Source organism: Equus asinus, chromosome 7 (assembly GCF_041296235.1).
Source record: "Equus asinus isolate D_3611 breed Donkey chromosome 7, EquAss-T2T_v2, whole genome shotgun sequence".
Taxonomy (NCBI): domain Eukaryota; kingdom Metazoa; phylum Chordata; class Mammalia; order Perissodactyla; family Equidae; genus Equus; species Equus asinus.
In genome coordinates this window covers 28,787,283-28,931,461 of record NC_091796.1, presented here as the reverse complement: position 1 = coordinate 28,931,461, position 144,179 = coordinate 28,787,283, and the positions used below count along the sequence as shown (strand labels likewise).

Below are 144,179 nucleotides of genomic sequence, written 5' to 3'. Positions count from 1 at the left end.
AGATCATTGCTAGAAATGAGGAATAATTGTAATTATTGTCCTTAATGTCCATTTATGTGACCAGGTTCTTTTTTTAGTTTTATCCCTGCAGTGAATGATTTGACTTCTGATCTTTTTCGTACCAAATCCAAAAATGAAGAAATCAAGCTCGAATTGGCAAAACTTGAAAAAAATCTGACTGCAACTTTAGTGTTAGAAAAATGTCTACGAGAGTAAGTAATTGAGTTGGAAGTGGTGACAATTTTTATTATAAAGGCAGTAATGGGACACTGTTGGATTTCGTTCTGGCAATAGATGTGATTTATAACAACACATTAGGAGATGGGGTCCATAAAGTATTTTTTTAAGTTGAAAATGACTTGGGTAGAGGTAGGGGGTGGTTGGGTATAGACTTTCACCTTTTACTTCATACAATTTCTTACCTTTTTCTCTTTTTTACAAATAATTTTGGTTTTATAGTTATCAAAATGTATGTGAATTTTTTTTTTACTTTAAAGCTATGATGCAACTTAAAGTCACATTATATTTTGTTTCCCTTTCTTACTGGAGTCCCAGTATCTCCCTTGAGGCTCTGGACCTTCCTTAGATCTCTGTTGCCCCAGAGATTAGATGCTGTGGGTCAGCAGTATGTATATGCACGAGTAATTTGGTGGTGTGTAAATTTATTCAACAAATATTGAATATGTATATGCAAGACACTGTGTCATTCACATTTAGGATAGAAGCTTTTGAGACTTCCATAATTCAGATTGGCTGTAGGATATGTTAAATCACTTTTTTGAGCAGCAGATTTACTTTCTCCAAGAATAATTGGCATAGATTAATTTTAAAATTATTTATTATTCTTTGAGAAAAATCTCAGATGGCAGCATGGAGGGGAAGATGACCTGGAAGAACGCATGGTAGCTAATCTGGGATATAAAATTGATGGTAGGAAATCCAGCAAGTGTGTTACTCTTGGCTACTTCAGTGTTGAATCCAAAAAGCAATAGAGTTTCTTTTTTATAATAATTTTACTGAGGAGAATAAAATGTTTTCAACTTTACTTTTTAAAGGGATCTCAAGAAAGCAGAGTTGCATCTGTCTACGGAAAGGGCCAAAGTTGACAATCGTCTTCAGAACATGAACTTCCTAAAAGTGAAGTCAGAGGAATTCAGATGTGGAATCAGAGCTGCCGAGGTTTGTGTGAAGGACTGAATGTATTTAGCTCTCTTCAGACTCCTTTTAGACCTTGATCCTCACAACTAGGCAGTATTGTTATTCCCTTTTTACAGGCAAGGGAACTACAGAGAAGACAGCTAACTTGCCCCAGGGTACATAGCTGCTTAGCGGAGGATCCAGATTCAAATGCAGGCAGCCAGGCCCCAAAGCTCAGGCTCTTCAGCGCTGCACCCATCCTGTCACAAATCTGTGACTGTTAGAAATGATTCACATGCACCAGTGAAGTGCTTAGATGCATGTATAGTTTTTCATTAAGATTTGTATCCTCTCTTTACTGTGTATTATGTTGAAAATATTTCATGATGCTTTCAAAATAATTTTTTTAGCTGAACTCCCTTTTTTGTAATTGTAGGAGCAACTTTCAGCCAGAGGCTTGGATGCCTCTCTGTCTCATCAGTCACTAGTAGCCCTTTCAGAGGTGAGCTTATTTTAACCCAGTTTAACTTTCTTAGTGCGATGCTTTTTCACTTGATTCTTTTTTTAGAGCTTCATTCACTATTAACCTGATTTCTTTTCCTTTACGTCTGTACTTTGTGTTCACCAATATTTATTTCCTGATTACCTGTTTAGCTAGATATATCCTCACATTCGTTTGGTTTCCTTTATTACTCTATGCTAGAAACTCTTTGCTGGAGTCAGTTATGTATTATTGATTTATTTATTAAACAGTTATTGAAGGACTATGTGTTAACCACGTGGGTCCTCCTCTTTCTTCTCTTTCAGAGTAGAGTAGAAATGCAGGCCCCAAAACTCCTGTAGAATGCAATTCTGGGTTTTTAGGTTATATAGGGTTTTATCTATTTTGGTGGGGAGAGGGAGAAATAGGGGGTTTTGTTCTGTTTTAATATTCTTAAGATCTTTTTGTATGTTGATTTTTGGAATCTGAAGTTGACAGTTCATAAATACGTATTTGAGACTCTCTTCCTTTACATTCTGATTCCTCTTCATCACATTATTCTATATTCCTAGAAAGCATACTTAAATCCTATTCTTAGTAAATGGGAGTATAACTTTTCCATTTTAAGCATCTTACAAGAATTATTTCCACTGGAAATGAGTTTGTTATCCGTTTGTCTTTGAAGCTCTTTGATACATTATTTAAAATATTCTAATATTAGTGCTTTATTTTTTTTTATTTCAGAAATGGGCAATGTTTAGTTGCGTTGTGAATATAGCTAATACTCTGTGATTCTGTTTTTTTCATTCCCAGAAATTGGCAGAACTAAAACAACAGACTATACCTTTGAAGAAAAAATTGGAGTCCTATTTAGATTTAATGCCGGTAATTATTTTTGTGAATTAAAAAAAAGTCATCTCCAACTTTCCCCAAGAGTACTAAATGACCGTGAAAATACCAGGTCCATGTTTAAGGACTTAAAGTCTGTGCTGAATTTCAGTATTATATGTACATTGGATATACTTTATGTAAGGTTTTTTGCCTTTTGAAAACAGTTGTTGTGTTTTTTCCCCCTTGAGTCCTTGTTGAGACAATATAACCTTTCTTTTTTAATTTTTCTTTAAAAGAATCCATCTCTTGCTCAGGTGAAAATTGAAGAAGCAAAGCGAGAATTAGTAAGTAGTTCCATTTTTTTCCTTCAAATTTTTTTAAAAGAAATAAAATAGGGGCCAGCCCGGTGGTGCAGCAATTAAGTTCACACATTCCACTTCAGTGGCCCAGGGTTCGTCGGTTTGGATCCCAACCGCGGACATGGCATTGCTTGGCAAGCCGTGCTGTGGTAGGCGTCCCACATATAAAGTGGAGGAAGATGGGCACGGATGTTAGCTCAGGGCCAGGCTTCCTCAGCAAAAAAAAAAGAGGAAGATTGGCAGCAGATGTTAGCTCAGGGCTAATCTTCCTAAAAAATAAAAAAAATTTAAAAAAAATAAAATAAATGCTGATATAGCTAAAGCTCCCTTCATCCTTCTTCTTTCCTTCCTCAGAGGTAAATCATAGTCCCAAAGTTGCTGTGTATCCTTCCTGTGCATCTTTTAATACTTTTTTGGCATATGTGTATATTTTTTCCCCATAAAAAGTACATAGTAGTCTTTTAAAATTTTGCATAGATTTTCCTGGGTGGAAAAGAGGGGTTGAGAGACAGGATGTTCTAGGCAAAAGGAATTAACAAAGGCATAAGAGCTGAAAAAACATGGAGGACTTTTCCAAGCTTTGGCAAGTGATACAGTCCAGCTGCTTAGGAGTAACAGTGGAAGATGGGGCCGAAGAAGGTCAATTGGTTTATGATAGTTGAACTTGGAGGCTGTAGGGGATGACTGAAAGTTGCTGTGTGTTTCCTTGTTTTTTAAACTAAAGGGAAATGTGATCAAAGGTATGCTTTTTAATCAGGCCAGTTCTTTAGGAAGATTATTCTGGAATCAGTGTATAGAGTAGATTGGAGGAGGGAGAAAGAAAGTTGCAGAGACCAACTGGCCTATTTAGGCCAGGTGCAAAGTATTGAGAACAGTGGCAATGAGAAAGGAAAAGAGCTGATGTGAGAGACATTGCAAAAGGAGAAGAGGTCAGAAAAAATCTGTTTATGTGTCATTACACTGATTCATCTCTCTAAAGGGTTTTCTTACTCCTTTAGTTGTTTATTAGAATCAGGAGTCTGAAAACTTTTAGGGTGTGGGAAGTAGGGGGGAGATGTGAAAGCAAGGGGATGTCTAAAAGCATGTTTAGTATTCATTCATAATGGTATTTTTAAAGATTTCTGATTGAATGTTTTTCTTTTTTGGTTCCCTTATTTTTTTTTTTTAAAGATTTTATTTTTTCCTTTTTCTCCCCAAAGCCCCCCGGTACATAGTTGTGTATTCTTCGTTGTGGGTTCTTTTAGTTGTGGCATGTGGGATGCTGCCTCAGCGTGGTCTGATGAGCAGTGCCATGTCCGCGCCCAGGATTCGAACTAACGAAACACTGGGCCGCCTGCAGCGGAGCGCGCGAACTTAACTACTCGGCCACGGGGCCAGCCCCTTTGGTTCCCTTATTTTAAATAACATTAGAAGTTAGAACATCTGTTTTCTGTCCTTATTTAAAGTATTTATGGTGTTTCTTTTTTCCTTTAGGATATCATTGAAGCTGAACTTACAAAGAAAGTAGACATGATGGAACTCTGACCAGAGACAAATAAACTTCGTCTTCCCTAACGAAGTAAATCGCATAGGACTTTAAAGAATTGTTTCCTGTTGGCATTCCTTAATAACTTAATTTTTGTGTTCTTAGATGAGTTAATTTCGTTATTGATAGAATAGTGGTTCCTGTGTATTGCATTTTTGTGTCCTGATCGTTTTCATATTAAAAAATGTTGTTGGTTTTCCATGTTGCTGGCAGTTAAGTGTCCTTCAGTAGTTCTCTTAGGTGGACATAGTGACAGTTGTCATGCAGTTGCTTAGGTCAGCTGAGTGACCTGCATCTCCAGTTACGTTTCTCCCACCCTTCCCTCTCCAGCGGTTTGCTGTCGTTCTTTCTGATCAGCTCACCTGCCTACCTCCAAATGTTAATATATGCAGGAATTTAGTTTATGAAAAAGATGACCTTTTAGATCAATAGTAGGGAGATGGCTAATTCAACACATGGTGCTAGATCCATACTTCACAGCTTATGTCAAGATAATTCCAAAAGATCAAAGATTTAAATATTAAAAAAAAGATAGTAAAAGAAGTCTTGGAGGAGTTTTAATGTTTGGATTTTTACATAATGTTAGAGTCGGAAACATATAGCTAAAATCCAGGAGCCATAAATTAAATGATTAAAATATTTGAAAATTTTAAAATACTAAAAATTCCTGCATGGCAAAATCTTTCATAAGTCAAATCAAAGGACATGACAAACGTGCTGTAGGGAAGAAGAAAGAGAGATTTTTCACTTTGCACCTTTCTGTACTTTTAAAAATTCTGTAGCATATGTTTAAGAAAGCAATCAGGTTTTTTAAAAGTTATTTTGTTGAGGTCACGTTGGTTTATAACGTTGTGTAAATTTCAGGTGTACATTGTTATATTCCAGCTTCTGTACAGACTGTATCATATTCATCACCAAAAGTCTAGTTTCCATTCGTCACCATACATATGTACCCCTCTACCCTTTTTGCCCTCCCCCACCTCCTTCCCCTCTGGTAACCACCAGTCTGTTCTCTCTATCTGTGCATTTGTTTGTTTGTTTATCTTCCACATATGAGTGAAATCATATGGTGTTTGTCTTTCTCTGTCTGACTTATTTCACTTAGCATAATACCCGCAAGGTCCATCCCTGTTGTTGCAAATGGGACAATTTTGTCTTTTTTTATGACTGAGTCATACTGCTTTGTATATATATACCATATCTTCTTTATCCATTCATCTGTTGATGGGCACTTAGATTGAAGAAGCAACCAGGTTTTTATAAGATTATCTAAAAGACCTTAGAAATGTCCCTCCTCTCCTTTCCCATAAATATAATACAAAATACAGAAGACACTCGTATTTCCTTTTTTGGAAGCTGTCTATCTCCTTTAGCCATATAGGTATTGTGGTTTGGTCTTTTTCTTAATAATTTATAGGAGCTCCTTATGTATTAGCTAAGTTAATCTTTTGTGATTTGAGTTGTAACTATTTCTCCAAGTTTGTCATTTGTCTTTTGATTTAATTGCAGCACTTTTGGTAAGGCAGCTTGGTAGATGGATTGTGGAAATGACCACAATAATTTCTCCCATCCCTGTGTGCTTACCCTTTGTATTGTGACTTTACCACTTCTCTCATCAAGAGGCAGAGTCGGTATCTCCACCTCTGGTATCTGGCTTGGCCCTGTGATTTGTTTTGACCATTGAGACAACAGCAAATGTCAGAAAAGCAAAGGATTAAAAACTGCTTGTGCTTTGGCACTTGCCCTCTTACTGCTCTGGAATTCTAAGACCACCATGTAAATAAAACCAGACTACTGGAGGGTAAAAAACTACATGGAGCCGAGATAAGTAATTCCAGCTGAGTTCTGCCCCCATGCCAAGATCATACAGGCTGCAAACTGTCAGATAGGTGAACAAGGCCCTCTTGGACTGTCCAGCCCCAATCGAACCACCAGCAGACCACAGAGATCAACCAAGCTGGCTCAGGCCAGAAGCCCACAGAGTCAACCCATAGAATCATGAGAAATGATAAATGATTGTTGTTTGAAGCTTATTTTAAGCTTTGGGCCGTTTGTTAGCTGTAGTAGCTAACTGATAAAAGTAGTTTTGGGGGCCAGCGTGTGGCACAGCAGTTAAGTTTGCACTTTCTGGGTCAGCAGCCCGGGGTTTGCTGGTTCAGATCCTGGGTGTGGACATGGCACCACTTGTCAAGCCATGCTGTGACAGGCATCCCACATATAAAGTAGAGGAAGATGGGCATGGATGTTAGCTCAGGGCCAGTCTTCCTCAGTAAAAAGAGGAGAATTGGTGGCAGCTGTTAGCTCAGGGCTAATCTTCCTCAAAAAAAAAAGTAGCTTTTGAAATTAATGTTCAAAGGAAAAGGAGAGCAAAAAATGTACAATATAAGAATCAGAAGAGAAACTTGGGACCAGCATAATTTTATAAAACAATAATTATATTAAATGTGAGTGAGAAAATGTTTTAGTTAAAAAACAAAGATTGAAAGAATAGGTTTTTTTAAAAACCTCTGAGTATATACTGTACATGAGAGAAATATCTTAAAAATAAGGATAAATGGATCCACAATCATGGTAGGTAGATTACATACTTCTCTCAGTAATTGATAGGCAGAAAAAAAATCAGCAAGGTTACGGAATATTTAAACAACAGAATTAACAAACTTGATCTAATGGACATATAAAGAATTCTATACCAAACTGCCACAGATACACGTTCTTTGCAAGTGCATCCAGAACATTTACAAAAATTGTCCACATAGTGGGCAGTAAAAGAAATCTCAACTACTACAAAAAGACTGAAATCATACACAGCGTGTTCTCTCACCACAGTGCAATTCGATAAAACTAAATAATTGAAAAATGGTATGTTTAGAATTTAAGAAATGCATTCTAAATAATTTGTGAGTCAAAGAAATTATAAATTAGAAAATATTTAGAGCTGAACGGTAGTGAAAATTCGATATATCAAAACTTGTGGATTTCTACTTTGGGGCATGATGGAGTAAGAATGATCCATTTGACTCTCTTGCTTTAAATAGCTAGAAAAACAAACAAAAAAATAGGAAACTACAGTCTTCAGATATTGAAAACAAAGAAGCAGAGGACATTAATCCATGCAAGAAGAGAAAGAAACAAGGTGAGCCCTATGATTGTCCCAGCTTACTGCCTGGAGAGAGTTTCTAGTCTGTAGCTCAGGGAGAGAGAAGTCCAACAGCCTGAAGGTCTTGCCTTGTTGAGGAGAGAGAGATGAGAATTTGAGGAATCCAAAGTAAAATTTGAGAGACAAAATAATAGAGAGCCCTGGAGATCTGCAGAGGTATTTCCTCAAGTCTTTGGCTGAACTACTGATTTTCATATACAGATGAGGAGACCACCTGAAGCCAGTGAAAGAACCACTGGAAAGGAGCAGACTGAAAAAACTGGAACACGCAAAAGGCTGGAAATAGTTCATGTTCCTATGAGCCAGAGTGGAACCACTTCCTACTACATAGAATGTTGAGGAGCATCTTCAGAAGAGTGTTTGTCTTAGTAGGGATGCCAGCTTAGCTCTAAAGTCATGCTAACATGAAGGCAACCATGGACTATACATAACAAATGAGTGTGGCTGCGTTGTAATAAAACTTTACTTACGAAAACAGCGAGCCAGATTTGGCCCACCAGCAGTAGTAGTTTGCTAACTCCTGCCCTACAATAGCTACAAAACTACAACAGAGGTGTAGCTAATAAGCCAATGGTGGAGATAAAATGGAATCATAAAAAATGCTCAGTCCAAAAGAAAGCAGGAAAAAAGAACCAAGGAGATCAGACAAATAGAAAACAAATAAGATGGTAGAATTAAACACAAGCATATCAGTCACATTAAATGCAAATAGTTTAAACATTCAAATTAAAAGGCAGAGACTCAGTTTGAATAAGAAAATCAAAACTCAGTTAAATGCTGTCTACAAGCAACCCACTTTAAAGATACAGACAGGTTAAAAGTAAAATCATGGGAAAAGTATACAATGTAAACTAAGCAAAATTTTGCAGTAATATCAAAATAGATGTCAGAACAGGATTACCAGCATAAAGATGGACATTTCTTATTTTTTTCTTCTTCTTCTCACCAAACCCCCCCCCCCCCGCCCCGTCCCGTACATAGTTGTATGTTCTAGTTGTGAGTAAGATGGACATTTCTTAATGATAAGATTTCCAAGACCATACAATGGAGAAAGAATAGTCTTTAACAAATGTTGCAGGGACAGCCGGATAGCCACGTGCAAAAGAGTAAAGTTGGACCCTTACCTCGCACTATATATAGAAGTTCAGTCAAAATGAATCAAAGCCCTCAATATAAGAACAAAAGTTAGAAAACTCTTAGAAAAAAAGAGAGACAAATCTTTATGAACTTGGACTTGGCAAAGAATTCTTAGATCTGATGCCAAAAGCATAAGCAACAAAAGGAAAAATAGGTAAATTGGACTTCATGAAAATTAAAAACTTTTGTGTTTCAAAGGACAACATTAAGAGAGTAAATAGACAATTCACAGGATGGGGGAAAGTATTTGCAAATCATGTATCTGAAAAGGGACTTGCATCCAGAATCTATAAAAATTCTTAGAACTCAATCAATCATAAAAGGCAAACAATCCAATTGAAAATATAGATAAGGGATTTGAATAGACATTTCTCCAATGAAGATATACAAATGCCCAATAAGCACATGAAAAGATAGTTGACATCATTAGTTATCAGGGAAATGAAAATCAAAACCACCATGAGATACTACATCCAACCCACTAAAATGGCTAGAATAAAAGAGATATTAACAAGTGTTGGTGAGGATATGGACAAATCAGAACCCTCACACACTAATGGCAGAAATGTGAAATAGTGCGGTTGCTTTGGAAAACAGTTTGGCAGAATCTCATATAGTTAAACATAAAGGTAATGTAATGTATGACCTAGCAATTCAACTCCAAGCTATATACTCCAGAGAAATGAAAACAGATATCCACACAAAAACTTGCACATTTGCAGCATCATTATTCATAATGCAAATGTCCATCAGCTGATGAATGGATAAACAAAATAGTATATGCATACAAGAGAATATTATTCAGCCACAAAAAGGAATAAAGTACTGATACATGCTCCAACATGGGTGAACCTTGAAGTCATTATGCTAAGTGGAAGAAGCCAGTGACAAAAGAGCACATATTATAGGATTTAATCATTCATATGAAATGTCCAGAAACATATATTGATAGAAAACAAATTGCTGCTTGCTTAAGGCTGCGGGGATGATAGCAAAAGGGTACAGAGTTCCTTATGAGGTAATGGTTGCACATGCATGTGAATCTATTGAAAACCATTGAATTATACACTTTAAATGGGTGAATTGTATGGTATGTGAATTATATTTCAATAAAGCTGTTGAAGAAAAGGTGTGGAGATTAACAAGGAAGAAGTAGAACTGTGTTTATTCTCACATGAAGTTAGTGAAGAGAACATCCATCCCAGGAAGTTAGGAAAAGAAGAACAAAATAACCCAAAGAAACTAGCAGGAAGAAATAATAAAAATAAGAGCAAAAGTTGATGAAACAGAAAACAAATACAATGGAGAGGATCAACAAAGTCAAAAGTTGGTTCTTTGAAAAAAACTGGGAAACTTGCCATATCATCTAAAATTTTAAATGTATGGATATAGCATTGTTCATAATATTCTCATGTCTCCAGAATCTAAAGTGAATCTCCTTTGCGTATTTGTTCCAACAAAATTTGGGGTTAAAAAAAGGAGATGGTCAAGCCAGCCCTGATGGCCTAGCACTTATAGTTTGGCATGCTCCGCTTCGGCGGCCTGGGTTCAGTTGCATGGAACCATAGCACTTGTCTGTCAGTAGCCATGCTGTGGCAGTCGCTCACATAGAACTAGAAGGACTTACAACTAGAATATACAGCTATGTACTGGGGCTTTGGGGAGGGAAAAAAGAGGAAGATTAACAACAGGTGTTAGCTCAGGGCAAATCTTTCCCAGCAAAACAAATGAAGGACATAGTCTAGGAAAGCAGGAAACCTGGGTCCAGAGAGGAAAGAGAAGAAGTAGAACAATCATGGGGAGTCAGGGGCAGTGGCTCAGGCAGACCTTCTTTCTCTTTGCCTTGACGTGCCAGGAAGAGTGTGGGGTGTGGGCAAGCAAACATCCAAAGCAGCCAGAATTAAGCTTTTTCGCTATAATTCCATTTCGAGGTCTCTAATCTGCATATTTCCTGGAAGCATCGGACATACCCACATGTATGAGGGTGTGTGTGACAGGGAACCTGTTTTTCTTGTCTCTACTTCTGACCCCCGGACTGCATGCCTCTGTAGAGAAACGCTGCTTGACCCCTAAATGCTTCTGCGTTTATAACCTAAAACAGAGACATTCTTAGATAATCACAGTGAGATGATTAAATTCACAAAATTTAACAGTGATAAAATATTATCTAATATATAGTCCATACTCAGATTTCTCCAATTGTCTCAATGATGTGCTTTATAACAACTGTCTTTCCAATCCGGGATAATACACTGTGTGTGGTTGTGTCTGTCTTAAGCCAGCTTTTGATACCTAGTTTTGACCATTTTGCTTTTACTGCTTCATTAGAACCCCATTTCTAGGTATATGAAACTTTTTTTCCCCTTAAATTCAGCTATCGAAGCTAGTCCAGCTAGGGGGGGGACTACTGGGGACCATTGCATATTGAGATCCAAGCCCTGAAGTGTTCCTATCCTCTGCCCAGCATTCTGCCGTGTGGGAGGGGCATTACTGTCAACGGATTTGCCTTTGTCTATACTAAAATAAGAACTCATGACTTAGGCAGGGGCTCGACTTACCAGCAGAATGGAGTTAGCCAGTACAGCTTCTGCTCCTTGGGAAGCATGTGAAGGTGAATATTGGGTAAGAAGTGCAGAATGAGGGCCAGCCCTGGTGGCCTAGTGGTTAAGTTCAGCGTGTTCCACTTCAGTGGCCCAGGTTCAATTCCTGGGTGTGAACCTACACCACTCTGTTGGTGGCCATGCTGTGCTGGCAGCCCACATACTAAAAAATAGAGGAAGATTGCCGTAGATGTTAGCTCAGGGTGAATCTTCCTCAGCAAAAAAAATTTAAATAAATAAAAGGCAGAATGAATGAAAAGATGTTCCTCATCAGAATGTGTCTGAAGCTATTTTAAGAGTAGACAGAGGATTGTGTGTGGATGTCCTTGGGGCCTGTTCGGTTGCCAGGGGAATTTTTTCTTGTGGGTTATCACAGGAGCACGTGACAGATAGCTGACCCTAGTCTGGCTATGAGCTGGTGCCTGGACTGCTGATGTGCTGGCTTTGATGAGATTCAACCTAAAGAGACCACTCTGCCAGCTTTATTTAGTATCTTCACGCACGGATGTCCTTCTGGTCTTAGCACAACTTCCTCTCATTGCGCAGGTCTATATTTTTAGGCTTATTTTTCAGTGCCCATCTCTCACATTTACAGTTCCCTTAAAGTCTTCAGCAGCCGTTGTGGGCTGACAGCCCGCCTCCTCTGCTTTCGAAGAGAGAATTGCTCCCTCTGCCTCTTCGGGATCCAGATTTTCCACAGCATGTTCAGATGCTGAGCGCGACACCTAGCTCTTATGCTTCCTAGCAATGTGACCTTAGAGACATGGTGTCAGCTCTCAGGTGTTGAATGGATATAATAGTTGCCCTACCTGCCTTATCCCATTCATTCATTCACTTATTTATTAACAAGTTTTATTAAGTACTATGTGTCAGGTAGTGGGGCCACAAAGATAGATAAGAATATTCCCTCGTTCTCAGAGAGGCAGTTTATAAATTCAGAGAGTATCAGACTGGAAGGACTATCCAGTCCACATTTTAGTCTCACAGACAAGGAAACTGAAGCCCAAAGAAGTAAACTGGCTGTCCAGATGTCACTCAGCCACTAACCAAGTCAAGATTGGAACCCAGCTTGCTTATTTCCCAACCCAAAGATCTTTCCTCTGCATCGCCTGCTTTTGGCTAAACTGTAATAAGCGTCAATCTCCCTATTCAGCTTTTAACTTCTTTAGAAATCTAGACTGAGGTTGCCCAAGCTCCTCAAAGTAAAAAAAAAAAAACTTCTTTCAGAAAATGACAAAAGACTCCAAACTACTTTGAACCACAAAAGTAACACCTGTTTATTGTAAATAATTCCAATTCAAAAGTATATAAAATTAAAAACTCTAAGATCTTTCTTACTTGTATCCCCAATTCTACTTCCCAAGAGTAGCTAACTACTAACCGCTATCATTAGAGTGAATCCTTCTAGATTTTTATCTATGCAAATCCAACATGTACACATATTTTTATATTCTTTTTTTTTTAAGATTTTATTTTTTCCTTTTTCTCCCCAAAGCCCCCCAGTACACAGCTGTTTATTCTTAGTTGTGAGTCCTTCTAGGTGTGGCATGTGGGATGCCGCCTCAGCATGGCTTGATGAGCCATGCCATGTCCACGCCCAGGATCTGAACCGGTGAAACCCTGGGCCACTGAAGCGGAGCATGCGAACTTAACCACTTGGCCACAGGGCGGGCTCCTATATTCTTTTTGATACTGTGTAGTATTTCAACATACAGATATATTATACTTTATGACTTTTAGATGGTCTCCAATCCAAAAATTTTCTTTTCTTTCTTTTTTTGAGGGAGATTAACCCTGAGCTAACATCTGCTGCCAATCCTCCTCTTTTGCTGAGGAAGATTGGCCCTAAGCTAACAATCCATGCCCATCTTCCTCTACTTTATATGTGGGACGCCTGCCTTAGCATGCTTGCTAACTGGTGCCATGTCCACACCCGGGATCTGAACCTGCGAACCCCAGGCCACCAAAGGAGAATGTGCAAACTTAACCACTGAGCCACTGGGCCAGACCCCAAAATACTTTTTAAACATCAAAAATTATCAGATACTCCCCCCACCCCATTAAGGCTGCAAAATTAATATCTAATGATTGAGAAAATATACAGTAACAGAAAGCTAATATGAATTCAGAAGTTAATACCGTTTTTATATCAATTTGAATTTATTCATCAAAACAGCATCTAGAGACATTTAAAAAATAGTTTTCATATATGTATGAGACATGGTATATATTCAGCTGATGGGTTTTCCTGTGTGCATAGATAGATTCTGGATCCTTCCTGATAAGTCTGTTATCTGTCCCATCCTGTTTCTTTGTTGGGGACCACTGCTGTAGTGCTGCCAAGGATCATTAGCACAAGTATATAATAGCAATGCTCTCTATTGGCCAACAGGTCCCTCTGAGTCATTGTATCAGTTTTGAATTGCATTTTGCTGCATATAACAGAAAACACAAAAACATGGCTTAAACAAAAGAGAGATTTATCTTTCTTTCATGTAAAATGCCAGAAGCAGGCAGTTCAGGATGGAGATGGGGACCTCTCTGTTCATTAGGGACTCCAGTTTCTTCTTTGTGGTCCACTATGTTTTAGCACTAGTTTCCAACCTCAAGGTCACCTCATAGTCATATGATGGCTGCTGTAGCACCAACTTTCATATCCACATCACTTTGGGTGACTCTAGCTGCAAGGGGGACTGAAAAATATATTTGCATAGACACCTTGTTGCACAGAATAAATTTGAGGTTCTGTTAGTTAAGCAAGCATGAGAAGGAGGATTGTCCCTATCACAGTAGAAATCCTTTTACCTTCCAGTCTTGCGTTGAATTTAGCTCCCATTCTGTTCTTCATAGAAAAAAGATTTCCGGGGCCAGCCCCATGGGCCGAGTGGTTAAGTTCGTGGGCTCCGCTTCAGCAGCCCAGGGTTTCGCTGGTTCGGATCCTGGGCGTGGACATGGCACCGCTCATTAGGCCATGCTGAGGCAGCATCCCACATGCCACATCTAGGAGAAGCCACAGCTAAAATATGCAACTATGTACTGGGGGGATATGGGGAGAAAAAGCAGAAGAAAAAAAAATATTGGCAACAGTTAGCTCAGGTGCCAATCTTTAAAAAAAAAAAGAAGAAGAAAGAAGATTTCCTTTCTTTCTTTTTATTTGGCTTTGCCACTTCTCTTTCTGCCACTTTTTGTTCTAACAAAGCTTAGCTTTTCTTTCTCTTCCAATTTGAGATGTCGGACTCCCTTCTGTTCGTATTTTTAAAGTAACTCTTTAACATTGCTTTATATTTTAGAGTTGTATCTCTCTTCATCTCTAGGTTTACAAATATATATTCTTAAGTAACTTTTTTTTAAAAGCAGAGAATGTATAGCAAAATCAGAAGGGTATAACTTGATTACTTTTCAAAGTGAACACACCCATGTGAACATCACCCAGATTAGGCTATATGTATACAAACTTACCAGGAGACCACCTTCCATAGGCCCCCTCCCAGTCATTACTCTCCCAAAAGTAACGAAAATCGCAGCTTCTATCACATAGATTAATTTACCCTGTTTTAGAACTTTATTTAAATGAAATCATGCAACATGTACTCTTCTGTGTCTGGATGCTCTCACACAACATTATGTAACTGAGATTTGTCTATAATGTTGCATGTAGCAGAAGTTTGTTCTGATTGCTTTAGAGCAGTGATTCTCAACAGGAAAGGGGATAATTTAATCCCCCCAGGGCACACTTGGCAATGTCGTCTGGGGCTTGACTAGAGGATCTGCTTCCGTGTTCATTCAGTTTGTTGGCTGAATTCAATTCCTGGAGGTTGTAGGACTAAGAGCTTCAGTTTCTTGCTATCAGCTGAGGCTGCCCTCAGCTCCTGGTAGCCGTCTGAAGTCCTTTGCCAAGTGAGATTCTCCAACACAGCCACTTATTTCTCAAAGCCAGCAAGGAAGGGTGAGACTCCAGTAAGATGGGCACCATGATCTTACCTAACATGGTCATATAATCATGTACATCTCGTCACCTTTGCCTTACTCTATTGATTAGAAGCAAGCCACAGGCCCTGCCCATCTCAGGAGTGGATTGCACAAAGGGCGTGAACACCAACAGGCAAGGATCGGGGGACCACCCTAAGAGTCTGTCCATACATCACTTCTGCTGAGAAGTCACCCGTCCATCTTAACACTGTTCTTTTGAAAGTAATGTGTGTTTTTTCTGTGGCTACTCTTAACATTTTCTCTTTATCTTTGGTTTTCAGCAATCCTGTGATGTTCTAGGTGTGCTTTTCTTTAAACTTCTCTTAATTAAGGATCATAGAACTTGTATTAGCGGCTGGACATTTTTCATCTATTTGGGAAAGTTCAGCCATTATGTCTTCAATTATTGCTTCTGCTGCATTCTCTCTTCCCTTTCTGGTACTCCCAATTAGCTAGATGTTAGACTTTCTTACCGTATCTCATATATATCTTGCACTCTTTTCTGTGTTTTCCATCCTTTTTCTTTTTCAAAGTTTTTCCATCTTTTTTCTCTCTTTCAGTCTGGATATTTTTACTAACCTATCTTCCAGATCACTAATCTTATTCTCGTTTATTTGCTGTTAGAGACATCTATTGCATTATTAAGTTGTTGTATTTTTCAGTGTATAATTTCCATTTTGTTTGTTTGTTTGTTTTGAGGAAGATTAACCCTGAGCTAAAAACATCTGCCACCAATCCTCCTCTTTTTTGCTGAGGAAGACTGGCCCTAAGCTGACATCCGTGCCCATCTTCCTCTACTTTATATGTGGGACGCCTGCCACAGTATGGCTTGCCAAGTGGTGCGTAGGTCAGCACCAGGAGCCAAATGGGGGATCCCCAGGCTGCCAAAGCGGAAGATGCGAACTTAACCACTGTGCCACTGGGCAGCCCCCATTTTTTTTTTTTTAAATATATAACTTCCAGGTCTCTGGTGAGGTTCTCCATTTTATCTTTTCTTTTCTTGAACACATTAATCGTTATTTATTTTAAAGCCCATATTTGACAACTCCAGTATCTTAATTTCCCTGGGTCTGCTGTATTTTCCTTGGTCCTGTCACTTGGCATGGTCATTTCTTGGTAATTTTTGACTAGGTGCCAGACACTGAGAATGAAAAACTAGAGAGCTTTTAGATCGGTGGCTCTGAAAATGTGTCATCAGTGTCTCCTGGGAACCTGTTAAAAATGAAAATTCTGGGGCTGGCTCTGTGGCCGGGTGGTTAAGTTCGCGAGCTCCGCTGTGGCAGCCCAGGGTTCCGCTCCCGGGCGCCGACATGGCACCGCTCCTCAGGCCATGTTGAGGCGGCGTCCCACATCCCACAACTAGAAGGACCTGCAACTAAGATATACAACTATGTACCCAGGGGGTTTGGGAAATAAAGCAGGAAAAAAACAAAAGGGAAGCTTGGCAACAGTTGTTAGCCCAGGTGCCAATCTTTAAAAAAAAAAAAGAAAATTCTTGGTCCTACCCCAGACCAGCTGAATCAGAAACTCTGGGACACATCCCAGCGATCTGTGCTTTAGCAAGAGCTCCAGGTGATTCCGATGCACGCTCAACTTTGAAGAGCACTGTACTCTATGATATCATCTTCCTCCACGTGGGATAATTCTTTCACTTCTGGCAGTTTTAATAGGAGCAGAGATTGAGCTGAATCCAGGATGGGTTTCAGTGGCTGTGAGCCCTGTTTTCTTGCCCATTCACGCTTACTTCTAGAGTCTAGCCCTTCAAGGGTTCCTCCACACAACCACTCCGCTGCGGCAGCCCCTGAACTCCCAGGGTTATCTCCCCAGCACTATGAGACTGCTGATTCCTCTGCTCAGCCCTCTACCTCTTGACTTGTGCTGCTTACAAATGGAAGAACGCCTTAAGGAGAAAAAAAAAACCGATTCAGACTGTTGACTTCGCTTCTCTGAGCTTCCTTTCTTTCTGGGATCTTGACATCTCAAGTTCTGACTGCTTCGGTTGTCCAAAACTCCAGATTTTTTCTTCCCAGCCCATTGAGACCACCAAAAACTGTGCTCACACTCCCACCTCTTGGCCATCAATTTCTGCTCAGCTTTTCAGCATGTATATCCCACACCATCTATGACTCAGCACATTCCTCAAAGAGTAAAGATACTCAGCTCCTAGAGTTTCTCTTCTCTCTGGAATCTTGGCTCTTTGAGTCCTGGCTGCCTGGACAGCTCTCTGATGCCTTCAAACAGGATTTTCTGTTTTCATTTTTCTAGCCTTTCTACTTGTTCTCAGCAAAAGGATTAATCCACCCACATAGATCTGCATTTATACTGTAACATAGATTTTTCTATACCACCCCACCTGGTCTGAAGTTTACCACTTCAATTCACATCCTTTTATAGGAAGCAAAAAATCATCTCACAACCCTGATATCAATCAGACGTATATTTATAACTGACTTCCAGACCTCAGCAACACTGTGGACATATGAAGTGCAAACACTGTAATTCATCTTTCATCTCCCCTTTTATTATTCACAGGGGATGCAAGTAACAACACATCATCAGTTCAGCACTGTGCAGATGAAAATCTAGTGGGAAAACCTCTAAGCCCTTGGTTCATCTAATAAAATCATTGCCCAAGGAAGAAATTCTGGAGGAGAGGTATCCAGGCTTGCTCTCTGAGTGACAGTTTCTATTTGGAATAAAATGGATTTCTTGGGAAAATTTATGAAGGGGGTTATGGCCAGGGCAACTCTAAGATGGTCCCCAATGACCCCGGCCTTCTGGTGTCCTTTTCTTTGTCTACACCCCTCACCTTGAGTGTAGGCTGAGCTTATTGACTTCCTTCTAACAAATAGAATTCATGGAACATAGTTATACTAAACCTTTCTTTGTTTTTTCTCTGAAATTCAAATTTAACTGGGTGTCTTCTATTTTTTTTTTTTTTCTAAACTGGCAACCAGTGTGTATTCTCCACTGGTGGTGTCTCTAAATTAGAATTCCCATTGTGAGTGGCCAATGTTATAGTACTCTTGACAATGGGAGTCATAACTTTGATTGGTCATTGATGCAAGTAAAAGATGGAAAGAAATTAGGTTTTGAACTCAGCTCCTTATTGAAATCTCTTATTATTCTAATACTTTTCAGTTGATTCTCTTGGCTTTTCCAGATATGTAATTATTTCATACATGCAAATAATGATAAATTTATTTCCTCTTTATCAATTTTTTGTTCTTATAATTTTTTTCTCAGGAGCTGCTGTCATGTTATGGTAATACCAATGTGGTAATGGTGGTAAATGTTTTCGTCATTATTGCTATGTGACAAACTACCCCCAAACTGGCACAAAACAATCACAGTTTCTGTCGATGAGGAATCTGGACAGGGCACAGTGGGCATGGCTTATATTTGCTCCTTTCTGGTGCCTCAAGTTGGGAAGATTTAAAGGCTGGAGATGATTCAATAGCGAGGGGTAGAATCATCAGAGATGTCTTCACTCTCATGTCGGGCAGCTTTTGCTGGCCGTTGGCTGGGGGTCTCAGTTAGGCTGCCAGCCTCTGGCTAAAACCCTTGCACATGGCCTCTCTGAGTGGTCGCTCCATGATGACTGGTTTGGGCTTCTTCCCAACTTGGTAGCCGGCTTTTAAGAGTGAACATCTCAACAGAGCAAGGCAGAAGTATATAGCATTTTTTATGATCTAACCTTGAAAGCCACAAAGCATCACTTCCACCATACTATATCAATCAAGGCAGACACAAAAGTCCACCCACAGAGTCAAGAGAAAGGGGGACATAGATTCCACTCCCAGTGGGTGGATTGTTAGGATTACATTCTAAGAACATGTGAGATGGAAGATATTGTTGTGGCCACTTTTGGAAAATACAGTCTGTCAAAAGGAACAGCCTTGTGTTCCTGAGTTGAGTGGAAATTCTTCCAATAAAGGGCCTTTACCTTTAAGCCTGGGTTCAGATTTATTTATTTATCATGTCAAGGAAGTCCCTCTATTCCAATTTTATTGAGTTTTCTAAAAATAAACAATAGATGGTAAATTTTTTCAAATGCCTTTTCAGCATCTATGAAGAGTCAGTAAAATAAGGTAAAATGAATGAGGTTGTGGTTGCTCCCTTCGAGGTGTACCTGCAGTTCTAAACGTAAATACTTCTGAGCACTTATTATGTGCCAGACACCATGCTGGGCACTGGGTGCCCACTCTTCCACTCTCTCACCCCTAACCCCAAACAAACGCAGTAACCTAATCCTGCAACTCTCTCATTCCTGTGACACCCATCACCTGTTTGGATCATGTTTGGATGACCTTGAGCATTTACACATACAATTTTAGCCACCAGAGGGCAGTCATATTTTAAAAATACTTTCAAAGGGGACAAAAAAGGACAAACCCATTCCTTGAAAGGCTATCCCTGGGGTCCTAAGGCCAGAGTCAAATCACATGAAGGGATTCACTCCAACGAGGACACAAGCCCAGGACCCAAACCACTCTCGTATTTCAGGCCTGGGGATTGCACCAGTTTATCACGAGGCTCTGGTCCCTTGAGCGGAGGATGATGTAACAAAACCTGACGGCCACAATGAAATAGATCAGAGGGCCTCCCTAACCAACACTTCAGAGGAAGTTAACTGCACAGGAGCCCCTAGAGGTGGGGCCTAGGACACCTCCTTTCAAGACCTCCAGTCGATGAGCATTTATGGAGTGCTACCTACTCTATTCAACAACCAGCTCTGTATTGGTCAGAAGAAACACAGACTTGCTCTGGCTACAAAGAGAGACCTCGCTTGCACAACATTATGGGAAAGCTGTGAGGGCAGGCCCAAGCCAGTGTCCCGTCAGGATACCCTTTTCCTCCATTTCAAGGCAAGCACACAGAGAGGCCACCCAAGACTCCAGCTTCTCTAGACGCAACATGCAGCCCTGACCCTTGGGGTCCCGCCAGGGTAGGGATGCTTCCAGGAACCCCCAGCCCTTCTCTCTCCTCTCCCTAGCCTAGCATAAGGGATCTACTTCCAGTGTCTTGTTTTGTTTGTTTTGTTTTTGCTTGTCCAAAGTGTTTTATCCACGCCCCACACCCTCACCAATCTGAGGCTTGAGCAGCTTTGGGAACAAAAGCGAGAGAAAGGTTCTTTCACTACCCAGCCTCCCCCAACCCCCACATCAGTGAAGGCAGAGCCTGCTTGAATAGGAAGAAGGAAAGGGGAGGAAAATAGTTAGTATTTCAAAAACATTCTCCTTCCACAGGGTTGCGAAATGCACAAGACTTAGCCCAAGTCTGGCGTAGGGGAAGAACTCAATGAGTGTCAGTTATTCTGTCTCCACAGTTCCTTACTGGAATTCCCAAAGTCGCAAAGTTGTAAAAACCCAAAGGTCTTTCATAATTCATTTGGCAAAACCTAATCGGACCTGAATTGATTTGGTGGCAAAATTTCGCCTGAACCACCACGTGGCTAATTTTGCTCTACACACACTACTTGGTGTGAGGACTCATATACTTCACCGCAGAAATCTAAAGTGTTTGATTTCAAGGTGCTGTCTCAAGACTCCACTGTGGATGTTGTGAGTCTATGGTGTAAACACCTGATTGTCTTTCTAAAATCTGGAACATTCTGAATTCTGAAACATACCTCGCCCCTGGGACCTGTTTGTACAGGAAATCTAGGTTCCATAGCTTTTCTCAGCTATTATCCAGCTGTGTGACACGAGATGTGGTGATCAGACCCTAAAGTGGCCCTAAGATTCATGTCGCCTGCACTATTCGTGCCCCTTATGATCCTCTCGCTTTGAGTGTGGGCGGGACCTGTGACTTGCTTCTAATTTAGAAGAGTATGGCAAAGGTGAAGAGATTTTAAAGATGTAATTAAGATCTCAAATCAGTTGATTTTTATTTTTTCAAAGGGGAGATTATCCCGAGTCGGCCTGACTTGATCGGGTAATGGCCTTTAAAAGCGGAACTGGGCCCTCCCTCAGGTGGAAGACTCTCAGTTGTTGCTTTGAAGAAACCGCCATGCTGTGAGGGGGCCTATGGAGAGGGCCATTTGGCAAGGAACCATAGGCAGCCTTTAGTCTCCGAGAGCATCTGGCTGACCACCAGCAAGAAAAAGGGGACCTCAGTCCTGCAACTGCAAGAAGATGAATTCTGCCAACAGCCTGAGGGAGCTTGAAAGCAGATCTTTCCCTACTTGGGACTCTGATGAGATGGCAGCCCCAGCTAAAACCTTGATTTCAGCCTGGAGAAACCCTGCAGCAGGGGACCCAGCTGAGCCAAGCTCAGACTCCACTAGATTGTGGTCATTGGTTATGCAGCATAAAGAACTGGCACATTAGAGACATCCCTTAGCCTCCCTGGGCTCCAGTTGCTCATCTGCAAATTGGGGAAATGGTTGGACTAGGTTGCACCTAGGAGTCTTTCCAGCTCCAGCTGTTGGAGTCTCTATGTATGAGGCAGATGCTGGGTGCTTTGCTGTTGGCAGAAGATAGAATTGTCCCCTTGTGGGTGAGGAGATGCGGAGCTGGGGGCTGTGGGTACAAAGGAGGTGTGCCGTTGAGGCAGCTGGTGCACAGGCAGAGAAAAATGCAGACAGCTGAGGACTCGCCCCATGTCCCTGATGACCCATCTGCCAGGCTGGACACTGACCACAGCTGGCACCGCTCCTGGCTGCAGAGGTGATCATCTTTCAAAAGCAAGAAAAACAAGCATTCTTTTTTCCCTGCTCTGTAAGAGAAGCTCCGCCATGCTGGGCACCTGTCCAGTTTAAGAGGGGGCACAAAGCCTATTCTCAGCAATCTTCATCTGGAGACAGCTAAAGCTCTCAGGCTGGTGACCTCGGGAGCTGACCTGAGGAACTCGTGGGAAGCTGAGTCAGGGAGGGCGTCGGGTTTCCTGTGAGCTCTTGGCAAACCTCTGAAGTGGGAGAGGTTGTGCTTCTGCGTTCGCCCACCAGACTGATCTGCCACGTTTCCCTGCTTTCCGTAATTCTGCCTCCTGTATGGGGGTCTCAGACCACCGACACGCCCTAGAGGTGGAGCATCAACTCACTGCCTTGCCTCCCCAAATACTCCCTCAGACACAGCTCACACTTTCATTTGACTGGCTGAAGCGATTGTCCCTTATTAAATTCCCTGGGGGATGATCTCATTAAGGCTTGTTATGGGTCACTTCTATTTCAGGGAGAATAAATTTGCTGGAATCTTTCTATGGGCAGCTAGTTAATTGAAACCTGAGGTAGAGGCTGGGGGGAGGAGTAGGCATGGGTGAGGTGGTAGAGAAAGCCCCAAAGGGTGGGTGTGTAACTGACTGAGTGAGGAGCTGGGAGCTGGTTGGCAGGAGGAGGCAGGGGGTACATGTGAGGGGAGCTGATAAGGAAGAAAGCACAGGCCATAGAGGGGGAAGGAAGACAAAACAAGTGTCCACTGCAGCCTGATCTGCTGAGATAGCCTCCTAGCTGCCTCCCAGGCCTCTGTGCTCGACCCTGCCCTGACACATGAGTCCAGACCAGCATGAAGTGATAAGAGCCTAGGCCAGGATGTGGCAACAGAGATGGAAAAGAAGAAGATAAAAGAGAACTTGGAAACAAATTCGATATAGGGATGAAGGAGAGGAAAGAGCCCAAGATGACCTTGAAAGATCCCTGGAGAATGGAGAGGTGCCAGAATATAAGCCCAGCAAAGGACTCAGATCAATGCCAAGTTCGTGGCGCTATTGTTTGAAGAATCCCTCTTTACCCACTTCTAAAAGAAATGACATTTTCTGTCTTCTGGCTCTTCAACCATTCATTTGCTCATGCATGCATGCATGCAGCTAACACGAACCGAGTACCTACTGTAGATCAGACCCCGTGCTGAACACTGGGTAATGCAATATAGTCATGCGTTGCTTAATGACAGGGATACGTCTGTGAAATGCATCATTAGACAATTTCCTCATCGTGCGAACATAAGGGTGCGCTTACACGAACCTAGATGGTATAGCCTCGTATACACCTAGGCTCTATGGTACTAATCTTATGGGACCACCGTCATATACGGGGTCCATCCTTGACCAAAATGTCATTATGCGGCACATGACTATATAAACAAATACACATCTTAGGCCAAGTGACTTGAGTCCATTCAGAGCTGTTAGCCGTTCTCAGAATCTCTTCTACTTCAATTCCCTTTTCAAACAGTTGTGCCAATCTTCAGCATAAGTGCAACAGAGAAGAGGATATGAAGATGGAAGAAAGTTTTGTGTTGGGGACCTTAACATCAAATGAACTTGTGAATGTGGTAGTGCTGGAAGACAAGTGACCACTAATTCATTGTGTGGTCTTGGCTGGTCTCTTGAACTTCTACGCCTGGATTCCTTCACCTATAAAAGGAGGCAGTAGGATTAGGTGAGTCCCCAAAACTCTCCTACCATTCTTTCTATGCTTTGTTTTATGGATGTGAAAATGCTATGAAAAGTTTGATTTCTACATAAATGTGAGGTAGTCCTTTATTTCAGAAAACAGTAATAATGTGAGTACCCACAGAGTAGCTGTGGGGTGTGACATGGAACTCCATGCTTTACTCCTGTGTTTGCAGGGGCGGGTGCTCCATTTGAGCCACAATCCTGGAGTCTCTCTCTCTGGAAGAAAGACATCTGATTGGCAAGGTTGAGGGAATGAACTGCGCATGCTCCACTAAGACCCGCTAGATACTTGTTACGGACTGAATTGTGTTCTCCTCTAATTCCTATGTTGAAGGCCTAACCCCTAGTACCTCCAAATGTGACTGTATTTGGAGAAAGGCCTTTAAAGAGGTGATTAAGGTAAAATGGGGTTGTTAGGATGGGTCCTAATCCACCATGACCAGTATCCTTATAAAAAGAGATTAGGACACAGAAAACACAGGCTGAGGGGCAACCAGGTAAACGCACAGCGAGAGATGACTGTCTGCAAGCCAAGGAGAGAGGCCTCAGAAGAAACCAAACCTGCTGACACCTTGATCTTGGACTTCCAGTCCCCAGAGCTTGAGGAAATAAATTTCTGTTGTTTAAGTCACTCAGTCTGTGGTACTTTATTATGGCAGCCCTAGCGAAGTAATACAACACTCTCTTTAGGACTTGAGAACTAGTATCATACTTTCTTTAGGACTTGCCTGCCTACAGAGGGGCTATGTTCTGGGCTGCTCGTCATGCAGCAAATCTGCCACCTGGGGGAAGAGCTGAGGTCTTCCAGGCCTGTCTGCGGCTGGGTGAATGTCCATCTACAGTGGCCATGACATATTAGGAGGTCCATGGGGACTGCACATTCTCATCATGTCCTCCAGTCTAACTTTTATCTACCATAAAACTGACATTTCAATTTCACCTGTTTCCTGTGTGTTATTTGTCAATTGGTTCTGAACTTGAGGAGAAAAAGACAGTGGATGGTTTATTGTACCTCCACTGCCACCCCAGCAAGAAAAAAAGATCACAACCCATGTTACAAAATAAGTCTTCCTTGGAGATTTTATTCCTTTTTCCTAAACTCCTCTCTCACTGTTGCCCTTACCACTCCCAGATGAGCACTCTACCTCCAGGCCCACTCACTCCCAGAATGGCCTGGCTCTTTGATTCCATTTTGACATCTGCCTAGAACGCCTTTCCTTTTCTTCTCTTTGTTGCAAAATTCTCTCCATTCTCAGAGTCTTGCTCAGAGGTCTCCTCCTAGCTGAGTCCTCCCTGGGGCCCAGGCCGAGTTTGCAGCCTCCTCCTCTCAGCTCCTATGACTCTGGGTGCATATTTCTATTATGTTGTCATATAGTCCCAAAGTTAGGTGACCTCATGTCTGTCTTCCCCACTAGGATAGACTAGGTTGAATGCTGCATCCAGAAAGACTTCCTTTGGTCACATCTGGGTCCCCAGATGTGCATGGTACTTGGCTCCAATGTGGGTGTCCATAAAGTGCTGGGAAATGAATGAATGACAGAATGACATTTTGGCAAATTCATTTGTGTGTTTCTGTTAGTATTCTGCCAACCCCTTCCATTTCAAGTAGACTGCCAGGTTGGTACTTCCTTGCCTCAGGGATTTTGGCTTGGTGCAAAGCAGAAGGAGCCTGAGGTCAGTGCCTTTCCTGTCCTTTGAAAACAATCTAAACTCACTGAGTTTCATGTGTGTCATGGGGGAAGAGAAGGGGAAAGGAGGGGAGATGACCTTTGAGAGAGAAGAAATCATGAGGGCCCAGAAGGGGAGAGAGGTGTGGGTACCCTCACCCCTGCACAGCCATCCATGATGGAGGTGGTCAGTCCACCTTCACGGGGTGGAAGCCGTTTGGGGATCCCAGCCTTGGCAAAGATTTCTGCTCCCCATACATGAGACGAAAACAGAGCCCAGCTATCACCTACCACTGGGTTTTGGCAAATGATGTATCTGCATGGATGAAAGACTAGACCCCAGCCTATTTTCTGAGGCTCCTGGGTGGGGAGGGGAAATGAGGCTTAAGCAATGACTGACATGGACTTCCCTGCCAGATTTGGGCTTAGAGTATATATTAAATCAATTTATAGGACATAAAGAAAGCGATGTTTCTTGTGTACTTGAGTTGGAGGACTAGATTATCGTGCACTAGAAATGAATTCTGAATCCTTTGTTTAGGTCCTGAAATGTTGCCCCTAACCCAGCCCAATTCTACCCCAGAAATTTTGCCAAGGCCTGAGCTGGCTCAGAATTTACTCCATCTTCCTCTCACCTGCTTCCTGGAATGTGGCAGTTTGGGGAGTGTCTTATCATTCTCAGACTGTAGGGTGACATGTCCTCACGGCAGCTCCACAAGGGAAATCCTTCAGCTGATGGGTGTTTCCTGCCAAAGACTGAAGGTCCCAGTAAGGAAAGTTCTACTGTTCCCTCAATGAAGATGGAGAGTGGAGGGGCTGCTTAAGGTCACACCACACCCTGGGAGAGTGAGGCACCCTGGGGAGGCTGGAGAAGAAGATCCACGAGGAAGGGGCCCTGGTGGGGTTGGGGTGGGAATGAGGCTATGATGGACAGGAAGGATCCCTCCAGCCAGCAGGAGGCCTGCCTCCAGGGAACAGGTGCCCGGGAAGAACACGACATCAATAGATCTCTCTCTCAGGCCTGATTAGTCACCTCTACCCGAGTTAAGACATCTTGGAAACCCAAGCATCTCTCTCTCTCTCTCTTCTATTTAGCACCCCCTCTTGTCCTTGCTGCCCTCCTCTTTCTTTTTTTTTAAAGATATTATTTTTTCCTTTTTCTCCCCAAAGCCCCCCAGTACATAGTTGTATATTCTTCGTTGTGGGTCCTTCTAGTTGTGGCATGTGGGACACCGCCTCAGCGTGGTCTGATGAGCAGTGCCATGTCTGTGCCCAGGATTCGAACCAACGAAACACTGGGCCGCCTGCAGCGGAGCGCACGAACTTCACCACTTGGCCACGGGGCCAGCCCTGCCCTCCTCTTTCTTGATGTGTAAATCAAAGCTCCTCAGGGCCAGTGTGGTGACGGAAGAGAGGACATGCCATCCGTCTCCCAGGTAGACTGGGGAGGGAATATGCATTGAGAGAAGAACAGAGCAGCAAAGAGAAGAGGGGAAGCCCAGTGGGGACTTCGGGGAACAGGAGAGAGGGAGGGGCGCTGTGGATTTGGATCTCTGAAAGCAGAGTCAGAGACAAGAGCAGGCTTGCAGGTAGACGATTTTGGGAAGTTCTCCAGGAATAGGAGAGAGGGACCAGGAAGAGCAGCTTGAGGAAGGAGAGAGAGCCATTTCCAGGGTGTGCTACCAAGTTGGCCTCTGTGGAGACCAACTGGGGCCTGGCCCTGCTGTTTGCCTCTGGGGAACCCAGGCTGCAGAAATGTTCACATGAGGAAAAGAAGATGGGACATTGATCCACCAGCTCCAGCCTCTGTTGGCCAAGGGTCACCCCTGGGATATTAATTCCTTCTCTCATCCAGGATCGTTCATGGCCTCTGAGTGTTCTAGGAGGAAGCCCTAAGGCAGGTGACGTTGGCACACAGCTGGAGTGAAAATGTGGGCCAAGAAGACATGAGCCAGGGCACCATGCAAGACAGAAGGGTGAAGAAGAAGATGTAGCCAAAGAATGGAGGGAGGAAGGGAAAGACGGGGTGGTGATGGGGAGGGGAGGACAAGACAAACAGGAACAATCCCTGTTTCGGGAAGAGATGCAAGCAGGGCAGAGGCAGCCCTTTTGCAGCTGGGGATCCTCTGCAGAGCTCCTGGAACTGGCTGGGGTGAGTCCTCAGTGTAACAGTCTTTTCTGCCTTAGACTGTGGCAGGCCCGCTGGCAAGGACAGGGTAACCTTGGCAGTGACTGTACATCCCCACCCCCTTGTAGCCAGGGGCAATCTCTTTTGGGCGTCCTAGGAAGATAAGCTTTCTTTTTGATGGTCCTAGCTCTTCCAGTTCAATATCGTCAACTTAGGGTTCCCGACTGAGAACACACCTCACCCAACGGGCAGGTTGAAGGCACATGATTTTACAGAATGATCATGTCTGCCAGAATGGAAGCAAGCTTCCTGCAGTCCTCGTGGCAATGGGAAATCCCAGACTGGGTTGTGGTTGCCACTCCCTCTCCAAGCCCTTAGTCTTGAGTAGACTTGAGGAGATAGGCTCTTGAAGCTTCCGAGGTTTAACAAATCCTGGAACCTTCCATATTTGTATTCTATCTACACTTTAGACTCAGTCTCATCCCACCATAGGGTGGGGCTCTTCCCACACAACACTGATCTCCTTCTCTGAATTATTATAGCACAATCAACAGCACAGCCTTAACACTCAACTGTCTTCTTATTGTTTTTTCCCTTTGAGTTATTCTCATCTTCTTGGGCTGTAAATTCTAGAGCTTCTTGGTATTTCCCAGGTTCATGGTAGACTAGGACTGCAAAACAGTTGGGGTTGGTGCTCGACAAGAATGCCCAGATAAATGTGTGTTAGACTGGCCCTCCCAGGCTGTCAGAATGTTGTGATTTGAGAATCCTGAAAAACCTGGCTAACCAAAAATATTTGCCTCTCCCTAGCTGACCGGACTTGCTGTCTGAAATTCCTACCTTGTATGTCACTCCTTGATGGCTTCTAACGAGTGTTTATTTCAGTTGGACAAAGTATTCTGTCACCTGGGAGGGGAAATATATTAGTCAGCTATCACTCTAGTAAGAATTAGATTCCTTAATTAAATGTTGTTAAAATATGGAGACTAGAAACCTTAGAGATTGAGTCTGAGGCCAGGAAGTTTCAGTTGTCAGAAGAACAGGGAGAGAGGGAAACAGAGCTAAAGTCCTGGTGCCCTGAATGGTGAAAGGTGAAGGCAGTGACTGGGTCAAGGAGTGTCCTGGATATAGTGAGAAAAGACACACTAAAGACAAACTTCGATTTTACTATTTTGCCTTAGGTAAGGCCATGCCTATAGTGGAGTAACTCATTCAGGAGACAGTGTTCTGTATATTCCATTAACAAGGTCTTAGTTCTCTGAGGGCAAGAACTGGCTGGTATACAGGTGGCTCTCTGTATCTGGGGGTTCCGCATCCAAAGATCCAACTCACCCGGGATGGAAAGGCCTAGGTGGTTGTATCTGTAGTGAACAAGAACAGACTTTTTTTCTTCTTATTATTCCCTAAACAATACAGTATAACAACTATTTACACAGCATTTACATTGTATTAGGTATTACGAGTAATCTAGAGATTAAAGTATACAGGAAGATGTGCTAGATTATATGCAAATTTATTGCTAGTCCCATTGAGTCTATTCCAACTTCTAGTGACCCTGTGTGCAGTACAGCAAAACCCTGCTGGGTCTTTTTGCCCCTCCCTCTTACGTTCCAGCGCTATGTCAGAGGATGCTCCACTGCTATTCACAAGGTTTTCATGGCCAGTTTTTCTGGAAGCGGGTGACCAGGTCCTTCTTCCTAGTGTGCCTTAGTCTGGAAGCTCTGTGAAACCTGTCTACCATGGGGGACCCTACCAGTATTTGAAATACCGGTGGCTTAGCTTTCAGCATCACAGCAAGACGAAGCAGCCACAGTTATGATGACCAACAGATGGATGCGGTGGGTCCCTGAGCAGCCACAGTGGTGACAGCACCAAATCTAAACCAATAGATCACCAGTATATGCAAATGATATGCCATTTTATTTTACTTTTATTTCTTTATTTTTATTCCCCTCCCCTCCACTATGCCATTTTGAATAAGGGACTTGAGCATCCATGGATTTGGGTACCTGCGAAGGAGGCAGGATCCTGGAACCCATACCCTGTGGCTACGGAGGGATGATTGTACGTCTCTTTCAGTCTGACCCACAGTGCATGGGTATGTGTTCTCTCGGGCGACAAGAATGGAGCCAGCTTTCCACTCACCCTCCAGCTTCTCAGGCTTCCTGGACTTATGGTAGGCCTGGCTACACTCATGAGGCCTCCCCATCACCCCAGGGAGGGATCTTGAGATGCATCCCTGCAGAGCTGGGCTTTTGCCCTTCTGGGGATTGCAAGGACTCAGGGCAGAAACCACAAGCAGAATTAAGAAGCCAGAACAGCTTTACTAACTGCTTTAAGGGCCACATTTCCCCCAAAAGGAAAATTATCATTTTTATCAAAAGTAAAAAAAACATCATTTTTCTGCAAAGTAAGAGGATAATCTCTGTGGTCCCCTTCTCAGGCTGGTGGTTACCAGTAAATGACAGTTACTCAAGAGGAGGGGAGGCCTTTGGAAGCCGGCTGGTGTCCTGTGGTCCTGGGGACTTGCCCCCTGTGATGATGGGAGCCCTCCCAGCCTGCTGGCCCCACACAGGTTCTGTAAACCTCTGCTTGGTCTTTCTCCTAGGGGGCCCCATCCTGTTTCCCCACAGCCTGGTGCTTTTGCACTGACTCCTCAAGAGAGGAGTCACATGAGATACTCTGCTTCATTTAATTTTAGGTTATTGTTGCTGCTGTCAGTCTATTGAAGTACTTTAATGAATGCTTGTATTGTTTTCACGCTCAGAGCCTTTTTCAAATGATCAGCACATTATAAAACACAATAATGAGTCTAATTCCCCGCCCCCAATACACCCCCCCCCACACAATGGCATTGCTAAGTCCCCCAGATATGCACCGGAGTGAAAAGAGTCTGGGATTTGGAGGCACAGAGCAAGGTTTGGTCCTGACTCTTCTATTTAGCGCTGGTGACCTTGGGAAAGTCACGAATTCATTCTTTCAATAAGCACTTATTCAGAATCTCCTTGTTGTCAGTCATATCATCTCTGCAATATGGCAACAATTCCCGCCCTCACTACTTTTCAGGACTCTTTAGAGGAGCTAATGAAATCAAACTTATGAAGCGTTCAAGGGGCGCACTATGCAAGTGTACAGTGTTGGTATTAATCTGCGAAAAGATAAAAAACACACTTGGAAGGGTGGGGGGAGAGGGCCCAAACCACAGCTCTTGGAAGGTCGCTTGTAGGAGACACACTCCTCTTCTGGGCTGTCCCGCCGTGCCCCGCACTGTCCTGAGCCCAGTCTTTCCTCAAGCCCGACTTTGCTGGGGATTCCCTTCTCTTCGTCCCTGGAGAAAAGCCCTGCTCTTTCTCCAAGGCTCTTGTCAAAAGCTTCCGCTTCCACGAAGTCCTTCTTGCTCTTGGGAATTAATTTCTCCCTCCCACGGGCTCCTCCTCTGCTTCAGTGATGGCCGTGTTCCACTTGTGAACTACTGCAATTTGTTGCTAGATCAAGGCCTGTTACCAGACAGACAGTAGTGTTCTCGAGGGAGGCGGCCACGCTCTCTTCCAGGAATCCTGGCTCTGCCCCTTTAGTTCATATGACCTTGGTCAGGGGCACTGTCATCTCTGAACCTCGGTTTCCTCCTCTGTAAAACCTACCTACCCTTGTTGACTATTGTGAAGTTAATGAAATGCCACATGTCAATGGCCTAACAAAGCGCAGCTTGTATTAGGGGACAGGCATCCTATGATGTCTTTTGAATAAAACTGAACGGCACGCATACTTTGTTGAGCTCCTAATAGACACAGAGAGGAGGTGGCCACTTAATATGTGCAAATGAGGAATGCTGGGGCCATCCCCACCCAGTAATATTTTCCCCACCCAGGATTTGATACCTGAAGTCTCACCAGGAAATATTAATTCCTCCTCAGAGGCACTCCTTTATGTTTCAATACCATGGGGAGAGGTGAAGCATTCAACCGTTCCACCTTCGGGATTCCTGGGTGATGGTGCGCAGGGTCACAGGGGAGGGAAGTGGGGAGTCTGAAGAGTCTTGGCAGGACTGGTCTTGCTTAATGCCACATGTTTATTTTAAACCAAATGTAACATATTTATTTAAAGTCGAAGTTTTAGGATCTTGTCTCCTCTTTTTCCGACACCCATCCTCCAACAACTGGGTGCCCAACAATTCAGTTCAATTCTGACACTAACTACCCAGTTAGCACAGACCCCACAGGGTTAGGGCTCAGTCCCACAAGTCTGTCGACTTCAGATGCCAGCCACAAGTGGCGTCCCCAGTTTACCCACACTTATGTTCTGGGGGTTCCCCTGACTCCCCCTTAAGTTCAATAATGTGCTAGAATGACTCACAGAACTCAGGAAAGCACTTTACTCAGTATTGCTGGCTTATTATAAAGGATACAACTTGGTAACAGCCACATGGAAGAGAAACACGGTTGGGGGGAGCACAGAGCCTCCACGCCCTCTCCAAGCATGCTACCCTCCCAGCATCTCAATGAGTTCACTAACCTGGAAGCTCTCTAAACCCTAACATTTAGGGGTTTTCACTGAGATTTTATTATGTAGGCATGATTAATGAAATCATTGGCCAACAGTGATAGAACTCAAGCTCCAGCCCATCTCCCCATCCTGGAGTCGGGGGTGGGGCTGAAAGTTCCAACCCTCTCACCGTGAGGCTGTTTCCTCTGCCAAACCGGCCCCTATCCGGAAGCCACCTAGGGGCCCACCACGAGCCATCTCATTAGCATATACTCAAGTGTGGCTGAAAGGGGTCTTTATGAATAACAAAAGACACTCCTATCTCTGGGGAAATTCCAAGAGTTTTGCGTGCTCTGTGCCAGGGACTGATGACAAAGACTAAATGTGTATTATTAATTATACCACAGACCCCCTGATGTTCTTACTTAAATACTGTCATTTTCAGAGCTGTAGAGGCAAAGGTGGGGGACTGGAGACATTCTTCCTAAAGCTAGTGTTTCAGTTGCTCTGAAGTCCTTTCTTCCAAATCAGTGCGTCTTTGGGACGTGTCCCATCCACCACCCACAAGGAAGGTCCTTCTTTCCTAATGCCTTCCTTTCTTTCTTCTCTTTCAGCAGTCCTCAGTTTTAGCCTCCCCCCTCCACAATCCTCCCCCAAACTCCACCTGCCCCTTGGCATGGTCAGCTCGGGGTCACACACTCTCCTTCCTCTCCAAGATGTCAGTGGGCCAGGGAGGATTTGCTTTCTGCTGGTCTTGACCATAACACTCAGTAGAAGTCCTGGTGAGGACGTCATACCCTGCTTCCCCCTTAGTGTTTAAAACATGAAGCCCAGACTCCTTACACTCACATTCAGCCCACAACCTCCCTCCCGCCTTTCTCTCTCCTCACTTCTCTGCTGTCCAGCCACAGGCAGCCTGGCCCTTGAGTTTTCATCCTTCAAACATCCCCGGGCTTTTCCATGTCTCGCCCCTTTCTCCCCAAAGGTCAGCTTCTCTGCACACTTGCTCCTTTGCTCACAAACATTTATTGAATGTGTCCTATCTGCCAGGCCCTGTGCTGGACATCAAGGGGGCTATAAGGAAGGATGGCGTGGGCGCTGCCCTCAAGGAGCTGACTCTCTTTCTCCTTTCTAACAGCTGTCAGGCAGGCTCCAGGTCCTCCCTGAGGTGTTCCCCGATTACCCTCAACTGCACGTCTCCTGCCCTCCTCCTAGCCTCTCATCCACTTGGCATCTGGCACCACTTCCTTGTTTGGACATCCTTTCAGGTTTCTCTGTCTCCCCAGCTAGATGCTGAGAAGGACTTCCTCCATGCACACCGTGTACTCAGACTGTCTGCCACCAAGCAGGACAACGCACTCTGGCCCCTGCTCTACTCTCTGGAGTGTCAGATGGATGAGAAAGAAGAATATGTACAAGTACTCAGGAGGGCAAATGTTATGAAGGGAGCAAACAGGTGCTGAGATGGGCAGTGGGGTGCTGGTTTAGTTGTGTCAGAGGAGTCCCCACCTCTCCCACCCCGGAGGTCCCACAAGGCCTGGCACTGTGCCACACGGAGCTGCTCTTTTCATCAAAAAAGAGACCAATACATACTGTTGAAAAATTTAAAGCTGTCCTTTGCATTTATTTCCACTTTTTACTAGAAGTTACAGACTTTCCATATAGAAGGGGTGTCAGAGGAATCACCTGATTGCAAAGAGGCACTGGGAGCCCAAGACAGAGGAGCCCCAGTCATTCACCCACAGGGGCAAATGGCAGCAGTAACACTGTATGATTCAGCAGTAACACTGCAGATCGCCCTAGGCGTGGACATGTTTGTAGGACAGCGTGACCAAAGGAGTCTTGGCAGACATTTCGGTAGAGGCAACGGGATGGAGGGGTGGTAGGGGTGGTGGTGATGTAGGTGGTGTCTGGGCTGGTTTTATGGAGATGGGATTTCAGGAACTTGGAGAGCTGAGTTTGTGATGCACAGGAGATTCTAGGAGAAAATTTCAGGGCAGAAGCGGGATCAACGGCCCGGCCCTTCATGCTCCTCCAGAAAGGGAACAAAGCAATTGCTCTACGTAGCAATCTGACTATGGTGGTAACAGGGATATTAGTAATTAGGATATCAAACGCCCCAGCCTCCAAAAATATGCACAGTCCATTCACTGTAGGGAACTGACTTGTTGGTATCAAACAGGAAAAGGAGCCCAAAGGGTACCTCAGTAGTCAGGGTCCTCCTCCAGGATCTCTACAGCATTGATGAGATAAGACTGTCAAGGAGTTGTTTTAAAACGGAATGTATTAGTCCACATTCATTCATTCCAAGACTGACAGCTGTGATGTTAGTAGCTGCTTATTTTTTTTCCTCTTTTTCTCCTGAATGAGCCTGGGTTCTTGTGACGCCCCACAATCTCTCAAATTCCTTGACGACTAAGGTAGCAGAGAAATAAATGAATAAATTAAAGAATGAACAGGCAAAATAACATACATAGATGAAACGGTTATCTGGCACACCACGATCTCAGGGAATCTTGAGGAGGTGGTTGGTGGTAGCGGTTGGTGAAGGCAGGCTCTGTCTGTGCTGGAGTCCAGTCCTGCCACTTACTGGTGTGTTACCATGGGCATGTCACTTTACCATTCTGTGCCTCAGTTTCCACCTTTGTCACCTGGGGCTAGTGATACTACCAAACTCATAGGTTTGTTCTAAGGATTAAATGAATGAACCCATTTAAATGCATAGTACAGTGCCTGGCACATTGTAGGCATTAAAATAACAGCTAGCTATTATTATAAAATTATTTTACCAATTTACTCATTTAGTCAGGGATGGAAAACTCCCAGGCCTGTAGGGAGTCAGCATAAATGAGCAAACTGGAGGAGCTGAAGGGCCTGACCTAAAGGAGACACCGACATTAAGGGAAGTGTGGGGCCAGCCCTGTGATTTTCAGAATGTCCTCTTGAGGAGCATCACTCCAGGTCCCAACATGGCTTGAAAAGGTAAAGGCCTTTTATATTTTCTCCTCAAGCCCTTATTTATTCATTTATTTCTCCAGGTCCTACTTTTAGGGAGCGCAGGCCTTTGGCTAGATATTGAGTTGGCAAGTTTGTTCTCAGCACCTCTTCTTTCTCAGCCCTGCACCCGCCAGGTGGCCTGCGCCCACCTCACCTTTCTTTGGGTCCCACATCCAGCAAGTTTCTCCCGATCCCAGACCTCAAGGAAGGGCCTCGAAAATTCATAGAGTGCGCCGGTGCGTCACCCTTCCCAGGGTGAACCGAAAGTCAGAGGAGTGACTCTGCAGAGGTGGAATTTGGGGCGTCTGCAACGCGCGCAGGGTCGGAGCGGGGTCTCCCTGGAGGCCCCTGTCTCACCAGCAGGTGGCGGTCTATCTGCGAGGCCTGCAAGATTCCCGTCCAGAAACTTGAGCGGGATGGTGATGCCACCGCAGGAGAAGAGCACAGTCGAGTCTCCCAGAGCCGAGCTGTCGGCGTCCGTGAAAAAGTGGAGAGAGAAGCGAGCGGACAAGCTGCTGGAGTGACTCAAGGATTCAGACACCACGAGCTTCATTTGGAAAGGCTTCAGGAGGGGTGAGTAGTGAGCAGCGCACGGCGAAGGGAGCGCTGTCCTTTTCTTAGGGCATTGCCCTTGGCTTGCATTGACTGCCTTTCCGAGCCGCTGGGAAAGACATTTCTGGAAGGGAGCTGCGTGATCAGATGGAGGGAGCGCGAGAAAGAAGCCGCGAAGCCGGTGCCCGCGCGCCAGGCGCTCTGCAGCGGGAGGAGCGCGTGTTCCCTCCCGCCAGATGGCGCTGTCTGGCTTCCCTCGGCTTCCCGCTCCAGTCCCTGGAGGCCCTCGCCGCAGCGGCCGCTCTAGCCGACGGACACGGGCTCTGTGGTTCCGGGCGGAAGTGAGGCGCCGAGCGGAACGGCCTCTGGTGACATTTTCTCCGGGCGGCGCGGACGAGTGAAGGCACTTGGTGGTGGAGGCTGCGGAGGCGGCGCGATTAGCTTTTGCCCCGGCGGGGCTCTGACCGCGACCCTCTGCTCGCCGCCGGGGCTTGTGCTGAGGAGGAGAAGGCGGTGGTGGCCGTCGCGTCCCGAGTCACCGAGGCCGGGAGAGTCCCGGCCGGGAGGTCGGTGCGTGCCCCGACGGGGCGTGCGGAGCGGGCGAGGAGGCGCGGAGCCGCCGCGGAGCGCAGGTGAGGCGGGAAGGGGCGCAGGGCCCCGGCCCGGCTGCCGGTCGAACCGTGGGACCGGGCGGCGTCCGGGGGAGGGGTCGCAGTGAGTCGGAGCGGTGCGGGCCGCGGGGAGGGCTCTGCGGCGTCCGGGCGCGGGGGTCGTGACGGGCGGGGCTGCCGGGCGCCGGGCGTTCGCGCCCGGACGTGGCGGGACGCTCAGCCCCGGTGGGGCTAACGAGGGGGGCGGACAGCCCTGACCCCTTGCTGCCCGCCCGCTGCTGACCCTCGCGTCCTCCCGGCCGAGTTGGCGGGCCGAGCACCCCCTTCCCTGGGCCGTTGGGGCCCGGGCAGGCGGGTCCCTTTTCCCGGGGGCCGAGAAGAGGCTGGAGGGGCCGCGCGGGGCAGCGGCTTTGCGGCCCTGGAGTTGTCTTCACGCAACTTTGCGGCGCCCGGGGCCGCCGGGGAAGTGGTGGTGGCAGTTCTGCCAACTCCGCCAGCCCCGCGAGCCGGGGTCTGACGCCGACACCTGCCCCTACTCCTGGGAGCCCGGGCGGCCGCCGGGGCCTAGGAGGAGGGAAGAGAGGCTTTCTCAGCTTGGCGCCGCCTGCCTCTCGGCGCTTCCACTGCCTTCGGTCGGCAGACGCCTCTAGTCAACGGGAGGGATGTGTCAGTCGCCAAAATTGACCTCTTCTAGCGAGTTTGTCAACTTTATTTGGAAAACCAGGGAGGATGTAAACTGACGAGCCCCAAGTTAAAGATCATCGTCTTCTCTGACTCTTCCCAGAGAGAAGTCTCTTCTCTTCCCCAGTAGCACTTCGTGCTCTGTACTTTATTTCTTGTAGCGCCCATCTCAGCAGTCCCCCCAACAGCCCCGCCCGTCATACATTCTCCCTTTTAAATCGTCCTCTCCGCTGTCACAGGATAGATGCTCACAGGTTAAAGGAATGAACGTCTGTACTCGTTCTCCCAGATTGAAGCGCTGGAGCACTTGATGCTTGGATGAGCTTCTGCTTTCTGAATCCTTCCGCCCATTAGGATGAAAAATCCCACTGATGATGCTTGGTCAAGGTTGGGCCTCTAAATTACAAATACATCTGGCAGTTTTGCTTAGGCTGTTATTGTGTAGTGTCGTTGGGCCCTTGCTAACAGTTAGAATCACTCCCTTTCTTCTAGGATATTTTAAGGATGGAGTCTATTAACTTACTAATGTTTTGCTGATCCTGGCAATCTGGATTCCTCCAGTAAGAGCATTGCCTTTTGGTTTAACAAGCATTTTTAGAGGCCTGCAATTGATAGTTATTACGTGATGTCCTGAGGAGTCACAGTGTTAAGTAGGAAGTGTAATGTTTTGGTTGAGTAATCTGGCTGATACGATGCCTAGTTGAGTGCTTTATGCACCGTAGGTGCTCAGTAAATATAAAATAATGGATTAAATTTGAATTCAGGAAACTAAGATGGAATTTACTGCCTTGACCTGTGCTACTTTAAAAAGAACCTTAGTGAAGTTTCACGCGGTTCTATTAAATGCGAAATATATTTTTAGACATTTCTAAATCAGATTCAGAGTGCTTCTCAGTACCACTGTAATCTTAAAACTTCAAACCATGTCTTTTTCGTAATGTTAACATAGATGTAAACTTCAAAATAGGTGTATAAAACGTGAAAGGGAAAAACTTCAAGGGTGGTTATACTTAGTGCATCAGCTAAATATGATTCCTTAGTGGAAAATTTTTTCTTCTGACATCTTTTTGTGAAAAATGGCATGGACTGGATTTTGGAGCTGGAAACTTGCCCTATTGTTAGCTTCATAAATGTAGTTGTTATATTACTAGTTCAAGTTTATATTACTTTTAAATGCGTTTATGAAAGAGTGTCATAATAATACTCTATTTTATAGTCTTCATGATTAATCCACGACTTGTATGTTAAAGGTAAATTGAGCTTTAATTTAATGCAGTTCTGTTAGAACTGAGTCTTCAGTGTATGTCCTTCAAAGGTTTCTGTTTCATAAGTGACATTGGTACCTTAAGTCTGTTTTATTACATGACTAGTAACTTCTGGGAGCTTGTGTTGTCACTTATTATTCCAGGGGTTGTTTTGCTGGGATCTTCAGTCTTACGGTTTTATTCTGATGTATGCATGAATAGACTTGACTGATGGGCGGTTAGAATGTTTTTGTTTTTTGTTTTTAAAATTTGGAACTGGTATATACTAGAGACTCAAACCCTACATTTATAACTTTGATAAATCATCTTAGACGTTCCTAATTTTCCTGCACTTAACTAGAGATATGAATACAATGTATATTTATGTTTACTAAATTGACAGTACTTGAAAAAACCTGTAAAAGGTGAAAAATAATTGTACTGTTAATGTGTATTGTTTTGAACCATAATGATTTCAGCATTCTCTGTTATTTTAGTAAAGCGTTTGGGCTCAAATAAAGTTCCTTGTGTAGCTGTAATTATGTAGTAAAAATGAAACAAACGTATTAATAACTAAATAAAAAGTTATGAGACTATAGAAAGGGAGACAAGCTATTGAGAAAACACAGAGGACAAAACATTTGGGTGGAACCTTTTTATTCTCATAACATGAATTTGTTGATTGCTTACTGTGCATAATAGTGCTCTGCTTGCTAGTGCTATAGTGGTGAGAAAGACTGACAAGGTCCAGATGGTAAAGGACTTAAACACATTTAAACCTGAGGTGTCAGATGGATTTCCAGGTGGGCATTCCAGGCTAGGGAACAGCCTAAGTGAAGTCATGAGTATCACTGAGCTTAAATGGTTAAGTGTGACCAGTGCCGTGAATTTCCAGAGGGACACGTAGGGTAGATGAAGGGAGGGCCAGGTTGTGAAGGTACCTTAGTCTGCTGATGAGTTACTCATTTTCCTCTTTTAGGGGAAAAAACTCAGGTGGAATGTGAAGGACAAGATAGGCATTCCTTTTGAAAGATTTTTCTTTATCCTTCAGTGAGTAGAAATTTTCTTGGTTTTATTTCTTTATTTTGGGTTGATTATTGATCATCAGACTAAAGTAGTTATTTTTCTTGAGTTGTCAAATTCCAGTCTTAAATTTAGGTTTGACTCTTGTCATGAAACTTTTCTGAATCCTTTTAGCCTTTATCTTTAGTTGTACCTACTTTCCTTACTCTTTCAGGAGTCATGATTGAACTTAAGGGAAATAAACAGTGTTTTCTGCTTCTTTCTGGGCAGCTTCTCAGCAGAAGTGGGATTGATGGTCAGTCAGTTCTCACACTCTGCCTACAGGTCCTTGTGGTAAAAGGAGGGAGCAGGGTGAAACTAGAAGTGTCTTACTTGTTTTATTCTCTTCTGTGTTCCTGAACTAGCTTAGGAGAGGAAATGTGTGTTGTATATATTACACATATTTATTATAACATATTAGTAGCAGCTGATAATAGTAAACGTGATTTTAAAAAACTGTAAAATGACCAGTATGACTCAGATTTCATGATTTCCTTATTTAGGGTTTGTGGCTTTAATTTACACTGTTTAAATTTTGTTTCTATTCTCTTTCATGTGTTTATTCAAAATAGGGACCCCATTCCTCTTTGCTCAGATTGTGACACTTAATAGCCAACTGATAGAGGGTATAAATCCTGAGTATTAATTTGACTTTATTTAATTTTAAAACTACTCGGATGAGTTTTTCAAGTTAAAGGAAGATTAACCAGAAGTAGAAAGTTATCCACAGAACTTATTTATTTGTATATGGGAGTATTTATACCTGGTTAAATTAAAAATCCGTTTATTGAGCACTTAGGTGCCAGATGGGGATGGGTACAAAGATCAAAGAAACCATTTCTGCCCAAGGAACTCAAATCTAGTGAACCAGATGATTTCTAAGTTTCTTTCCTGCTCTGAAATGTGGAGAGGAAAAGTAGGCTGTAGGAGAAAAAAGTATTGTCAAACAAAACAACTATAGTATGGAGTTAGTCTTTTTCTTTGTAAAATCCTTTAAAATAAGGTCATGGAGGGGGCTCGCCCGGTGTCCTAGTGGTTAAGTTCGCGTGCTTGGCTTCAGTGGCCCAGGGTTTCACCAGTTCGAATCCTGGGCACGGACATGGCACCACTCATCAGGACATGCTGAGGTGGCATCCCACGTACCACAACTAGAAGGACCCACAACTAGAATATATACAACTATGTACTGGGGGGCTTTGGGGAGAAAAAGGAAAAATAAAATCTTTAAAAAAATAAGGTCATGGAAAATAGCATTTTTCTTTTCTTTTCCTTTTTTTTTTTTTTAAGATTTTTTGTTTTTATTTTTTTATTTTTCCTTCTTCTCCCCAAAGCCCCCCAGGGCATAGTTGCATATTTTAGTTGTGGGTCCTTCTAGTTGTGGCATGTGGGATGCTGCCTCAGCATGGCCTGGTGAGTGGTGCCATGTCTGCGCCCAGGATCAGAACTGGTGAAACCCAGGGCCACCGAAGCCAAGTGCGTGAACTTAACCACTCGGCCATGGGGCTGGCCCCAGCATTTTTCTTAAGTAGGTCTCTAATTTTAAAAGAAAATGATCAGAGACATGAATGTTCCTTTTTTGTACTGCCAGTTCATTTACAAGATATTTTTTTCTTTGTGTAGAATTCAAGTCCATATATTAGTAAATTAGTTCTGATTGAGCAACAAAATTAAATCTGCTAAAACTTATTTATAGCCAGAGGCTGGCCCTGTGCTGTAGTGGTTAAATTCGGCATGCTCTGCTTTGGCAGCTGGGCTTCGCAGATTTGGATCCTGGGTGCAGACCTACACCACTCTTCAAGCAATGCTGTGGCAGCAACTCACATACAAAATGGAGGAAGATTGGCACAGATGTTAGCTCAGGGCTAATCTTCTTCAAAAAAAGAGAGGAAGATTGGCAACAGATGTTAGCTCAGAGAGAATCTTCCTCACCAAAAAAAGAAACTTATAACCGCCATTCCCAAGAATGTGGATAAACTAGGATTGTACCTAGGTAACCTAGAAATTTAAGTTTTCATTAGTGTAGTTGACATTAGGGAAACAAGATACTGACCAAAGGGATCAGTAGAAGTTATTTTTCACTGACTTGTTTGTTTAAAAAAATAGCTTTTATGATGTCCAGAGTCAGCGTTTTGTCAGGTGCCTTGTAATTAGAGAAAGGTATTGTTGACGATAGGGATGTTGGGTGTGGACTAAAACTCTAGGAAAACAGGACTGTTTTCATTTCTGTATTAAGAACAAAAACCTCATGTGGTTAAGATTTTAAGCAGTATCCTGTCTGCCTTAGTTTTAACTTAGTGTAGAAGCATAGTTTATTCTTAAATCAACGTTTTTTCATCAAGGATTTCCCGTTATTTTTCTCCACCACAATCGCTTAAACAATTTGCTATGAGCCCGAGGGCATGTATAGAGAATAGGTTTTTGGCAACATTTATCTTGGGGACCTTAGGTCCCAGCACTTGGCGACCCATCTTTATGTGTACTGTCTTCTGAGGGAGATAGAAAATGGCCAGAGCAGAAAACTTGGAGGAAATCTAGAGCCTTTGTTTTCAGTTATTCTTGATTACACTCATGGTCCGTTTGAGTACTTAGAGGGTCTCTCATTAGCCACGGTCCATTCTTTGCGTTTGGTAACTTCCTTGGCTTCTTACTTGATGCTGGTTTATTCACAGCCCTGGTGCTGGGCCAGATAGATGTCAGTAGTGGTAGTATCTGCATCACGAAGTGATTTGAGCAGGCATTATCACTCTTGGTCTATTTATAGAGCTTATATCACTGGCGAGAAGGTTGGCTGGCAAGCAGGCAAAGCTGCTCTCTTCCCATGTTGCAGTCTCACAATTTATATTTCAGTTCAGGGTAGGCCAAATCCATTCAGCTGCATTAATTTTTAGTGTTCCCTTTCTGTGTCTCCAACCTTTTAGCCCTCCAGTTTCTTGGTTAACTTCACTCTTGAAGAAAAAAAACCCAATTAACTATTATCACACTGAAAAATAATTAGTAGTAATTCCTTAATATCATATGATATTCAGATTTTCCCATTATCTCATAAATGTGTTTTTAAAGTTATTCAGATCGAGTCAAATAAGGTCTGTGCATTGTTTTGTAATCTATGGTTCCCCCCCTTTCTTTTTCCTGGCAAATTGTTTGTTGAAGCCACAGGAGTTTTCCCACAGTTTGGATTTGCCAGTTACATTCCTGTGGTGGTGTTAAACATGTTCCTCTGTCCCCTGGGTTTCTTGTTAATTTGTATTAGGCTTAGAAGTTTGTTCAGATTCAGTTTCTGTAAAGTATATTCTCTCTCATTTTTCTTCCTTTAAGGGGGGGCAAAAATAATTAATTACTCATAAGTCTTCACTCTTAATGCCTTTCATCATTCCCATTCTCAATCTTTTATACTTTGTCTTGTTTTTGGCCTCTTCAGCCTCTTCCTTTTGAGAGCTAAGTGAAGGGAAGGGATGAGTTGCTGTGGAGAAAAGCAACTATTTCTACTATATTGTAATTCTGTTGGTGTTTTTATTTCAGTCCTCATCTTTGGTCCTGCCCTGTCCACATTATCCATGCTGCAACTTTTCAGTGGAAAAAGTAACCCCAAATCCTGACAAATAATTGAAAGAAGTCCTTTGAAAGCAAAATTTGTTTTGAGATATTGGTGCTTATTTAAGATAAGAGAACTGTTGTCATTAAAGTAAGTTACTGTTTACTTACAAAAATTGGAAAAGTGGTTAGTTTTTCTATTTCAAAAGACTTGGGGGGCTGACCCAGTGGTGCAGCGGTTAAGTGTGCACGTTCTGCTTCTCAGCAGCCCGGGGTTCGCTGGTTCGGATCCCGGGTGCGGACATGGCACTGTGTGGCAAGCCATGCTGTGGTAGGCATCCAACATATAAAGTAGAGGAAGATGGGCATGGATGTTAGCTCAGGGCCAGTCTTCCTCAGCAGAAAGAGGAGGATTGGCAGATGTTAGCTCAGGGCTAATCTTCCTGCGGGGGGGGAAGAGGGGGAAAGATGGGAATATCACTGTTGTATGAATCTTCTCCTAGAACTGAATGTCTGGGGAGAGGGGACTTCATTTTGATTTTTAGTGAGAAACGGCTCTTTATATCATATTTGTGTTGATGCGGCTTAAGATATTTTGTTTTGTAGTGTCTAATTTTTGCATCTTTATGCATAAATACACAATCACTTTATATACAGTATTCTAAATATAAGGAAACAGCTTCACTAAGCTATTAACAGTTGTGTCAGTTTTTGTCTTATGTTTTTATGTGGAAAGATAAAAGGAGAGTTACTCTATCAGAAATCATATTGATTCTCTGTAATGGAATATATGTGTGTGTGTGTATATATATATTTTAAAGATTTTATTTCTCCTTTTTCTCCCCAAAGTCCCCTGGTACATAGTTGTATATTTTTAGTTGTGGGTCCTTCTAGTTGTGGCATGTGGGACGCCACCTCAGCATGGCCTGATGATCGGTGCCATGTCCACGCCCAGGATCCGAACCGGTGAAACCCTGGGCCATTGAAGCAAAGCGCACGAACTTAACCACTCAGCCACAGGGCTGGCCCCTGGAATATATTTTTATATACAAGTCAGTAGTACTATTAAGCAAACAAAGATTTCATTTGTGGTCTTGGTGAACTTTAAAAATGATTTAATTCATCAATTCAACAAGTATTAATTGTTACTTGTTAGGAACTATAACTGAAGTGAAGATAATTAACTTAATCCCTATTTTCAAAGGAGATTGTAATATAATGGGGCTGAGGAGCGAGAGTAAAAACATTTGTACAAATAACTTGTTTTTAATTGCTTTCCTCATAATGTGCTATTTTCCTCCTCCCCCATGTAAACTCTTAATTTCTTGGGCTTAAATTTTGTCAGTCATTGCTATATGTGTGTGTGTGTTTGCTTTAAAAACCACCTTCTTACAGCAGTATATTTGTGTACCACAGTCAGAAAAATAAGGTAACAATTGTTAGGTGCTATTTTTTTTTGCATGATTGCTATTATTGTGATTCTCCCCTACCATTAAATTGTCACAATAGCTATTCTGATATCCAGCTTCTCTAACACTTTATGATCTGTGACAGTTGCACACACCAGTAGGAAGTAGGCACACAATATTGTTTGAAAGCCCTGCTTCATTCTAGTTTTATCTTCATGGGTTGTGATTTATCTCTTGGTCCCTGTCTCCTGTTCTGGTTTATTTAAAAAGCAAAACCAGGCAAAACTTCAAAACACCTGAATTTTGGCCTTTTTTTCTTTCTTTTTTTTTTTTTTAAAGTTTCTAGGTGTAGAGTAGGCAGAGTTTGACAAAGAGCTAAGAGATTGGTTTCAGAGACCCACAACTGATTGTGAGGATTTTGTTTTTTTAACCTTGGTCCCAATTATTAGGGAAGTCACTTACTACTACTTTAAAAAGATGAGTTAGCAGTGGATGCAAGCTATAATCTGTTTTATGTCATAACTGTCTTGGAGGCAGAAACTTCTGTTATCTTAGAGTTAGCTACATTGTTGGTGGTGGTCCCATGACTTTGGTTTTTTTTTAAGTCCCATCCATTTAAGAAGTAAGTATTTTTTACAAAGTATAGAAGCAGGCCAAATACTTTGATTTTTAGTGCTAGGAGAGTGCATCATTTTTGAATGAATCATAAATTCAGTAAGAGACATGTATAGTTGAATATTGTTAGCTAGCTAACAATTTGTGGATTTTGAAGCTAAGCCTATTAAAAAAATAGCTTTAAAAAATTTGTTTAGACTAGACTGCTGTGAGGCTATTTAGACTGCAACTCCCTTGCTTAATAACTCTTTCTTCCCTCCTTATGTGGCATAGTTTTTCTTTTATTGATTAACCATTTGGTTGCCTTTGGCATAATTTTAAGTGCAGTATGGAAAACTATACAGTTTTCTTCAAATATAAATATACCAAAGAAGTGGTGGTTGTGTGGTTTCTATAAAATGAATCAAAGCAATTGTTGTTTTGTTTTTAGGGAAAATTATCAAAGGAGCAGTCTTGTCTTCTTAAGTGTAAAATGAAGATATGCCTTGATTTACACAAAAGCTGTGTTCTTGTATATTTGTGGGCAAAACCAAATTATGAAATGACTTAGTATTTGTTATTTAAACATTAATAGCTTGTACTAATTGAGCCATAGATCTAAGCAAGAATATGGCATACCATTTGCATATCCTGTGGCTGCTGTTTTGAAAAAATAATTCATTTTTAAACCCTTTATCAATATTATGCATATCTGAATGGCACGTGTTATGCTAATGATACATTTGTAGATTAAATCAGAGCTGAAATAAATGTTAACTGCTCTCATAGCAGAGCTTGTCCTTAAAAATTTTAAATGGTTTGGAAATTGTTAACAAATGTATGGGATTTTAAAATGTCAATTTTGTAAAAATCAAAGCATTCTTAAGATTTTATTTTAATAAAACATTTTATTTTTAAATGGTATGGGACTTGTTAACCACAGGGCCTAGTGAAATGTCTTTTTGCTTGATAAATACTAAGCATAAGTATTTGTTGTTCAACAAATATTGTGTCTGCTGTGTGTTGGGTTTTTTCTAGGTGCTGTGGGTATAGTATTCAACGAGACAAAGTCCCTGCCGTCTTCTATCTTATATTCTATGAAGCAGGCAGTAAATGAAACACATAAATAAGCAAGGTAATTTTAGACACTTTAAAAAAAAAGAGAGGGGGCTGGCCCGGTGGCCAAGTGGTTAAGTTTGCGTGCTCTGCTACAGCGGCCCAGGGTTTTGCTGGTTCGGATCCTGGGTGCGAACACAGCACCACTCATCAGGCCATGTTGAGGCGGCATCCCACATGCCACAGCTAGGAGGACCCACAACTAAAATATACAACTATGTACTTGGGGGGTTTGGGGAGAAAAAGCAGACAGAAATAAAAGATAAAGAAGATTGGCAACAGTTGTTAGCTCAGGTGCCAATCTTTAAAAAAAAAAGAAAAAGAAAAAAAATAGAGAATCATGAGGTATGGGCAACAGGAGGCATTCAGTGCATTTAGTGAAGGCCTTTTTAAGGTGAATTTGAATTGAGACCTGAAATATAAGAAAGAGCCAACCTCGCAAAGAGCTGGGAAGTGCTTTTCTGACAGTGGGAACAGCAAGTGCAAAATCCTGAGTCAGAAAAGATCTTGGTGTGCTGAAGACTTTGGAGCCTAATGAGGCAAAATGATGTTGAAATGAGATTTGAGCAATGTGTACCTTGTAGGTTTTAAAAAAAAATTCAAATCTTATTCTAATTGTAAGGAGATGTGTATAAAGAAACCGTGGTTCTAAGTAGGGACCAGTCTTTACCTTCTTCATTGTAAAATGTAGATGTGCCTTGATTTACACAGGAGATATATTCTTATATATTTGTGGGCAGAACCAAATTTTAAATATCAAATTTCAAATATGTTAGGAAAACTTATTTTAAGTCTGCATTAAAATTTTGTCTTTTAAATGTGTAACCTAATTTATCTTTTGTAAAGATCCAGATATTCAGAACTTTGATTTTGGTTAAGGGCGGCTACTTGTGTAGCATGATCTAGTCTTAGGTTAAGAAGCAGGTTGGAAATTCAGAAACTGTTCTAAATATATCTATCTAAATCTATCTAAATATATCTTGGCCATTGACCTACATATTCTTTTCTTAGAAATGAGGATTATACATTTCAGGTTAATTATAAGCAATAATTAATAAAAATAATTAAAATGTTCTGAAAACCTAAATAGAATTGTTTAGATAGTTGTCAGTGTGAGTAGACCACTTATTCTGTGTATCTTTTTAAATTCAGCTTTTAAAAATGCCTCCAAGTAAGCAATAAAACATTCATTGATTTCTTTTTTTAAATCATTAGTGACTGAAGCGTTCTTTTAGTGGGTTTTTCAAATGAAATTGTCTATATCTTTTTTGCTTTTTAAAATATCCCTTGAAACTTGTTGAAAACATTGAGGTCGTGGCTAATTGATGGTTGAGTATTTATGCTGTGTCTAAAATTTACCAGCAGCACCAGTTTTTTGAGGCTGAGGAGCAAAGGCCAGGGTAATGCAGATTGCTTTCTTGTTACCTTTTCCACGAAGTCTACAAGTAAAGCCATTTAGCTGCAGTGGTTTTCTGTATGCTGTGACCCTAGCTCCTATGAAGATGTTTATGCAGAAGACGACTGTGACATATATAGTAGCATCACATACATTTTTCTAAAAGCAAAGATGAATTTTAATAGGTTCATTTAACTGTGATAAGTCCAGTGTACAACTGGCCTCTGGCCCTGTTGGATATCTGGGAGCATTTGATATCATCTGGGCACTATTTTTCTCTCTTTATGTACTGGCTCTCTACTGCTTTTCTTTGTGGGCTTTGTTTTCAGCCAGGCTTTCTTCTCTTGAGGGCAGAGTTGGTCCCCCAGCAACTCCAGGCTAACAGTTTTTTTAAAAAAAATTAATAGACTTCACTTTTTAGAGCACTTTTAGGTTTGCAGAAAAATTAGGCAGACAATGCAGAGTTCCTGCAATTCCCCCCCATCAGTTTCCCCTATTATTAACATCTTGCATTAGTTTGGTTTATTTGTTACAATTGGCGGACTAATATTGATACACTGTTAAAGTCCAAGTTTACTTTAGGGCTCACTGTTTTTGTTGAAAAACAGAAATACTATGTTAAATAACATGGAATAACAGTTCTATGGGTTTTGACAAGTACCTAATGCCTATCCGTCATTACAGTATCTAACAGAATAATCATATTGCCCTAAGTATCTCCTTTGCTCCACTTATTCATTCTTTCCCCTTCTCCACGCTCCCCTGACAACCACTGATTTTTTTTTTTTATTAATGTTATGATAGATTACAACCTTGTGAGATTTCAGTTGTACATTTTTGTTAGTCATGTTGTGGGTACACCACTTCCCCCTTTGTGCCCTCCCCCACCCCCCCTTTTCCCTGGTAACCACCGATCTGATCTCCTTATCAATATACTAACTTCCACCTATGAGTGGAGTCATATAGAGTTCGTCTTTCTCTGACTGGCTTATTTCGCTTAACATAATACCCTCAAGGTCCATCCACGTTGTTGTGAATGGGCCAATTTTGTCCTTTTTTATGGCTGAGTAGTATTCCATTGTGTATATATACCACATCGTCTTTATCCAATCATCAGTTTCTGGGCATGTAGGCTGGTTCCACGTCTTGGCTATTGTAAATAATGCTGCGATGAACATAGGGGTGCAACGGACTCTTGAGATTTCTGATATCAGGTTCTTAGGATAGATACCCAGTAATGGGATGGCTGGGTCATAGGGTATTTCTATTTTTAACTTTTTGAGAAATCTCCATACTGTTTTCCATAGTGGCTGTACCAGTTTGCATTCCCACCAACAGTGTATGAGGGTTCCTTTTTCTCCACACCCTCTCCAACATTTGTCACTCTTGGTTTTGGATGTTTTTGCCAATCTAACGGGTGTAAGGTGATATCTTAGTGTAGTTTTGATTTGCATTTCCCTGATGATTAGCGATGATGAACATCTTTTCATGTGTCTATTGGCCATATTCATATCTTCTTTTGAGAAATGTCTGTTCATGTCCTCTGCCCATTTTTTGATCGGGTTGTTTGTTTTTTTGTTGTTAAGCAGTGTGAGTTCTTTGTATATTATGGAGATTAACCCTTTGTCGGATAAGTGGCTTGTAAATATTTTTTCCCAATTAGTGAGCTGTTTTTTTGTTTGAATCCTGTTTTCCCTTGCCTTGAAGAAGCTCTTTAGTCTGATGAAGTCCCATTTGTTTATTCTTTCTATTGTTTCCCTCAACTGAGGAGTTATAGTGTCCGAAAAGATTCTTTTGAAACTGATGTCAAAGAGTGTACTGCCTATATTCTCTTCCAAAAGACTTATTGTCTCAGGCCTAATTTTTAGGTCTTTGATCCATTTTGAGTTTATTTTGGTGTGTGGTGAAAAAGAATGGTCAATTTTCAATCTTTTGCATGTGGCTGTCCAGTTTTCCCAGCACCATTTGTTGAAGAGACTTTCTTTTCTCCATTGTAGGCCCTCTGCTCCTTTGTCGAAGATTAGCTGTCCATAGATGTGTGGTTTTATCTCTGGGCTTTCAATTCTGTTCCATTGATCTGACAACCACTGATTTTTTTAACAGATTTTTTATTTATTTATTTTAATTGACTTAATTTTTATAGAGCAGTTTTAGGTTCACAGAAAAATTGAATCAAAGGTACAGAGATTTTCCACATACCCCTTGCCTCCACACATGCATAGTCTCCCCCATTATCAAGATCCCCCACCAGAGTGGTACATTTGTTACAACTGAGGAACCTACAGTGACATGTCATTATCACCCAGAGTCCATAGTTTAACGTTAGAGTTCACTGTTGGTATTGCACAGTTGATAGGTTTGGACAAATGTATAATAACATCTGTCTACCATTATAGTATCATACAGAGTAGTTGGACTGCCCTAAAAATCCTCTGTGCTCTGCCTATTCATGTCTCCTTCCCCTGAACCTCTGGCAACTGCTGATCTTTTTACTGTCTCCTTAGTTTTGCCTTTTCCAGAATGTCATATAGTTGGAATTATACAGTATGTAGCCTTTTCAGATTGGCTTCTTTCACTTAGCAATGTGCACTTAAGTTTTCTCCATGTCTTTTCGTGGCTTGATAGCTCATTTCTTTTTACCACTGAATAATATTCCATTGTGTGGATGTACCACAGTTTATTTATCATTCACCTACTGAAGGACATCTTGATTGCTTCCAAGTGTTGGCAGTACATCCTTTAGCATTTTTGACTGAAAATCACAATATTAAAGAGTAGAATTATAGCAGAAGCAACCTTTTTATTGACCTTATTACTATCCTGAATAGCAAATATTTATTGAGCAGCTCATTATTTTAAGGTTTAGTGCTAGGTGAGATATACCATGGAGTGATAAATGGTGAAGAACTTGGACTTTGGAGTCATTTCTGTTAAAATCCTGACTCCAGCATTGGCTCTGTGTTTGCAAATTTCCTAACTTTGTACTTATCTGTAAAATGGGGTAATAATATTTACCGTGTAGAGTTGTTGAGGGTGGGTTATGCATTTAAATGCTTAGCTGATTTTCTGGAAATTAAACAGCTTGATTTTAATAATGTTATGGTTTTTGTATATATAAACACATGTATTGTTTCCTTGGGCATCAAACAGTCTGATCCAGTCAGGCCAGAGGCTGAATTCTTTGCAGTTTGTTTTACAAGAATATACGTTTAGTACTAAAATACTGCTAAAACAGCTGCTGCTCTTTCCTACATACATACAAGTATATATTAAGAAGTGTTCAAGTGGTTTGCTTGGCAGTACATTACATGTCTGTCATGCTTTAGACTTTTTGAAGCATCTTACGTTGTTTCTTGATAACAGGTCTTTTTCTCATAACAACCATTAGAGTCTGTATTCCCACTCCCTAGTCCTTTTTAAGTTTTACAGATTAGGAACTAAAGAACAAAGGTACACATCCTAGGCTATACAGTTAGTGGCCGAGCTGAGATTAGAACCCAAGTTTCTGACTCCTACCTACATTATTTTTTCTTCTCTACTTTGCTGCCTTTGTTTTTCATCTGTCATTACTTTTAGGTACAGTGAGAGTCAGCTGCAGAGAGATACAAGTAGAGAAAATGGTACTGATTCTCAGTGATTTGAATTTTTTTTTTTTTTTTAAAGATTTTATTATTTCCTTTTTCTCCCCAAAGCCCCCCGGTACATAGTTGTATATTCTTCGTTGTGGGTTCTTTTAGTTGTGGCATGTGGGACGCTGCCTCAGCGTGGTCTGATGAGCAGTGCCATGTCCGCGCCCAGGATTCGAACCAACGAAACACTGGGCCGCCTGCAGCGGAGCGCGCGAACTTAACCACTCGGCCACGGGGCCAGCCCCCCATCTCAGTGATTTGAATTTTTTAATTCACTGTTTTATTTGGTGTCTTCTTAGAAATGCCAAGGATACTTTAATGTTATTGGCAGGAAAATCCATCCTCGACCTCTCCTGAGCTTTAGAGCTGAGTATTAAATATCTTAGTGCATCCTCAACATTTCTTTAGATGTTTCAAAGGCACTTTAAACTCCCTATGCCTGATATCAGACTCTTGATGTCCCTTTCCCCTCTCCATTCACTACACACGTCTTTCGTGTCCCCTTAGTGATTGGTTCTACCGTCAGTAGTTGCAGAATCTAGAAACCAAAGATTTGTCCTTGACACCTACCTGTCTCACCCCCTGTATTTGCTCTGTGGTCTACCAGGTCCATCTACATCTGTCTGTTGCCACTACCATCAGTCCAGAGCTACTGTTAATTTTTGCCTTGCCTTTGAGTTGTTCTACTGACATTTATTTTTGTCTCCTGTTCTCCACTGTGCAGCCAGAGTGGTCTTTTTGAAGTACAAATCAGCTTAAATCTGTCTCCCTCCCCTATTTAAAACAGTGGGTTCCTATTTATTCCTCAAGGAAGCCTTTGTAGATCTCCTAGGCTGTGTTACATTCCTCCTCATTTTTCTCCTTTCATTGTGCCAACGTACCTTCTCTCTGCTGGACTTGCCACAGTAATAAATTTTATATTTATTTGTGTTATTCAATTGTGTGAACATTCAGTCATCTCTTCCTTAGACTCCAAGTTCTGTTAGAAAGGTGCTGTGTATTTCCCAGTGCCTGGCGTAGTAATTGACACTGGGTGCTCAAGAAATGTATATTGAATGCGTGAATGAATCCTTGGTTGTAGAGAAATGACTTGTTAGTTCTGTGATGGACTTGAACTGAAGAGGAGGAAGAGAGAATATAAAGATTAAAAAGTACTATTTCTTGAAATTCGACTTTGTGTTTGTATACTTCATACTTGGTGCTGTAAATGTGTTACTCATTTCATCCTACCAAGGACTGAACTTTTACAAACAAGGAAACTGAGGCTTAAAGAATAATAATTTGTCAGTAGAAACATAACACTTCAAATTCCCTTTCTTTTCAAGACTTAAGACTGGTGTTTTTATGAACTTTTTATTTGTTTTTATTTTTTGAAAGATGTTAGATCACTGTATCTCATGGCTACCACCATATTGTATTAGTACTGAGAGTAACATCGATGAAAACTAACTGACAGCAGCTATCTTTCTGCAGGATTATTGTCTTTGCTGAAATAGACCTCTCATCTCATCTAAGTCTAATCAACTTGAAATCATCAAAATGAAACTGTGAAATCCCTTCTTGGGTTTGAAGTCCAATATCTCTGACCTTTCTTGTTTCTTTTGATTTTTCTCATGTCTCTCTTGTTATGGAGCCTAGGTTTAAGATTCTGTAATAGCTCTTTTTACTCTTGTTTTTATTTATTGAAATCCTTCTTACTTTTCTAAGACCAGTTAAATTATTATCCACTTCATAGACATTTTTTCTAGTTCTGATCTTGTGAATGTCTGGAGTTCTTTATATATAGACATTTGTGTCTGTAATCCATTTTGAGTTAATTTTTGTAAAAGGTATAAGATCTGTGTCTAGATTAATTAGTTTTTCATTGGATGTTCAGTTGTTCCAGTACTATTTGTTGAATAGACTGCTTTCTCCATTGAATTGCTTTTGCTCTTTGTCAAAGGTCAGTTTGTGTTTGTATGGATCTGTTTCTGGGCTCTCTGTGTTCTGTTCAGTTGATCTGTGTATCTTTTCTTTAGCTAGTACGGCACTGTCTTGATTACTGTAGCTTTATAGAAAGTCTTGAAGTTGGGTAGTGTCAGTGTCAGTCCTCCCTTCAGTATTGTGTTGACTGTTCTGGGTCTTTTGCCTTACCGTAGTTTATATGGTTTTTCTAATCCACGAACACAGAATATTCCCCATTTATTTATATCTTCTTGAAGGTTAAGAATAGGCACAACTGATCTGTGGTAATAAAGGTCAGAATAATGGTTACCTTTACGGGGTAGGTAATGACTTAGAGGCAGCATGAGGGAGGCTTCTGGGGTTTTGGGAATGTTTTGTATCTGTGAGGTCATTACATGGATATGTTCATTTTGTAAAAGTCCATCAAGTTGCACACTTATGTGTACACTTCTCTATGGTAATATTTCAATCAAATATTTCTTAAAAAAGAAAAATCTTAGAGGAGAGAATCTGACTTTTTTGATTTGAAGAGCAGAAAACTCAGTACCCAAATTTGTTGTTTAGTGGTCTAACATCTACTTACTAGTTTTGAAAATTTGTGAGTATAACTTTTTTGGGGGGAGGGAAGTGGGTAGAGAATTTAAATATTCAAAGTAAGAGCAGACTTGGGGCTGGCCTGGTGGTGCAGCAGTTAAGTTCGCATGTTGCACTTTGGTGGCCTGGGGCTGGCTTGGACCCCCGGTGCGGACCTATGCACTGCTTGTCAGGCCATGCTGTGGCAGGCATTCCAGATATAAAAGTAGAGGAAGGTAAGCATGGATGTTAGCTCAGGGCCAGTCTTCCTCAGCAAAAAAGAGGAAGATTGGCTGTAGATGTTAGCTCAGGGCTAATCTTCCTCAGAAAGACAAAACAAAACAAAATAAGAGCAGACTCACATGAAAGGTTGATTTTAGTGTGTTTCTTCTAGGCTGTTTTTATGTTGGATGGTTTTTGGTCACAGATGTAGACAGAATTTTTAGTATCAATTTTAAATAAAATGAGGAACTGCAGTAGACTAAATCTTGGGAAAAACTCTGTCATAAATTCTGTTTGAAACATAGTGTTCTCTCAAGGGAGGTGGCTATAAGCCCTATCACTTGGTATTTGAAGCTAGGTTAGATAAAATAGTAGAATGTGTCCTGTTTGGACCCCCATTGCAAGGAAATAGACAGGATCACTTGTAAGGCTTTTTTTCTTTAAACTTCAATTCTGTGATAAGGAAAATACAGCCTCTACTCTAGTGGGCAAAAGCATTCTTGTTTTGTCAGTCAAGCATTGACTCTCTTTAAAGTTGCTTTTTTGTCTAAATAGAAAGCCATATTTAGCTCAGATTATTGTTTTGTACCAGAGACCAAAGTTGGAATTCATGAATTATCTAATACTATGGCTTGTACATGTGGAGAAGCAGTGTAAGTTAACCGCTTCATATAGATCATGTTTGAGGCATTAGCTGCTTGTATTTCTTACAGTTCTTGGGTGGTGATATGAAATAAACAGATGCAGGAGTGCTCCAATTAGAATGCCCCATTTTACATGACTGTGGAGCAAAATCTTGCCTAGAAGCAGTTTCATTTAATGGGCTGTGCTTGTGTCAACTTGTGGTTTCAACGGAAAAGTGCCTGTAGCAACAGTAAACTTATAACAGCAAGTGACTTCAGTTTGCATTTGTCACATCAGGAAGGACAATACACTTTCAGTTTATTCATTCATTTTTGTGTCCTTATAGTGGTGGTAAAGGATGGTTAATGGTGGTTGTTGCTCACAAGGGGTAAAATTGAAAGGTGTAAAAGGCAAGCCTTTCTTAGGCTGAGTGCTTAAAGATTTTATCCATTGCTGCGTCAGAACCCTCAGGAGGGTTTTCTGTAGTGGTTAGTCTTAGGTAAGACTCCTTTAATCATGGTCCTTTCTCACAATTCTAAGTCTATAGGAAGTTGTTAAACATCTAAGAATATTTTGCAAGAAAACATACTTTCTTCTCTGTGTGTATTTTATGGATATTTTTATATCTTCTTTTTTCTCTGAGGATAATTTTTTACCTACCAGTTTATACACTAAAGCAACTGGTTCACATTTATAAAAAGTCTGTTAAAGTCTATTCTCTGTTCACGCTATGCTTTCTTCCTGGATGGGCTGATATATTCAGCTTCCACCTCTACTTATATTGATAATGTCCAAATCTCTATTTCTGTATTTCTTTTCTTGGGAACTTGTGTTCCTATGAGCATTATCTAGTTCAAATCAAAGTTGATTATTTCTCTTTTTGCTCTTCTTATAGTACACATCTTAATTGGGGTTGCCCTCTACCCGGTTGTATATATATGCCAGTAACCATCAAAGGAGTGGAGTGTTCTGTATATATCATATGGGTTGAGTTGGTTGATAATGTCTAAGTCTTCTATATTTTTGCTCATTTTCTGTCGAGTTTTATCCATTTAGAATGAGGAATTGAAATCTGCAACTATTAGTATTGAATTGTCTCCTTTCCATTCTGTTAGTTTTTGCTTCATGTATTTTGAGCCTTTGTTAAATGCATATATATTTATAAATATGTATACATTTATAATTTTTAGATTTTCCTGATATAGTAACTTTTGTATTATTATGAAATGTCCCTCTTTGTCTCTAGTAATATTTCTTGTCTTAAAGTCTATTTTTTCTGATTTTTTTTTTAAACATTGGCACCTGAGCTAACATCTGTTGCCAATCGTCCTTTTTCCTACTTCTTCTTCTCCCCAAAACCCCCCCCAGTACATAGTGGTATATTCTGGTTGTAGGTCCTTCTGGCTCTGCTATGTGGGATGCTGCCTCAGCATGGCTTGATGAGCAGTGCTAGGTCCATGCCCAGGATCTGAACCAGCAAAACCCTGGGCCACTGAAGCAGAGCCTGTGAGCTTAACCATTCAGCCACTGGGCTGGCCCCTGTCTGATGTTGATAATAGACATTTCAGCTCTCCTGTGGTTGCTCTTTGCATATTATGTCTTTTTCCATTCTTTTCTTTCAACCTATTGTATCTTTTTCTGTTCTTTTCTTTCAACCTATTTTATCTTTGAATGTAAGGTGTGTTTCTCATAGACTTCATACACTTGGATCTTTTTCATACAGTCTGACAATTTCTGCCTTTTGATTGGAGTGTTTAGGCTGTTCATATTTAATATGTTTATTAATATGGTTGGATTTATATTTGCCATTTTGTTATTTATTTTCTAATGTCTCATTTTTTGTTGTTCCTCTGTACCTCCTTTATTGCCTTTTTTGGGGGTTAGTTTTTGGGGTTTTTTGCTGAGGAAGATTCACCCTGAGCTAATATCTGTGCCAGTCTTCCTCTATTTTGTATGAGGGTCACTGCCATAGCGTGACCACTGATGAGTGGAGTAGGTCCGTGCCTGGGAACTGAACCCGGGCCACCAAAGCAGCTTGTACTGGATTTAACCACTAGGCCACAGAGCTGGCCCTGGGGGTTAGTTTTTTAACTATATTTTTTGAATTATTTTCTTAGTGGTTGCTCTGGGGATTACCTCTGTGTCTTCATTTATCATAGTTTGTTTTTTTTTTTTAATTGATACTTACTTAATTCCAATAAAATATAGAAACATTGCTCCAGTATGAGAGAGCTCCATCTCCTCCCTCTCTTTTAGGCTATTATTTATGTATATATGGTATCTTTGTGTTTTATAAACCTAGCAAACAATGTTACAATTATTGCTTTGTACAACCTTAAGCTTTTTGAAAGGAGATTGAGAAGAAATAAAAATTATTTAGTCTTTTATGTTAATTTACATATTTACCACTTTTTGTTGTCTGCATTTCTTTTTATGGATTTGAGTCACAATATGGTATCATTTCCTTTCAGCCTAAATAGTTTCCTTTTTTATTTCTTATAAAGTAGGTCTGCTGCCAGTGAAATATTAGTCTTTGTTTACGTGGGAATTTTTTTTTTTTTTGAGGAAGGTTAGCCCTGAGCTAACATCTGCTGCCAATTCTCCTCTTTTTGCTGAGGAAGACTGGCCCTGAGCTAATATCCATACCCATCTTCCTTCACTTTATATGTGGGACGCCTACCACAGCATGGCTTGCCAAACAGTGCCATGTCTGCACCCGGGATCTGAACTGGCAAACCCCGGGCCGCCTAAGTGGAATGTGCGAACTTAAGCACTGCACCACTGGGCTGTCCCCTATCTGGGGATTTTTCTTTTGCCCTCATTTTGAAAGAATAGTTTTGTTGGATATAGAATTCTTAGTTAATAGTTTTTGTTTCCCCCCAGCACTTTGAATGTCATTCCACTACCTTTTGACCTCTAGTGTTTCAGATTAGAGATCAACTGTTAAATCTTTGTGGTTTCCTTGTGTATGATGAATTATTTTTCTTTTACTGCTTTCTAGATTTTTCTCTGTCTTTTTCACTTGTTTGGCTATGATGTGTCTATGGATCTCTGTTTATCCTACTTGAGATTTTTTTGAGCTTCTTGGATGTATGGATTAATGTTTCTCATCGAACTCAGAGGAGATTTTGGGCTATTATTTTTTCAAATATTTTTTCTGCCTCTTTCTCACTCCCCTTCTTGGATTCCTATTATACATGTGTTGGTATTCTTGATGTTGTCCCATAAGTTTCTGAGGTTCTGTTTATTTTTCTTTAATTTTTTTTCTCTCTATTCTTTAGACCATGCAATTTCTATTGGCCTATCATTATGTTCACTGAGTATTTATTCTGCTATCTTGAACCTGTTGAACCCTTCTAGTGAATTTTTCCTTTCAATTTTTGTACTTTTCAGCTATAGAATGTCCATTTGGTCCTCTTTTAATACTTTTTATCTCCTTATTGAGATTCTCTATATGTCAGTTTATTGTTATCATACTTGAATTTTTAAAACATATTTTTCTTTAGTTCTTTGAGCATTTAAAATGCCTCTTTTGATGTCTTTGCTAAGTCTAACATCTGAGGACATTCATTTTTCTAGTGACTCCTTTTTTATCTCCTGTGTATAGGTTACATTTCCTGTTTCTTCAAAAGTCCTTGATTTTTTTATTGAAAACTGGACATTTTAGGTAATAAATTTACTGTGGATTCTGATTATTTTTCCTTTTGAAAGTGTCATTCCTGTTTCTTTGTTTTGATAACTGGGATAAATCTGAGAAATCTGTTTTCCTGCAGTGTGTTGTTGCTTATGTCTCTGCTGTTTTTTTTTTTCTTCCTATTTTAAATATTAAGCCTGGCTTTCTGGTGGTTGCTCTTGTCCTTTCTAGCATAGCTTACTGGTTAGCCAGTGCTTGGACAGAAGTACTCAAACACCTGCCAGTAAGGATTTTTGTTCTCTGCTTATGGGGAGCGCGTTTTAAAGTTCAGGCCATTTTCAAGTCTGCCTGGGCTTTTACTTTCTGTTGGGCCTTTTGGCATCTCTGCATAATCATGCAGCCTCAGCCGAGAATATGCTTAACCCATTCGTGTCCACATCCACAGGCTAGTAGAACCCTTGACTACCCTGATGGCTTACTGCAGAGATTGCCACTTGGTCTTACAATGCCCCTGGAGAAAGATGTGGCCAACCACTCCAAATTGAATGAGACCCCTTTGTAAGTGCAAACTGGCAGATTCTCAGGGCCTGCCTCACCTCAATAGGCAGAACCTACTAAACTGGGAGGTGGGGGGAAATGGTTGCAGCCCCAGGCAAGAGCACCACAGACTCCCACCGTTCTTAATCAAAATTCTGCAGGTTTGCAAATATTAACACTCAGGGTTGTGTAAACTTTTGACCTATTTCCAGAGCACTGAAATGGCTATTTTTGTCAATTTTGTCTTGCTTTGTAGTTACATTTTGGGGAGAAGATTTGCTGACCCTCTCACTTGCCCATAACCGGAAGTCTTGCTCTGCCAATACTTCAGAAACCCTACATACTCGTAATCTATCACATCTCCTCCATTCAGAGATAACCACTGTCCTGACAGTCTGGTAACTATTTCCTTGCTTTTTAAAGCAGTTTTACTGTACAACTAAGCTTTCATATATAATATGTCATTTCATTTTGTCTGATTTTGAATTTTCTATACAACTCATACTGTAAATTCTTTTGCAATTTCTTTTTTTATTTTTTTGCTTACCATTGTTTTTGATATTCATCTGTGTTGAAGTACTTGTCCTTTATTTGTTTTCACTGCTGTATGCTCTTTCTTTGCAGGAGTTTACCACAATTTATTTTTCCATTCTACTGTCGGTTAGATGTTTTGTTTTTGTTTTGTCTATCACAAAATCAGTGCTGCTATGACACATGTGTTTCTGTAGACAGTGTTTTTCAAGCTTCAGGTTGCCACCTATTAGTTGTGTAATCAATTTACTGAGTCATGACAAGCACTAAAGTTTTCAAATATAGAGATGGAAAAGAAAATATATGAGTGCTTTACGTAAGTTTTTGTGCGTGAATGTCGTCACAAGAAGCTCCAAACTACTAAGTCACCTCTTATTTCCTGCACTCTAATCTCCAGAAAGCACTGCACATTCCCTGTTCTGTTCCCTCCACTCCATCTCCAGCACCCTTCCAGGTTGCTCTCTGGGTCATCATCAGCAAAATCATCAATATTCTCAACCTCCTCTCTGAATTTTTCCTTTACTTTCTTATACTAATAGCAACCTGGCTTTCCCGTGGGCACTGCTTCACCTTGCGAGAGGTGGTTGTGTTTTTTTTTTTCTCCTGTAGTCCTTATCCTCTGGCCTGGAGAAGGAGGGGTAAATGATTTCCTTGTTCCTCATTAGTACTTTTCAGATAATTTTTCTCTTCCATTTATCCCCATATTGCTGTCATGTTTTGATCACTGACCGCTTTATATTGTGACAATTTTTGTTCCTTGCTTCTTGTCATTTTGTCCTTTGTTAGTCTTGTCTTAATTCTTGGTGTTTTCAGTATACACATAGATGATCCTCTGAGACTGCCCACTCAGTTCTGTGAACTCTTCCTTAATGATTTTGTTCTCTACCCTACCTCAGCCACTTGCTTTCATAGTCATATTCTCATCGTTACTTCTCACACTGTCTGTTGTGAAGGACCAGTATATTTTTATTTCCAATTCATCATTGGTGGATTCTTTTGGGCAAAATACAGTCAAAATCTATTACTAGGAAATTGAAGTGCTGTTTGGTTGTCACGACAATATGAAATTGCTGTAAGTTTCTAATCAGTTAACTCTTAATTTCTATACTTCTCTCATTGCAGGCTGTCATTCAGGGATAATACTTTGAGGAGCACTCTGTTAGATCTTGTCAGTTACTAATAGCTTAGTTTCAGTTTCATTCACAGCACTTTTGGATTACCACCGTCTGTCTTTCCAGCTCACTCTACAGTACCCTGACTCCACTGGTATGTCCATTTCATCGGTCCTACCACGTGTTCACTGCCTTGTACCTTCTTGATGTGATCATTAAAATCATTTTGTTGCACATACTCTTGCTTCTTTCTTGCTTTGTTCTAATTGCTGGGCAAAACAATTCTGGTTAAATCCAATTTCTACGTCTTCTGCAGTTGGACTTAGACAGCCGAACTTGAAAGGAGAACAATACACCTGTGTGTACCAGTCGCACTTTAAGTTCATGGCTGCAACCCTTAAAGTGTGCTCTTATTATTGTCTGGAAATCATATACTGTATTTCTGTAGTTTCTTCACTTTCTCACTGCTGTTTCACACCTGGTCCTCCGATCACCCTCACCACCACCTCATTCATAACTGATGACCTTGCTTTCTTCTTCCTAGAGAAATTTACATTCAGAAGAGAACTTCCACAGATTCCCATTACGTTTATCATTGGGCCATGCAAGATTAGAATGACACCTTTTGTTTTGATAATAATTTTTGCCTTACGGTCTGTTTTACCTGTTAATCATAGAGATAAATCAGCTAGAGGGGAGTTGGTTATATAATTTTCTGTTCTTTTCCTTTAAGCCTTTATATGTCCTTATGTATGGGAGATGGACTTTAAACAATAACACAGTTATTTAACTACAGTAATGTAAAGTATCATGAAGGAAAATAGGTGTGTAATCTGTATATAACAAGAATCTTATTAGTCTGTAAGATACCAAAGGCCACCCCAAGGAAATAATATTTATTCTGCTATCTGCAAAGAGTAGCCAACAAACGAGCAGCACAAAATGAATGTGATAGGTCAGAGATCTGAAAAAATTGTTTATATGACCTTTTTTTGTAGCTAGAGAGAGCTAGCATATGAGTGGTCTAAGATTGAAACTGGAGAAGTGGGCAGAGGTTTGAAGCAGGGGAGAGCAATCACATTTTCCTCCTGTTAAGTTTGTGTTAATAGCTTGGAAATTGAGATTGTGAGTTGGTATTTTTTGACTCCATGTAAATTATTGTACTTAGCAGTTTTATTCTCCTTCAGATTTTCGGTAGCAAATGGTATAACCCATTTCCATTTTTCACAAACCCCCAAACCTGCCTCCTTTTTCACCTTGCCTTAAGCTTTGCTGACCAAGGAAGTCTGACATGAAACACGCTCACTCCAGATTTTCACAGTAGCCTCATTCAGCCTTACACTTTCCACTTCCCTGTCTCTTCAGGTGGGGGTCAGTATACTGCTTCCTTCCAATGGTTTAACTCTTCTACGTGTCCTCATCTTCTGTCATCTTAGTTTCTTAATGAGTACAAGGACTAATAAAACAAATCCTGCATTTTCATTGTCCAGAATTGACAGCCTGTTTTTGTTTTTTTAATTGTTGCATATTACCCCCCCCCCCCCTTTTCTTTGAGGGGGAGAGAAAAACATCATATAGAGCTCAATTTGCCTTTAACTACTCTCCTCTCAGTCATTCCCTCCATCTCAACCTTATAGGACATTTAAGAAATGCTCTGTATGTGGGATCTAAAAAAAAAACTTTCTCATATAACCGTGTCATATTTGCCTTGTAAAAATATTGTTCTGCCTGCTGTATGGAGAACAGGTTGGTGGGTAGGAGCAAGACTGACTATGGAGAGACAGGAGATGATTGTCAATCATTCCATTTAAAAATAAATGATGGAGGTCGTGTTTAGAGTGGTTGACCGTGGAGCTGGAGAATAGTGGACAGGCTAGAAATCTAAGGAGGTAGGATTGATAGGAGTTAGTGAATGATGGGATGCAGTGAGTAAAGGAGGAGGCATTGTCAAGAATAACCCTCAGGTTTTTGACATGAGCAACTGAGATAATAGTGGTGCTATTTACTGAGCTAGGGAAAACTCAAGAAGGAGCAGAGTAGGATAGTTCAGAGATGACTAATTTGGTTTTGGGCATGAGGAGATTGTGGTGCCCTTATGAAATCTAAATGGAGATGTCAAATGGCTATTTGGGTGGACTGGGATAGACCTCAGAGAAGGTGTGAGATGGAGAAACAAAATTACTAGTATAGGGATGGTATTGGAAACTGGGTGTAGAAGAGGTCACTGTTGTGGTTGGGAAAAAGACGTGGTCCTAGGACTAATGCCTGAGGTTTGGTGTAGAAGAATTAAGCCTATAAAGTAGGGTGAGAAGGAGCAGCCAGAAAAATAGGGAAACCTGGAATCCAAACAAAGACATTAGTTTAAGGAGGAGAGAGAGTGGTTAGGTAAAGAAAGCTGCTTAGGCAGTAGGTAAGATGAGGGCCAAACGATGTTGGATTTACAGAGATGGGGATCATTAATGACCCTGGTAAGAACTGTTTTACTGGTTTAATAGAAGCAGATGTGATATGGGATTGGGGTTGAGAGGGAGTGTGAGAGGTAAGGAAATAGAGGCATGGAGTTTAGACAACTCTCCTAATAAGATTGGCTGTGAAGGAAGATTCAGTACCTGCAAGAGGAGATGTGAGATTGAGATGATAGGTAGAAGGAGGATTTTTTTGAATGAATGAAGGAATGAGCAAACGAATGAACAGTTCAGTTGAGTGTGAGAGGTGGACGAGTGCCAAGGAATAATCAGTGTAAGGTTCTAGGGAGATGAGAGGGGGATGAGCTGTAATATTCATATAGAAGAGGATTGCCTTTAGGTGGGAGGGAAGAATAGCCTGGGGGAAAATGCTTTCCAATAGGATAAATGCCATGTGTGGTATGTGTAGTACTTTCATTGTAAATTCACTTTGAGCGTTAAACCAGAGGGTTGAGAGCCTTTTATCCCATTTACAAAATGCAACTCCCATCTGATAATTTTATCATTTTCTACTGCCATGTACTTTTGACTACCTCTACCAGAAAAATCCATTTTTATTTTATTTTATTTTATTTTTTATTGAGTTATTGATAGGTTACAATCTTGTGAAATTTCACTTGTACATTAATGTTTGTCAGTCATGTTGTAGGTGCACCACTTCACCCTTTGTGCCCACCCCCCACCCCACCTTTCCCCTGGTATCCACTAAACTGTTCTTGGTCCATAGTTTTAAATTCCTCGTATGAGTGGAGTCATACACAGATTATCTTTCTCTTGCTGGCTTATTTCACTTAACATAATTCTCTCAAGGTCCATCCATGTTATTGCAAATGGAATGATTTTGTTCTGTTTTGCAGCTGAGTAGTATTCCATTGTATATATGTACCACATCTTCTTTATCCGTTTGTCTGTTGATGGGCACTTAGGTTGCTTCCACGTCTTGGCTATTGTAAACAGTGCTGCAATACACATTGGGGTGCACAGGACTTTTGGGATTGCTGACTTCAGGCTCTTTGGATAAATACCCAGTAGTGGGATGGCTGGATCGTATGGTAGTTCTATTTTTAGTTTTTTGAGGAATCTCCGTACTGTTTTCCATAGTGGCTGCACCAGTTTGCATTCCCACCAGCAGTGTATGAGGGTTCCTTTTTCTCCACAACCTCTCCAACATTTGTTGCTGTTAGTTTTAGATATTTTTGTCATTCTAACGGGTGTAAGGTGATATCTTAGTGTAGTTTTGATTTGCGTTTCCCTGATGATCAGCGATGATAAGCATCTTTTCATGTGCCTATTGGCCATCAGTATATCTTCTTTGGAGAAATGTGTGTTCATGTCTCCAGCCCATTTTTTGATTGGGTTGTTTGATGTTTTGTGATTGAGTTGTGAGAGTTCTTTATATATTAAGGATATTAAGCCTTTGTCAGATATATGACTTGCAAATATTTTTTCCCAGTTAGTGGGTTGTTTTTTTGTTTCAATCCTGTTTTCATTTGCCTTGAAGAAGCTCTTTAATCTGATGAAGTCGCATTTGTTTATTCTTTCTATTGTTTCCCTTCTCTGAGAAGGCATGGTGTCCGAAAAGATCCTTTTAATACTGATGTCAAAGAGTGTACTGCCTACGTTTTCTTCCACAAGCCTTATGGTTTCAGGTCTCACCTTTAGGTCTTTAATCCATTTTGAGTTTATTTTGGTGAATGGTGAAAAAGAATGGTCAATTTTCATTCTTTTACATGTGGCTTTCCAGTTTTCCCAGCACCATTTGTTGAAAAGACTTTCTTTTCTCCATTGTATGCCCTCAGCTCCTTTGTCAAAGATAAGCTTTCCATAGATGTGTGGTTTTATTTCTGGGCTTTCAATTTTGTTCCATTGATCTGTGCACCTGTTTTTGTACCAGTACCATGCTGTTTTGATTACTGTAGCTTTGTAGTATGTTTTGAAGTCAGGGATTGTGATGCCTCCCGTTTTGTTCTTTTTTCTCAGGATTGCTTTAGCAATTCGGGGTCTTTTGTTGCCCCATATGAATTTTAGGATTCTTTGTTCTAATTCTGTAAAGAATGTCATTGGGATTCTGATTGGGATGGCGTTGAATCTGTAGATTGCTTTAGGTAGAATGGACATTTTAACTATGTTTATTCTTCCAATCCATGTACATGGAATGTCTTTCCATCTCCTTATGTCGTCATCCAGTTCTCTCAGAAAGGCCTTGTAATTCAGAAAAATCCACTTTTTATCCCCTGACCAAAACCAATATATGCAGTAAATAATCTGGTTGTTTGGGAAGATTGATCTGTACATACGACATCTTTTTCCCCTGTGTTTGGGGTACTTCATTTTTATTCCACTGCAGGGAGTTTTGTCAGAGCTTGTATTTCCAGTTCCTGTGACATTTTTTTCTCTTGTGTTTTATGAATTATAACAAAATTCCACTACAGAGGGGAAATTCTAATAGAATTCACTGACTAAATTTGACCTGAGTAGTTATTGGTGCCAAGAGCAGAAAATACACAGCTCCTTTTTCTCAGAAGACTTTTCAGTAGAGTTTTAGGTATTACCATTTTCTTAACTATCCTCCTAGAGATTCTTTGCATCTACAGACAAACTCATATATAAATATAATTTTGTTTTTTATTTACACAAATGGCCTAATATAGCTTTTTTGTTCATTTAACATTATGTATTAAAATTGCTCCATATCAATATATAAAGAACTCTTTCATTCTTTATGGCTACATTGTATGGACTTAACCGTGAACTAACTGGTGTCCTATTTATGGTTGATACTAGTGTTTGTGATTGATCTGGGCCCATTTAAGTGATTTTGACTACAATACTGTGCTTTTTTAGGCAGCAGTAATCATTGTAAATCTCAGTTAACACTTAGATGTAAGGAACTTGAAATGAAAGATGATTGATGTGTCATATGGAAGGCTATTGTTATTCTCATGCTTTCTTACAAGGAAAAACTGTCTAGATTCATTTATGCTACCCATACAATTTATTTACTGAAGAAACAAGAGTTTTATGGTCAATTTAACAAATTTACTTTTCAACCTGAAGTTATGTTATGTACTTTGAAAAGGTCCGGTACCTTCTGCTTTCAAAAATTGAGACTTTTTTTTTAAAGATTGGCACCTGAGCCGACATCTATTGCCAGTCTTTTTTCTTCTTCTTTTCCCCAAAGCCTCCCAGTATATAGTTGTATATTCCAGTTGCAGGTCCTTCTGGTTCTGCTCTGTGGGATGCCACCTCAGCATGGCTTGATGTGCAGTGCTAGGTCTGTGCCCGGAATCCAAACCTGTGAAACCCTGGGCCGCTGAAGCAGAGTGTGCGAACTTAACCACTTGGCCCTGGGACCGGCCCTAGTTTGAGACTTTTGATGCTTGTGCTTTGTAGCTGATATTAATTTCGTTTGAGCATATTTCTCAGATGTTTCAGCTTTAAGAAAAATCTTTATTCCAGAATATATAACTTTTTCTACAGAAGAATCAACTCTCATTTTTATTCTTAGAAAATCTTGAGTTTGTTCCTCATATCTGGGGGTATTTCATATCTATAAATATTTTATTTCTTGTTTCTCTTGCCAGCATCCTTCATTTATGACACTGGCAGTTTGTTGGTTTAACTTTTACTCCCTCAGTTGGCTTTCAGAGGTGTTACATTCCTTTTGGAATGGTGTTACACTTATGCTTATTTTCATTTAACTAAAAAATTGGCAATGATGCAAATATACTTGTGAAATAGGCTACACCTAAGATTGTTTTAAATTAATAAATGTTTTCAGTGGCCATGAATATTCTGGTTTTCAGAACATTTTAAAGAAACTTCATCAGAATGCCTGTTTTATAATGCAGCTCAGAACAGGGCCATGAAAAACAAAACAGGTATATAGAATATTCATATTTGTAGTAAGCAAAAAGTGGTCTTGGCATATCAGATCAATAAAAGGACTTTTTACATATCTTCTGGTTGCTGTCTACCATATATTGAACTATTAAGTAACTTGATGGAGTGAAATGATGGGGATGGCTTGTTGCACCTGACTAGCATACCATCTAGCTTAATGCTCGTGTCTGTCTGTGACCTATGAGACATCATGATAATTGCCTTCTTTAACATCGCATGCACAGGGTGAGGTATTTACTTGCCTTGCAGATTCTTAGCATCCTCTTAAAAGCTACCAGTTAATGAAGTTTGGACTGTATAGGTCACAACTCTTGTGGTTAAAGATTATGTCCTCTTTCTCCATTATTAAGTGGAGTTGTAGCATACACAGATGGGGAAGGATGTTAGGTTCTAAAGTTAGCATATAAGGTGGAAAATGTGTGTAGGGTGTTTTCTCTTAAACCCCTTAAGTCATTCATAGAATACAGTGTACTAGATTTTCTGGGTTCACAAAGCATCTGATCAGTATTTAGTGGCTATTGTTTATGAAACAAAACACATATTTAAACCCTAGACTCACATTCAGCATGATGAGAGGTATGTGGGAACTAAGGACTGAGGGAACAGCAGATTCAGGCCTTTCATCTTAATGTCCCCTCTAGAGCAACTCCTAGTGAGAGGAATGGCAGGGAGGTTTAATGCATATAGTAACTTTGGTTGCTCATTTGTCAAATGCATGTAGTTGAAATTTTTTTTTTTTAACTAAGTGTGCATTTGATGTTACTCCATTGTAACTTCCCCTTTTGCCTCCTTTCTTTGAGGATTTGAGTGTAAAAGTGATCATTCCAGTTAACTTGTTTTCTGGACCAGTTTTTTTGAAGCATTCTTTTTCATTTATATTAAAGTCAAAACATACATATTAACTATATCAGAGTTTTGAGGATCCCTTTCTTGAACACTTAAAGTTTTAAAGTTGAAAATCCATGTTTGGTTCCTTGCTGGCCTTGCTAGTTGAGTAATAGAGGATTAATATTGTGCCATTTTTAGTAGCTGTGTATACTTTTTTGATAGTACTAAGTCCTTTGAATTTGATTATTGTTCAAGCAGATAATAGATAACATATTTTAAAGGCCTGCATCATGGTAACTTTTGCCACCCACTTAGAAAGGTAGGCATGTTGTATTGATTAAATAATCTGCCATTTCTGTTTATTGATTTTGTGTATTTTTGTACAGGTTGCTTTCCTGTTGCTTCTTTGACATAGTTTCCTAGACTCTGCTCTATGATTTAACTTGAAAGTCTGAAATGAAGATGGAGGAGGCAGTGGGAAAAGTTGAAGAACTCATTGAGTCTGAAGTCCCACCAAAAACATCTGAAAAAGAGACAGCTAAGGAGGAAGATGGATCTGTAGAACTGGAAGCTCAAGTTCAGAAAGATGCTGTAGTGGATTCTACAGTTCTTTCTTCAATGCCCTGCTTGTTGATGGAACTGAGAAGAGACTCTTCTGAGTCTCAGTTAGCATCCACAGAGAGTGATAAGCCGACAACTGGCCGAGTTTATGAGAGTGACTCCTCTAATCACTGCATGCTTTCCCCTTCCTCTAGTGGTCACCTGGCTGATTCAGATACGTTGTCTTCTGCAGAAGAGAATGAACCCTCCCAGGCAGAAACAGCAGTAGAAGGAGACCCTTCTGGAGTATCTGGTGCCACAGTTGGGCGCAAGTCTCGGCGGTCCCGATCTGAAAGTGAAACATCCACTATGGCTGCCAAGAAAAACCGGCAATCCAGTGATAAGCAGAATGGCCGAGTTGCCAAGGTTAAAGGTCATCGAAGCCAGAAGCACAAGGAGAGAATCAGGCTACTGAGGCAGAAACGGGAGGCTGCTGCACGGAAGAAATATAACCTGTTGCAGGACAGTAGTACCAGTGATAGTGACCTGACTTGTGACTCAAGCACGAGCTCATCCGATGATGATGAAGAGGTTTCAGGGAGCAGCAAGACAATCACGGCAGAGATACCAGGTAGAGGATGTTTTTTAAACTGACTGTAGAGTACCTGATGGCGTTTCTTGACTGTCAGGCCCAGTTAGATGAGTGACACTTGAAAAAGTCCAGGAGACCTGCAGCTCTGTGTAAATTTGAAGACTGCAGTGTATTAACAAGACATGGCCAATTTAAAAAACCTGTTCTGAGGTTTCCAGTGCACTTTAGCACATCGGCAAAAAAATATTTAAATGGTTAATGATAGGGACAAGATTATTTTTAAGTAATGGAATTCCTCATGAGTCTCTTTCTCTGTAACACGTTATCTGAACTCCGATCATTGCCTTTTTAGCGCTACTTAGATTTAATACTCACTGTTCAGCATTATTACTAAGTACTTTCTCCTCAGGAATAGGCACTTTGCTTTATTATATAGGCAGTGCACTTGAGCTTATGGTGTCTGAAATAACATGTTCTATCTTTTGTTCAAGTTTTCTAATAACTATCCTCCTAAAACAGTATGTTTTATGTTTTCCCCTCATTCATTGCATGATAAGCTAGTTATCCTTGTTGCGCATTTTTCTATTCTAAGTTGTCACTCTCATTGAAAAAGACAGTTTTTTGCAAAATTTCCCCCTTAGTCCCCCAAGCTTTAAAAAGTTTGATGGAAATCTGCTTGTTCCAGCTCTCATTGATATAAGGGTCTGTAATTTATTACATGTTTGACATATCTGCTTTCTCCATATTATCATGTCTGGTACTGTGTACTACAAAGGCAGTCTTGAGATTTCATAGTGGAAGAAAGATGAGTTCTGAATGGTTCTTAATTGATGAATCTCATTATTAAAGAAATTCTTACGATTAGGAACATTCTGTAAACTACATGGTATTTAATAGATCATGACAGCATTGTTTATTGCTACATTAAAGAGGGGGAAGTTTTGGTTTTCAGAGTTTTATGGGTGACTTTTTTCCTCCTAGTTTTCTGAAAGGTTTCTGTTTCTACACATGAAGACAGCATATTGCTGATATACAAAGACTATTTCAAGAAAAATCATATTGGTTAATTAAATTTATAGCTAACCAAACTTATATAAACTTAACAGAAAAACTGATTTTAAAGCACTTTATAGGTGTTCACAGTATAATAATGAAAGTCTCATGCACATAGTGTATTAAATATGTGTTTTTAACAGTCATTAGAAATGCTTACAGTTTTAATATCTGTTGAATTCCTTTGGTAGTTCCTTGTGTTGAAATTCCTGGGGAGGGGATTGAATTGAAGCTCATCAGTTGAATGCATGAGAAAAGCAGACTTTGGGGTTGTTGTAAGGCAGGTTCTAGGTATATTTCAGTTTTACATTTAATAATATTTTTAAGAAAGCTTTATTAATACCTGTAAGATTGTTTGTTCATGCATTTTATGTCCTCTTCTAATCTATTAATCAAGATCATGATGGATCTCTTGATAGAGTGCTTAATGCCACTCACTAAACATATTTTTATGTAACCCCAGTACTTTGCCTTTTTATGGAAAGGGATAATAAGGTGGGTGAACAAAATGCTCTTTGAAGATAGACCCCATTGTAGAAGTGGCATGAGAAATGTCTTCATGGGCACTCTCCCTGTATGGCTTACGTAAGTTAGGTGTGCCTTGTTCATATTTTCCAGACTTCTTTGCTAATTGATTACCTAGACTAGTGTTTAAAACTTCAAAAACACCAGTGGTCAGTTTCTTGTCTATTCTGAATTGTATACCAACTGAAGCACTGAAGTAAATTATCTGAATCTATAATTTAGTTTTTGTTGTTCATTTAGTAAGTTTGTGGCTTTTGAAAATATGTTGAGTTTTCTAAGGTAATCATGGAGAATTAAATGGTAGGTAAGGTGCAAGACCATTATATATGACTACCTAGGTTGTGCACTGCACAGTTTCAGGAAATGCTGTTCACATTAAGACAAGGGTGAGTGGTCTTCCTTGGAATTGTGCAAAGCAGGAAAGATGGAATAGCCTAAGTTTAAATATTAGCAAGTTCATTTCAACTGTCCATGTTGTTACCCCTGAAAAATTGTGACATTGTGCATTTTTAATGTAATAATTATGTGTACCTCACTTTTTCCTCAGTCACGTTATGATTGTGGGGAAGGGGGGGTATATTCACCCTTATAGCAAGGACAGTTGTTGAAAAGTTTTATAAATTGTAAAGACAGGATAAATTATGAACTGACTTGAGTGCAATGGCATGGATATTCAGGTGAACTTAAATGGGATGTGCCTAACAGAGAATCTCTTGGATGTTGAAATTTGAATCCAGCTGTTTACACAGAATGGAAACCAAGAGGAAAAGTTAAAACTAAGATTCTTGCTATACTCTTTCATCAAGGTACAACTAATTTAGTCATTCAGAAAATGCTTTATTTATAAGCTTTTGTTTGGCAGCAGCTTAAAATTTGAAGGAATTATGCTAAATGTTCTTTTATGCTGAGTAATTTAATAATTAATGCATTTTCTTTTAAAGAGTGAAAATAACTAATGATGCAGACTTACATAGTGCATGTTAATAGTTGAACTTGATATCTGGGCAACGGATGTTTGTGAATTTTTTTTATAGTTAAGAGTTAACTGATGGGCAGGTTAGTATGCATACTAGATCATTCTTTCGAAGTTTTTGAAAAATATTACTGTTTTAAGAATCTGGAGGTATCATATCAAGATAATTCTGGCAGTTCTTTCATTTGGGGGACTTGCAGATGAGCAAAAATAGAGTATTTTGTAGTGAATATTAATATAAAAATACTATATGGTGATCTTGAGTATTCAAGGCTCTTAGCAAATGTCTCGTTTATCTTCGTAGATGATCTTTTGGCTATTAATCACTCTTTGCAGTTTTATGATTAGAGCATTATTTCTCCGGGGGTGGGGGCAGTTTCTCTATAAAATCACTTTGAGATTAGATCTGTAGAGTCTGCTCTTGCATGGAATTTTGTTTTTAGTGAATATGAATAATGGACATCAGACTTCATTCAGTTCGAGAAATTAATTCTGTGAAGAGACTCACGTGCACCAGTGTACATGGGCAATGGGGAAAAGTTTTTCGAGTAACTGTTGTTTTTCATAAATATTTAGCATAGAGTAAACCTCAGGGTCACTACACCTTGTCTTGGCTAAAATGACCTGCTTTTATGTGGTTTAATAGTCACCATATACAGTCATGCACTGCATAACGGCATTTTGGTCAACAATGGATGATTATATGACAGGGGTCCCATAAGGTTAGTACTATAGAGCCCAGGTGTATAGTAGGCTATACCATCTGAGTTTGTGTAAGTCTATGATGTTTGTACGATGCACTTCTCAGAATGTATTCTGGTCGTTAAGGGATGCATGACTGTAAATGCCTACTCAGACTGAGGTTCCAAAAATAGTACTTACCTTGGTAGGTAAGAGTCAGTTGTCTTGGCTGTTTTTTTTTTTTTTTTAAAGATTGGCACCTGAGCTAACAACTGTTGCCAATCTTCTTCTTTTTTTTTTCTGCTTTTTCTCCCCAAATGCCCCCCAGTACATAGTTGTATATTGCAGTTGTGGGTCCTTCTAGTTGTGGCATGTGGGATGCTGCCTCAACATGGCCTGATGAGTGGTACCATGTCCGCGCCCAAGATCTGAACTGGTGAAACTCTGGGCCGCCGAAGTGGAGCGGGCAAACTTAACCACTCGGCCACAGGGCTGGCCCCTGTTTTGGCTGTTTTGCATTTAGAAAATCTAATTGGTCTATTTTGGAGAATGTCAGGAAGGCTGTTGAGGATGGCTGTCTGAGATCACCTGAATTCTCAATCCATGTGACCAGGCCAGAACAGCTCAATCCCACTGAAGCTAGAATCTCAGCACCCATTACTCACCATACACGTTTATGCACTGAAATGCATCATGATAAACTATCATCTTACCTCACAGTTTTTCTGAGGTAGAGACTTATGCTTGATCAATTACCTCTTGCTTGGAAATTAAAAAAAAAAATTTTTTTAAGTACTAAATCCCTTTTTGAAAATAGGAAAAAGGGGAGGTAGACAATTAAAATCACCTGTAATCCTGCTTTTGTTACCATTTCAGTATGTTGCCTTGCACAATATATAGCAAAATTTATCATACTATGTATACTTCTATCTTCATTTCCCTCTTAGCATTGCATTTTTAGCAATTAACCAAAACATAATATTCTCCTTAAAATATATGGATTTTGAATAATTTGGTTAACTATAAAATAACTTCCCTAATGTTGATCCTTTGGGCTGTTTTTCGTTTTTGCTATTATGAGAAAGGGTATGAACACTTTAAGGCTGTTACACACACTGCCAAACTGCTTTTTAAGAATATTAAGTTTATTCCATCCAGGAACTTGAGTATTATATGCTTCCTATTGAGTATTTTTTAAAAAACCTTGCCGATTAGATGCAAGAATTGTTAGTGTTAATTTGCATTTCTTTGATCACTAGTGAAGTTGAAAAATCATATTTGGCCATTTGTGTTCTTTTGGTAAACAGTCTATTGATGTTCTTCTCATGTTTTCCTCCTGCCACATTTGTTTCTCTTATTGATTTGTAAGGATTCTTAACTTTGGGAACTGAATTACTTGGAAAAAATTTAGTATTAATTTAAGCAGTGGGGACTCATGGGAGAAGACCCCAAATCCACATTGGAAATCTTATGACCTTTTCCTAGATTGAATATGAAGTGACTAAAAGCCCCAAGTCCCCATTTTAAGCCTCTTGTAATCTGATTGTATTTTGGTAGCCATTTAGGAGACTTACTAAGTATATTGAAAACAAAATACTGAAATGGAATAAATAGGTGAGAACTGCCTATTTTCAGCTTAGTAAATGCAAACAAGGCAAGTAAGATCCATGCAGTTTTCAATCTCGCTGTGTATTAAAATCACTTGGGGAGTATTTAATATTTATGATGGGCCAGCTCTGGTGGCTTGGTGTTTTAAGTTCAGCGTCTCCTCTTCAGTGGCCTGAGTTCAGTTCCTGGGTGTGAGCCTATACCATTCTGTTAGCGGCCATGCTGTACTGGGGGCCCACATAGTAAAAAAAGAGGAAGACTGGCATGGCTTTTAGCTCAGGGCAAAGCTTCCTCAGCAAGCAACAACAAAAACTTATGATGCCCAGGCCCCGCTCCAGACCAGTTAAATCAGAATCTCTGGGTCTGACCCAAACATCAGCATTTTTTCCCCAGCTTTTTTGAGATATAATTGACATATAGCGTTGTGTAAATTTAAGGTGTACAATGTGAATATTTCATTTATGTATATATTATGAAATGATTGCCACAATAATATTAGTCAACACATCTGTCACTTAACATAGTTATAATTTGTGTGTTGAGAACTTTTAAGATCTGCTCTCTTAGCAACTTTCAGATATGCAATACAGTATTGTTAACTACAATCACCATGCTGTACATGGCATCCCCCAAACTTATTCACCCTATCACTAGAAGTTTGCACCCTTTGATCACCTTCACCCATCCCATCCTTAGCCTCAGCGCCCGACCACCAACGTACTGTTTCTGAGTTGTTTTTTTTGAGGAAGATTAGCCCTGAACTAACATCTGCTGCCAATCCTCCTCTTTTTGCTGAGGAAGACTGGCCCTGAGCTAACATCCATGCCCATCTTCCTCTACTTTATATGTGGGACGCCTGCCACAGCATGGGGTGCCGAGCGGTGCCATGTCTGCACCCGGAATCTGAACCGGCAAACCCCGGGCTGCTGAAGCAGAACATGTGCACTTAACCGCTACACCACCAGGCCGGCCCCGAGTTTTGTTTTTTTAGATTACACATATAAGTGAAATCATACAGTGTTTTGTCTTTCTCTGTCTGACTTATTTCACTTCGCATAATAGAGGCATCAGCATTTTTAAAGATCCCTAGGTGATGACAGTGACCAGCCAGGGCTGAGAACTATTCAGCTGAGCAGTGATATGTTAAGTCTCCTATAGCTAAAATCATTCTGAAACTGGTAGTCTGGTTCAAATAAGTTCTGTTACTGCCAGTGAGTATCAAGTTCTGAACTGTGGAGTTGAGTTTTTAAAACTCTTATTAGTTGTAAAAGCCACAGTACAGTTCTATATTAATTAACAAGAATTAGTACTTTTGTCTTCTCCTCCATTTAAGTGATTATTTTAAAAGTATGCATTGTTTAAATGTGGTTTTCTCTGTGCTACAATGTCTGGATAATGTTACCTTAGATTTAGAAGCTTTCAAATCTTACTGGGGTAACCTTTGGCAATCTCTAATATTAAAGCGCCAAGGAATTATTTTTGGCCTGCTTTTCCTAACTTATTTCTTAAAGTGAGTGCCTGTATTCTTTGTATGAGCAAAAGCATAAGCTTTACTTTTGATATTTTTTTCCTCAAAGTAGGTTATATCTTAGTATTAATAAAAGGACATATGTGTGTTTAAGGTGAGAATATGGTTCCTGTTTGTTTTTGTTTTTTCTTTTAATAGACTTTATTTTTTAGAGAAGTTTTAGGTTCACACAAAATTGAGCAGACGGTATAGAGATTTCCCATATACTCCCTTCCCCCACATATACTCAGCTTCTCCACTGTCAACATCCTCCGCCAGAGTGGTGCATTTGTTACAGTCAGTGAACCTACATGGAAACATCATCACTCAGAGTTCATAGTTTATATTAGGGTTCACTCTTAGTGTTGTACATTTTATGAGTTTTGACAAATGTATGTTTGGTCCCTGTTTTTAAGCCCTCCAAATGTCTTGTCAGTCTTTATCAGTGGTAGTCATCTTTATGATGCTGCAACTTATCTTGCTGTCTCCAGCATAAGTATTTTCACACCATTTTCTGAATTTAGCTTTTAAATACCCATTTTTCAATGCCTGTTGAAAAATAAGCAATTCCAGAATCTGAAACAGGTCAAATTCTGTCTGTCTGATTTCCTGTTCTATGTATGTTAAGTTTACCCAGCAGTTAAAATGGGGATAAACTGCTTAAAGAACGTGTAATATTCTTTAAATTCCGTTTAATCTTTCCATAAGCTAAATATACTAGACTTTGGGGAAGCATATGTCCCTTTTGAGGAAGTTTATATATAAACAAGATTTTTTTGAAACATGAAGAAGGGGATAAGTAATCAGGGGAAAAGGAATAAGATGAAGTTAGAGGGATAGTTGTTAACAATAAACTTTGTAAAGTTTTTATTTGCTGGGTAGAATTGGGCTAAAAATTTGTTCCATATCCTTTTAGGCATTGAAAAGAGGTGGTATGACTGATTAAACAGTTCTCATTGTCCAGGAGAAACATTGCTGTTCTTGATACTGAGACCTGGTAAATTTTTCTTTTGCATCTTCATAAAAAGCCACTATGAGATAAAGTGAACCACATTTTCAGAAATACCCTGGGATAAATACAACAGAGTATTGCATAGGACTGTTCTTTATAAGACTTCTTAATGTAGGTAGATGGTATAAGGCCAAGATTGATTGATTCCATCAATCATTGATTTATTCAGCAAATATTTGAGCACCTACTATGCAGCATTGAGAACGCAACAGTGAATGAAAAGTCCCTGCCCTCATGGAACTTAATCTTTTTTGAGGAGACAGACAATAAATGAGTTCATCATATGCTATCAGGTAGGAATATGCACTATAAATGTTAATAAAGCAGGATATAAGCGATAAAGATTGACTAGGAATAAGGTAGAAAAGCCATTTTAGATAGTGTAGTCGAGTGGTCTGAGGAGGTAACATTTTTAATAGCTTCCTGAAGAAATGAGGAGTTCAGTAGAATTAGTTTTATTAGAGACCCAAACTATATGGGACCAAACTAAAGATGATCTGGCCTAGTTCAAGGATAAAATAGTGTATGTAGAGGAGCACATCCTAAACTGGAATCCTATGAAACTCCTGTTCTGCTGGATATTAATAGCTGTACACTATCACACATTTGGAAAGTGCTGGATCATGTGGAAACAGGTTTTTTTTTTTAACTGCAGGACAACTTGGAGCCATTAATGTACTCTCCAGACGGGGAGGATATGACTTGTAGTGTATCCCAGACTAAACCACAAACTTTTTTTGGTTTTGTTTTTGAGGCATACCTTTTAAAAACCATGTATAGGCCAGGGTTTCTAAAAAGCTGACCCAGAGAGACACGTGGATTGTGTATATCCTTTATGTGGTTTTCCATAAGAAATGTTTTTTTAACTTAAAACAAGAGGATTTGATAAGAATCAATCAGTTGAAAATTATTTTATACTAATTTATTATGAGTTAGGTGCCAGAATGACTTTGAAAATTTTAAAGTTAAAGCAGTGGAAATATTCAAGGATGCAGTGGTTCTCAACCAAGGCTGTCCATTAAAATCATGTGGGAGCTTAAAACAAAACAAAACAGACCTCCCGTGCCTTGGAGCCTGCCTAGGGTTTGGTATTTGTTAAACCACTCTAGGTTTTTATGTTCAGCAAAGGCTGAAAACCACTGTTACAGATAAATAGTTAGTTGTATAGTAACAATACATATTCCCAGGCAGATATATTGAAACTATGAAAAATGGTGGTGGTATGTTATTTTATTTTTCTTGGAATTACTTTTGTTTGGCTAATTAATTTAAATGCTGCTTATCAATGCTATATTTATATGGCTGTTCTTAGTAATGCTTATACCATTTTCCTGAATAAGCATGTCTTAATAAAAATACAATTTTCTTAATTAATGATGTTTTATCAAATGGCCTCAATGTCTTTAAAGCTGACTTCAGTCGTGCTGGGGGATCTGAAGGAGCGCCCAGGGAAATTCCAGGATTACTTGACAGGGGTGCTGTATGTGATAGGCACTGCATAGGCAGTGTCCTAGAAGAGGCCATGAGCTGTTTTTCCGAGATGCAGAGGCAGACAGAGGAGAAGTTCTGCGTGTGGATGGAAAAGCTAACTCACCTTGACACTGGCGAAGAGAACAAGCAGCTACTGGAACCCAGGGAACTTAAATGCAACTAGTTGGCCAAAGAATTTCCCCTATCACCCAATCATGTGCTTACATGCAGATGCCTGATTCCCAAGAACTGCCACAGCAGCCCTTTGGTTTTTATGTGACTTGTTGAAATGTTGACAGTATGTTAGAATTCCCAAGGATTCATAACAGTTTTCCAATTAACTTTGCTGAAAATGGGAATATTACAGAACAACCTTTGAATCTATCACAAAATTGTGTTAACTGTCTGCTTTTTGAATTGTATAAGAGGGAATATGCTTTTGCCCATTGTAAGTTTCTTTTGATGATGTTTTAAAAATTATGATAGTAAGCAGTTTCTTTTTTAAAAATTAGATATTCAAAACAAAGCAGCAGAGTTTGACAAATTTTAGTTTGAGTTTTGTTGCATATTTTGGGAACATAGAACCATATTTATACGATAATAGGAATGACCCTCATCTTTATGCTTTTTATTCCTGCCAAAAATATAAATAACATATAAAATAGGGAATCTTAAGAGAATCCAAATAGGTAAGTAGTTAATTCCTTGGGTTAAGCATTTATTCCCTACAAAAACTGTTGACTCTTTTCTGATTCCAGTGGGGGGAATCATGTAATTAACCCCACTCTGAAGATCATGAATAAATGTACTGCGTGAATATTTTTATATCATCATTCTTCCATATGTCATTTAATGAACTAGTTTGTTGCTCGTCTTAGTGAATTATAATATTAAATAGGATTTATATGCAGGAAGAATAAATAAATTTTTGAGCAAATATATACTCTTATGTACTATCCAAGATGCTGTAGGGAGAGCAGGATTAGACTGGAGTTTGATATCATGCATGAGAAAAATACTATTTTTCATTGCTACAAAAGTGAATTTTTACCTTGAGCTTTAACTTAAAGCTGAGTGCCTGAGGTAATAACCTGGCAGACACCATCTAGTGAAATTGTCCAGTACCCTGATATAAGGGGTAACTCTAGAGGATACAGATGAAATGGTCACTCTGTTAAGGGTGTATATTGAATGGATTTTTAAGTTACTAGTGGCTAAGTGTGTTAGCCAATGTACTACTAATTTAACTTTGTTTTCCATTCCTGGACTGAAAAGAAATGGCCATTCAGCATGCTAAAGGACCCGTGGAGTGTGTCAAAGGGAAGAAATATCACAGGATTGAAAGTCTTGCAGTGTGGTATCTGTTTTTATGTGCTGCCTAGGACTGGGAAATACTAGTTTTTTGTTTTTTATTTTTAAGATTGGCACCTGTGGTAACAACATTGCCAATCTTTTTGTTGTTGTTTTTCTGCTTTTTCTCCTCAAATCCCCAAATATATAGTTGTATATTTTATTTAGTTGTGAGTCCTTCTAGTTGTGGCATGTGGGACGCTGCCTCAACATGGCCTGATGAGCGGTGCCATGTCCGCACCCAGGATCCGAACTGGTGAAACCCTGGGCCGCCAAAGTAGAGCGTGAGAACTTAACCACTCGGCCACGGGGCCAGCCCCCGAAATACTGGTGTTTTATCTTTTATGCTTTGGTAGGAATATTGTGAGAAACAGCTAAATTAGCATGAAATTTTTCAATAGGAATATGTAGCTTTGCTAACACTAACCAGTTTTTTAAAAATTGTGCTTTCTTTTGGATTTCCTTACAATAAAAATTTATTAATTTTACCAACTTTATAACTTAATTTCTCAGTATGAAAAAAGTTAATTATTTTAATATTTAATTAAGTTGCAGTTTTGGAAAAAACCTAGTTCTGTGTTTTGTGAGAGGAGGGATAGATGGCATATTTGGAGTTACATATATAAACAATCAAGACCTTTATTTTAATAGTTTTTCAGTAACTTTACTCAGAAAAACTCACCATTTTTTCTCTTTAGTTCTATATCCAAATATTTGCAACTTGTAAATTAGCTGTAATAGCCTGAGCTCATTTTTTTCCTTTCCTAGTTTTGAACTGAAAAATATCTGTGATTTGGTTTTTTCTTTTTAGAACTTGATGTATGAGAATTTGGAGTTAACTTTGGGAAAACCTTGTTAGTGTGCTCGGTTCTCATTTATGAAAAAGACTAGTAGTATCTTTATTGTGTAATGACTGTCAGATTTCCTGAACTTAGTGTTTGACAAATGGGGTAAAGTTTGAACACTGTGCAACTTGTAATAAATTTCTTAACATATGCTAAGCATTTCTTAACATTAACATACATAATATTAGTATGAATTTTCACCATAAAATATATAGGAATTTATTGTAACTGATGGGTTTTTCTCTGAAATGATAGTACCACACTTGTGAACTACTTCAGCTAATATTTTTTTTAAATTAAGTTTTATATCAACGGGAAGAGCATAGTGGTTTTGGATGACTGACTGGATTTTGACTAATCTATAATTTTTACTTGAAGATGAGATGTTTCCAGGGAAGTTTCTTCTGTCTTCAACTTCTTCCTGGGATCAGAGATTTTACTAGACATGAGAAAATATTAATTTAATTTCAACGTGTTAACATGACTACTTTTCTATGCATGTATGAACTACTTCAGGCACTTACCAGCTTTCTTTTTTGTTTCATGATTTAATATTTGATGTATTAAGCATGTACTGAAATACTTTTTATTTTTAAAATAGAAAGTATGAATTTATCTTTTAAGAATAAGATATAGAGACATATTCCTAGTATTGACTGGATATACTTTAGTTTTTGTTATTATTATATAATTGAGTAAGAGGTCTACAGATAGAGAAAAATGAAAAAATTTCAAGGGAATGGAATTATCAAACATAGGTTTTAATGATTGTTATTCAAGGTAAGAATAACATTTTGAGAATAACATTTCAGATCTTAAACGATAATAATTTTGGGAAACCTTTTCTACATAATTTTGGATAAAGATGTGGAAAGAAAGGTTTTGTTGGAAAGAAAGGTTTTGGTAGAAAGAAAAGGAATACTAGAATACATTGATTTAATTCATAGAATATATGCCAAAATGTTATAACTTATTCTAAAGTAAAATTCGATATTTTGTGATTTGGAGATTTTAACCTTAAGAATAATTTTTAGCAGAAACATATATACAAATTTTATCGTGATTTTCAGTTTCTCACAGTGCCTTGAAAATGTGTTACTGTCTTAAGGAGTATTGTTTTGGAAAACAATAGGTTTTTATAATGAGTTGTGCTTTAAAATGATTATACTTTTTCCAGGTCACACAATTTAAAAGTTACTCTTTCAAAAAAAAGAGTTTTCTTTTGTATAGTGGACATTTAAAGAAGTAAGTATTTGAAGTAGTTTTAATACTTTTTTTTACGTGACTGCTGTTGTGAATTACTGAATTCGCTTTCCCTGAGGCAAAGTCTGTATTCCTAAGATTATAAGTACTTATAAGTATAAATACTAAGAAGTGGAGATTACTTTTTGATTATGTGGTGGCATTTTTATGTAGGTATAGTTTTAGAAGTGCCTAGTGTGGTTTTCCCTTAATTTCCCTAGAAGTTTAAGAAGGATAGGGAATGTGTCCTGTCTGGACTTCTTTGTAGTCTATGAAGGGCTAATGCTGGGAAGAAACTTCTTTCATCCTATATATGACATTAATCTAGATGTGGTTGAAATGCTTTTTATTTAAGAATAAAATCCCATATTTGGATTATTTCATTTCTCTAATATGTGCATATAGAATTCAGTTGCTAGTATTTAAAAGGGGGCATTATCCCCTCACTAAAGGTAAATGTGTTGTCTGAATCTGTCTACAGACTGCTTTCTGCCTAGTTTGTACTAGTTCAGTGTTCTAGGACATTAGCTACCTAATCATTTTAAGAGAGTTTAACCAGCAGATTAGAATTATCTGGTTGTTTGAGCAACTTATTAGATAACAGTAACTCTTAATTATATTGATGTGTACTTGGTGTGCAGTATTAAAATTGAGTGTAATAAAAGCCCAAATAAAATTTTAATGTAGAACACAACACAGTAAAATTAAAATCTTAAGATTTAATATTTTGCATGAAGTTTTATGCTGTCATTTTGGGGTTCCAAGAGAAAAATCTGTTTTTTAGTTACCAAGTCAGAGGAATGAACCTAGTCTCAAGTGTGTGTGTGTGTATGTATGTGTATTCACCTTCAAAATTCTGAGTTAATTAATAAATTCTGTATTTTTATTGTTATATTTGACAAGTTGCTGGAGACAGATAACTATGCAATAGTCTACAGGGATTTTAATGGATTCAGGTCATTAATATACTGTCTATTCATTCCTTCCTAAATGTATGGAGGAAAAAAAAGAGTTGCCCATACATAAACCTAGTTAGGGTGATTAACTCTGAGAAAAAAGTTGATCTATTTTTTTTTAATTGTCAAGTAAGGATTTTGACCTCTTGTTTGTTTCACTAGCAGACAGAGTAAAAGATTATACAAGAACTGATTGATTTTGCTTCATTGCTTTTGTCATTCCCTAGTGTTATGTAGATTTAACAGCAAAGGTCTGTGCGTCTAGGTTTGTCTCAATTTACATAAGAGTTTTTACTTAAAGTTTATATGCAAGTCAGAATATTAGGAATGAAATCATTTAAAATGTATTCAGTTTGCTTGTTAATGAAAGAAATGCTGTAGTGAATCCTTTTGTTGAGCAAACAAAGCACCCCAAATTAATATTACTGATAATTTTCACTTTTAATATACAGCTGAATTTATCTAATGGTACAGTTACATGGAAGTAATAGAAAAGATGGTAAATAGGCTTTGTGCTGTCATCGTTTGTTCAGAATAACAAATTATAGGCAAGTTATATTACAGAAGGTAACGTTTTAAAAATAATTGTACCTGTTATATTTTGTTTAGCTTATATTGATTTCCCTCTCTCGTGTTTGTGTTATTTAAATAGTACAGTGAGGGTACAATGAAAAAGGTTTTGTGGAATACCGCATATCAGAAAATAAAGTATCAAAACAGTTTCAGCAAATTTATTAAACTTAAAATTTATTAAATTATTATTAAGTTCCTTCTCTAAAAATTGTTCTGAAAGAAATATTCTTCTCAAAATCTTCTCCAAAAAATGGTGTTTATGCACTCAACCATTGTACAGATAAGAAACTTCTCTTTTTAATTTGTCTATAACAGTTGTAGGAGTAAATGAATTGTAAACAACATGAATTACTTCCAAATTTGTTCACTTTTTGTTTTTTTCTTGATTTCTGTGTTTAATTCTTCTAAGTTTAGGAAAGTTAGTGGGGATTGAAACCAAACTGTTAGTTTACTAATATTGAGTACATCTTTTCATATTACATTAAATTACTACAACATAAAATAGAAGACATCCTAAAAGGTGAAGGAATAATCATCCACAAGGAAGTGTATTCTTTGGTAATGAAGTCTTATTCGTATTATAACTTTAAGATTTGGGAAGAATGTTATCAAATTACTGTTATTTTATTTATACCTTTTACCTAACTCTGCATTTGAAGTGTAACGGCTAACCTGGATAATAAAAATGTTAAAAGAGAAATGTTTCTTGTTGCTCTGTTGAGGACAGCATTGTTACATTAGTGATTCCCTACCAGTTAATCCACATTAGGTGTGCCTGAGTCAAGAAAACTGCCTTTCCACAATGAAATGAATAGTATTAGTTTGTAGTCAGTATAACTAATGATAGATTTTTACATGATGTTTTGGGGATAATTTCAAGTTTTTGTAATTGGTATGTTGAAAAAGGAAATAACAAAATACCAGTGTTAACATAAAAGGTTGAGATTCTTTTCCTTTATGTGTCCTACTAAGTTATTCTGTTGAAAATTGAGGAATATTTGGAAAATAGCAAAATTTAGACTAATTGAGGAATAATCAAAAAACTGTAATGGATCTATCTTTAGCAGGGTACGCAGACATGGGCATGTGGCTAAAGTTGTATCTAATTTTTGTATTCTTCCTTTGTGTATGTAGTGCAGATATTTTAGTTTTGTTCTCTATAGATCTAAATCCTCAAAGCAGTAGGTCATGGATTTGTCCCTGAAATAGAAAGATAAATTGAGCCCTGTTTTCTGTATTTTTAGGTTCCTTTGAATATCCAGATAAATTACCTAAGTTGTCTTTTGAATAAGCTCTCTTGATTCAGTCTTCCCAACTATAGTTAGTGGTGAAGGGTTAAAATTAAATCTTTCTTATGGTCAACTTTTTAACTACTCTGATAATCGTGAGTATTTGCTTTTGCCTCTTCTTTGATCCTTTCATTAGTATCATAGGTAACTTTTCTGGGCAGACAATGATCTGTCATTTACCAGTTTGATATAAGAACAGGCATAATCCTTAAAACTTTATTCCCACCTTGGAAACTTTATAACATCTAAATTTTTAATAACTGAGATGAGTATAATGGGAAACATACAAAATTAACATTGATTCAATTTTACTTTAAAAATGACTTAACTTCTAAATGTAAAATTTCAGTGCATATTGCTGGATTTCATTTTCATTTAGCTCTATCTCAGGCATTTTTCTTTTCTATTAAAATAGCTTTATGATATTATTCTTAAAATATACACTTGTAGTTTTTGGTATTTAAAGCTGTTTTTCTAGAGATGGCATTTTTCTATATAGATTTTTGTCTTTTCTAGTTGATGTAATCATCTTTTCTAAGATGCTTTGAAAATGCTATTTATTCAAATTGTTCTAGGTATATATGTTTTATTTTTGATTGGTAGTACTAAAATACAGCATAGGTATTCTCAAATATTCTTTTTAATTTGCAAATATAAATTTTCATCTTGGTAAATATTTTGATGTGTAGTGAAAAAGCGTTTTTTCTTGGGTAGGTTCTAGTAAAATGCAAATTCCCTTCTGCGACTCTTGAGGTGGTTGCTCTTTTCCCTCAATCCATCTTGACCACACCTCGTTCCCCCACACCTCTTTTCTTCACCTGACCACCACACACACACTTCCCTTTCTTAGATCCCTTGGCTAGGTAATTACTAAGAACTCTTCTTTCGGGTGTAATTTTTTTAAATCTTGCTATCTGGATTGAAGCTGACTGTGATTTCCGCCCTCTCCCCCTTTCTCTTGATGTTGTAGATAATGGCACTGTATGGCATCCTTCGTCAGCAACAAGATAGATTTTTCCTCTTCTAGTGAGGGGTTTTGGGAGATTGGCTGTAGTAGGGAGAAGAGAAGGAATTTTTTTCTGAGCTTTATTGTATATTACTATAACCATAGAACTGGGAGTTGAAGGGGCAGACCATGTATTGGTCCATTGCCCCACCTTTACTTGGGCCTAAGACTTAGCAATAGAGAGAGAAGGAGGAGTGACATTTCCAGGTGTTTCTGGGATACAAGAGGAATTCCTGTTTCCTAGATCTGTTTAGATTTCATACTAGGAGACTGACAACACTTTGTTAGTGGAAGGCCTCTGTAGGCAAGGATGATGCTAAATATGAAATAATCCAAAATGATGTCTGTTTGGCTTTGAAACACTTTTATATGAATACATCCAAGCTGACATTTCACTTCATACAAAAATAAAAATACAAAAGCCACATTAGTGATGATCTCTAATCTCAGCAAAGCATTTACTTAACAATTCGCATTAATCTATGATCAGTATAAGTTGCAGTCTGTGTACAGCAGAGTTTACACGTGAAGATAAGCATATAAATAATGAAGTAGAGCAGGTGCTAATTATGTAGTTGGGGCATTGGACCAATATTTGAACTGCTTTGTGTTCTGCGTTATATCTTCTTTAACCCCAACCGTAACCCTGTGAAGAAACTGAGTTATACAGCTAAGTAATAGTAGGCAGGACCTTAACCTATGTGTTTGCTACCAAAAATCTGTATGTACTTCGTATGCTGCTCCCAGTCTCATCCTGTATATTCCCTGTTCCCTCAACAGTGAGAACAACTGTAGTCTGTTCCGGTTCCACCTAACTAGGACTCCAATTTCTCGTCTATAAGACAAAGAGTGGTAAATTATGTATTACCTTATATAGTTTTAAAATTCTGAGCTTTTGTTTGTCAGATTTGAAAAGAGGGATTTGTCAGGGATAAACACAATAAAGGATGTTAGGTTTTGTTTTGCCTCGTTTTTTGTTTTCGTGATTCAAATTATTTCCATGAGACTTAGAACATATTTGACTGAAAGAAAACTAATTTATAAAATTAAACATTTGATGACAATAATACAGAAGGTTTAAGGTTAAGGTCATAAAAGGGCAAACCTCACTGTATGAGGGATGTGTGATGACACAGATACATCTGTATTTTGGTATTTGAAAAGTTAGAACCTGTTTATCGTCTAGGAGGTCAGTGAGAGTGTACAAACCTGTTTCTAGCATAAAATGGATGAGGTGATGTTCTTAAACAAAAAGTAGTTGGTGGATTGCCCAACTTTAATTTTTCTTGCCTTGTGACGAGCAGCAAAAATTTCAGTCAGGAGAAACAGCACTTGGATTAACCTAGACCAAATAGTTATTAACTAATTGTGTTAAATTTACGTTTACTGAGAGATGCTTTTAATGGTTGTAGAAAAACTAGGAAGTTCATTATTATAAATTTATGTTTTAAGATTGTGACACATCAGAGTTAGCAGATAGGAGAATGTGCAGGTTGGATAACCTTAAATGTTGTAAACATGGAATGTGCTCACATTAGTGACTAAATTTTATTATTATTTTTTAAAATTTTTCCTTTTGCTCCCCAAATCCCCCCCGGTACATAGTTGTCTATATTTTTAGTTGTTGGTCCTTCTAGTTGTGGCATGTGGGATGCTGCCTCAATGTGGCCCAACGAGCGGCCCCGTGTCCACACCCACCATCCGAACCGGTGAAAACCTTGGCCTCCAAAGCAGAGTGTGCAAACTTAACCACTGGGCCAGGGGGCTGGCCCCAGTGACTAAATTTTAAAGATTTTTATTTTTTCCTTTTTCTTCCCAAAGCCCCCCGGTACATAGTTGTGTATTCTTCGTTGTGGGTTCTTCTAGTTGTGGCATGTGGGATGCTGCCTCAGCGTGGTCTGATGAGCAGTGCCATGTCTGCGCCCAGGATTCGAACTAACGAAACACTGGGCCGCCTGCAGCGGAGCGCGCGAACTTAACCACTCGGCCACGGGGCCAGCCCCTAGTGACTAAATTTTAAATGGGAAATGTTTCCATGTGTAACTTGAAGTGACTATTTTGATGTTTTTGAAAGTCAGATAATCTTAGTAGCAGTGTAATTGTTTTAACTGCAGAGAGGAGTAGTCAAGTGAGAGGAAGGACAATGCCTCCATGTTTATTCCATCCTGTAATGAATTGATGAGAGTCAAATTGGAACCATAAATAGCTGCCTCTGTTATTAATGTGCTGAGTTTTCCTAGCTCCTCCTTAGTGGTTTGATTTTTTTTTTCCCCAAGAGATGCTTCTTTTAAAAGGCAGATGAAATCATTACAGGATCTTACCTGTCTCTTAATTCTGCTGTGTAGCAGGAATCACGTTTTAAAAGAATATCACAAATTGTCACCATCAGTTAACTAATATTCACTTAGTGATTAAAAGTCCAGGACCCCCTGCTAAGTGCGTTAAACACATTTTATGTAATCTTGGTTTGCCAACGAGAAGTGTAAGATGACCTTGGAACACAAGATCCTTAATTGTGATTTCTTGTTGGAAGACAAGGTTGGAAAGGCAACCATTGTTTTGTTAAAGTTGTATGGTATTGACTTGTCATCGTTTGAATATACTGAAAATTAAGTGACAGTGATAATTTATTTTAACTTTTAAGTGTAATTAAAATATGAAAATATTGCTGTCTTTGTTTATGATGAATACTAAATTTAAGCTAAGCTATAAGGTGTGCTGTTTGGAAATATGGAAGATACAAGAATGAAGCCAGATAACAAGTTTATGCTTGTATTTCCTACTGATGAAGACTTTCAGACAAGTTATTTCCATGGGTAGGTGATGTTACTCTGCATGTACATATATACTTATACTATTTGCATGATTATACATATAGGAGTGGTACAATTTTGACTTGACTGTTGACCTATTGCCTCAATTTGGTGGTTGTGGGAGGGATGTGAGGGCAAGAGTCTGTGAATGGTATTAGTGATATAAATTTCTAATTATTTTGCAAACACAAAACACTTAATAAAGCCCTTTTAAACTAGAACATTTGGTCAAATAGTCAATATTGTACTTGACCCTCTTATCTTCTGCACTCAAGTATTTGGACATCACACGGTATCTTGATTCCATAATAGTCATTTTGAACTCTGACGAGAACTCCATAAATGATACAGCTTTCTTTTCTTTTTTTAGAAAAGAAAAACCTCAAACATGAACCAATTTTTTGCTATTTGAACTAAAATCCATTACCAACTAAAATCCATTACCAACTGATCCCAAGGCTACACTGTTGAATTTTATGAACTTGATTTACCCTTTTGGGGGAATTGGAAATTATTTCTAAGTAGTCAACTGAAATTGTCATGATCGTCAGAATTTCATATTGTGACATGTCTGTCCTTTACACGGTGGCACTTAACCCATTTGCTTTATGTTTGGTCATTTTTTATTTTAAAAATGTTGCTACATAAACCTGTGGTTTAGGAACTTAGTTATAAGGGATAAATACCCCAAGTGTGTTCCATGTTTTGTTCAGTAACAGTTTACACAATGGATGTTTGTATTAAAACAGTAATCCTTCATTGTGTTCTATTTTAATAATTCATTGGCGTATGTATTCCTTCATAGTCAAGAGTTTCATAAAATAGAGGTGTTTAATGTTAATTTGTTGGATGATACTAAAAAATCTTTATGGAAATAAATGATCTGCCTGCACTTCATAAATAGCTGTTGGGGGGAGAAACAGCATTCCTTTATTTCTGCTTTATTCTGAAATGGAGGTAGTAAGGGATGTATTTCATACTTGAATGAAAACTTGATTTTTGCTTTTTGCTGTTACATTAGAAAAAGGGTAGCATTAGCGTTTTAAAGCATGGATCTATTCTACAAGCATGAATATTGAGTTATTTTAGCATGAATCACTGCAGTGTAATTACTTTGGAACTCAGCTGCCTTTTTCAGCTAGTTAGGGTGATTCGGAGGTGGAAAGGATCTCTTATTTTTCCAGTAAGAACTCTTAATATCTTCCACTAAAATAACCCATAAGATTGCATATCATTTCCTTGGAGTGTCAGCTGGTTGTCTTTCTCATGGAAAAGAAAATATAAATATTCCTCATAAGGGACCCCTCTAAGACATCCAAAGCAAAATCCTGAAGATGGATTTTGCGAATATTTTCTTTTTGTGGAATGTCGTAAAATGCATAACATCCCTAATTTTATAAAAGGGCTTTACTGGAAGTAGATCAGTCAGTCAAGTAGAGCTCTTAGTGTTAATCTTTTTTCTTTAGAAAGATGAAAATATGTATTTGATTTTCTTCTCTGAATCTACTAGGGACTTTTAGTATTAGCTACTAAGAGAAAGAGCTAGATTCATTCTCTTAAAAAGTCTAAATTGAATTTTAATAGTTTGCATCAGTTTTTTCCTTTAAACAGTCTGTTTTACTTGCTCTGTGGAGTCTTCCCCCTTAATCTTTTGCTCTTTAAAGAAGTATGACAGGGATTCAGTGTAACATTGTTCAGTATAGTCCTGTCTTCTGTTCTTCATAATAACACTCCTTTTCCTCCTTCCCAAATGTGTCCTTCATCTTTGTAAACTCGGGTTATCTTTTCCACTTTCACGTCATATGCAAAATAGATGTATAAAGTGCAGCTTTTCTGATGAGAGAATAATAAGATAAAGGCCACTGGCATTTTTAGGGCTCTTAGTTTCGGAAGTATTTTTCACCCCACAAGTTAGATACAAGTATACATTTTTTTTCCTCCCTAGATGGACCTCCAGTTGTAGCTCATTATGATATGTCTGACACCAGCTCTGACCCAGAAGTGGTAAATGTGGACAATTTATTGGCGGCTGCAGTAGTTCAAGAGCACAGTAATTCTGTAGGAGGCCAGGACACAGGAGCTACCTGGAGGACCAGCGGGCTTCTAGAGGAGCTGAATGCGGAGGCAGGTTGGTCTCCCTCCCCTCCCCCTTCTCTAATGGTGTAATGTGCATGTGTCCTGGCATCTGTTTTCCTTGTAGTGGACCCTGCTGAGGAGAGCAGGCCAACCAGAGACATCTGGCATTAGATGATTGTGACTATCCAGGGTGCCAGTTATAACTGAAAAGGAGATTTGGGTAGCACGTCATGCATCTTTCCTCATCAGAAGGAGGCAAAATGAGAATACATAAGACATTAATTGTAGGCATAGGTAGATTTCAGTAGACATATTTCTTGAGTTAAAAATGCCTAATGTGAAAAATACCTAGATGACTTACCTCCCTCCCTCCCCCATCCCTTCCCCATTTCTCCGTGATTTCCCTCACTTAACTCTGCACGGTGACCTGACGGCTCGGGGAAGGAACTGTTTAAACCTGCCCTGTGGGGCTGTTCCTGTGCACTGCTGTGCTGCTGCTTCTGCCACTCAGTGCGGTGTCCCTGTTAATTCCCCTACGGTAGTTCTCATATTTGTCTTTTCTAACCCTTTTCTTTCAGTTTCTGCCTCTGTTATCTCAGGAAAATCTATCTCCCTGTTTTGCATTATTTATCTTGGTTCTGTGGTGATTCTTAAGAGTGATATTTATTCATCAAAAAACCCATTCCTATCACCTTTGAAAACCTTGCACAGTGCCTCCAACACTCCTTCAATATGTTCTTCAAAAGTCTTTCTTTCAATATTCTTTCTAATTTAAACCTTTTTTATAAAAGTACTAGTGCTTAAGTTTGAGAAAAGAGGGGGAGAGGATTGAGAGACAGACTGCTTATGTCATGTGTATTTTCTTTAGTGTTATGGAAGGACTGTAGGTGTCTAGTTAAATTATAAATTACACCGGCTTTTGTGAGCTCATCTAGTAACTTAATTACTACCTAAAATACTGTGTTTATGGGAAATGAGTTTTGTATTATAAAAATAACAATGGGTTATAGTTTAGAACTTTTTATATTCAGATTGTTAGGAAACAAAAAAGACAGAACCCCACAGATTGTTGTCCTTAATGTTTCCTTTCATAATCTTTGATTGGAACTAATAAAAATTTCATTTGTTGAGCTTCTGATTAATTTATTGTGGCTAATTTTGGAACAGGACCTGGGTTTAGTTTTAACTATGTTTTGACTGCTAACTGCCTATTTGACCTTGGACAAAGCATTTCTCCCCTGGACTTCAATTTTTATATGCATAAATACTTGCTTTGGCCAATAATGATCTTTTAAGGCTTTATTAATATGTATAAACACTTTGAAAAGAATTAAGTAGTAATACTTTATATCAAAGGAGAGCAGTTTGACCACATTTTGTGGAATCTGTTTTTTTAAGTTATATAATTTGTTCTGTGTACTGGATAGTTTATCTTCATTTTTCATCCGTTGAAAATTAAGTGGTCCATCCTACTTCAGTTTTATTTCCCTGTTTCCTTATGCTTCCCATTAGGTATAGACCACCTTATAGTAAATTCTTGGGAAAAACATGAACAATTACTCTCTTTTTTTGCTTTTCATATAGAGGTTGGTTTTTTGTTTTTGTTTTTGTTTTTGCTGAGGAAGATTCGTCCTGAGGTGACATCTGCGCCAGTCTTCCTCTGCTTTTTGTATGTGGGATGCCTCCACGGCGTGGCTGACAAGTGGAGTAGGTCTGCACCCGGGATCTGAACCCACAAACCCACGCCACTGAAGCAGATTGCGTGGAACTTTAACCACTCGGCCACAGGGCCAGCCCCAAGAATTTTAATGTTAGCTTGAACCATATGGAATTGTTAATACTTGACTTTTTGACCTACAACAAACCCAGCAGTTTCATCTTATTTAACTTAATAGTGCAAGGTTTGGGGTCTTAAAATATCATTAAAGTCACCAGTGTTGGCTATGGCATCACATTTTCAGGTTCAAGTAATTGTTACCTTGATTATCTAAATCATCACTAGCCTTTGTGTACTTACCTCTAAGCTCTAAGCTAGTCTAAGAAATAGAACATAGCAAAAATATGTGAGGAGGGAAATACCATGGCTTCGACTGTCTGTTCTCCTTCCTTTTCCCCTATTCACTCCAAAGCTGTCCTGAATTTGGTATTCCTGTGTATTTCTTTATATTTTTACTGCATTTGTTATGTATCTGTAAACAAGCATGTTTTAATACTAATTGGTATTACATTGAAGGTAATCATTTGCAACTTGCTTTTTTTAGTTCAATGTTTTGTGAGGTTCTTGTTGATAAGTGCGGCTCTAGTTCATTCAGTTTTCGCTGCTATTTAGTATTCTACTGGATGAATATATCACAGTTGACTTACCCATTCTCTTATTGGACGTTCAGTGTATAGTGTACTATTCCAAATTATGCTGCCATTAACATTTCTTGTACGTGTCTCTTGGTACCTGTGTGTGGTAATTTCTCTAGGATGTAAGGGAGCATATGTGTGTACTGGGCCATAAATTATGTGTAAATTTTTGTATATCATGGGATGTGGTCATCATTCTTCAACAGATCCTCATGACATTTTCTTGTGAAGCCATTTATTGGCTCATTCAGAGTCTTTTTTTTTTTTCTAGATCTGACTGTGCAGGTATGTGAGTAATAAATAAAACAATAACACACTCTAGTCTTGATGTAACTGTCATAGTGGATACCCACCTTGCAAATTTGAATCCACTTACAGTGTCACTTTATATCAAAGGAGAGCAATTGGACCACATTTTGTGGAATCTGTTTTTGTAAGTTATATAATTTGTTCTGTATACTGGATAGTTTATCTTCATTTTTCATCCATGAAAATTAAGTGGTCCATTCTACTTCAGTTTTGTTTCCCTGTTTCCTTATGCTTCTCATTAAATATAGACCACTTTATAGTAAATTCTTGGGAAAAACATGAGCAATTACTTTTTTGTTTTTGCTTTTCATATAGAGGGTTTTTTGTTTTTGTTTTTGTTTTTTTTTTTTTGGTGAGGAAGATTCACCCTGAGCTGACATCTGTGCCAGTCTTCCTCTGCTTTTTGTATGTGGGATGTGTCACTACAGAATGTCAATAGAACTTATGCTCGATTGCCAGTTTATAGTTTTGAGACTTGGACTATTAGTATTAATTAGATGGTCGTTCTTGTGGTTTGAGTTTAAGATAAATGTTCTAATGGTTAATCTGAGCCCTCCTTCTGTCCCTCCCAATAAAATAAAAACCCAGTCGTTAAACAGACTATTCAGGGGTTAATCAACAGCAACTTCTCAGACCAGGTCTGCAGCCCCACTCCATTTGGGATCACATAAGTAATCACTGGAGATAGAATAGCTTGTCTCTTTTTCCAAGCAATTAGATGATATTCTTGTATGCAAAACAGTTTTTATGGTTTAGTTTTAGTTTTGACCAAGGCAAAAGAGTTGAAATTAGGAAAGCCACTGGTGTGAACAAAAGACCTAAACTTTCCTTTTCAACTCTTGCCACATGTTTACTTTTCTCACTTGATGCTAGAATTGAACAGTGTAGTGGATGGCAGCTGCTGCCAACAAACAGCCTGGTTTTGAACCAGCAGCTACTTAGAAATGCTGTGACCTCAGGTAAATTATGTAATGCCTCAGTTTTCCCTAGCTACAAAACTAAAAAACTGGGATAAAACTAGTATCCACCCCAAAAGGCTACTGTTAGCATTAAGTGAAATAACATATATAGTGTGCATAGTACAGGATACAGCACACAGTAGGCCCTAAGGCGTGCTAACCAGCATTGTGTTAAATATTTATGCTGAAGTAGACTTGAGTAAGAAAGTGATTAATGGACCCAATCAGTGGATATCTGATTTACTGTCCTGCCCTGGAATTAATTGTTCTTGCTACAGTATTTCCTAAACTTTGCCTGAGCATGGAAATTACCTGGGGTGTTTATAAATATTCAGACGCCTAGATTTCTCCCTGAGTGTTCTTGTAAGTAGATCTGAAATGGGCTTTGGGAATGTGTTTGTAATAATCACCCCCAGATAACTCTTGCGTCGGACATGTTTAGGAAACTACCAGGATTTCTGAAAAAGGCTTAATTTTTTTATTGCTGGTAATAGCTCACTATAAGCATAGATGTAAATGAAGCTAAGAGAAACAGAATTCTGAAGTACTCTTGGTGTGAAAGGCTTATAATTATGGTAAACTAAATTTATTTAGAGCTTTTTTCCCCCTGGGAAATTAAAAATTCTAAACAAATGATCTCATTTTTCCATCAGCCTTCTCGTCAAGAAGGTAGGCTATGAGTATTTCCCTCATCCTTAAAATAGGGATTGTAATCTTGATTTGTCCATAACACAGGCTTAGTTGTGGTACAGAGAAGTAAATCTTGGGTTTCCTGTTCTTAGTGTAGAGCTTTGTATTTTTTATAATCAGATGAGAATGGCCATGTATTCTTAGCACTTCAGTCTTGTGAAGGAGATCAAATTTGGTCAGGTTCCTCTTGTTTACATGCTTCATATGGACTGTAAGATTTTAGTTTCTGACCTCCTCTTCCCCTGCTTTTAAAAGTTGTTTTTAACATTCTTGTTGAAAAAACTAAACACAAGGTAATAATTTGCTTATTTTAAAGCTAAATGAGCAGTGACTTAAGATATTAACCTTCATTATACCTAACATGCCACTGTCATCCAGTATGTAATAATTTCCTTTAATGTGTTGCAAAAAGCTCAAGACTAATTCTTACCCAGTAGATTTATGATTTAAAAAGTAGCTAAATTATTTCTTTTGAAGACAAAAAGAAAATGTTTGCCATAATAATTTAGGTACTACTTTTTCTATGCTGCTGCTTTCTGACTTATTTATTTGTTGAAAGGTCCGTAGTGGGAGGACAAAAATTTAGAATTTTCCCAGAGTGAAAGAAGTTATCTTTCGAAAGAGCTACATAGGCAAATACCTACACAGAGACAGCCAGCTGCCACAATAGCTAAATATAAGTCCTCCACTTTATTTTCAGTTTAATATATGGTAATTGTGGTATTTACACTTTTTCTGCAGGGCTTATTCTTATCCTAGACCAGGAATAGATTACTACCACTGACAGTATTTGAAGAACCTCATAGCATCTTTGACTCACTTTTATGTGTGCTTTAGGCACTGCACTGCTATTAGATTCCTGTGAGGTCATGGGTGGGGTGGAACTAGGGGATGGCCCAAAGGCCAGAGAACATCAGGCTCTGCACAGGAGCTCCCAAAGGAATGTCTGACCTGCTGAAGAGGGTTACGTCGAGAGAAAAGGACTAATTGTGCTGGTTCTGAAATAGACAGAAGAGAGGAGGCATTCTGGGCTATTGGATAATGGTCTTAGTGTCTCTTCTAGAGCATGGCATCCTGCAGACTTAGTGTGTATCCCAGGTGACTTGTTATGTGGGTGGCACATTTTATCTAATGGCTCTGACGTGAAATGTGGCAAAACTCTCACACTATTATTCTAGAGTTATGAGCATTCACCAGGGAACTTGTATTTAGGCCCCCATCACTTACTTCATATCCCTTATTTTATCTTCTACTCATTTTTAAACTAATAATAAAGATATTGACTGTAAGAGCAGACCCTGATTTTTCAGTGATCAATTTTAAAGCATCGTACAGGTCTGGTAACAATACTGAACGCCAGCAGGATTGGATTATAATTTTTATGGCCAAAATTGCACTGCCAGAATGGTTTAGATTGATGTAATAATGTGAAAGCAGTATATAAATTATTAGTTTCTGGATCCATAATGGATGAATAAAGTTAGAAGAATCTTAAATATTGGTGATAGTTACCTTATTTTTCTTAAGATATTATAAAATTAGGAGCAAAAGCAGCATAGTAATTTTTTATTTCTTCCTCTTCCTTTAAAAAGAAAGTGTTGATATTTCCAAATCTGAAATGAGGCTGTGTAGGTGGTAGGATCAGGATGATGGACCTAATCAGTGAAAATTGGTTGTTCAGAAATATTGATGACTGAGACATTTCACAGAACATTCCTCAAGTTAGAATTATAAATTAGAACTATGGAGATACAACTGGGCACAGAGATACTAAGAATTAACTAATTAAGTCGTGTTCTGGTGTTTCCTTAATTACTGTTTTTTAAAAAGCATTGAGTAATCAAGGAGAAAGAGTTTGGTTATAGCAACTATGACTCCTACGATCTGCCTTTTTTTTTTTTTTTTTTGCTTTAATTCAATTAGCTTGTCTTTTAGGATGGTAAGGGCTGAGCCCCTTGCTGTGAGTCTACCACAGGGGGCTTTAAGTGGCTCTGTGGCTCAGCTCCTTGCTTCTTAGTGAGTAGGCATGGAAAGTTGTGGGGTGGTTGTTCATATGAATGAGTATACATATAGTACTGGATAATAATAATAGGATTTTAAGTGGAGACAGAGAAACTAAGCCAGGTGCCAATCATGTTTCATGAATGGGTGAAACTGTCCTGGACTCAATCTATGGCAGTGAAAGGGAAGCATCCTGGAAGATAAGAGCTGTTGGTGTCCGTACATAAGGATGCAGGACCCAAAACTGAGGAGGACTGCAGGGGGGCAGCATTTTCAGAATAGTCAGGTTTCCACAAGGAGCTGAAGAGAAAGTTCAGTGCCGTTTTCCATAGAGCTGGCATTCCAGAGGGCAGTGGTAAAGTTGTAGGAAGATGAGTAGTGGGTAGCTGGAGCAAAGGGCAGCAACAACAGAGTGAGGGATAAGATGGGAGAAAAATGGATGGTCCCAGAAGCTTTATTTTGTAGGTGGCTGAGAGTGTGGCAGTACAGTGTTTTACTTCTCATAACCATTGGTTTTCTTCCTAATGCTTTCTCCTTTTCCACTGGGGGCTTTTCTGTATTCTCATACTGTTACTTCACTACACTATACCTCATTGAACCCATCCAGTAGTCCTTTGTCAGTCCCCTCCTAGCTTCTCTTCTTTCCCTATCTAGCATATATACCCAACTCTCCTTTGCCAATATGCTCAGCTCATTGTATAGATGGCTTTCCTGTTGTACGCAGCTGGCAAAGTCTGACCCCTGGACGCACACTTGGAGCCTTTGTCCACACTGCTAAGCCTAGCTGGAGAAAATCACGTAGTTGCAGAGTTAAGGGTCATGTTAACTTTCTAATCTGCAACCTCATCCTGGCTGTCAGTGCTGCCCAGCACACCCCGCTTTCCTTAGGCAGCATTCTTCATAGTGGCTACTCGCTTTTCTAAACCCCTACCCTGCCTCCCTGCCCACACCTGTGCTCTGCAGATGGCCTGGCTGCATTCTTCACAGATCAAAATTACCTCAGCTTTCTGCCATGAAACCTGTTTGTTCTCTGCCTTTTTTCTAAATATGGCCAGATCTCTCCCATCTTTAAAAACTATACATACATACACATCACGCTCTCTCAGACCCATCTTCCTCTCGGTACCATCCTATTGCTTTTTCCTCCATAACCAAACTTCTTCAAATGTGTCTGCTCTTCCTTTCCTTCTGTTCTTCTTCAGCTTGCTTTGCTACATTGGCTTCTGCCTCATCACTCCTCTGAGGCTCCCCTTGCCAAGGTCATGTATGGTCATCTTATCACAGATTCTGGTAGACTCTACTTACTTCCTCCTCCTATCGGACCTTTCTGTTGAACATTATTAAGCACTTCTTCCTAGAAATTCTCTTTCCATGGTGTCTTGGCTTCATATCTCTCTCTTGCTTACTTTCACAAGCTCCCTTTCCTCTGCCCATCCCTTAATTATTATATATATATATATATTTTTTTTTTTTTTAAGGTTCTATTTTTCCATTTTCTCCCCAAAGCCCCTCGGTGCATAGTTGTATATTTTTAGTTGTGGGTCCTTCTAGTTGTGGCATGTGGGGTGCTGCCTCAGCATGGCCTGATGAGTGGTGCCATGTCCACGCCCAGGATTCGAACTGGCGAAGCCCTGGGCCACCGAAGCAGAGCGTGCAAACTTAACCACTCGGCCACAGGGCTGGCCCCTCCCTTAATTATTGATGTTCGTCAGGATTCTGTTCCAGGCCTCCTTCACTCCTCTAGATGACCTTTATCTTCCCACCTGTTGCTGAGGATTTTTCACATTTTTATTTCCTCTCTAGACCTCTGACCTGAGCTCTAGAACAAACAGTACCTCCAGCTGCCTATTGGACATCTCAGAGGCACGTCATCATCATGACCTAAGCAACCTCAGCTGTTCATTGGTGCACTGAATGACACTGTGACTCTATCCAGTTCTTAAATCAGCAACTTAGGCATCATTTTTTGCTTCTTGTATTCTTTTATTTGCCTGATTCCCAACATTACTAACCCTCCGTATGTACATGAACACAAAGTATTCTCCCTTTTGTTTGTTTCCTAGTACAGCTGTAATCATTTCTTACCCAGGAAACTATCAGTCTAACTGGTTTCCTTGCCTCTGGTATTCCCTGCTTGCTGTTAGTTCTGTTTCTACACTCCAAAAGGAAATTTTTTAAAATGAAAAATCAGATCATGTCACTCTTCTGCTTAAATCCTTCAGTGGCTTCCTACTTCTTAAGGTCAAGGTCAGACTCTTTACCACATCTGACCTCTGTTGACTTTGCCAGCCTGGTTTCTCATTATTCTTTTTACTGCCATTCCCCCAAATCTCACCCAACTTGTATACCCTAAAGGGCAACACAATGTTCCTTATGCTGCTTCTCCTCACCTGTGGCTACTCTTCCCTGAGAGGTCAGCGTCCTTGATTATCCTCAAGTCTGGGAAATGTTCCTTTTCTGTGTGCTTCCAGGGCACTCTTTACCTCCCTGTCAGAGCAGTTTCAAACTGTAATGCAATGGACTGCTTTTTATTATCCCTGAATATATTGAAGCTCATTTAAGGTAGAGACTATACCTGCCTTTTTTGTTCCCCATAGTATTCCTAGCATCTAGCACAGTAAGTAGTATGTCATAAACAAGTATTTATTATAGGAACAAATGGATGAAGTAAACTGTGATAGTTGCTCAAAGCAAAGCTGCTCAAAATAGTGACTATGGACAAGTTGAAGGTTTGAAAAAAGAAAAGACTCAGTTTGTGTTCCTTCCTGTGGTACAGTAGGAACAGTGTGCTTGACAAAAGTTGAAGTAGAAATTGGATAAAAGACTTAGCCATAGGCACGGTATATTGGGGCCAGAGTAAGAATCTAGGTTTACCAAATCCAGACTTAACCAAACTCCATTTAAGTGACCACCCTAGTTTTAACAAAACAATTTTGTCTGGTGAACGCCACCTTTTGTATGCTTTTAGGGTTTGAAGATAGGTGCGTACTGCCAATGCCATATAGAATCTTATCTAGATTATTCTTTAATACAAAAGGTTAACAAACTCGTGCAGACTGTAATACAATCTCAATCACCAGTTTTATATAAAAGTCTTTTTAATCTTCTGTTTTCTCATATGTGCATCATTTTCAATAGAAGAAAAAAAGTAAAAGTAATCACACTCGTATTCAAACTTGATTACTTTTCACAGCTTTTACCCATTACTACATATTTTTATAGTGTTATATGTGACACTGTACGTGACACATACACTTTTACCAAGTTTCTGCATAGCTCTTGTAGTGACTGTCTTTGGACATCATAACATTTTGCTTATTTAAAACTTTCTCCCTTAGACTAGATTCTCAGAGATGGGATGACAGGGTCAGAGAGTATAAAAGTTGTAAGGTTTTTGCTTTGGGACTGTCTGTAATTTTCTAAAAGGATTATACTAAAAGTTGACAGGAGTATGAAAATACCAGGTTTCCCAGTGACCTTGAAGCATTGGAATGAGTGAAGTGAGGGGGTGAGGGAGAGGAAAGCGAGAGTTGTATGTGTAAAATCTTACTGACATTGGTTTCGTTTATATGAGGTGTCACAAAGGATTTTTTTTTAATATGGAGGAATAATTTTATATCAGATGACTGTATGTAAATAAAAATATCCTTTAAAGAGTAAATGAAAATTTGTACCTGTTGCAACTCTGTTTATTCTATGTTAACTTCTAGATATTCTAAAATATATTCTTTTAAGTCAGAGCATTCAAGAGCTGGGTACATAGGCCGAATTATTTTAACTCTTGCTAAGATTGTTAATAGAGCTGTGTATTTTGATGCTGTGCCATTAGCCTTTATTCAAAGAGGCTTCTGTGAAGCTCATGTTTTCTGTGATGTTGGAGAATGTGTTTTATTGCACCATGTAATAGATGCTTTATGAAGACCCTCGTGAAAAAGTCCTTACATGCCCCAGTGCCCCAAACTGTTGTGCTTTCCCCAGAGCATGTGATTTGTTTCTGTCTAATGAGGACTGTTCGCAACATACAGGTTATGTTTCAGTTGCTCAGAGCAAAAATTGTGATCTGCCTCTAGTCTTCCCTTTTAGATCAGATTTTGTCAAATTTTCATTCCTTTAGGGAAAATTGTTAAAATTATTTAAAATTGAGAGGAAGTTGTTAAATCTTTCATAAAGCATCCCAGTATAAATTTGATATTAATGATTACTTCTATTGCTTATTCCATATATGCCTTTGAGCTTTTCTGGTTTAGAATTTTGTTCTATTAAAATAATAAGCAGTAGAGAACCTCATTGCCCTCTAGGTGGTGACAAACCTGTTATGCAGGTCATTTAATAGCAGACTGGAGTTGAATGCAAAAAGCATTATGAAATAAAATAGTATTATCACAGTTTGTGTATATACCTATATGTACATATACATGTTTATTAAAGTACTCAAAGTTTTTTTTCTCTTAAGGAATGGGAGTTAGTGAGAGATTTCGAGTTCTTACTTTTATCTACTTCCATGTTTGAACATTCTTTTAGCCATGAGTGTGTATTCTGTTTAATTTTTTTTTAACTTTTGTGTGTGTGTGTGTGAGGAAGATTGTCACTGAGCTAACATCTGTGCCAATCTTCCTCTATTTTATGTGGGATGCCGCCACAGTGTGGCTTGACAAGCCATGCTAGGTCTGTGCCTTTTATCTGAACCTGTGAACCCTGGGCTGCTGAAGCGGAGCACACCAACTTAACCACTACACCACTATGCTGCCCCAAAACCTTTTTTCTTTCCTTTTTTTTTTTTTTTTAACAGAACACTGCCCCAGCTCATTTGACTTGGTAGCAGTTTCACCATGGCAAGCTCTCATAAGGCCATTCTGTTTCTATGATTAAACAATGAGTCAATGAGTTGTTTCTGCTGCTTGTGAGAAGTCAAAATGTAGTGTTTATTTTTTCCCCTTCTCTCTCAGGTCATTTGGATCCAGGATTCCTAGCAAGTGACAAAACCTCTGCTGGCAATGCACCACTCAATGAAGAAATTAACATTGCCTCTTCAGATAGTGAAGTGGAGATCGTGGGAGTTCAGGAACATGCAAGGTAAGGTATTAATTGGAGTATTCTTATATTTTAAATTCTGAATTTTATTTTAACCAGAAAACAAGTGAGAAGAAAAGGCTAGGCCTCACGGCATGGCTGGTATGAATGGTGGGAACTCTCTCTCAGCTTCTTGTGGTTTAAGAAACACTTTTTGATTAGACATGGTGTGAGTTTCAGAATGTTTTGCATGTTGTCTCATATCAAAAACCTCTGAACCATACGTATATGTGAATTAGAACTGATGTTTTTCTCTTATTTTTAGCAAATGTCTAGATGGCTTGACAGATTTTTCTCTTATGGCATATCTATCACCATTCTTTTCCCCCTTTCATTCATATTTTCTTGCCTTTCACTTTATCTTGAAAAATATTGGGAGCAAACAATTGGGAAATATGCATATGACATCATACCTCTTTTGCTTGTTTCCTAGAGTGCCTCTCCTTGTCTTTCATGAAAACTTGCATGTTACTTTGATCTGTTCCTAACAGAGTGTATTTCTAGTGATGTTCATGTGACTCAGGACATCTTGTTTCTTGGGATTAAAAAAAAGCCACAAGACATCAAATTAGTGTGTAGTATTAAAAAATAATTTTATGAAGTTTGTCATTCTTTAAGGTAGGGGCCAGTGAACTATAACCCATGGGCCAAATCTGGCCTGCTGCCTTTTTTTGTATGGACCTTGATCTGAGAATGGTTTTTACATTTCTAAATGGTTGGGGGGAATAGTAAAAAGAAGAGTGATGTTTTGTGATGTGAAAATTATATGAAATTAAAGTAAAATTTATCCATAAATAAAGTTACTGAACAGAGCCGTGTGTGTTCATTTACTTAATGTCTGTGGCTGTTTTTGCACTCCATTGGCAGAATTGAGGAGTTTGAGCAGACAGCTTATAGTCCTCAAAGCCTAAGATATTTACTGTCTACCCTTTGCAGAATATTTTTACTGTCTACCCTTTGCAGAAAATATTTACTGGCTTTTGCTTTAAGATGTGTTCCTAAGAATTGGTTGCAGCCTTCTCAGGAACACATACACACACACACACACACGCCCCCAAAAATTCACACTTTGGGGAAGTCTGTATTTTCTATAGCAAACAACTTTTTTCCTATGCCACAAGAGTTAAGTCGTTATTTCTCCAATAGCTATATATATAGGTATGTAAACCAGTATCTACATTACCTTGCTCTTAGAGCTGATTTTACTGTTTACTGTTTGGTTAGCAAGGTAATAAAACACTCAGCAGCATTTCCTCTGTTGCTTATATAAAAGAAGTAGAGAGGGGGGGAAAATACACAGGCACATAAATTGAAGAATACCATTTTCTAATGAGGACTACTTTCTGAGAGCAATTTTCAGTTAGACAATTGGGACTTTAATGATGTAGAGTTAGATTATAATTTAACATGCTGTCTCCCCAAAAGTGGCCAGTTCCCTTTATCAGAACTAGTATTGGGCTGGCACTTCATCCTCTATCCTATATTTATGCCATAAGTATCCCTGCATAGCTGCTTCCTTTTATTCTTTTCTTTTTCGATGGTCATTTCACCTGTTCTGGTGAGAAAGAATTTTCATTCGTCAGTCTTTCATCTCATTCTTTTTTCTCTTTTTTCTGCCTTAATCCAAAACTTTTGCCTGTTAAATTCTCTTCCATTTTTCCATCTATTCCCTTGAAGCTGACATCCATCTGATAAGGAAGATAGAACTCCTGATTTCTTCCTTTACTTCAGCATGTATTTGTCATTAATTTATTTCACCTTTGTTCTTTATAACATAGACGGCATTATTATCCTTTTAAGCTTCATGTCAGGATATTTCTAGAATATTATAGTATTTTTATTTCAGACTATCTACTATAAAACTTACCCTGCCTGTAGACAGATCGATGTAAATAAATTATCTTGAATTGTGCCAAGAGCACATTATGCATTCATCAGCTTTCTCTGGAGTTACATTTCAAATTTTAATTCAGTGTTGCTCATGTGTTCCTACTTAAGTCGGAAAGGGTAGGTAATAACCTGTGTTGTTTATGTAATCTCTTACTCTGTGCTGAGACATCACTAGGTCCAGTTCTCCGTTAGCTCCCACCAGCTCTTCCTTCTTTACTGTTTCCTTGTGCTTCGAAATATATAGAGTGAGCCACCCTTCTTTTTCAGCGCCTTTGTTCAATTTTTCTTCCATCATGAAATCTTTAGCTTCTTTTTCTCCCCATATTTTTGGTATCTGGAGTTAAAATTATCATTATATGTCTATTAAAGCTTGGAAATTTAAATTCTAAGTTCCTCCTCACCTCCAACATACACAAGACATACACACAAGTTATCTCTAGTTTACCCTTCTCTGAATTTGTTGGGTCTTTTATCCAGATTGTTATTTTACTCTATAAACATGTTTGTTCTACTCTTGAACTGAGTCAAGTGACTTTGGCTGCATTTTATATAATATGCTGTAATATTACTTTCAAGGACTTTTTCTTCCATGCTTTAAAGTATAAAGATGTGTATTATTCTGATCCTTTGGTTTGAACCCTGGGGAAATCATATCTTGGAGCTGACAGATCCATTCTGAAATCTCAGTGGTGGTTAATACTATCCATGCAATGGAATGTAGAGTTGGCAGATTCTGTTGGAGTACTGTGAATTGACTCCTGTATCATTTTGAGGGGATCTTTTATTTTGGTCATTGGTTCTAGGACTGATTAGAGTCTCACTGACTTTTCTCTGTCTTTCTGAAAATTTTTTCTGCAGTTTCTTTGGAAGAAGCCTGATAATCTTTTAGACATTGAGATTAAAAAGCTGAGAATCAGGTCGGGGAGAGGCTTGCTTGTTGGTTGCTTCAGAATTGCCCCTTGGCTACCTGTATCTCATCTGGAATTTATTTCTTTTACAGGTCTAGGGTTGCAGTTATGAAGTATTGATGGGCTTCTGGCAGGGTTATCGCTTGGAAAAAAGGTTTTAGGTTTTGATCCACATCTTTTCTAATTTGATTTGCATGCATAGATGTTTTGTTTGGGTTTAATTATCCTGTCCTTATTTTTTCTTTCAATATTCTGCCTTGTTGTGGGCTTTCTGAGAGTTTTTAAAAACTCAGAGTTGGTCCTTGAGTTGTTCTCCTTGGCATTGTGGTTGCTCTGATTTGCACTGGGTACCATTTTTCTGTATTTGGAAGCATTTTGTTTGACCGTTGCACTCAGTAATTCTAGTTGTGATGTGCCTTTTTTTTTTTTTTTATAGTTTTTCTTTTCTTGCATGTTAATTTCTTTCCCTACTCTTACTTTAGATTTTGATGCTTTCACTTAGCATTTGTATTTCCTCTAGTCATAGACTAGAAAGCATGCTTTCTGAACTAATGGTTGAATGCATCTTTTATGGCTGCCTTGTATTGCTGTGATGAACTCTTGTTACCTAAACATTACCATTTTCAAGTGTTAATTTTGGGGCAGTCTTGTTTCACAAGATGTTCTTTGCCAATGAGAGAGAGATTTTTCCAGCATCTCTGGTTCTTCTCTGCCCACTTAATTTTGCCAGAAGTTTTAATTTATGACCTTCATGCCAGTGTTTGTCTTCGTCCTTGGTCCTTTTTCCTTCTCTTCTATCAGCCTCTTTGGTAATTGCTGTAGGAACGGGAATCCATATAGTGCAGATCTTTCTGTCATGGAACTATGTTGAAACAGCTCCTTCAGTACTTGTTATATGAAGCTTTTGTGACTAATCAGACCCTTACCTCATTTCACTGTAGTCTTTGATCCTGTGGTCATTGGTGTTAATGTTGGTTCATCTCTCAGCGGAAGGATTGATGCAGGAAGTCTTTTGCATTTAAGACTGATTGCTTCCTAGAACCAATTACTAACGTTAACTCTAAAAAAGCCAGGGAGGCTGAGAAGCATTTCCCTAAAGCGGCAAGGATTCATTTGATCCTTAGGAAAAATAAGTAGGAATATTATCTAAGAGATCACCTTCAGGCTTTGTAAATGAGAGCAAAAATAATTAATTTTTAATGTTTTCTTAGAATAGTTAAGTGTATCAAAAGCTGACTATCAGAGCCTGCCCTCTTTCTGTGCTTTTTCTTCTTTTCCACTGTGAAGTCTCTCCTTTTTTGGTTTTAGTGTATGAAGAGCAGGAATTATTCCATCAAAACTTATTGTTTATAAAGTGCTTTTTTGGGAAGCGAGGCGCAAGCATTTTCTTGGTTATAAGACTCAAAATATGACTCTCGGTTGTGTTTTGTACCTATTACCAGTCATATACAGATTAAATGCTTTGTGAGAACAAAGCTGGTATCTGCACTGCAATTGGATTGGGCCAATTAAAATATAGCTGAATATCCTCTCACCCCGTATCTTTCATAATCTACAAAAAGGATATGTGATAATATATGAAAATCTGTGCTTTATGTTAGTTGCCTTACAAAATTTTGAGCCTCTCACATCCTTCTTTATGGAACATCTTCATAAGCTTATAACAGTTGTTGTGGTTCCATTTTCTCCTGAAATTTTTTTCTGTCTGATAAGTTATTTTGTAAGGTACACTGTCTTACAAAATAGTTGAAGTGTTTCTCCAGCACTCTTTTGTTTGCTAGCTTGACCTTTTTTTAGTTTTTAAAGAAAAAATTTTCTTAAAAGCCATTTTCTATGCTCCTCCATCTCCTAGCTACCATTTATTTAAGACCGTTGAAGTCACTAACTCATAAAAAATTGTTTGAATGTTTATTGGCTTATACCACACACAGAAAAGTCATGTGTGCACTTTAACTTTTGCAAAGAGGGGCCAGGCAGTGCCCTTCACAATCAAACATAGTATAGTACTTTAGGTCTAGTCTGAGGAAGGTATATTTATTTAGTGGAAAATAAACTCCGCAGTGGACACCTGATTTTGTTCTGGTTCTGTGCTTAATTTGCTTACGACCCAGGGTGATTGTCTTTTGGTCTTGGTTTTCTCTTCTGTAAAATGAGCAGTTTGGATCAGATGCCTTTTAAAGATTTTATTTATTTCCTTTTTCTCCCCACAGCCCCCTGGTACATAGTTGTACATTCTTAGTTGTGGGTCCTTCTAGTTGTGGCATGTGGGACGCCGCCTCAGCATGGCTTGATGAGCAGTGCCATGTCCGCGCCCAGGATTTGAACCGGCAAAACCCTGGGCCGCCAAAGTGGAGCACGCAAACTTAACCACTCGGCCACAGAGCCGGCCCCATGGATCAGATCCCTTTTAAAACCACTACCTGATGTTACATTGTATGATCACTTAGGGGGCAGCACAGATTAACAGTTGGGACTACATACCTCTTTAATGCAGAAATATTTCTAGGAATTCTGCCAGAGATTGCATTGACTCTCTTTGTAGCCATTTATTCCCTGAATTCCTACTAAGTTTCTAGTCATCTTTACTCCATTAGTACATATACAGATGAGCTTTTCAACTGTTGAAGAACTTTATATTTTTAAATTGTTAGTCTTGGCCTATCTTTGTGCTCTGCCGACTCTTGCTGTTTGCCTTACCTAATTTAGTATACAGATTTGTAAAGTGACAGCATGATGTTGTGAAAAGCATTAGATCCAAAATCAGACCTGGCTTTGAAGATCCTTAGCCTACCACTTTCAAGCAGTGTGACCCTGGGCAAATCATGTAACCTCTTTAAACTTCAGTTTCCCTGTCTGTAGAGTATGGATAATAACTTCCACATCTACTTCAGAGGTCTGTTGGGATTGTCAAATGAGGTGAAACTACTTAATTAACTTAGTATTCTATTACCATCAGTCATCAAAACCATTTCTATAAATGCTGAATGGATTCCTTTGGCTGACATTCTTCCACGACTACATGAACACTTAATCAGAGTGTACTTAATGGGTTGGACAGATTTGGATTAGACTTTGGACTCTTATGTCCCGTATGTTAATGCTCTTCACTAGCTAATCTTTGAAAATGTGGTAGCCTCTGGGTTAGGAGCTACTTAGCCCATTTCTGAACAGATGATGGGCCTCTGGGACTGTAAAAAATCTACATTCTCCCCCTGCTGTGGCCTCAAGGGATCTGCTTTTCAGCACCTCTCTTGGTAAGGGAGTCATTTTCAGGCTAGCCTTTGTAGGAGCAGGGCCCTTTCCAGTAGCTTAAGGATCTTTGGGGCAGTTTTGCCACTGAGCCTTGACCATTGTTACCCTAATGTTCTTTTGAACATGGTGGTGTGGGTAGCATTGAATCTCAAAGCTGGCATTCTCAAGTGACCTAGCATCACTCATTGTACACAGGTTGTCAGGACAGCTGCTCAAGATCTGTTATAGTAGTTTATGTGACTAGAGTCATGCCACTTGTCTCTTCTCACATATGCCACATAGGGACTGGTCAGTAATTTAGATAGGAGGACATAAGTAACAATGATAGCTTGAGCTGCCCACCTTCTCATTTGAAACAGAACTTACTCAGTGGTTCATCCTGGAGGCTCACAGTTCTGTCATTTGACTGGAATGTGAAACTCAACATGTCACTGTTTCTGAAACAATTTTCTTCCAGTGAACTCCTGGTGAGATTTGTCTGTCAGCAAGGCAGTACTTTCTGTCTCTTTCTAGAACACATTTAGAGAATTTAACTGAGTACTTCAGTAGTGTTACTATCACTGAATCTAAAGCATAAGCAGCCAAGTGTTTTTGTTGTGACCTTCATGATGAGGGAAATTGATCCATTATGAGTGACCTAGTACCCACAGACTTTTAGAAATTTAATCTGTAAAGGCATATTACTATTACTGTCTTTGAAGGTATTATTACCAAATATGGCACCGAACTTATTTTAAGAACAAATTTCTCCTATATTTCCTTACTCTTTCATTTGTTCAGACTAAGATTGTTTGGGCATCTTAATTTTGCTCTGGATTTATTTGCTGACTGTCCTGAAGATTCCAGAGGTTTAAATGAATTCAGAGAAAAATCCATTGTCCCTTGTCAGCAACAAATCTAGACATAACTCGGGGGTTTTTTTGTGTGTGAGGAAGATTGGCCCTGAACTAACATCTGTTGCCAGTCTTCCTTTTTTTGCTTGAGGAAGATTGTCACTGAGTTAACATCTGTGCTGATCTTCCTCTGTTTGATGTGGGATGCCACCACAGCGTGGCTTGACGAGCAGTGCTAGCCCAGGACCCAAACCTTTGAACCTTGGGCCGCTGAAGTGGAGCGCATGAACTTAACCACTATGCCACTGGGCTGGCCCGTAACTCAGGAGTTTCTGACAAGACCCTTGGCCTTCTGTTAGGCTAAACAGAGAGGGTGAAGGGAAACAGACAGAAAGACATGGAGAGAGGAAGGAAAAAGGGAAGGATACTGGCTGTGGGTTTCATGAACTTGCATAGTAGGCTTATCTTACTGAAAGTGTTGCTCAGTGCTGCTGAAGCTGTATTGCTTTCTGTTTTTCCTATTGTGGGATTAACCATGCTTTTGTTCCTCATCTCAATCGCAGATGTGTTCATCCTCGAGGAGGTGTGATTCAGAGTGTTTCTTCGTGGAAGCATGGCTCGGGCACGCAGTATGTTAGCAGCCGGCAAACACAGTCATGGACTGCTGTGACTCCCCAGCAGACTTGGGCTTCACCTGCAGAAGTTGTTGACCTTACCTTGGATGAGGATAGCAGACGTAAATACCTACTGTAATACAATGTCACTGTGTTTCCTCTGCACTGTTCCCTTCCACTTCCTCCTCCTCCTCTTTGTGACATGGAAGTTCATTGTCATAGCTTCAGCCTCAGAAGCTGTTTGTGGCATTTGTATAATCAAAACTCATGGAAAATTGCTCCCCTCCCTTTTTTTTTTTTTGGTAATTAAAAGAAGTCACGTAGGAAAATAACTTATCACAGAGAAAAGAATTTCTTCTTTCCCTCAGTAGGAATATGAGAATGATGAATTTTATTAGACAACTTCATTTTACTTGGTGACTTTTAATCTTAGGAAACTCTGCCTTCCTTTTAGAATAATATTTCAATTACCAGGTGAAATGGATTTCAGTTTTTGAATCTTGTATTTATTTTTCTGTGGAATAAAATTAATGTCTAGACTTGACCACTGTCAGCCCACCCATTGGCACTCCCACCTTAGGGCATTTGCACACATATTAGTTAGGTCCTTGTGGGCACCTAGTAGGGCATGTGCATTTGAAAACCTGTCCTTGAAAATAGAAGACAAAAGTATTTTCTTCCAGCTTAAGTCTTCTGCCTTCTTTCCTGACTTTGCTCCTGGCTGACTTCCCACAACACAAGTAATTGACATGCCCCTTTGTGTTTATAAATACTGCTAAGGTGACTTAGCTGGTCTCCTGGTTGCAATAATTCATAACTCTTTGGCACATGTCTCCTTTTGGGGCAGAGGCATTTCAGATGGATACCCACCACGAGGTTTTCTGGGCATCTGAAGAGAGTATTGAGAGATCAGTAGGAAAATCTCTCTCCCTCAACTTTTTTTCCTGGTTTATTCAAATAACGGGAGAACATAGAAACCTATTACTTAGGAAGAATATAAAAAGTTGTGTGGTTTCTAAGGCTGCGGGCACTTGCAAATCTAAGAGGACAGTGCCGCCTTTCATAGTTAGTGTTCCCATAAAGGGTCTTCAAAAAGTTTTTAACACTTGAGCTGAAGGTGACCTGATGCTATATTTGGGTATTTGTCTCCTCTACCTTCTAAAAGTGGAAAAATCAAAATACACCATAAGAAACCATATGCAAAGCACATTGTTGGCACTGTAGGTTTTATAGTATCTAAAAGGAATAGCAAAGGGTAGTAGGAGCTTTAGGGAATTCAGGAAATGCCAGTGTTGGAGTTTTGTGGCATTAGTTTCTACCTTTTTTCCTATAACATGTTATAGTTACTAGTGAATTATTTTACAAGCAATACCTAAAGTCAGAACACTATATACTGTGCACAGGAAGGAGTGAAGTAACATTGGCTTAGAAGACCTCACCTTTTGTTTGTCCACAGTCTTTATTTGCTGTTTTTCTTTCCATTTTTACCACATAATGTTGCTATAGCCCTTTGCCTCCCTCCCCAAATGCCTTGGTGGCTCTTTCTTTTCATAAGAACTACCACTTTCAGTCTTCATTCAGCGGACACATTTACCAAGTGCCTGTTCTGCATAAGGCACTGTGCGGGGTGGGTGCTGTGGGGCCGCTGAGATGAATGAGACGCCCCTTCGTGCGCATGCATCAGTCTGCCTGGCTCCACCTGCCTGGCCTTTTCTTCTCTTTTTTGTAAAGACTTGTTTATCTCTTTACCCTGCTTCCTGCTGCTCTAGTTCTTCTTTTTACCTCTTCCATAGGCGTGTATTTAAGCATGTGTTCTTTGATCTTCTCTGATAGCATCTCATTGGATCTGGCCTCTGTTCTTCATCAACTTTTTATTTTTCTGTCAATCTACTTTTAATAGATCAGGCTTTTAAAAGATCATGAACTTCCAGTTTTAGACCTCATATATCAAGTCTCACATTGCCACAATTCTAGACAAAACCAAAGACCCAGAGGGCAGAGCGAAGTAGGACCTTCTGCAGATTCACTACTGGTGTAACTTGGACCTTCACATTTTACTCTAGAATTAACTTATTGAATTTTACTGTTACATATTGTTTTTGACTTGAATTAAAATGCTAGACAAAGCAGAAATGTACCATTTCTGGTCTGTGTTTTCTAGGAAAATCATTGGGAAAAGAACAGAGTGGATCATATGACTTGAAGTTTTTACAGCTTATTTATTCCCCAGTATCAGGGCAGAGCCCCATTATAAAGTTTTTGTATTACCTATTCTTATGTTAACAGTATGTTTTGTCCAGTTCTATACAGCACATGATTTCCCATGACATATTTTCTTTAGCCCCTAAAAATCATCCTCTAAAGAGAATTCTTTTGGTGTGCTGTCTGCACTGTGGATTGGGATCAGAGTGAACTTGTAACCAAGCTCTTTTCTGGCCTTTTGCTTTTACATCAGGTTGAACTTTGCCCTCGTCTGTCCCTATCCCAGCACCCTGACTACCTGACTTGATGCACCAGAACAGAGATTTAGAAATTAAGATGAAAAAAGGGGAGGGGAAGGGATGGTAGAGACCATCAGCTTTTTCTCCTGTTAGGTTGGGACTTTTCCACCTACTAACTCTGGAGAGATTATGTTTCAACTCTTCTTTCACTGCCAGAACCCATAGAATGGGAATGTTGTTTCTGGTAAGGTATTAATGATAAAATTCTGTGGTAAACAACTCCTGTGACATTTGAATTTTTTTTTAAAGAGATCTTTTTTCACCAAAGTTTTGCATTTGGTAGCATAAATACTTCTTTATGCTTCACAGGACATCGTCTGTTCAAAGTAATATCTCTGCTGAAGAGGTACACTTGATCACAGATCGGTTTATGGCACTAATTTGGTTGTCCCCCCGATTCCCCAACTTGAAACCACAGAGCTGTAACCTAGCTGTTGAATCATCATCACTGCCCTGTAACATGTAATTGCTGCTCACCAGTAGTTGTCTTTTCATTTTGATGGAAGGGGCCAGACTGAATGAACTCCATTATTCTTTACAATTGAGCATCCCATAAACTCTGCTTTTATTATTATCAATTGTGAATATGAACCGTCTGATTTGCTAATTTAGTCAATTGTTCGTTGTTACTTTTAGCAGATTAGCACCATAGGTAACTTAAAAATGAATGTGTTGCCTGCTTTTTTATACTGTGTCACAAGGTTTTTCAAAAAGCTGGGGACACAATTTTGACTTTCAGTTTAAACTTTTTTTAAAGGTAAAGAGCCCCTAATCCCTATTTTCCAGTATGTGTATGATGTGACTTCCATGTATATATAAAAATAATTGCGCCCTAACCAGACTTCCTCAGATTGTGCACTGTTTGTTTAAAATAATCACGTATTTTAGTCTGATGCTGTTGTATTTTTTCATTTTATTTAAAACACTACGTACTTCTTATTCTTTTAACGAATTTTAAAGGGTAGTGATCTTAAAAAAAAAATCACTGGATAACTAGGAAATATTTTTGTTGTTGTTTTGTTTTGTTTTTTAAAGAGTACAAAGGTCATTGAAGCCTTTTGCTCCTCTTACCATGAAAATGAAATGTTAGCCATTGTATGGCTAGGAACCAATGCACTTGGTGGTTAACAGATCTGCTGTTGCTGGAGTGTGAGCGTGGACTTGATGCAGTGACGACAAATCATTGCTTAGAATTAATGTTTTAAAATGTGCAACTCTAGTTTTTAAAACAAAATTTGGTTCTTTACATTCATTATTTAGTTTTTGTTTCCATTTAGTATTTAATGGTCTTTGGAGAAAAAAATAATAAAACAGAGTGTTATATATATATTTTTTGGTGCAAGATAAGATTTTCTGTTTTTTGAAATAAGTCTGTAGCATAAAGGTTAAACTATTTTAAGACAAAATAAAATAGAGTGTATTTAAACAACGATAATTTCTGAGGATTTTTTTTTTCTATCTGCTTCAGTTAATTAGATATGCCTGGAGCAGCTCCCAAGTTAGCTTTTGGATGTGAAAGTGAATTATATTTTGTTATCAGATCTTATTGTTATAAGATGTCTGATTTTTCCAAGCAATAGCTGTATCCTACTCCCAAAATGTTTTGCAAGTGGTCTTTGGATGTTAGCTTTCCTGTAGCCCCCACTTCCTTTGCCAGCTAGGACCAGTGGATTTCAAAGAGGGCTGAAGGCTGCCTTGTGCTAGGAACCTTTGCTCCTGAGAACAAAATTCAGCTGACATTATTTCCCAGAGCCCAGTGCACCAGGGTAGAACGCGGTAACTGCATGCACTTTGCATGCGGTTGAACTTGGGAGCAAATATAGGATGTTTCAAAAATAGCTTAAAGAACTTTTCCCCTAATTTGGTTCTGTTTTCCTATTTTTTATTTGGTTATCAAAATGATAGGAACTACCATATTAACATTGTCTCATGACTTTTGTAACTATCTTCACGTAAAGGAGAATGAGGAACCAGGGAGAGTGAGGCCTATATTTATTAAAACACTAATTCCTGGATCTCTTAGTGTTCCTCAAGAATTTTTTTAGTTCCACTTGCACTGGAAAGAGATCTGTTAATAATTAGGAAATGTTCTCAGGTTTTTGCAATAGTTCTTCTATACTATATTTTACTGAGACCTAGACATATTAGCATATTAGTGCTTGTGAGAAACTTCTTTTCTTGGGCTCTAGAAGAAAATTGTTTACCTAGGGCCTTGCTTTTGAATCCTTTTGTCCTTGGATGCTGCTTCTGAAGACAAGGTGTGAGTAAGTGAAAAAATCTGTATGTAGTGCTTACTCTCATTCTGGCGTCCTCCTCCTGCTCTTTGCCGGCTTTTGGCTTTGCCATCCCTTTTTTGTATGAAAGTAGATGACAGCTATTTATAATTTTAGTCCAAACAGAGGAAAATTATAGATAAATCTTTACTGAATGTGTAAATATCTCTTTAGATCCAATTTTGCAACCAAAGTGAATTTCTCCTAGGTCTTGTTTTAACCATATTACTGATCTCTGAAGGAGTGATCCTCCTGGGTCCTTGGTAGGTATGATTTCCTTTCCTTCCTTAACTCCATGTGTTAGAACACTGACTCACAGAATTAGGGAAGTTCCTGAGCTAAGGTGAAACTTTGGCTGAGAGAGTCTGCCTAGAGCAAAAGAAGTCAATAGTAGTGGCCAGCCCCACAGCCAAGTGGTTAAGTTGGTGTTTTTTGCTTCAGTGGCCCGGGGTTCGCCAGTTCCGATCCTGCGTGCGTACCTACACACCACTCATCAAGCTGTGCTGTGGCGGCATCCCACATAGAGAACTAGAATGACCTACAACTAGGATATACAACTGTGTACTGGGGCTTTAGGGAGAAAAAAAAAAAAACGAGGAAGATTGGCAATAGATGTTAGCTCAGGGCCAATCTCCCTCACCAAAAAGCCTACTTAAAAAAAAAAAAAGTCAATAGCAAATACTGGAAGCAGCAGTGAGCTCAGAAAAAGATGCAAGTGCTGATCATGAACATCATAGAGATGCGGGAAGAGCACCCACTAGCCCACCAGCATTGTGACACTTGGCTCAATTCAGCTGCCTTTGTACTGCTCTGCAGGTGGCATGTCTTCTAGCTGGAGATGGCTTTAGGCAGTTTCCCTTTGTATGATAAGGTTCAGGGATAATTTTTTCCTGCCAAGTCTTCACACCCCATTTGGTGGGGTTGATGTGAGTAAAGGATGACGGTGAGTGCTGGCAGTGAGGTCAAAACCTCAGAAAGGAGGTGTGGAAGCAGCAGCTGGTATGATCCTGGCCTGCTGGTTGGGAACACCCCTTGGTTATAAGTTATATCGATCTACCTTCTTATTCTTTGGTAAAGAAAGCTATTTGGTACCAGCTTTTTCCCTTGTGCTTTGATAATTGATACCTCAGAGGAGTCATTTCTGTTTCCTTTCTGTGATTGCTTCATCCTAAGAATGGGATGGAAGAGCTGTGGACTACAGAGCCCTCACTCTTGTGATTGACTCTAACACAAGCAAGTCTGACATTAGGGTGGATCTGCATCTGCAGCCTGAAGGGGATCAGACCAAAAGGTGCGGTGACTGACCTGAACCAGAGAACAAGAGACCCCAGAAAGGCCATCTGACCACTAAGGGATTTGGTTTCTATGCCTGAACATGAAGAGTTTCTTAGATTTCTTTTCTGAGACTGAAAGGTAGGGCTGTGTTATTTTAGGGGATAATTTATTGTCCTGCAGTGCCATCAGGCCTTTCAGGCAGGAATTCAGGAGAGCTGCTCACTCTGAAAAGCTGTTCAAAGGTCTACAGTTCTCTCGTCTCACTTAAGCTTTTGGAAGGCGTTGGATGACTAACACCCACAGAACCTCGGATTTCTACAAACTCTTTATCTTCTAAGTTTTAAAAGAATTTTTATTTCCAAATTCCCACATGAGGGGAAGAAGTGGTACAGATTGCTATCCTAATTTTACAGATTGGAAGACTGAGAACAGAAGAATAACAACTTATCCCGATTTACATAGCTAGACTTTTCAAGAGCAGATTTTTTCTGTGGCCCAAGTTAGGACTTTTTAGCTTTACGAAAAACAAAACCTCTTTTCTCCACCTGGTTTTTCTTTATTCTTTTTGCTGCTGATTCTACTTTGCTCTGGCCTGAGAAGAATTGGAAGTCTTCCTGAGAAGGTAATGTTTGACTGCTTCCCTTTTCTCTTGGGCAGGTTGGTCACACATCAGAGCCACACACTGGAGTATGTGTCCTAACTCAGGCTCTGAAATGGCCATGGAAACTTTTCCTGTGTAGATAGATTCCCTGTCTCATAGTTTATGGAACAGGAAAATACAGATGGCCAATAAACATAGGAAGGATGCTCAGGCTCACTACTAATTATGGGAATTTATACTTAGATTACAGGATGCCATTTCACATAGGCAGAATCAGATAGGATTATATTTAAATCCAATGAGGAGGCACAACAGTGGCAACTTGCTTGTCTTCTTGTGCAAGCATAATTTGCTATAACTCTTTTGGAAAACAGTGGCATTGTCTAGCAAAGCTGAATATGTGTGTACCTCAAGCTGTGGACTGAATGTGTCCCCCCCAAAATTCATATGCTGAAACCCTACTCCCCAATGTGATAGTATTTGGAGATGGGGCCTTGGGAGGTAATTAAGTTTAGATGAGATCATAAGAGGGGAGCCCCCATAATGGGATTAGTGCTCTTAGAGGAGAAGACCTGAGCCTTACATGTGAGGACACAGTAAGAAGGCAGCTGTCTGTAAGCCAGGAAAAGGGATCTCGCCCAAATCCGACCATGCTGGCACCCTGATCTTGAACTTCCAGCCTCCAGAACTGTGAGAAAAAAATGTCTGTTGTTTAAGCCACCTACTCTATAGTATTTTGTTATGACAGTCCGAGCTAAGACAGGCCATGACCCAGCAATTCCACTGCTTGGGATAATACCCTTGAGCAGTTTTTGAACTGTGGTGGTAGCCTATATAGGGAAGTCATGAAGTCAATTTATTGTCTGTAAACCATCTTTTGTTTATGTATTTAAGGAAATAGAACAACATAGAAGATAACAGGAGACAAATGTTACATGAAACTTTTGTTACGTAGTGATATACATACATACAAATATATGTATGTGCACATAGGGTCAAGATATAAAATGCATTCTTTGCTGTGGGTTGTAAGGAAAGCAAAGCCATAGTTCTACAGAAACTAGTTTATGTGCTCAAAAATGTTTAGTGTCATTTTTCCCAGTTTTTGGCTATTTCAACTTGGATGTCTGTCTATAGGATGGATAAACAATGTATTTATACAATGTTTAGCCACTGTGGAAATTAATGGACTAGAGCTATATTTCTACACTTGTATCAGTCATATCAACATGGATAAATCTCAACAATGTGGAGTAGAGAAAAAGCAGGTTGCAGAATATATACTACATGATGCTGTTTACATGAAGTTTAAAAAGACTAAACAATACTACATGTTGATAAAGGATACATACACATATAGTAAGAATATAGAGAAAAGCATGAGAATAATAAACACCAGATTCAGGGTAATGATTACCTTCAGAAGGGGAGGTAGAAAGGGGTCACAAGGACTTGAACTTTATTGGTAAAATTTCTTGAGTAGTAGGGACACAGATGTATGTTATTCTTTGTACCTGTATGTATATCTTAAGTATTTCATAAATTAAAATTTTTTGTCTGTCTCAAGTAGAAGGAATAAAGTTCTTTATGACCTTCCAGATGATATTAGTGGGAATGACTAAGATCTGAAGCTGATTCCTTTTAGATGCCCTCAACACTTTTTGGATATGTTACCAAAAGTGTAAGCAACAACAGAATATAAATTTGAAAAATTGGACTTTATCAAAATTAATTTTGTGCTTCAAAGGACACTATCAGGAAAGTGCAAAGACAACCACAGAATGGGAGAAAATATTTGCAAATCTTATATCTGATAAGGGACTTGAATCTAGAATATATAAAGAACTCTTGCAACTCAATAATACAAAGACAGCTCAATTTTTAAAAGTGGAAAAAAGGTCTGAATAGTCATGTCCCCAAGGAAGATATACAGTTGGTTCATAACACATGAAAAAATGCTCACCATCATTAGTCATCAGGGAAATGCAAATCAAAACCACAGTCAGATATCACTTCACACCTGCTAGGACAGCTAGATTCAAAGTCAAATAACAATGTTGGTGAGGAAGTGGAGAAAACAAAACCCTCATACATTGTTGGTGGAAATGTGAAATGGTGCAGCCATTTTGGAAAATGGTTTGTTCCTCAAATGGATAAACATAGAGTTGCTGTAGGTATATGCCCAAAAGAAATGAAGACATATATCCACATAAAAACTTGTACACAGATGTTTATGGCACCATTATTCATAATAGCCAAAAGGTGGCAACAACCTAAATGTCCATCAACTGAGGAATGGATAAACAAAATGTGGTAGAACCATCCAATTGAGTATTATTCAGCCATAAACAGGAATAAAGTACTGACGCATGCTGCAGCATGGATGAACATTGAAAACATGTTAAATAAACCAGTTACGCAAGACTGCATATTCTCTCATTTATAGGACATGTCTGGAATAGACAAAGCTATAGAAACAAAGTAGATTTGTGGTTGCCATGGGCTAGGGGCAGGTGGAAATACAGGATGATTGCAGATAGGTAAGAGATTTATTTTCGGGGTGAAGGAAATATTCTAAAATGATGCACCACTCTGAATATACTAAAAACTGCTGAGTCAGACACTTTAACCAAAGGGTGAATTTTTTGGTATGTGAATTATGTCTCAAAAAGCTGTTATAAAAAGTACCAATTACTTTTGGAATTGAGGATACCATGATTTGAGCTGCTTTAAGCTGTTCATATCTTGGCATGAATGAGTGCCATAGACTCTGCAGAAAATGGGTTTAGTTAGTGGGGGGCATAAAGAGTAGGAAGTTGCAACACAGCTATGAAGGAGGACTCAGGAGACCAAGATGACAGTAGTTGAAGGCAAGCGTGACCAACTTCCTCACTGGATGCAGACTGCCCTGACCCTGAGATGCAGCTTTAGGAGGGGACCTACCTTCTGTGAAGAGAGATGTGACTTGGTGAGGTTTCCCTCCCATTCAAACCTGCCCCCCAAGGTAAAGATTATAGAAAGAGCCCAACCTTTCCCCACTGAAATGTGAGTGCTTGCCCTCAGGGCAAGGTCAGGACCGCAGCCTTTTAGCTCCTAGGACCCACCCTGGGCTTTTGCCTAGAATGTTTGCAGCCACTGACAGCTGACATCCTGCCGGAGTGGCCCTAGGAGTGGCCCTAGCGGCATCCTTTGGGCAGTGAGTCACACTGGGGTGGGAGTTGAGGCACTTTCTCATTATACACACCCCTGTCTCCTGTGAAATTCTGCTGCAGTGACCCCCGCCCCCTTTCTTGGTTGTGAGCTGCTGAAGATGGGTGCTGAAAGTTACTGCTGAGAGTCTGTGGTGTCCCTCAGAGGTGCTGAGGCAGAAAACGTGTTGGGACCTGGACTTTAGGCAGTGCTGGCTAGTACCTCTTTTTCATCCATTTAGTGAATTTCCACATCCCAAAGTAGACGGCTAAATTCTACTGTTTAGCTCTTGGGCTCTTGGTACACTTGTACACTTGTAAACAAGTACACTTGTTTGTTGTGACATTAAAAATGTATACCATTAAAAATACAAACCTTTCATTCAGCAGTGATATATTCAGAATTCTTTGAGCACAAGCACCAGCCAGTCAGACTAGCACTGGAAGCATGGCTGGCACAGGCCCCTGTGGTGGGTATGGGGTTAACACCTTCATTGCTGGACTGCGGACCTGGGGGAGCCACCAGGGTGGTGGGGAATGCACTCAAGCGGCTCAGGGCACGGGCTGTCTGCCAGCTGCAATTGAAATATGTCATTATTTTAACAACTGATAGAACCAAACTAGCGTATACTGTCAGAATATCAGTCTTGCATTTGCCTAACCTCTCTGTGCCTCAGGTTCCTTACCCGTAAAATAGAATAATACGGGATTGTCATAAGGAGTAAATGAATGGCGATTAAGTCCATGCCACCAGTCTTGCCAGCCCCACACCAGTCCTCGTTGTTTGGCTAGCTCATCTAAGAAGCATGTAGACCAAATAAAACTCGTCTGTAGGCTGCTAACAATTTCACAAAGTTAATTCTTCACAACATTCTTGGAACAGAAGTGAAGTGCTTTAAAGAAAGCAAGCAACAGTTTGGGTATGTGATAACTGGCATGGGGTGGAGAAAAATAAGACGTCCGAAGATCTGGGTTTGAGTCCCGCCTTCACTGCTAACAAGCCGTGTGACCTGCCAAAGTCCGCTGCCTCTCTGGATCTCAACTTCTTCATCTATGAGGGGAGGATACTTGCAGCCCTACCGCCAGGGTGGGGAGTCGGGGATCACCTAAGGTAAGAGACTAGCATAGGATGATTGAAAGCACTCTAGAAGTTGTAGACTCAGATGGCTACGGAAGCAAGACTGGTAATGGAAGTGATGCCTTGAGCCAGACAAGTGAGGAGTGTGGCACACTGGAGAGAGTTTATGTTTTGTCCTAAGGGGAAAGCTGCATCTCCTGTCATGAGAGTACAAGTTTGATGTTGTCACATCTATCGATTTTTCAAGAGAAAATGGAAATCTAGATTTTAAAAGTGTAAATGTGAAATTTCTGATTTGTGGACATTCTTGTGTGGCCATGGTCAAACAGGCCTGACAGGAAGAAATACAAATAGGATGACCTGTGCCACCCCACCCTAACCCCACCCCACTCCCCATCCCCTGAATCCTTCTGGCATGGGATAAAAAGCAGTGGTCCTGGGGCAATCTGGTGCTCCAACCCTTATTCTATACAGGCTGCCAAGACTTTTGAGCTGCAAGTGAATCTGTGCTGTAAGGGACAGGGCACCCCAGGGAGCTGTGGTCACTTGCATCCTTGGTCTGGTGTATTGCCTGAGTACATCTCTGGTTGGCTAGAGAGTCAACCAAAGAGAATAGAACCCAATTCCGTGTCATCAGTCTCACCAGCTCTGTAACCTGAATCAATCCTGTTTGGCCTAGCTCAGCCAGGAGCTGTGTGAGCCAAGCAAAACTTTGCAGGTCTGATTTAGCCTGCAGGCTGCCAGTTTGCTACATCTGTACCATGCAGATTTCATGGGTTCAGCAAACACTTAGTAAATGCTTGCTGTGTGCTAGGCACTGAGCCAGACCCCAGGGACATGAAGGTGACTAGAAGCCAGTCCTCACCCTCAAGTAACTTGCTCTGTCTGGTCTAACAAACCATTGTCACAAAGCCTGACGAGCTAAGACAGAGCTCAGTGCAGTGGGAACCAAAGGCTTTCTAAGCCAACGTTGGGTTGGAATGAACAAATGGGGAAAGAGCTCCTGCAGAAGATGACAGTTGAGCTTAGTTTGCAGGATGGGTAGGAACTATGGGGTCAGGAGAAGTAGAGAGTGGATGGTGTGGGTGAGTGTCATTCCAGGCACAAAGCTCAGGCAAAGCATGGAGGTGAGAAGGACTGCATGGCTCAATAGAGGAGCTGCTAGTTGGGAGAAAGGGAGAGTGGTGGGGAGTAAGCTGGAAATGTAGTTGGGAGCCATGCATCAAAGGGCCTTGAATGCCTCACTAACGTCCCACAGACACTCTAATTATTGGTCTCCACCAATGGAACATGCGTATCACCCTCAAAAAGCCTACATTTAGAGGCAGAAAATAAACATCTAAATGCGGTAAAGGTGTACCTCTGAAATGATGGGGGCACTAAGGTATGGTGTGAAGGGGAGGAATAAGAGCACCTGTCCCTGGCAGTAAAATGCGTGGGAGAGCTGGTGGTAATCAGAGAATTGAGGTTGGAAGTGAGGAATTTGATTAGGAAGTTTCTGCAGGAATTGAACAGATAAGTGAAGAAGGCTGAATCAAGGTGGTGGGAAGAACAGGGAGGAGAGGTCAGAATAAAGAAATTTAAGAGGTTGATGAATCTTCAGGACTTGGTGACAGTGTTGGGGGTTGAAGGGTGCAGTGCATGTGAGTGAGGAAGAGTCAGGAAGAGAGGCTTCCAGGTTATTGCATTCCCTGAGTAAGAAATGCAGAAAAAGATCAGGCTTGGAGAATGTCACTGAGGCTTTTTGGTTTCCTGTATCACACCCCTCTAAGATGAGGACAAGTTATTGCCCTTTGTACCCTGTGCCATTAAGGAGACAGTGCTTGGTGGACCTCTTTGGCTTTGGGACACAATACAGACCAAATTTGGAAAGCCTGCTCCCGCCCTTTCGTTGAGTGACTTGGAGCAAGGAAGGGCTCTGCAGCAAGCCCAGGCTACACTGCAGGCTGACCTGCTGCTTGGACCATATGACCTAGCAAATCCAGGAGTGCTAGAGGTATTCATGTGGCTAGGATGCAGTGTGGAGTCTCTGGCAAGCCCCAGTAGGAGAGGGGTATCATGGACCCCACAGGTTTTGGAGCAAGGCTATGCCATCTTCAGCAGAGAACTAGTCACCATTTGAAAAGCAGCTTCCAGTATGCTCTTGGGCCCTGACTATGGGATGTTAATTGACAGAGGCATCAGAACTGCCCATCATGAGCTGGGTTTTGTACCATTCACGGTATAAATCTAGGTAGGCCCAACAGCAGTCCATTCTAAGATGGAAGTGGTACATCTAGGATTGGGTGTGAGCAGGGCCAGAGGGCACAAGCAAGCTGCACAAATAGACTAGCTGCACATGCCTCTTCCCCACATCTCCAAGGCACACCCCCCTGTTCTATCTGTGATTTTCTCTCAGTTCACACCGAACATGTTCTTGTGATCAGCTGATGGAGGAAGAAAGATCCTAGGCCTGCTTTAATGTGTTGGTATTAGCCAAAAACAGGCTGCTAGTTTCACTAAAGCCCCAGTCATGGTAGCCCTGAAAGACAGTGGTTAGTGGACCCCTCTCTCAGTGGGCAGAACCTCAAGCAGATACCTGTTCATCAGTGTAGTCTATAAGAGGAAATGTATGTATTCCATAAGGATACAAAACTTAGGCAGCAGCAAAGGACTTGATTGGTTGGTCAGGGGCCTGAAAGGAAAACAATGAGAAGAGAAACAAGGAAGTCTGGGGAAGGGGCATGTGGATGATCCTATGGGAGTGGGCACAAAGTATATAGGTCTTTATGTTCATGCTAATGCTTCTCAGAGATCACCCACCACAGAGGAGGTGCTGAACAACCAGGTGGACAACATGACGCCCTGTGGAGGTCAGCCTTGTCCTCAGCCATCCCAGGGCTTGCACAATGAGCCCATGAATGGGGTAGCTATGGTGAGAGATGGAGGCCAGGGATGGGCCCAACAGCACAGCTCCCTCTCAAGGCGGATCTGGTCACTGCCTCTGCTGACTGATCTGTCAGCACAGAGGCAGGCCCCAAGTCATTGATCAGCCAGCTGCTTGAGGGCAGTTGATTACATCAGGCCCCTTCCACCTTGGAAAGAGCAGCGAATCCTTCCTGGGATTGATACCTACTCCAGCATTAATGTGAGGGTTTACAGAGTGCCTGATTTATCTACATACGATGCCTCATAACATCACCTCAGAGTAAGAGGCCCATTTTATGGCAAAGGAGGTGCAAGAATGGGTGTGTGACCACGGGGATCCGATGGTGTGGTATATACCAAATCACTGGACGCGGTGGACCTAACAACATGATGGGAATGGTTTATAAAAAACTCAGCTGAGGTCCCAGCTCAAGGATGATACTCAGGTTGCGTGCTATCATCCAACACATAGCTGATCTATGGTGCTGTGTCCCAATTGCTATAATACCCGGGTCCAGGAATCAAGGGTGGGTGTAGGATTGGCCCCTCTCATCATCACTCTCAATGGTCCACTTGCACCAAGTAAGAGGATGTCTAGACTCAAGAGATTCCCTCAGGAATCTCTCTGAGATTCCTCTAGAATTTGGGGCTTCCATGCCTGGTGATATCAGAAACTGGGTCCTTGCAGCAGTCATGGCTTGAGGAGGCCAAGTCAGCAGAGGGCTCAGACTCCTCAGGGATGTAGGTCAGAGTCACTCCATCAGGCAAACAACCTAGACCAGCTGACAATGAGGAAAATGTAGAACAGGTGGTGGGGAAGAAAGATAATGATCAGCAGTTTCAGCCTGTGGACTTGCTGCAGCAGTGAGTGGGGTTGTGGCTTGTCTCAGTAAGTCTCCTATACAGAGTATTTTCACTAGTTTATGGCTGGCCACTGAAGACTCAAGCGACTGAATAGACTTAATGTGGGGCATAAATGGATCAGAGCTGTGCAAGGGGCAGACTGGATAGACACTTTGGGTGCTCTGCATCATGTCCCCTTCATCAACCTCTGCTTTCAGCTACAGCCATGGTAGACAGTTCTTTGTAGGCCTGGACTCATGCTGACAGCCCACCCAGTTGAAGCACATGGAGTGTATCAGTCTGATGTCTATTCTGGGGCCTTCGTCAAAGCCACAGGTGTCTCTGGCTTGCGTGGCTCAAACACAGCCCAGAAGTTAGGGCAGTTAGTGGCCCTGGGACAACCCTCAACAATGGAGAATGGGAGCTAGTGGATGGATGTCCCCAGCTCACATGCTCTAGCCAGGGGATAAGTGCCTGGCCTTACATCTTTTGGTTGGACAATTCTGGGAGGCATTCTGCATGCTTCTCAGGAGATCCCAGTGGAATTGAGCCTCCAGTGCTCACAGCAGTGACTTTGATGATGGACCTTATGTTGGCTTTTCCTCCTTTGCTCTCTTACTCTCATTCCTCACTCCTATTTACTCCCAATTAAACCTCCTCCACCTGAGTCCTTCTCTCAGGCTCTGCTTCTGGAGAATCCAAACTAAGGGAGGAAGAGGGTAGTTCACTCTGAGCTTGACATGCTGAAGAGACATCCAGTGGAAATGGGCGGCAGCCAGTGGCCACATGACTTTTGGAGATGTAGACTTATATATTAGCATAAGGTGGCAGGTAAAACCGCAGGCCCAGGGAAAACGTATTTAAGAGGCCAGTGGAAGAGAAGCACCCTTCTAAGGCAGTAGTTCTCACCCAGGGGCCACTTGATAATGCCCGAGGACATCTTTAGTTATCACAACATGGCGGAAGGAGTGGGGAGAGATGTATGCTGCTACTGGCATCTAGTAGGTAGAGGTCAGAGATGCTGCTAAACATCCTAGACTGCACATTTCAGATCCCCATAACAAAGAATTATCAACCCCAAATGTCAGTAGTGCTGAGGTTGAGAAACTCTATTCTAAGAAGATTGCAAACGAGCAGCCTAGAGTGGTGCTGTGAAATCCAGAGTTTCCCAGAGCCAGAAGAACCAGCAGGTCAATGCTGCAGAGGGGTTAGGGGTAGTAGGAACTAATAATTGTTCATTTAGTTTAGCAACAAGGACCTTTGCTAAAGTAGTTTAATCAGCAACGTGGGGTAGACGTCAGTTTGGAGTAGCAGATGGCATGACTGGAAGGCAGTTAGTGAAGACAAGTACAGACTCCTTCCAGGATCTTTGAACGGAAGGAAAGGAAGGGGTGTTGGGATTGGCTAGGAGGAGCTATAGAGTGGAGGGAGAGTTTAAAAAGATACTGAAAAGACAGATGTCCTGTATATGCTGATGATAAAGAACCAGTAGGGTTACAGGAAAGGGGATGATTGATAGAAGAGAGAGCCCAGGGACATCTGTAGTACTGCAAACCAGAGCACAGGTGCACTCACTTGGATCAGGTAAGGAAAACTTCCTTCTGAAGCTGAAAGGAGGCAAGGATGGGTGTAGTTATACATATATTGTGGGGAAGGGGGTGCAGACTGTTGAGGGGTTAACCTGGGGCCTTTGTGTTCTTTGCATGTCCAGGAGACAGCTGTCTGCATGGTAAGGGGATCGTGGTGGGGTAAGAGGCTTGTGATTAAGAACTACTTGTTGATTGATTGTATATGGTTGTTTATTGTGATTTGTATGCTCTGCTCTCCCTAAAGAGTCTCCTTGGGAAGTTTGTCCTTTTTCTTGCTAGTATGCTCCACGGGTGAGCACAAGGCTATTGTGGAAACTCAGGCTTCCCCTGAGACGTCAGCTGAAACACCCCTTCTCTGTGGAATGCCTATGGACATCCCAAGTTCTCTCCAAGATGTTTGTGGACTTGGGGTTTAGATTTTTGGGGTCCCCTCTGCCTCCTGGTTCTGAGGTCTCTGTGCTCTCCCTGTTCTGCTGTGGATTTAAACTCGGACATGAAACCCTTCTCTTGTTCTCCAAAACCACTCACACCAAGCATTTAGGTGTGTAGCTGGTTCTAGGGTTTTATGGTGCCCACCCTCGTGCCATTTTGTGAGTACCTTTCTCTTCCTCTTCCCACTGCTCCTCATCTATTTCCCACAAATTGCCCTCATCTCCAAATCCTCCCTCTATTTACTCAGCCCTCCTGAGCTCCCCACCCCAAACAGGCTTAGGCTAAATTGTCATGGTGCACGGTAGACAAGAAAGCTTCCTGTTAGACAGACTCATCCTCCAATAGAAAGCGGTTATGGTTAAAAATTCTGAAAATGTGCTGGGGCTGGCCCCGTGGCCGAGTGGTTAAGTTCGCGCGCTCCGCTGCAGGCGGCCCAGTGTTTCGTCGGTTCGAATCCTGGGCGCGGACATGGCACTGCTCGTCAGACCACGCTGAGGCAGCGTCCCACATGCCACAACTAGAGGAACCCACAACGAAGAATGCACAACTATGTACCGGGGGGCTTTGGGGAGAAAAAGGAAAAAATAAAAAATCTTAAAAAAAAAAAAAAATTCTGAAAATGTGCTTTCTAAAAGACAAGAGATCCAGCAGTTAGGGTTTGGGGACCTCTAAGATTTATGTCCAAACCCAGCACAACTACTCATTTTAAACCAGGAAGGCCTCACCCTTCAAGACATCATCTCACCTTGTAAAGTATTAGCTCTTCCAGAGACAGGGCAAGGAGAAGTTGAAAGGCAGAGCAAAGCTAGAGGCGAATAAGAGGCCCAGCAGGGAAAAGGGTCCCGATCACCCTACCTTCTCCTCTTGTCTCCAGAGGGCTGGCCTACAAGTCAGAAGGCTGGGCTTCTGGAACTTGCTCCTCATCAACCTTATGATCTTAGGCCTGGGTGTTCTCATCCGTAGAGTGAGGATAATAAGGGAGGGACAAAGACTTAATGGAACGGGATACATGAGTACCTGCTTCATAGTAGCTGCTTAACATGTTCTAGATGCCACATTCGCCTCTGCTTTTGCAACAAGAAAAAGACGTGAGCCTTAACATTTCTTGTGTGGGTGCTGAGACTATTAGCTAAATGTTTGGTGATCCTCCACAGCTTCTTCAGTGCTCATCAATCAGTCAGCAAGTGAGGGTCGAACACCCACACCATACCTCACCGCAGTGGTCTCAGGTGGAGATGTAAGAACCCAAGGGGCCCCTACGAACTTCAGCTCTCCCTAAGGAGATGAGATGATTAGACAAAGCCATGAGACCACAGTGAAGACAGTGTGAGACTGGTGATCAGGGCGGTACTTATTTTGGAAGCTAAAGTGAGCTAACGTTTTGTTTTAAAATTTGTTTGTATTTTGATATTCTCCCATGAGGAAACTGGCGCTGCCTCCCCACCCACCACCAAGTCAGGGCGCCCCCCCACCCCCCTCCACCCCTGTGCCGCCATGTGGTGCTCCTGGTGCAGTGCTGGCAGCGCCCAGCAGGGGCCGGCCTCGCTCTTCCCTGGCCGGCCCTGGCTCACCGGCGAGCAGCAGGCTGCGCGGGGATGTGGGGGAGGCTCTTTCTCTCAGCTGAGGTTTGAAGACCTTTTCACCATGAGCCACAGGAACACATGCATTTTACATCACAACCCAGTGTAGGTTTATGCACATGTGTGTTTTGCTAAGCAACACTTATTGCATGGGTGCACTCTGATCTATTTCTAGTTTGTTCAGTTCTGTCCGAGATTTGGTCATTTAAAAAATGCTGCTCACACCCCCCAGTAGATGGAGACCAATACTCTGAAACCCACTGGGAGTCTGAGCCTGGGAGTGGGGACATGGGTGGGGGAGATTTGGGATCACCTGAAAAGGACCTCTCAGTACAGAGATTAAAAAGTGTGGGCTAGGGAGCCAGGCTGCCGCATGGAATCCCAGCTCTGCCCTTTTCTCCATTTGTAGCCTGGACGACCTTCTCTACCCTTCTATGCTCAGTAAAAGACAGCACTGGTGATAATAGCCATGCCTTTTCCACTCAGAAGCAGGCGCTGCTGCAGCGTGCCATCACCGCAAAGCCTGCCTGGATTCACTGACCCGACATATGTTGACACCTATGTTGACACCTCCTACGGAAGATAGCTGAGCAGAAAGCTCCCGGCCTGGCTGATGTGGCTGAGTAGCACGCAGACAATTACAACAAAAGTGATACAGTGATGATGGGCGCTGGGTGCCCTGGGGACACGTGGATGCCTGGAAGACTCCTTAGCTCAGCGGTTCTCAAAGCGTGGTCCCCCAGACCAGCAGCAGCAGCAGCAGAACCTGAGAACTTGTTAGAAATGCAACTTCTTGGGCCTTCATCCATGTGTGCAGTCAGAAAACCGGGAGTGGGCCCGGCTAGCTGTTTTAATAAGTATTCCCAGTGATGCTGATACACACTCCAATCTGAGAACGACTGCCAGTGGTTACCAGACTTTGCTGTACTTTAGAGTCATCTGGGGGCACCCAGTATCAATTTAATCACATCTGGGAGTGGGAGTCAGGCATCAGTAGTTTTTTAAAAGATTCCCAGATGATTTTTTTCTCCTTCTTCTTCCCAAAGCCCCCCAGTACGTAGTTGTATATTCTAGTTGTAGGTCCTTCTAATTCTGCTATGTGGGGCACCACCTCAGCATGGCTTGAAGAGCAGTGCTAGGTCCCCGCTCAGGATCCGAACTAGTGAAACCCTGGGCCGCTGAAGCAGAGCACGTGAACTCAACCACTGGGCCATGAGGCCAGCCCCTCACAAAAGTAGGGCAACCGCTGTCCCAACCCAAACCCAGGGAATGGGGCATCTGAGAAAGCTTACTGGAGGGGGTGTCATGTAGGCAGAAACCTTAAATGCAGTCGGGGCTTGTGAGTTAACATGGGTTGGAGGGAAATGTGGAGGAGCGAGGGGATTGCTGGTGCCCATAGAAGGTTCCAAAGGGACTGTAATCTAATGTTGAAGAAGGTGGGATCTGGAGATGACCATCTGGGTGCGAATCCTGCTGCACCCTCCTAGCTAGTGTGACCACAGGCAAATTACTTAACCTCTCTTTCTCATCCACATGGGGTTCCCATGAGGATTAAGCACATAATAGAAATTTTGCTTATTACTGTTGGTATGGGATTATAATTATAAGTTGAGCTAAAGGCCCAGACATGAGCCAGAATATCTGGGGAGCTTAGTGTGACAAGAGCTGACACTGGAGAGATGGGAGGACAAAGCCACAAAAGGCTTTATCCCCACGCTCTGTACCTAAACGCTCTGGGAAGCCACTGGATAGCCTCAGGTACGAGGGGACCATGTGTAGAGCAACAGGGCTGGAGGAGAGTGATCAGGGAGGCACGAGGCAGGTCAGACATGATGGTCGCCCGCCTGGCAGGGGTAGGGGGGTTGGTGATAGAAGAGCTGTTAAGCTGGTGAAATACGCAGGACTTGGAGATGAGAAAATGTCCCATTTCTGGGCTGGACGAACTGGGTGGTCCATGTACTGAGTTGGGCCACAACCCCTCTACACCCAGCCCCAGCCCAAGTTTCTCTTCCTTCTGTAGAATGGCCACTGATAGGCATGGTTGGAGGGGACCTTTGACACACCCTTCCCCACCCCTCCCCCCATCACGCACACACACCTCCTGGGAACTGTTGGAGCATTTTGGAGTCATTCCTCGGTTGAAGGCAGTGAAGGCCCATCCAGACCGGTTCACTTTTGTCACTTGAATGTGTCGTGCATGTTCCTGTCTCCAGGGCTTTGCCCATGTCCCTGCCATTCCTCCCGTCCATCAGAATCCTGCCTCCAATGCATCCCCCTCCTGCACAGACGTATTCCAGGGCTCACCTCCTGAAGCCCTCCTGACCATAGGGACTGTCCTGGAAAGGACAGCAATCACGGATGTGCCACTCAGTCCTATGGTCAGTCCTGTACCTGTGGTAACTGAAGTCTAAGTGCCTGGAGGCTGAGGAGGGTCTCCACGCCTCTGCCTCTCCCAAGATGCCCAGCCGGGTGTTAAGTTGAGCAGACGTGGGGGTGCGGCCCCCTGATTGGGTTGGGAGGAAAACACAGAATTCAATTACCAGCCAGGAAGGCCTTGTTGAGAATTAGATTATCAGAATTGTCAGCTGGGGCCTCAGCCCCTAGAGGCTCAGTGGGAGAGAACAGAAGGTGGAAACTTCTCACAATGTTATCCTCTCCGGGTCTCAGGGGGTTGGGTACATCCCCCTGGTTTCTGTGATATGGTCCCTCTTTCATCCTCCAGTGAGGGGTGTAGATAGTTGGGCCCTCTCTGAATCCATGCCCAGCCCCCTTCAAGGCAGCTTCTCCCAGTGCCTGGCGGTGGAGGTGACAGATGCTACCGGCACCCAGCAAGGGTCAGGACCAGAGGCAGTGGCTCAAGAAAAACTACTTAGCCACTAAGGACCCACTGACTATGTTCCTATGGCCATGTTCGGTGCTGCTTAAGACGCGCCAGGAATATTAAGACTAAAGCCCCAGAAAAAATAGGAGAATGGTACAAAATGAAGGGCTGATTTGTGTAACACAGATGCTAATGCCTGGGTGGTAGGGAAGTGAGAGCTCGGACTTTGGACCCAGACAAACCATAGTTTGTTGACCAGCTGAGGGATGGTGAGCAATGCAGGAACCTGAACCTCCCTGAATCTCAGTTTCCTCAGCTGCTAAAAGGGGATGATAATAGCCCTGTTATTCAAATGACTGAAATGTTAATTATATATTCAAAAGTACAATACAATGATTAAATGATACATGTGATAAAGTATGTAAAGTCCTTCAGCAAAGTGTCTGGCACAGAGCAAGCTCTAATAAGTGGTAGCTGTTACTATTGCTGCTGTTTCCCTTTGTTTGTGAATGATTACAGGAGTTCAGGAAAGGGTGACTCCACTGAATGATCCCAAATGGCCTGAGGAGACAGGACTTATAGGATGGGTTAGAGAAGAAAGGCAGGACTAACCAGCCATAGGAAGCAAAATGTCCTGATTTTCAAAGAGAGAATATGGTTCCTGGGGTGTAAGCTTAATGCCACTCAACAGCATTCTAGAATTATTACACACATGGTCTGGGAGCACTTTACAGAGAACCAGGCTCGTTCCAGAATTAAGTCATTAAAGCATGTCAAACAAAACTCCCATTACCAAAGGATTTTTTTTTCATTCACTCAGAATGTTTATTGTCGGCATCTTAGGGAAGGCAGAGGGTATCTTGGGAAGGCACTGAACGAAGCTGCCCTGCTATCCGTGTGGACACAAGAGAATGTGAGCAGCTGATGCACAGGTAGGTGAGGTCTGCAACAATATCAACAATGCAGCTTTCTCTGGAGGAGCTGGATGAGTCAATCAACAGCAACCTGCAGAGGTGTCCCTGCTGGCAGGCCACAGGGACCTATTCCAGTCACTGAAGAGCCAGAGGAAGCACACGGCAGGGAGGGATGGCACCACTGAGTGCATTGTTGGCACTTAAAGATTCAGCTAATTATGAGCAAAAAATAATAGCAGAACAGCAGAGAAGTAAAATGCCTTAAATTATTTTTTTCTAGTAATGGGAGTAATATAAGCTTATGGTTGAAAATTTGGAAAATAAAGATCATACAGAAGTAACTAAGAGACACCTGCAGTTCTCCCTGAATGGCGTGGTTTAATAGCGTGACGAGAAGAATGATGGTGAGAATGGGAATGTGGGTGATATTTAAGATGGTGAGGAGTTCAGGACCGTTGAATCTGGAGAAGGGTCCATGTGTATCTCTTTGGAGAGTTGACAGGCTGTCAGGAAGAGTGTGTAGGCTATCCTGTGCTGTTCAAGAGGGCGGGACAACAACACAGAGGCTCCAGGAGGCCACTCTCAGCTCCCTGAGAAGGAAAGAGCCTCCCAGGAAGTCTTCCCGCCCGCCGTGAGACAGGCTGCCCTGGGAGCAGGGGTTCCCGTTCACTGGGAATATTGCAGCCCAAGCCAGTTCTTAGCTACGTTCTCTGAACGGTACCGAAGATTCCTTGCCCTGCCCTGGTTCCTTTCAACTCTAAGATTCGTGTATCTAGAGGTGAAGACACGAAGGCACAAAGGAATGTGTTCAGTTATCACAAACGGAAACAAGCATGCTGCAAAACAGTGTTCTCTCGATTTTGTTAGAAGCATAGAGATAATTAAGTACACATTCATTGAACAGAGAAGGCAAGAAAATGAATACTACCACATGGACTGTGTGAGATGCTTTCTTTTTTTTAAGCTTGACCCTGAGCTAACATCTGTTGCCAACCTGTTTTTTTTCTTTTCCTCAAAGCCCCCCAGAATATAGTTGTATATTCTAGTTTTAGGTCCTTCTGGTTGTGCTGTGTGGGATGCCGCCTCAGCATGGCCTGATGAGCAGTGCCATGTCTGCGCCCAGGGTCCCAACTGGTGAAACCCTGGGCAGCCAAAGTGGAGTGGGCAAACTTAACCACTCGACCATGAGGCCCCGCTGCGAGATGCTTCTTACCTTTGGGCTATTTTGATTTTCCCAACTTTTCTACAGTTGACTTATTTTAAAATCCAATAAATATCATGTTAAAGTAAAGTAAAATGTATGTCCTCCATGTGTAAGGATATGCTCTTTGCTGAAACAATAGACTAGCGAGGGGGTAAGGGAGCATATTCTAGATAGATGCATAGGGTAGGGTTGATTGTAGAAGGCCTTGAAAGACAGGCAGAACTGTTTGGGTTTGATGGTCACTACAATGGCAAAGATAAGGTCAGCAAATGACCTTATTGTTGAGCCAAACTCGACTGATAATCTTAACGATAACGACATATTATGGGGATGAGAGAACAGCATACACTAACTGAAACTCCCAGAAAACTGGTATTACAGTAGGAAGCCTTATAGGCTTCTTAAGGGAGTAACATTCATTTGCTTATTCATTCATTCAGTTCAGTAACATTTATTAAGCCCTAGCTGTATGCCAGACACAGTGCTATGCACCCAATGCAATCAGGTCTTTCAGGAGCTGAGTGCAAGACACGCTGAAAGATGAAGGTAAAATGGCCGATTATAGGTCCCTGCAAATCCAGGCGAGAGGTTCTAAGTCTCAGGACTAGGGGTGGTGAGAATAGAAATCCTGGTGATATTTAAAGATAGTCTTTGCTTGCTTCACAGTTGCACTAAGGGTCCTTTGAGGCCCCTGAACAGTAGGCACTCAACAGACATTTGGCAGGTGACAGGAAGTTACTGCAGTGGAGGAAGGGCTGGCAGTCACTTCCAGGCACAGTTAGATGCTTGCCAGTCGTCCCAGTGTAGAAATGGCTTCCTATGGCTCACTGTGAGCACCATGACACAAAGGTGCAGGGCAGAGGTTGTATCACAGTATGAGTTGTCCCCTGAGGCTGGACTATGGAACATGTGGGTCATGTAGCAGAAACAAAGTTTGAAATGGTGGAGCCAGAAGCTAGTCTGGGGAATATTCTTCTGATCATCTGCATAAGATCAGAAACTTTGGTTCTTGTCAATCCCTATTCAAAATGGAAGTGCAATCCTATAATTGACAAAGATTCTCTCCTTGACCAAACTCTAGTCAGGCTCCTCGGAATTCTCTGCCCAGTTGGGCCCTGACTTTTGGGCTTCCACCTTTGTCTCTGCATTGTCCAATTTTAGCAAGAATCCTGCTAAATTGATTTAGCCAGAATCCCCCACCCTCCATATCCGATCACCCCCATCCTCCCCCTCCCCAAGTGATGTGTGATTACCCTGGCCTGCCCTCAGCAGGAACCCTGCTGGTCAATTTAGCCAGAATCCTCCCTTACTCCTGAAATTTTCTCTTAGTAATTTTCCATCCACTGACCCCCAACCCTGCTCCTTGGCTATAAATTTTCCTCGTTGTAATCAGAGCTGAGCCTGTTCTCTGTCCCCTACCACAAAACCCCATTGTAGTAGCTCCCTTTGAGTAAAGTCTTCCTCACCGTCTTCAACAAGTATCATGAGTAATTTTTTTTTTTTTAAAGATTGGCACCTGAGCTAACAACTTCTTTTTTTTTTCCTGCTTTTCTCTCCCCAAATCCCCCCAGTACATAGTTGTATATTTTAGTTGTGGGTCCTTCTAGTTGTGGCATGTGGGACGCTGCCTCAACGTGGCCTATCGAACGGGGTGCCATGTCCGCGCCCAGGATCCGAACCCTGGGCCGCTGAAGCGGAGTGCACGAACTTAACCACTCAGCCACGGGGCTGGCCCCTATTTTTTTTTTTTTTTTATTAAGGTTATGAAAGTTAACATCCTTGTGAAATTACAGTTGTACATCATTATTAGTCATGTTGTAGGTACACCACTTTACCCCTAGTGCCCTCCCCCCACCCCCCTTTCCCCTGGCAAACACTGATCAGTTCTCTTTGTCCATATGTTAACTACCACCTATGGGTGGAGTCATACAGAGTTCGTCTTTCTCTGTCTGGCTTATTTCATTCAACATAATACCCTCAAGGTCTATCCATGTTGTTGTGAATGGGATGACTTTGTCCTTTTTTATGGCTGAGTAGTATTCCATTATATATATATATATATATATATATATATATATATATATATATATACCACATCTTCTTTATTCAGTCATCAGTTGCTGGGCACTTAGGTTGGTTCCATGACTTGACTATTGTGAATAATGCTGTGATGAACATAGGGGTGCATGGAACTTTTGGAATTGCTGATTTCAGGTTCTTAGGATAGATACCCAGTAGAGGGATGGCTGGGTCATAAGGTATTTCTATTCTTAACTTTTTGAGGAATCTCCATACTGTTTTCCATAGTGGCTGCCCCAGTTTGCATTCCCACCAACAGCGTATGAGGGTTCCCTTTTCTCCACAGCCTCTCCAACATTTGTCACTCTTGGTTTTGGATATTTTTGCCATTCTAACAGGTGTAAGGTGATATCTTAGTGTAGTTTTGATTTGCATTTCCCTGATGATTACTGATGATAGCATCTTTTCACGTGTCTATTGGCCATCCGTATACCTTCTTTGGAGAAATGTCTGTTCATGTCCCCTGCCCATTTTGTAATTGGGTTGTTTGATTTTTTATTGTTGAGTTGTGTGAGTTCTTTGTATATTATGGAGATTAACCCTTTGTCGGATAAATATCTTGTGAATATTTTTTCCCAATTAGTGGGTTGTTTTTTTGTTTCAATCCTGTTTTCCCTTGCCTTGAAGAAGCTCTTTAGTCTGATGAAGTCCCATTTGTTTATTCTTTCTATTGTTTCCCTCATGTGAGGGGTTATGGTGTCTGAAAAGATTCTTTTGAAGCTGATGTCAAAGCGTGTACTGCCGATATTCTCTTCTAGAGCCCCTAATTTTTTTTAACATAATGCACACCACACTTTTTTTTAAGTGAGATCACGTGAAATAAAATTTGTCAGAGTTTTTGTGTTTAAATTTCGGGCTGATTTGAAGAAGAAAACTTGAAATGCCCTGAATTCCTATGGCTCACATACAAAAAAACCTGATAGAGGTTTGCCCAAGTTTAGCAACAATCCTAAACATTTACATGACAATACCAATAATAACTTGTGAACGTGAACATTTTATAAACTATCCATAAAAAAAAAAATTGGATCAACCATGTTAGAGGAAAGACTAGAATATCTTTCCATTTTCTCTAGTGAAAAAAATTACAGGATTGTTCCAAGAAGAGGTAATCAAAGAATATGTCGCCGAAAAAATAGAAAAAAAGTACAATAGAAGTGGATTGGGCTGTAAATTAATAAAAATATTATATTATTCTTCTGGATTTTGTGATGTTTGCGGTATTTCTTATCTTTTTAACATTTGTGATTTGCTATGCTTTCTTTTCCCATTCTAGATAAATTTTCAGGTTTGTGCTAATTTTGTATTTGTCATTTTTGTATTCTTTTTCTTACAGAGCCCCTCCCCCCACCACCGCCAAAAAAAAAAAAAACGTTGTATAAGCTTCAGGCCCCTGTGTCCCTGCCCCACAGTCCCTATGACTGTGTTTGTGGCCTGTGTCTCTCCCCCATCAGGATTAGTGCCCTGACCTTCCACCAGACCTTCTGCTAGAGAGAATTAAAGAGATGTGTCACGGCATAATCCTGCCATCATCCCTCACGCCTGCGGAGGCAAAGCACATGGCATCCACTATTTCACTTGATCCTCACTGCAAACCATTGAGGAAAAAAATCCCACTTTTTTATTATGGAAATGTTCAAATTTATGCCAACGTAGGTGGAATAACCAACCACAGCCCATGCCACAGCCTGGGCTTGGGGAGGTCCCGAGGCACTGGGCCAGGCAGTAGAGGAGCCTGAAGTTACACCTCTATGCCCCGAAACCTCTCTCCATGCTGTCCCCACACTTCATGGTGCTTGACATATGTGATTATGTGGTCATGTCTGCACTCCTCTGCCCGACTTGGAAATGAGCAGAGCTTTGAATCCATGGGGTGGGGCAGGAAGCCGGCAGCAGCCTTGGGGCTCCTTCAGAACATGAAATGAGTCTGAGGCCGCTTCTCCCACGGGCCTGATGGGTACAGGTCCCTGGACAGCAGGCGAGGCAGCACCGGAATCATTTGGGGGAGCTTTGCCATGTATGCGCTGTGCACCTCACCCCAGCCTATTCTGGTACAGCCTGGAGTGGGGAGAGGACAGGTGCATTTTGGAAAGTTTCCTAAGCAAATCTGATACCCGCTCACTTTCAGGATGAGAACCACGGCCTGGGGGGCTCATGGGATTCACCGAGAGTCAGAGAACCGAGAGCCAAGCCGGTGGAGCCCAGATCTGCTCCCTGCTGAGGGTAGCCTTCTGCTCCGAGACAAGCCTGGAGCGGAGGCTGTGTATTGCTGGTGCTTGGAGCCAGATTGCCTGGGGCGAATTCCTGACCTACCTCCTCCCTAACCATTCCCCTGGCAAGTCACTTGACCCTGGAATTTGCCTGCTTATCTGTAAGCTTCCCTCAAATGTGATAATGCATGGAAGGCACTTAGCACAGATTCCGACACCTACACTCAAAAACGCTAGCCACCCGCTGTCATTTCCTACCTTGACGTGGGCCAAGGGGGAAGAGAAGGGTATCCTCTCTCCTCTGAGGCCCAGGCTAGTGGCAGGCTCCTCTCCCTCCTTCACACAGAGGAGGCAGGACGTGAGATGCCAAAGGCCAGAGGCTCATCCTGAAATCCAGTCCAGCTCAGCCAGTATCTCCTTTCAGCTCAGCCGGGACCACCGTCCTTTGTCTGGGGCTGGGGAGACCGGGTTGGGGAACCAGAGTCTCTGGTGTCACCCATCTGGGTCCCTTCTGCAGGCAGCTGGGGGCTGTCCCTGGCACAGGGGAGAGCCTGCAGACAGTCTTTCCTTTTCAGCAGGAACAGGTGGGGAGCCTGGAACCAGAGAAGGAGGCTGGGGGAGCAGGGTCGGGGGTGGCGCCGGCTGGGCGTCTTTGGCAGTTTTTCTCAGGCTCCCCAGCCTCCCCTTTCCCTCCTCCCTGGCAGCCCTGATCCCCTAGGTGCTCAGGCCCTCACACTACCACAGTGCCTGTTCAGGAGAGAAGGGGTTTAATAAATTCATTTCATGAAGGTGCTGAGGACGGAATGCATTTCATTTAAGACAGGGCAATGCCTTGTAGCGACGTTCAAATGGCAGCATTGCCCTTTCTTCAAAGGCTCTCACCCAAGTGCTCAGACTGGGGAAAGACCGGGGGCTTGGCACCCTCCTCGAGGTGCCTCTGTGGGCCCCACAGGGCTGGGGAAGGGAATTTCGAGAGGCGCGGCCATTCTACGAGAGAGAGTCTCCTCAGCCGTAACCCCCTTCCCCTCCTGAAGCCAGTCAGGGCAGAGTCAGCACTGATATGAACTCGGAACTCGGTCCCCCAACTCCTGCGGGGACCTTGGCAAGTGGGCAGTGGGGACTGAGGAGGGGCCTTCTTTGCCGCCCACCCTGCCAGGCCGGCTCCTGGCCTGCCGGGCTCTCCTCAATGCTTGGGCATGGACCCTGTGCCAGGCTCTCTCTGCCCCATACCCTGGGGTCCACAGCCCTCGTCTGGAAGTTTCTATTCCCTGGTCCTGGGAGCTGGGGCGAAGGGGACAAAAACGAAGATCTAACCCCAAGACCCCCACCTCCCCTGCCCGGCCATCAGGGACAGACAGGAAGCGCTTCAGAAGCAGGTCCCCAGAGCCCAGCTGAACTGATGAGATGGGCTGCCACCCCAGAATATCCCGCCTGTCCCTACCTTCGCTCACTCCTGTCCCCTGAAATGCCTGCTGGGTGTCCCAGATCCCTGCTGTCCCCCACCCCCAACAAAGGCCAACACCTCGGAAATTAATCCAAGCTTAATTGGATGGACATGGACACACAGCAGCCACAGCAGCCTTTTGGCAGTGTGACTAAGGAGCTGGGCCATGCTGGAGATTCGATTAGACAAATCTAATTTTTGAGGGCCTCGGGGCTGTGCCCTTTCAGATAACCCCCTGGACTCTCACAAGTCCTGTGTGCTGGCTGCCAGCCTCCCTGTTCTCTCCTCAGATCTGTCTGATGCCTCCCCACATGCAGGAGTCAGAAGTAACAGATTTGATGTACAGACGGCCAAATGGAGGAGCTTAAAAACAGCAGAGAGAAAAAGTCAGAGAGCAAGATCCATAACACAACCCACTTACCTTAATTAAAATGTTATGTGGCACAAACAAGAATGTGCATGTGTAAAAAATATGAAACCTGTTAGAAAGGTACCCTATGGAGGAGAGGGAGGGAGAAAGGGAGAGGAAGGGAGGGAGGGAGGGAGGAGGAAGAGGGGGGAGAGAGAGAGAGAGAGGGAAGGAGAGAGAGGGAGGGAGGCAGAGAGAGAGGGAGGAAGGAAAACTCTTTAAAAACCATCTCTGAATGTATCTTCTGGGAATATAGTTTGGATTTATTTAACATGTATTTTTTATATAAAAACATAAAGCCTATACAATTTTCAAAAATGGGAATGTATTGATTAACTATTTCTTAAGGGCATACTTCTTTTTCTTTTGTCCAGAAGCCATTTCAAGGCTTGCAGGATAAAGGACAAAGGACAAAGGACAGATGCAACGTTCTCTTTAAAACACAGTTAAAAACAGAAAAAGAAATCTCTTTCTGTGTATAGGTAGGGAAAGGAGCACCATGGAGCAGATCGCAGATGAGTGGCCATTGGCGGCACTGTCCCCATGTCGATGCCCTTTGAAAGTGCTATTAGTGAGATTCAGACTTTCAATGTGTGAAGGTACAGAACAGTTCCACGGTGGCACCTAAACCAGGTGGAAAAAAGAAGAAATGAGAATGGATAGGTGTGTACACTCTGCTCTAGAGGGGTATACTATAATGAGGGAAAGGATTTCTGTAGCCTAAATGACTCTGGAACATTCCATAGATCAAATGTGAACCAAATGTACCAGCCCTCACTGAGGCTTTGCATGGTAGGTTGTGGTCAGGGGGTATTAATCTAGGAGGCTCCCTGGAGGAGGTGAGTGTTAGAAGCCAGAGGCTGACCAGGCTGGGCAGGAGATATTGTCCCTGGAAGAAGAGGTAGCTGATTTGGGCCCCTTGATCTGCAGGGGAACAGGTGGGCCCATCCTCCCGGGCACATTCCCTTAGTTAGCTTTTATAAGTATCTTTGAAAGGGTGTGAGCCCAAGGCCTGGGGCTGGACCCAGAGCTGGGCATCATTCTTCATGCTCCGTAGGGATTGGATCCCCTTTGGAGGCTTCTCTAGAGGCAAGTGTTGAGGGCAGGCTGGGGTCTGCTGTCAAGGGGGCAGCCTCCATGTGTGTGTGCGCATGTAGGGGGTGACAGGGTCCAAAGTCATCCAGTGAAGAGAGCCCAAGTTTGCAGTTTAGGTCACCAGGAAATGTGGAGATGCAGGCCAGCAAACCCTAGAACAGGGACGCAAAAGAGCAGGCTCAGGTTTGCAGAGGCCGTGGTCAGCAGGCGAGGACCTGGGCTCTATGCCTCCAGCAGGGCCCATTAAAGGAAAAGGGCTCCCCTGACTACCTCCCAAATACCTGGAAGGGTGGCCACTACCTGCTAGAGTGTGGGTGGAAATGATGTGTGTCACTGCCGGACAGGGACTGTTAAGGAGTGGGCATGCCTCCGCCAAGTTCTTTCCCTCAGGTGGTTGCACACAATAGGGCCTTGGGTCAGGGATGGTGGAACCGTGAAAGGGAATGAGCCTGGGTGCCTGAATCACCTCCTGGAGGAGAGCTGTCCCCAGACTAGGTTTGGACCGTGCCCTGGACAGGGACATGAGAAGTGGATTTCTATTATGTTCAAGCCTTTCTGCATCCAGTGTCTGTTTATTACAGCAGTATACCTGCCCTAACTGATCCTCCCAGCATTCCCAGGCTTGCACCTGCAGGCATCTTTACCCCTGTTAGGTCTGTCTGAACTTATGTCTCCATAGCTGCTACGGACCTTCCTCAATGTGCACACTGTGCTGGGTGCACACTGTGCTGGGGGCTGGATCCATATCTTTTCTTGTGTTGCTCACACTCCCCACTGCCTCTCCAGTTTCTCTGGATCCCTCTCAACTTTCACAGTAGTTCAGAGCCCACATCTGCCCGGAAGCCCTCCCTGACCACTTCGGGCCAAGCCTCTCATAGCTCTGTGCCTCCCTGCCCAGCCAGTTCCCAAGTCCCCTCCGTTTCCTGGGTGGACAGGTGGGGGAGACAGGACCGTGAATCTTCCCCAGCCTGGGATGGCAGGAGTCTCAGGTGGCAGAGGGAAGGCAAGAGCTAATTTTAACTACAAACCTGCAGGTTGCAGGCATAGGGAGGAAACACGACCTCTCAGTGTAGATTACATTTCTCTTGGGTGTTCCTGGGCATGTGCCCCATTCTCCCCCTCTCTCTCTCTCTCACACACACACACACACAGACACACACACACAGACACACACACACACACACACACAGATGTCTTCAGGCCCACAAACAAGACTGCAAGGCCTGTTGGACCTGAAACAGCTGAGTAGTTGGGTCTAAAGGAGGAAAGAACCAAATCCACTGCCCCCAACTAGTCTAACCAACATGGGTAAGTAAGAGTAGCTGTGGCAGCTGACAGGCCTTGGCTGACCACAGGCCAGGCAGAACAAGGGCTCCAGGGAAAGACACTGGGATGGCCCAGGAAGAGGGCTGAGTGGGAGGGGTCTGAGCTCAGCCTCCAAGCCTAGGGGTCAGAAGGTACTGGAAAGGCCCCTGGAACCTGGGCCATGCCCTCCTCTCCGCTAGCCTTTCCCCACCTGCATCTGTCTTTCTGTTTTGTAGTTTTGATAGTCAGCTTTCTAAAGGTCACCTCCTCTGTGAAGCCTTCCTGGATTCCATCAGACAGTGAGGTCCTTCCCACCTTTTTCATGTCTCTATAATAACTCTTAGTATATTCTTCTCTTCTTCCAAGCTTGACCACCTCAGGCACAGCATCCCTATGCGCCAGAATGGTGCCTGGCACAGAGGAGGTCAACACTACACACTAATAATAAAATGAGATATCCCTAGTATATAAAGAATATTTAAAAACTGAAGGAAAAGAAGAGTTAAAATTCTATAGAAAAATAGGCAAAAGATATGAACAGACAATTCACACATACATAAAGATATAAAGATAGCCCTTAAAAATATGGGAAATGCTAATTAAAACTACACTGAGATACCATTTCTCACTCATCAGATTGGCAAAAATTCAATGGCTTGATAATCACTCTGTTGGCGAGGCTGTGGGGAAATAGGCTGTTTTAGACATTGCTGGTGGAGATGCAAGACAGCACACCCCCGCAGAGGAGAACTTGTCAACACCTAAGAGGATTACGTCTACATTTACCCTTCAACCCAGTAACCCCATTGCAGGAACTTACCCTGAGCATACACCTCAACAATATGGAAATACATAAGTACACACGGTTCGTGGCAGCATGATTTGTGATTGCAAAACATAGGGAACTCTCCAAATGTCAAAGCACAAGAGATTGGATGAATAAGCCAGGGAATGCCCAAACAGTGGAATACTACGCAGCTGTGAAATGAATGAGAAAGATCTAATGAGCTGATCTGGAGTGATTTTCAGGATACACTGTTAAGCAAAAAAAGCAAAAATGCAAAAAGGAACAAGTAGTATACTATCTTTTATGTAAGAAAGAAGAGAAAATAAGAAACCATGCATATATCTGCTTATTTTTTTTTTCAAAAGAAGCATAGGAAGGATAAACCTAATGAAATTGGTTATCTTCAAGGCGTAGGTGGGAGAGGGAGGCCGGAGGGGAGTTTATGAGAGCGATATTTCTCTGAATGTATCTTTTTATGTGGTTTTGACTTTTGGAATTATGTTAATACTCTCTATATTAAAACATGACAATAAAATCAACTAGGATGGGAGACCCCTAAAACTGCATTCAAATGGAAATAAATGAATTCAACTGTATTTCAAATGAATAAAATAACCACATCGAAAGAAAAAAAAAGGTAATTCAAGTAATTTTTGAACACAGTACTTTGTCCCTCAATCTGAAGACAAAAAGAACCAGAAATAAGTCTTGATTTCTTAGTAAGTTTGCTTTTCATAGTGATGTAAAGAAAATTATTGGGGTGATTGACAAAATTGGAATGTAGATTTTAGATTTTAAGACAGGGGCCGGCTCCGTGGCCCAGTGGTTAAGTTCATGCGCTCCGCTGCGGCGGCCCAGGGTTCGGATCCTGGAGGTGGACATGGCACCGCTCGTCAGGCCACATTGAGGCAGCGTCCCACATCCCACAACTAGAAGGACACGCAACTAAGATATACAACTGTGTCCGGGGCGGGGTTTGGGGAGATAAAGCAGGAAAAAAAAAAAGATTGGTAACAGTTGTTAGCCCAGGTGCCAACTTAAAAAAACAAAAAAAAGATTTTAAGACAGAATTGCATCAATGTTACAAATGTAAGTAATGTTTCCAATGTATCAAATCCCCCAAATTTAATGGCAGTAGAATATTTAAATAACAGCCAGAGATGGGAATAGGCTTAGACATGGACCAGGAGGTTGCACAGGAAGCTGAGACTGCTGGCAGCTGGGAGGGGGCAGGCAAGGCTTCACCAATGAGGTGGGCTTGAGAGTTGACACAGCAGACGCTGAAAATTGCCTGGCCAATATCCACCCCACCCTTCTTCCCCAGTAACAGAGCCCTGAGCAGCGTGCCTGTTGAAAAGACTACATTTCCCAACTTCCCTTGCAATTCAATGTGGCCAGTAGCCTAGCTTCTATCAATGAGATGCAACAGAGGTGGCATGTGGGATTTCTGGGAAGGCTCCTTAGAAAGAAGTGACTCAGGGCAGAGGTGTCCTTACTGCTCTTCCTGCCTTCCTTCTTTCTGCTTCCTGGTAGAGGTCTCGGTCCCTGAGGCAACCTTGGGTATGAACTGTGCACACTAAGGATGGCAGAGCAAAAAGGGTGGAAGACACCTGGTTCCTGACAACTTGATGGAGTTACCATACGAGCCCTGTATCACTCACCTCTAGACGTGCTTTACCCAGATAGAGTGTTCCCTTGGGTGTTTGAGCTAGTCTTATGGCATATCACTTATGTGCAACTGAAGCCAGTCTTGATACTGATGAAGAGGATTTGGAAGGTAAAGAGGAGGAGAAAGAGCATGAACAGAGGGGTGGAGACCAATGGCTGGAGGAAAGCCTGGAGAAGGCCCAGTGTGTTGAGTAGAGGCCAATTTGTCTGTAGGGGAGTAGTGGGAGGTGAAGCTGGAAGGTTGGTGGGAGCCAGAATATAGAAGCCTTAAAGGAACCGGAAGGCCGCTAGCCTCCTGACGACCTTTAGTAAGTTGCTTTCTCTCTCCTGGCCTGTTTCCTCATCTCTGAAACCTGGGGATTTGCTTGAATCAGAAGCCTTTAACCTGAAGTTCATGGACGGACTTCACGGAGTCCAAGAACCTCCTGCCGAATTGCATGATTTGCATCCATGTGAATTTTTCCGGAGAGGGCCCCACAATTTCGATCAGACTCTCTAAGAGGTCTGTGGTTCCCAAAAGACGTAAAAACCACTGCCCCAGATGCTTCCAGCATGAAGGCTCTCTCACCGACGTCATCATGTGGGCTGGAAAGAACCTTTGGTGCTGTGAGGGCAGGGGAGTGAACACAGTAAAATCAAGGTTTTGGATACCTGGAAAAAAATTTTAATCTGATAACAAATACTTGTAGAAAATGTTTTAAAAAGCTGAAAAGCAAAAAAAGAAAATTAAAACTTCCCCATAATTATTCTACCCTATAAGCATAATGGTAGCTTTTTATTTTTAGACATACATACACACACACAGACACACACACACATATATGTATATTTAAATAAAATTTGGATCACATGAACCTACTGCTTTGTAACCTGCCATTTTCACTCAGCAGTGGACAGTGAACACTTCTCCACGACATGAAGTGTTTTTCTATGATGTTCATTTTCATGGCTGCAGAATATCACACACAGGAATTTGGGGGTGCTTTTTCGCTACAGAGGCAAATTGTTTTAAGGGAAGGTGCAGTGCAGACACCAGGTTAGTAACAATCCAATACCATGCAAAGTCCCAGGAGGCTTTGACCAGGGGCGGTAAGGCCATTTAATGGATGAGAAAACTGAGACCGCAAATGGTGATGTGCCTTCTAAGCTATTTTCTAGTCATTGGCACAGGAGTTTGGACCCAAGTGTTCCGAGCCTTCTTCACCATCCTCTGTACGAGGAGGAGTCTCTGGGAGGGGCTTCCCTGGGAGTCTCCATCTCTGATCCTCAGGCTGTGGCTTGGACCACCTCCCGTCCTGGGGATGGTGGGACCCACACCCCTCTGGCCTCCTACTCCAGCCTTGGGCTCTCAGCCACTGGGGCTGCGAGTGGAGTGAGGATCCTTGTGGGCAGAGTCGGAGCTGGTTTGGTTCAGGCCGCCAGGGTTGGGGTGTGTAGGGGGCAGGGGAGAAGGACCTCTCCCTCCTGGGAACTTGGGCTAGGGATTTGCTGCAAGCCCCAGCAGAAAATCCCACTAGGAGTCTCAGGCCCAGGTCGGCCTCCCCTCCTCTGCCTCGGGGCCTCCTCGCTCTAAGGGGCCAGAGGGGGCCTCCAGACACTGCAGCTGCTCTGCAATGCTCTGGCAACAGGTGGCCAACTGGGGCACACTCAGGCAGGTGGGAGGGGCGGGTATGGGATGGGGAGGGCCCAGAGCTCCGGAGGAGGGGTGCGTGATGAGGAACTCATCCTAGCCTCCAGTCTTCAGTCTTCGTGCTTCCTCCCCTCTCTGCCTTCCCTTGAATGGAAGGGAGCTGGGATGGCTTTGCAGAGGAGTGCAAAAGACTGAGGGCCTCCTGGTGTCCAGCAAGGTAGTATGGTCCAAAGGTTCAACTTCCAGCTCTGCAGCCAATGTGGGATTGTAGCCCAGCTCCTCCATGTCC

At 41.1% G+C, this 144,179-nt stretch overlaps 2 protein-coding genes across 9 annotated transcripts in view; both read left to right on the top strand.

Annotated features, from left to right (window-relative positions):
• Window positions 1-4,538, top strand: part of HAUS1 (HAUS augmin like complex subunit 1) — a 13,036-nt gene extending 8,498 nt beyond the window's left edge. The window contains exons 4-9 of the mRNA XM_014828960.3: window positions 78-212; window positions 1,056-1,179; window positions 1,574-1,639; window positions 2,432-2,503; window positions 2,746-2,793; window positions 4,282-4,538. Of these exons, the coding sequence (XP_014684446.2) occupies window positions 78-212; window positions 1,056-1,179; window positions 1,574-1,639; window positions 2,432-2,503; window positions 2,746-2,793; window positions 4,282-4,332 (496 nt within the window). The 3' untranslated portion in view covers window positions 4,333-4,538. The remainder of the gene's footprint in view (window positions 1-77; window positions 213-1,055; window positions 1,180-1,573; window positions 1,640-2,431; window positions 2,504-2,745; window positions 2,794-4,281) is intronic.
• Window positions 4,539-35,260: 30,722 nt separating this feature from the next.
• Window positions 35,261-111,987, top strand: ARK2N (arkadia (RNF111) N-terminal like PKA signaling regulator 2N). Of its 8 annotated transcripts, none has more exons than XM_070513117.1 (6): window positions 35,766-36,054; window positions 67,455-68,239; window positions 89,049-89,231; window positions 100,437-100,563; window positions 103,451-103,512; window positions 108,007-108,143. In XM_070513117.1, exons 2-5 carry the CDS (start codon window positions 67,525-67,527, stop codon window positions 103,476-103,478), a joined length of 1,053 nt encoding a protein of 350 aa, XP_070369218.1. In that variant the 5' UTR covers window positions 35,766-36,054; window positions 67,455-67,524; the 3' UTR covers window positions 103,479-103,512; window positions 108,007-108,143. The 8 variants fall into 8 exon arrangements, with proteins under 8 accessions (XP_014684455.1, XP_070369221.1, XP_070369216.1 ...); XM_070513118.1 differs by having other exon boundaries at window positions 103,451-103,519; window positions 108,007-108,129; XM_044774664.2 differs by lacking the exon at window positions 103,451-103,512 and adding an exon at window positions 58,486-58,627 and having other exon boundaries at window positions 35,916-36,054; window positions 108,007-111,987.
• Window positions 111,988-144,179: the final 32,192 nt, after the last annotated feature.

Bases quoted from the DNA above. Each gene is read 5' to 3' on its own strand.
- ARK2N (XM_070513115.1), top strand. From the start codon at position 67,525: ATGAAGATGGAGGAGGCAGTGGGAAAAGTTGAAGAACTCATTGAGTCT. The intron at 68,240-89,048 runs GTAGAGGATGTT...TTTCCTCCCTAG, and splicing joins AATCACGGCAGAGATACCAG to ATGGACCTCCAGTTGTAGCT. The intron at 100,564-108,006 runs GTAAGGTATTAA...TCTCAATCGCAG, and splicing joins GGAGTTCAGGAACATGCAAG to ATGTGTTCATCCTCGAGGAG.